This window comes from Anoplopoma fimbria, chromosome 3 (genome assembly GCF_027596085.1).
Source record: "Anoplopoma fimbria isolate UVic2021 breed Golden Eagle Sablefish chromosome 3, Afim_UVic_2022, whole genome shotgun sequence".
Taxonomy (NCBI): Eukaryota; Metazoa; Chordata; class Actinopteri; order Perciformes; family Anoplopomatidae; genus Anoplopoma; species Anoplopoma fimbria.
In genome coordinates this window covers 14,353,282-14,492,784 of record NC_072451.1, presented here as the reverse complement: position 1 = coordinate 14,492,784, position 139,503 = coordinate 14,353,282, and the positions used below count along the sequence as shown (strand labels likewise).

General features: G+C 40.4%; 7 protein-coding genes across 8 annotated transcripts; 4 read left to right on the top strand and 3 right to left on the bottom strand.

Moving 5' to 3' along the window:
- The first annotated feature begins 2,222 nt into the window (after positions 1 to 2,222).
- On the top strand, positions 2,223 to 29,655 carry rem2 (RAS (RAD and GEM)-like GTP binding 2). The gene is made up of 5 exons (XM_054596477.1): positions 2,223 to 2,391; positions 5,233 to 5,569; positions 7,648 to 7,721; positions 17,653 to 17,830; positions 27,974 to 29,655. The coding sequence occupies exons 1-5, from the start codon at positions 2,380 to 2,382 to the stop codon at positions 28,300 to 28,302; spliced, it is 930 nt and encodes a 309-aa protein (XP_054452452.1). The 5' UTR covers positions 2,223 to 2,379; the 3' UTR covers positions 28,303 to 29,655.
- A 6,361-nt stretch (positions 29,656 to 36,016) lies between these two features.
- LOC129088835 (nucleolar protein 9) lies at positions 36,017 to 46,293 on the bottom strand. The gene is made up of 12 exons (XM_054596071.1): positions 46,185 to 46,293; positions 44,086 to 44,390; positions 42,980 to 43,216; positions 42,658 to 42,858; positions 41,265 to 41,372; positions 39,298 to 39,439; positions 39,007 to 39,199; positions 38,770 to 38,910; positions 38,464 to 38,583; positions 38,132 to 38,344; positions 36,324 to 36,429; positions 36,017 to 36,228 (listed from the first exon to the last, which is right to left on the bottom strand). The coding sequence occupies exons 2-12, from the start codon at positions 44,309 to 44,311 to the stop codon at positions 36,074 to 36,076; spliced, it is 1,842 nt and encodes a 613-aa protein (XP_054452046.1). The 5' UTR covers positions 44,312 to 44,390; positions 46,185 to 46,293; the 3' UTR covers positions 36,017 to 36,073.
- Positions 44,803 to 70,654, top strand: tgm1l1 (transglutaminase 1 like 1). 2 transcript variants are annotated; one of them, XM_054596070.1, is made up of 14 exons: positions 44,803 to 44,870; positions 57,155 to 57,447; positions 57,621 to 57,812; positions 60,233 to 60,484; positions 63,126 to 63,244; positions 63,935 to 64,042; positions 64,410 to 64,587; positions 65,175 to 65,313; positions 66,669 to 66,861; positions 67,276 to 67,429; positions 67,750 to 68,034; positions 68,941 to 69,101; positions 69,201 to 69,337; positions 69,453 to 70,654. In XM_054596070.1, exons 2-14 carry the CDS (start codon positions 57,156 to 57,158, stop codon positions 69,595 to 69,597), a joined length of 2,355 nt encoding a protein of 784 aa, XP_054452045.1. In that variant the 5' UTR covers positions 44,803 to 44,870; position 57,155; the 3' UTR covers positions 69,598 to 70,654. The 2 variants fall into 2 exon arrangements, with proteins under 2 accessions (XP_054452045.1, XP_054452044.1); XM_054596069.1 differs by lacking the exon at positions 44,803 to 44,870 and adding an exon at positions 52,179 to 52,379.
- Positions 70,655 to 74,780: 4,126 nt separating this feature from the next.
- On the bottom strand, positions 74,781 to 79,727 carry abhd4 (abhydrolase domain containing 4, N-acyl phospholipase B). Its single transcript, XM_054596245.1, has 8 exons — positions 79,556 to 79,727; positions 78,483 to 78,568; positions 78,160 to 78,264; positions 77,771 to 78,059; positions 76,372 to 76,559; positions 76,178 to 76,289; positions 75,883 to 76,069; positions 74,781 to 75,448 (listed from the first exon to the last, which is right to left on the bottom strand). Exons 1-8 carry the CDS (start codon positions 79,609 to 79,611, stop codon positions 75,359 to 75,361), a joined length of 1,113 nt encoding a protein of 370 aa, XP_054452220.1. The 5' UTR covers positions 79,612 to 79,727; the 3' UTR covers positions 74,781 to 75,358.
- Positions 79,728 to 80,254: 527 nt separating this feature from the next.
- Positions 80,255 to 82,765, top strand: dad1 (defender against cell death 1). Its single transcript, XM_054625284.1, has 3 exons — positions 80,255 to 80,611; positions 81,623 to 81,793; positions 82,515 to 82,765. The coding sequence occupies exons 1-2, from the start codon at positions 80,401 to 80,403 to the stop codon at positions 81,751 to 81,753; spliced, it is 342 nt and encodes a 113-aa protein (XP_054481259.1). The 5' UTR covers positions 80,255 to 80,400; the 3' UTR covers positions 81,754 to 81,793; positions 82,515 to 82,765.
- A 2,970-nt stretch (positions 82,766 to 85,735) lies between these two features.
- On the top strand, positions 85,736 to 91,774 carry pigr (polymeric immunoglobulin receptor). The gene is made up of 8 exons (XM_054625272.1): positions 85,736 to 85,826; positions 86,421 to 86,756; positions 87,385 to 87,466; positions 87,694 to 87,920; positions 89,851 to 89,935; positions 90,111 to 90,199; positions 90,360 to 90,409; positions 90,534 to 91,774. Exons 1-8 carry the CDS (start codon positions 85,778 to 85,780, stop codon positions 90,615 to 90,617), a joined length of 1,002 nt encoding a protein of 333 aa, XP_054481247.1. The 5' UTR covers positions 85,736 to 85,777; the 3' UTR covers positions 90,618 to 91,774.
- Positions 91,775 to 107,494: 15,720 nt separating this feature from the next.
- lrrc24 (leucine rich repeat containing 24) lies at positions 107,495 to 111,705 on the bottom strand. Its single transcript, XM_054596554.1, has 4 exons — positions 111,544 to 111,705; positions 110,336 to 110,614; positions 109,475 to 109,643; positions 107,495 to 108,759 (listed from the first exon to the last, which is right to left on the bottom strand). The coding sequence occupies exons 1-4, from the start codon at positions 111,703 to 111,705 to the stop codon at positions 107,513 to 107,515; spliced, it is 1,857 nt and encodes a 618-aa protein (XP_054452529.1). The 3' UTR covers positions 107,495 to 107,512.
- Between the last annotated feature and the right edge of the window lie 27,798 nt (positions 111,706 to 139,503).

The window sequence follows — 139,503 nt, the reverse complement described above, 5'->3', positions numbered from 1 at the left end:
TTAAAAACATAGAGCGACAGAAATTGGACCAAGGTTCAAACTCTGGGAAGAAATGTGACTTGATGTGTTATGTGAAGCTGCTTTTATTTTGCACATATTTGACAGACATGATCTGTGGCTCAGATGTTATCAGTTCTCAAGGGATTTTGTAAATAAATTGAACCAATGGATTTTCCACTGAGAGTCCCAGTATGCTAATACACACAGTCATAGAGGAGTGTCATCTTGGCAGCACTCGGTGATGACTTGATAGCTGATGGGGTACAAAACATCAGTTCACTCAGAAACATACTTCCTTGCAAAGTGGGCATTCTGACAGCTTACAGTGTACATAAAGGCAGGAAAAATGGGAAGAGACAGATGGATAACTGAATCCCACGACGACACTGTGCTCATAAAACAAAGCAAGTAAGTCAACGGCAAAACAGCTTGCATTACACTGACCCTCTGTCACCAACATGAACAATCTTGTAGAGAATGAAATAATCGCTTAAAATGATATCATCCATAAATGTATTTCATGCAGCACAAGTCTACAGAAGAAGGACTTTTTCGTGATATTCATCAGCTTATATTGGTCTCTATGTCTTTAATTTGAGGGTTGGTGTTTTGAAAGGGGTAAGAGCTATGCCCTTTCATTCATAGAACGACAGAGGAGGGATCCCTCCTCTGTCGTGGATCCCTCCTCTGTCGTTCTCCCATAGGTTTCTTCCTTTTTTCTCCCTGTTAAAGGGGTTTTTTAGGGGAGTTTTTCCTGTGCCGATGTGAGGGAAGGACAGAGGATGTCGCATGTGCACAGATTGTAAAGCCCTCTGAGGCTAATTTGTAATTTGTGATTCTGGGCTATACAAAATAAACTGAATTGAATAGTATTCTTGTTTTGGCCATTTAGCCTTTATTGGATAGGCAGACATGAGGACAGAGAGCAATAGATAGTAGAATTTGGGAATGACCTACCAGAGTCAGATCAGGGACGTTGTGATTTTTGTGCTATGTGCTTAAACCACTCTGCTATCAGGACGCCCCAACTCATGATAATTTGTAACTCGTTTAACAATTTTTTATCTTCTGACAGATGATCATTTGAGTATTTCTATAAACATATGGCACTGAAGAAGTGTACAGCCATGCTCGCATTTGAAAATGAATAAAATACTTTTTTTTATTATTAAAGGGGCAGTGCACAACGAGCATAGCGATTTTCTTCATTTGAGGGACTCAGGAGAGCTCGAGCAAAAAAAAAAAAAAAAATGCAACTCAATATTTTGTTAACACATTTTACTGCTCTCTTAAAACCAATCCGATTTAAACTGACCTGATGTCATCATCAGGTTTATTTTGTTTTCCAGACACCAGCTCCAACAGGAGACATTACACAACTGTTTTCACAAATGGATTAGTAGTCCTCGTGACAAGACAACTGCTCTTTATGAGTAAACTCGGTGGCCTGCACCTTTAAATCCTTAATGCAAGCTTATTCTGGTCATTTGAGGTAGAGGGGAGCACAACAAAAAAATAAACATTCCTCTGTCCAAACACGGCACATTCTCAAAGACACGTCCCTCTGGCTCCCTCTGGCGGCCGCTTCACCCAACAGCGACAACAAAAAACTGAACCTCTACCGTCCAACCTGGAAGAAACACACCGGGAAAATACCTGACCGGTGAAACCGAGGCGCATATTTTAAAGGAACCAGTGCACCTGAGCCGGATTAAATAAAACGAGGGGGCACTGGTTTACTCTAACCATCCCTCCATTCACCTCCGACCCAACCCATAGGAAGATCACATCACCGAAGGACGCGCCCCCCAAATACACACTTTGCACGAGAGAGAGAGAGAGAGAGAGAAATAAAGAGAGAGAGAGAGAGAAATAAAGAGAGAGAGAGAGAGAGAGAGAGAGAGAGAGAGAGAGAGAGAGAGAGAGAGAGAGAGAGATGCAGGTACTAACTGAAGGTGGGGAGGGGAGCGCAGTCGCTGCTGGCCGTCGGGACGCCAAAGGGACAAGAGGGGATGTGCTGGTGTTGCTGATGGCTTTCTTTCTTCTTCCCACAAGAACCAGCTTCCTATTCCGAACGGAGACGCAGGTGTAGCCTCTCCACCCGCTCCTCCAGCCCGCCCAACTACCTGCCCCAGATTTCCATGCGCCGAAACACCTCTGCCTTCAAGTCACCAGAGGAGGATCTTTACGCGCCGGAGTGGGAAGAATAACATCATGTCAGACAAGACGTGGCGCGTCTCTTGTGTGCGCCGCCTGTTACCGCCGCTGTGAACGCGATGCCGGGTCTGCACCCAGCGCAGACGACCTGAACCGGGCGGCCGAGGCGGTTGTGACTACATCACTTGTTCCATTAAAGAGAAGACTCATTGATTGATTACCATGGCTGACCAGGTAAGGCGAAGCCCGTTCCCCCCCCCCAAACACACCTTCCCCACCTCGCGCGCTCTGCACAATAGCCTAGGTAGACACACACCAGGTAGGCTAGACGGATACACACACCCTCTAATGTGTGTTTTAGAGAATAACCCGAGATCTAATCAGTTTTTTATGCAGCACACTTTGTCAACAAACAATTTGGAATTTGGAGCATTTTTATTTATTTTTTTATCTTCATCTTTACCTTTAGGATATGATAGTGGACATTATTATCGAGACTTCCAGCGTGTCTGTGCTACTAGACACGCTGGAAGTCTCTGTAGTAATATATACTATATTCAATTGGGACTTGATAGAAACATTGATAGTATGTTTACGCTCTATATGCACTATATCTGTATGCATCTGTCTTTATCTTATGGTGGATCGTTTCATTCCATAGAGTCCCCGGATACTCACAAATTGAATTATAATGAGCCGTATAGAGTAAACATGGTTTGGAAGAATCGAAGTACACCAGACATAACTAGGCTTCAGCTGGAAGAGAAGCAGCAGGCAGTGTAATTGGGCCGTAACGACGGAAGGATGAAAACATTGCCTGTAGTATTAATTTTGTATTGTGCACTGTTGTTTGCCCTAGTTTTCTCGACAGCCTGGCGAGAGAAGGAGATTAACCCTTGACACGCCGGCTCAGCCCGCGGACAGAGTTGTCCTGTCTGTGCACGTACGGCTCCCCTGAGCACCGCTGACAATAAAGGCCATGCTTAATTGATTGGCTCGGTCAATTAACCTAATTGAGCTACCAGAGCGAGCCCGTGTGAGTGATGTATAGGCGTGTGTTTGAGGGGGAGTGTGTAAGCACGTTACTGTCACAGGTAGCCCCACCTCAACTGCATGCACGACAAATGCACATACTGTGCTATACTTAAACTATACTGTACTATACTATACCATACAACAATACACTACACCATAATATGCAGCAGTGCATCACATACATACCACTATTGTCTGCTATACAATTTCTATGTAATACTGTACTATACTATACTATACTATTCTATAATATTTTAGATTATATGTACTATACTTTACCAAAGTATTATATGTTGTACAGCAAAATACTATAATATACTATACTATGCCATACTATATTATACTGTACTACATACTAAACAATACTATACTATTCTATATTTTTTTAATGCTGCACTATACTACAGCCTATTATTCTATTCTATAATGTACCATACTATCTAAAAAAAAAAACCATTACACAACACCATACTATATTGCAGGACATCTCATACACAACACTATCGTCTGCTAAACCATTCCGACACGACACTATACTATACAGCAGTATACCATACTAAACTATACTATATTGTACTACTCTATACAGTACAATACTATACTGCATAACACTATATTGTACCATAGTCCCACATTCTTTACAACATATGCTGTACTAAAATAGTATACAACTTCAAATACTTCATTAAATACATAATACTATACTTCATGACATAATACTTTACGATACTGTATTATAGCACACTATACTACGCTACATCACACTATACTATACTAAACTATACTATACAAACTAAATTTCACTATACTTAATCAACTATATTATACTGCTATGTACTGTACCGTACTACACAGATGTAGGTATACAGGTGTACAATTATCCTGTCACTATTTTAAGTATTTTGAAAGCTATACTACGCTAAAAATACAGTATTAAAAGGATGTTAGATAAACAAAAGCATGAAATGTCTATGCTACCGGAGAAAAAGTTATCAGTTTATTAGGTACAACTGCAACAACAATCAAAAATTCTAATGCAAATTCAATACAGTCAACAGCCCTGAGATAAATCCTAACTTTGTGAAGTTCATAATCTCTAGTTAATGTCGACACTGTGTCAGAGAGACATGTTCATTCAGCTTATTGTTATTTGTGGGACTCTCCTCTGTGGTGGTGCTGAATTGGTTTGCATTATACTCTAATGTGCTCCTGTTATTGTGTAAATACCCTTTAATTAAGTGCCAATGCTGTAGTTATCCTTGCAACAGGCAGACACTGTGGCCGTGGAAGCCCAGGGGCGCTGGAGCTAGATTAATTGCTGTATTAATATTGATGAGGGTTGTCTATGGTTGACCTGCTGTGGCTGCAAACACACACTATTATGTTCATGCACGCGCACACTTTTCTCAGCCAAACTATTGTTCCAGAGGAAAGGGCTGACAGCTTTCCCTTTTATTTATTTTTTATTTTAAAGACTTTATGCGTCTGACCCATATCTGTGGGAATTCATGCGGAGGTCACTATATATACACACTGTACATTATACAGTCACCTGACAGCACTCTACACACAGCTGCAGCCTCTGTTCCTCCATCCCTCCCTTGTGTCTCTTTCTATGTGTACCTCTGTCCCTTTCTCGTCTTCCTCTCTCTCTCTCTCTCTGTGTCCTTTTCAACCTGCTGTCTTATAGCATCTTCTTATCATCTGTCAGTCCCCCCCCCCCCCCCACATACACACACCCCACATACCTCCTCCTCTTGCAGGTTCCCCTTTGACAGGCTCTGTATCTTCATCTGCATCTTCCTCTCACACTGCCACTTATCTCACTCACCTCCACTGTTATCACCTGCCTCCTCTTTACACACATATAGGCACAAACAGTGGAAACGGCCTTCCCCCCATTCTTTAGTGATAACATTAACCAGAATAGACGCTCTTACTGTACATGTAAATCTGCAGCCTGTGTGCAATATTTGTGTATGAACTCACCTAGACTTACACATTTGTCTTTTTGTCTTTTCTGTCTCAATGTATTTACAGTACAGTATGTTTCTCAGCACGGCACCTCCCCTCCGGCGTGGAAGCACACCCCTGCCTCTCAAACACCAGCTGCGGAGGGAAGAGGCCATATCTGAGGACTGTGATTGGATCCCGGGCATCGAGGAGCCTGCCATGTTGCCAATCAGTGACACAGGGTTGCCCCAGGATGAGTCCTTCAACCAATCAGCAGCCGCCCAGTCGGCTTACCACAGCCACGGCGGGGCATTGAAGATAGTCTTACTGGGACAGAATGGCGTGGGCAAGTCGTCGCTAGCCTTATCTCTGGCCGGGCAGTCGGACAGATCCCTCTCTATAGACTCTGAAACGCAAGCATGCGGTAAAGACTTGGATAGGGATTGGAAGAGAGTGTTTTTGTGTGTGTGTGTGCACCCGACAAACCTTTTTTAAATCTGTCTTAAGGGTTAACTTAAGAAAAGCTTCATTCAGACACTAAGTGTGACACAATTCCTTGCCAAAAGTTAGATGAAAAGATTGATACCACTCTTATGTCTGTCGTAAACGCTAAACATGAAGCTGGAGGTAGCAATTAGTTAGCCTAGCTTAGCATAAAGGCTAGAAACATGGGGAAACAGTTATACTGGCTCTGTCCAAATATAATACAGTCAGTGTACCAACACCTCTAATCTTTACTAATTAACAACGAACATGTTATTGAACAGAAAACAGATGTTTTGTTTTTTTTGTTCTGGTAACTCGTCGCAGAGCTGGGCCAGCTTTTTCCGCATTTTTACAGCCTTTATGGTGAGCTAAGCTAACCAGCTGCTAGCTGTTTTGATATTCAACAGATAGATAAGAGAGGGGTATCAAAAAAGAAAATAAATCAAAAAGAAAGTGAATAAGGCATTTCCCTTTTGAAGCTTCTAAAATTAGCCTTTCTTTGACCTCCGTTGGTCACCAGGTCTGTCTGTTATACAGTTCACTGCAACACAGAGGATATTCAGCCCTTGTCCTCAACCAGCCCGTCGATGAGTCAGTGTCACTGAGAGACGACTGCTAGCCCTCATGCATAAGGCTGACTTTCCCCTGACTCACGCCATACAGTATTCATTACTGCCCATGTTGTACACTTGGAGTCATGCATCATAAATGGATAGAAAAAGCACTTCCATCCAAGGAGCTTGTACACTATGTTTCCATTATGGCACTCCCATCCTCATTCCAGTTTTTAACAAAGTGCTAAATTATTCTATGAGCTACACGTCAAAATTGCAAGGTGTAAAAAAAAAAGGAGTAAAAAAAACACTAATCAACACCTATTTAATTAACACTTTTCCGCTAGTTTTGACCAGATGCTTCTAGCAGCCATGTGAGTGCGTTAACAGCTCACCAATCAATACGTGTCCTCACAGAGTAATTACCGGTAAAATACAGCAAGACCTTATTAACTCCAGGGGATTTGCTGTGCTCCTACCTTAAGATAGACATGTCACTCATCATAGTGCGTTATCTATTTCAAGCTATTTTGGGTTCATTTGTATGAGTGTATTTTCTCTGGGTGTATCGATACTGTCAAACACTACTATATTGTTGCTATTATTGTCAACAAATCCCATGAAAAGCCACAACCAACGACAAATTGATCCTATTAACAAGCATTGTTTGTGTAGTTAAAGCCTGATATATTGTAAAACATGTCACAGAGCCACACCATTGCTAGATATTCCCTTAAAAACGAGTGCGGATAGTGTAGATGATTTTGAGTCAATCTCACATACACCCTAACAATTTGATATTGCACTTAATGTATGTTAAAATAGTTGAATATCTGAAAATAGTCCCCAACATCTAACTTTCAGTGCTGTTTGAGTGACTTACTAAAACCTAGTGTCAAACTTTTTTTTTAAACAAATTACTGAGTCTTTTTGAATGATAAAAAAAAGGATTTAAACTATTTTTATGTTAAGAACTGACTGACCATTAAAGGTTAGGGACATCTGAAATGGTTGAAAAATAGACTAAAACGTTGTTGGTTTTGGTTAGTTTTCCATGCGATATGTTGACAATAAGAAAATTATGCAAATATCAATAGGCGTCTCCTTTAAATTGGAATACAAAAATGTCTAGAAATGAATATCCTCATAAAGATAAGGAGCAGCTGTCTGAAACAGGTTGTAGTAACACTTTCCAAAAATAGCCACATAACCCAATTTAAACATCTTTAAACTGCTTCAAGATGTGTCTGGAGTAGGTCAAGGGCATTTTTTTATGACCCAGATTCATTTATCAACATTTTCAGGCAGCTGTTGAGCCATTTCACTTTAGTTAATATTGCAATTACATTTAAACTCCATAATGAATACTGTCATATTTTATTATTTCTACTATTTAATGCCAGTGTCTGTTTGTCAGTACACTCTGTGTGCTGATATGTATGACCTGAGTATTTGCTTGCAGGTGAGGGCTACGAGTGCTCAGTGACAGTCGACGACGAGGACAGCAAGCTCATCATATTTGACAACTGGAAACAGGTGAGTTACTGACTGTCAGCTTCACACCTCAGTCACTTTGTCTTCTTAATCTTGTACAATTTAGTCCTTCATTGTGCTCGGATGACCTTCTCTCTAAGCCACCATTAACTTCTCCTGGTTCGACATTGATTGCTTGTTCATAAGAAATGGGAAAAGCCATTTGTTAGATTTCTTTGATGGGCAAATTATTTGTGTGTATTTGAGTGTAAAGAGAGTGTGTGCATACTGTAGCTTTTATGTGTGTGTCTGTGTGCAACACTTTGCAGGGAATCCTGCAGGAGCAGCTGTGCTCACTGTACTCAAGCTTTTTGAAGTTCTCTCGTTCGGAAAAGTGGAAATCACTCTCTTGTTGACCTTTCTTGTTTTAATTCAAATCTACAAATGACAGTAACATTTTGGCGAGGGCTTAAATTGCTCCATCCACTGAGCGGAACAGTGTGAGGGAGTTAATACGACCCTGTGGTGATGGCTTTTGAGCAGGGAAAACTTGATGTGCAGCAGGCAACAGCTAAGAGCAGCAACATCGTGTCAAAAAGCTCCTTGTCACGCTGACGACGTTGTGCAAATCAAGAAGCATGCTGTCATTAATACCATTAATAATGCGATGGAACGGTCAAGCACTCTAATTAGAGTGTAGGGTGGATCATGTCTAATGCATCTTTTTCCAGATGTCCACTCGGCCTTCAGGGGCTCAACCCGTGAGGTTAAATTATTCACACGCAGCTACATCTAGCTCTGGGGAACTCCGCCAAAAGCTAGATAATATCTGTTCGCTTCCTCACTTTTTCAGTAAGCTCTCTCCACCCTGTCTCACCCCAATTGTGTTGCCCTTCCTTCCTGCAGCTGTCATCATCTCCAAATCTCACAGCGCATAAACTCTCTTTGTTGCTTTTTAAATTTTTTGTGGCGCTTGCTCGCCTCTCTCCACTGGCTCTTTTCTGTCGTGGATAAATCTCGAGTTAATTACATGTGTTATTCTGTGCGTGTTAATACGAGGCAGAGCATTAAGGCTGAAGCAACAGACCCAGGCCAGCGGGAAGCTTGGAATAACTCCAAGGCCGTCGGCAGTGGGGGGAGGCAGAGAGGACTGGACTGAGTCCCAAATCATTCGGCAATTCATGTTCATGTTTCTGTGCCTTTTCTGTGGCGATGCCCATTGATAAAAAACACAAATATACACATACAGACATATAAACTTGCACACACAGAGTGAGGTGTGCTGACAGATGTTGTCCAGCTGCCTAACATACGTCGTGGCCTCGAACTGGCACAGCATGGACCGCCATTCCCATTGGACAAGTGTTCTCCATGGGGCACCCCAACCTACACCCAAGTTACCATAGCAACATGCACAGACACACACACATGCACTACGCACATAGAGGACTGACTCAATCACTCATTTGCTTTGATCATGATAGAACAGTCAGCATCCAACGCTGTTGGCTGTGGGCCTTCTTATGTTCACTGGCCAGTCCGATCAGCGCCTCATCGTTGCCATGCAATACAAACTGCAAAAAAGAGATGAAAAACTGTTACAGTAAGTGATTGTTCCTTCAAGTGCTCTCTTGGCTTGATTCACAGTTGACTGGCACATGAAGGTCTAGCTTGTGCTGTAATCTGCCCAACTGCAGTGCACAACGAGGGCGGCGCACAACAAACCGGTGCAGAAACATACACTACATGGCCTCTGCTGACAGACGCGCGTATGTGTACGTGCACACGCCTCATCGGCATGGTCAAATGTGTGAAAACACACCAGCATTCACACGCACAGAAGGCTGAGAGTCTGCTCAGCCAGACGCTGGGATGTTGTGAATGCTGTCGACATCACGTGGGGTCGGATGGTTTAAATAAGTCATCCATGTGCCCAAAATAGAAACATTAGCATACTTGGCCTTGACCTACCGGGCCACGCTGCCGTTCGCCTTTAGACTGACATTGGTTGTGTAATGTATCTCTTAAACAGCCAACCGGGTTCTGTATGTAGGAGAACCAAGTGGGAGATTGAGGTCACTGAGCACCAGAGGGGCCCTCTCACCCTTTTTTCTGAAATGTGTATTTATCTGCTTCAGTGTCTGCGCGTCTGTCAGCAGTTATTTCTAAGCTCGAGCCAGTCCAGGAGTTCCCATTATTATTTGATAGCTTGAAATAAAAAATATTCATCAAAGACAACCAAACGGTGCAACCTGAGGCCTAGAAATGCATGCCAGTGATGTATTTGTGTGTATATATCGGCGTGCAGTGAAGAGAATTTGCTGCTGCTCCCTGAGGACAGAATTGTTTATGTTAAAGCAGGATGTAATTTGGAAAAAAGATAATTGCTGCTTGACCACATTCTTTTGCTCCATTAGGAGGGAAGAAATCATGTTTCCACCATCAAGCTCTTGGCGTTGTCTCCAGGGGCTTCCTTCCCTGGACACTTTTCTCCTTCCTGTTTTGCTGTTCTGCAGCCTTATGAGAGTCGTTCTGGACGATTTACAGTTTCTCCTTTCTTGCCCTAATCCACATAAGCTATTATAACAGTTTTGTTTGTTTTAGCCTCCGCTGGGAGTCACAGCTCAATTTATTTGTGTGGAATACTGTGAACAAAAATACCGAATTGAGAAAAGCTTCATACTGTATTGTATTTAAGGGATAAATATCAAAATCCTATTACATTTTTAAATGGCACTTTCTAAATTAAGTGGATGACACAAGCTGAAAAAACTCAAGGAAAGCTTTGATTGACTTTACAAAAAAAGACAAAAGAGACAGATTTGAACTGACAATACCACTAGTTCATATTCAAATCAATAGCTGTGTCCCAATCCAGCGGCTGCATTCTTCGGAGGGTGTATTTGTAGACAGATTGCGTCACAGCGACGAGGCTGTCCCATTTCATCTTCTAATGCGGCCGACAAATGCAGCCTACTTTTCCCAGATTTGGAGGATACAACTGATGGATCCTTCACGGCCCAACATATCACAAGATTCATTGCGTGCCATTTTTGTTTAATGACATTGCGACTAGTGGACCAGCAACGGGAGAATTCACGTTTAAATGTAATTATTATCATTGGGTTTTAACTCAAATGAATATCTACAGATACAAGTGTTAAAACTAAAAACAAAGGACCTGATCAGATCACACTTGTGTTAAAATGATCGGTTAATTTACGTGATGCTATTAACTAACCAGCTGACGCTACCGAGAGCCGCTGCGCTATTTACAGCAGCTCATCCATTATAATATTTTAACTTAGCTTTACCTCTTTTCTGACGGGAGCGGCAAAAGTGTGGGGACGCGAAAAGCTGGTGACGCAAACAGGAAATAATTTGTGGACCAGATCGTCTCATTTCGGGGACCGCTCGGTCCAGCCTTCACGGTATTCAAAGGACCCGGCCGACGTAGACCGCGAAGTTAAAAAACTTAAAAAAAATAAACAATTAGAAGGGCTTGAGCTCTGAATGCCTCATTTTATGTCCACTGTAGTAGGCCAGTATAAACAGACTCAAATTGATTAGTACTGTTAGCATCCCATCACTGCAGTATAATGTGATATGCTATAGTGACCCTGTCAGCTAACTAGCTAGTTTACTTGCTAGGAAGTTGAAGTTGTTTAACATCGCTACACATACTTAATTGCTAATACAATTGCCCTTACTGTATCTCTGAAGTAGCCACTTTAACTTTGAGTTTCTCATAATGACATGAATTATGCTAACAAACATCAACCTGAGTTGAAAGTGAAATTAGTAAGCTAGCCGTCTAGCATGGTAGCTAATGCTTAAGCTTTTCTTTCACAGTCTTGCCCTTCTGTGGGGGGCTGTGGCGTAGTGGAGCAAGGTAGTTCTCCATTCAGAGGATCGGTGGTTCAATACCCGGCTTCGGCAGTCGATGTGTCCTTGGGCAAGACACTTAACCCCAAGTTGCTCCCGAAGGCTTGCCATCGGTGTGGACTGGATGTTGTATGAATGTTAGTTAGAGTCTGATGGTGGCACCTTGCATGGTAGCCTGTCATCAGTGTGTGAATGGGTGAATGATATGTAATATACTACTGATTGTAAGTCGCTTTGGATAAAAGCGTCTGCTAAATGACTGTAATGTAATGTAATGTTCTGTCCCTCCTCTCATCAGCCCTGCAGTTACCTGCAGTTCCCCCGCCCACCTGCTCACCTGTTCCTAAGTCTCAGATCAGTTTTCCACATATTTACCCAGCCCATTTTCTATCACCCCTTGGCAGTTCATCCCATAGTTGCTATCTTGTTTCGTGCTATTGCGTTCGATCGTTTCTGTTATCGTAATGTCTACCTGGACCTGTGTACCTTCCTCCCTGCCCACCGGCCTGCCTGTCTGCCTAACTACATGGCTATTTTCATCAACAAACCACTGAATTCATGCTGCCTGTTGCTGTTGCGATAAGAATATGAATGCATAGTGCAGTAAACCTACACAAAACGTTAATAGCATTAATGCGATACTTGTGTGATGGAAGGAAATCTTTATTCATCCCCCCCAGGGGTCAGAGGTCAACTTCAGAACAGCATCCCTGAAACCGGTAGGGATTCAGGGATTTGCTAATGACCACTTTAGCAGGCTGCAGGCTCCACATGCCGTCATATTAAAACCTGAATCTGGGTCATGCAGGGACACTCCCTACACCACCATCCTGTGTGTGTTTGTGTGTGTGTCTGTGTGTGTGTGGTCATGGCATGCGACTGTCTTCACATGTTTCACCATGTCTGTGCTGTGATGTAAGCTGCATTCTGTGATGATGTGGTCATCCGTGGTCAATGGTGCTCGGTTTACGCAGTATTTGTCTGTGCATGTCTGTGTGCATGTATATGTTTGTGTGTGTGTATGTGTGTGTTTGGCCTAGCCAGTGCAGGCCAGATGGCCTCTGTAATAAATTCCCTTAGGGAAGCGTTGTCTCTGTGTAGCAGAAAGTTAGCAAGAGAAAAAATAACAAAATAACAAACCTTCTAACTCAGCATTCCATCCGCAGTAAGCTTCATCATCCTATTATCAGATTTTGACTTAGTGATCTGAGCAAGGTGCTCTTCCATCTCCTCTTCTTGCTTCTGCCACTGCCACTTCTTCCTTCCTTCTCCCTGTCTATCTTTCACTCCATTCATGCATCACCCCTGCATATTTATTGATCCTGCCAGCTCTCTTAATTTGCCCTGTCAGGCAGTCAGACACATGGAACACAAGCCAAAGAAGCAGATGTGCACAAAGCACATGTTTGCTTTTGATAAAGCAAAATGGAAGCATTAGCGTCTCTGTATTTGTCTGGCGTGTGTGCTCACCCTGTGGATGTTTGTGCAAGCAGGTGGGGATGTGTTTGACCTTTTTGCTTCCATGTTAAGCACCTTAAGCTGCTTTGCTCATGTGTCTTGTTCTGCAAAGCAAATTGCTCGGGAGCCAATAGATTGCACAGGTTCAAGTTCTGTGTTACAGACGGTGGGGAGCATGTCGTATAATGGGGGATGAACACACACATGTGCACACGCACGCTCTAAAATGTGGCCAAATGCTGTGTTTTCTGCCTTGTTTCACAACTGGAAGAAATAATAGTTAGAGTGCTTGCAGAGCCACAGCGTGTTATGCAAATGATGCCCGATAAGTGATTCATTGTCCTCACTGTTAATGGTTACTGATGTAGTGTCTGGCTGTAGAACGATGGTGTGAGTGTGTTTTTGAGTGCATGTTAATGTATGTGTGTATAATGTGTGTTGTCTCTGTGAAAAGCCTGTGAAACATATGAAAATTCAAGTTTAGTGCTACGCTAAAGGCTGTTTTTTAACCAAAACTCCACTGATAGCTTTGAGAAGCTCAGCTGTAGCTTCTCACTGAACACAAACCATGATAAATCTCCTTTTCAAAAAGAAAAATCATGTCTGTATGTTGCGCTGATAAGAGTGGGGCTGGAAACCATGCTTTCTGTTTTATTGGATGTGCTTTTCTTATCTACATCTGCGCCAGAAACAGGAAGTTGTGGATAACTGACTTCTTAGAAAGCTTGGTTTGTGACCTTTTTTTTATTGGTGGAACAGATAGGCCTGTCTGCCTGTTCATCATGGTGTTTAGAGCCCTGAATGATTGCCCTAGTGGACTCTGTTTAACAGATTGAGAAGCTACAGCAGAGTGGAAAGAACAGCATCACCAATATATTTGAATGGTATATTATCAGCCTATAATAGCTTATTACAAATATATCTGTATGGGTGACGATCTTTCATAAAATATGTAACAGAAATTGCAGTACAGAAATGGCAAATATATGTTTTTGGTTATTTATAAAGAGTAATGTAATGATCCTGCTCAGTACATATTGTTAAAGTTATTTTATTTAAGGGGTTCTTATTAAAAAGTCTAGTTTACTTTATCAAATAAACTAACTTATGCTATCAGTTAGATAAATGATAATATACAGTCATAAATGATGTGAAACGACATGAGGCATTTGGCAGAGACATTCCAGGATGCAGCCCAAAGCAACAATCGCCCACACTTATCAATTCATAATTTCAATATAGAGCCAGCATTGTACGTGTAGCGCTGAATGACATCTCAGAAGAGCACAGGCAAAGCATCACAGACAGAAATCTCTTGCGTAAAATAACCAAAAAACGTTTGAACCTTGGCTGAAAATCTCATGTTTATGTACGATCTCATTGCTCATAGTAAGAAGGTTATTGAGAATATAGGTTAACAGGGCCTTTAAGATTAACTTCCTCTTGATTAGAACTAAAGGGGCCTAGACCAAACCATGAAAAACAGCCACATACTAAAAATACACAGACATATGTTGACCAAATAGGTGTCCACATACCTTTATGAAGTGTACTAAGGTGGTGATTGTAAAGATGATGCCAATCAAATGAAACTTCACAAAGCGGACGTATTTCAGGGGAAATGGCTTAGTCAGCCTGTTGAGTTCTTTGTTATTAAGTTAATTAAAATCATATTTTCCTGAATGCTCCCTGATCTGTATTTGCATATGATTTTAATATTATTCTATGGGCTTGGCTTTTGATTTTGTGTGTTAGGCCATGTGAATGTGTGTGTGTGTGTGTTCGGGTGTAGGGGGAGTAGGTATTGACAGATGGCCTGCTCTCTGTGAACAGAGAGGAGTTGCCTAATCGAGAGAAAGAAAGAGAGGGAGATGGAGGGGGAGAGTTGGCACTCTCCTGAGTTGCTCTTCCTCCGTTTGATAGTGAGGTGTATTTACTTGGTCATAGTTTTTTCTCCTGAAGCGCTCCATCACACTCCTAGTCGATGCCCACTCTCTGTTCATACTCCTATGCTTACTAAGATTAGTGTCTCTCTCTGTTTCTCTCTCTCTCCTGCTCTCTCTCTCTCTCTCTCTCTCTCTCTGTCTTGTTGTTTCTATTCTTCATCCTCATCCCTAAATCAGACAGTGACAGGTGGCGGAGCAGCCTTCCACGCCAATGGCTCAGTGCCCTCCTCCTCTCTCCGCTCCCTGTCTTTTCCTGTGCTACCTCAAACAGACAGAGTGCCAAGGCACTCCCTATGAATTTCCTGCTCCGGGGTTTGATCCGATACTACTTGGCCGCTTGAGACCATGTGAATTTTTCAGGCGTCTGAAACTCTCTGGAGGGCAGGGATTTTCCTTCGGGGCTTTGGATGTAGGGCAAGGGCATCCACGTACTCACACATACACACTGGCAATATGCAGTCCAAAGCTAGCCGGCAGACTGTGTTATCTAGTGGGAATAACATGTTTTCATATTGATTTAGTCACCAGCGTCAGAGGCCTATTTCCAGTTGAAATAAAACTTGTGTTTGCAGTTCCTTAGGTCAGAGATTTGCAGTGTTAAAAAATAACATTATTGGAAAGTAATGGATTAAAACCTCAAATAGAATTTTAACAACCTTCTGGGCATGTTTAGAGTTAAGTTGAGTATACTGTTATATAAACTTTATTTTCTGTTATTGTTCTATAAACAGTGAACAGAAATACTTTGTTGAAACAGTTGCATTCTACAGTCACAGTCTGTGCTTCACTACAAGAAACCTATAAAGATAGAAAACTAATCGTATCTATAATTTTATAATGGGTCTCTATTTCATCAACAGAGAACAGGTCTTTGACTGGCATAATGCTGTGGAGTCTGGTCTCAGGTTTCTGTCTTTGGCAGAAAAATAGTTTGTATTGATTGTGCTTGTCCAACTTAAGATAAGATGTCTTTTTCTTTTAACCTGTTCAACCCCACAGGCCTGGAGTAGCAGTGTTAATTCAGAAAGAACAGAACCGTTAACTTAAAATATAGTATAAAGATGCCAAGGCTTCCAAAAATCAAAACTGTCATGATTGAGATTAGGTAAAGAAAAACGTTTGTACCAGACTTATAATATTTTTCATTTGATGCAGCGGTCCAGACAAAATAGACTCACTGAGACTCTGGATAAAGCAGATAGAAATTTGATGTTGTAAACCAGAGCAGAAAAATATTTTTGTATCTAACCTTGGAGTGACTTAAAGAGGATTGTAAAGCAGTAGTAATAGATTTTGAATGTTTTGAATATGCTTTAATCAAAACATGTAGCCTATTGTGGCCTATTTAAACATCCAGCAGACAACTTTAGCATTTATTTGCAGTCATGTTTCTTGCGACCTGTCAAATGTTGGTTTAATATTCAATAAAATGTATTTATTTTTACCTCATTTTTAGTGTACTCCAACTCCAGAAAGACATACCTGGCCCTTCAGGAGGTAAATGCTTGGCCAGCTAGTCACTAAAATTGTCTGTCTGCTCTCTTGTTTAATGCTGGGCAGGTAGTTTTTTTTAAAAGACAATGGCCGCCTAGTACAGGGTTGATAAGGACAATAAGACTGAATCAAAGGGCCATCAAAGCAAAACAATTAGCTGATGCTAAAACGCTCCATGGAGCTGAAGGAATTTGTGTCGTTGTGTGATAATTGTTGGTGGGTCTATCACCATGAACGAAGCCTTTCATATTAGACTACACAGTCATTTGACCTGTTGTTTTTTTAAGGGGAAGACGAGGAACCACAAAGTAAAAGGTTGATGTTCTTTGGCAATATTCTGAGCAAAGAATGTGAATCATATAAAAGCTAAAATGACATAAATGGTGCATACCCATTCCTCATGACCACAGGCTTCAGACTTAAATTCAAAATGGGATTACATTTTACTCTAAATTTCACAACCACAGGGAATTAATTTTACTAATCCCTGAACCATATGGCAAAGTCTCTGTGTCTCTTATCACTTACCAAATTAGCAGACCTTTGCTTGATAAATAATTAGGTCAACAAATAATTGAGTAGGAGGAATTTGGCCAATCGATGCTCCCTGGATATAATGACTTAGTTGAGATTTTGTTCAAGGTACGGCCAGGAGAACCTTGCCATGACCTATTTTACACCCGTAAACCACCATCAGTCCAAAGTGGCTGATAGAATCAGGGATAGTAGGCGAGAGGCCAAAGAGAATCCTAGACGAGGCAGTTCAAAGCTGCTGTTTCGGCAAGAGCCACTCGGGCTAATTAAGCCTCTGTGAGAAGAAGCCCCGTTGGGATGTTTTTATGGTCACTGTTAAACTAACAGGAGATTCAAAGTGAAGCGTGTCTTGTGTACAGTCAAGTTGAGCAAAGCCTCCTCTGCATCCTCTCATGGGACAGTGATAAAACATTGAGTGCAGCCTTCCTGGTATTGGCACTGATGTCCTTTCAGTGGCTAAGCTCCAGCAGAACAACAAAATAAGGACATAAGGATAAATCTGAGTTTAAACATGTTGTTCGAAGACAAATTAATATTTGTCGATGGCATGGAAAGGATCTTGCATAACCTGACAACCCACACCTGTTCAGCTGTCACCGGACCTCTCCTTTATGTATGCAGTACTAATCTACTCCACTAAGGTGTTGTTTTATTAATGTGTGTGTTTGTATCCACAGGACTTTTCCACTCTACAGTGTGATGTGTGTATCCTGGTCTTCTCAGTGACTGACAGGCGGAGTTTCCACCGCACTGCCCAGCTCCGCCTTCTCCTCAGGGAGTCCCAGCCACACACACCAATCATCCTGGTGGGCAACAAAAGCGACCTTGTCCGCTCCCGTGAAATCAGCTCAGAAGGTAATTAGAGTCTGCATGTACGTCATACATGCATGCAACCGGCCATTTGCCGACACAAACAGCGGTTTTCCGATCACAGCTTAGCAACCCTGTCTAGGCAAGGCAAGTCTGTCAAGCTATGGACTCCTCCAAATGGTGAGAGAGACCATAGGTTTGACGCATATGTAAATGGCAGATTAATTACAGCGCTTTCACAAAGCTTAACTGCCGATGTTTGTAAACTAATATTCAGTAAAAAATATGCAATAGTAAAAGAGTATGACATAAAAGATAGTATAGTGTTGCATAAGAAGTCAAAAAAAGTCATAGTATAGAATGTCCAATAAAGTCATAGTATAGTAAGTCGAAAAAAAGTCATAGTATAGAATTTTCGAAAAATGTAATAGTATAGTATGTCGAAAAAAGTCATAGTATAGTATGTTAAAAATTCATAGTATAGTATGTCAAGAAGTCATAGTATAGCATGTCGAAAAGAGTCATAGTATAGTATGTCAAAAAAAGTAATATATTATAGTATGTCTTAAAAAGTCATAAAAAGTCGAATCTTTTGCACACCAGTAGGACAACAGGTGCGTAGGAGGAATACCTAGGGTAGACAATATAGAACAAAAAAAACCTGCACACTGTCTTCTTCAATATCTTCTGCACTATCATATTGATATATTTAGTTACGTTTCGGTAATAGTATGTCGAAAATAGTATTTCGAAAATAGTCATTGTATGGTATGTCTAAAAAAGTCATGAAAAAGTAATAGTATAGTACGTTGAAAAAAGTCATAGTATAGTATGTCAAAAAAAGTAAATAAAGTCATGGTATAGTATTCCGAAAAAGTCATGAAAAAGTCATAGTGTAGTATGTCGAAAGAAAAGTCATAGTATAGTATGTCAAAGAAAATTCATATAGTATAGTATGTCTTAAAAAGTCATGAAAAAGTCATACTATAGTATGTTGAAAAAAGTAATATAGTATAGTATGTCAAAGAAAATTCATATAGTATAGTATGTCTTAAAAAGTCATGAAAAAGTCATTGTATAAAATGTCAAAAAAAGTCATAATATTGTATGTCGAAAAAGGCATAGTATAGTTTTTTGAAAGAAACCCTAAAAAAGTATTATTATAGTACATTGAAAAATCATAAAATAGTCATAGTATAGTATGTCAAAAAAGTAATAGTTTAGTATGTCTAAAAAAGTCATAGTATCTCGAAAATAAGTCATGCAAAAGTCATGGTATTGTCTAGTTAAGTATGTTGAAAAAAGTCATCAAAAAGTCATACTATAGTATGTCGAACAAAGAAATGCAAAACCCACAGTATAGTATGTGGAACAAAGTTATAGTAAAGTATGTCCAAAAAGATCATGAAAAAGTCATAATATAATATGTCGAAAGAAGTCATAGTATAGTATGTCAAAAATAGTCATACTATAGTATGTCAAAAAAGTCATCAAAAAGTCATAGTGTTGTATGTCAAAAAAGTAATTGTATAGTATGTCGTAAAATTCCTAAAAAAGACATAGTATAGTCTGTCAAAAAAGTCATACTATAGTATGTTGAAAAATATCATGGAAAAGTCATAGTATAGTATGTTGTAAATAGTCAGACTATAGTATGTTTTGAAATCATGAAAAAGTCCTAACATATTATGTCGAAATAGTCATGAAAAATACATAGTATAGTATGTCGAAAAAAGTCCAACTGTCAAGTATAGTATGTCAAAAAACGTCATGAAAAAGTCTTGGTATATTATATCAAAATAGTCATTAAAAAGTCATAGAACAGTATTTCAAAAACAGTCATAGTATAGTTAGTCAAAAAACATCATAAAAATTCATAATATAGTTTTCAGTAAAAAATGGCAAAGTTCATCGTGGTACAAGCTAGCTAAATTACAGTGAAGAAACATCAAATCTCTTTTTTTAATTGCAAGGAGCTTAGGTGATTCATACAACAGTGAAAATGTCTGGCAGACTACAAAGAAAGGCTCATAGGTGCTTTTCAAATCAACACATTAAGAATAACCAAAGGACGATTCTTAAAAAAGAGCTACAAGTGTTTTCTTTGAAGATCCCAAAATAGGAAATACAACATCACTACCTGTCATTACTTTTGAGAATCCCCCCTAAAACAAAAAAACAGTTCAAAAACCACCCCTGTTACTAGTGTTTCTTAACAACAGATTTTCAATTTGTTTGTAATCAGTGGTTAAACATGAGCTTAGCCTAGTGCCCAGTTACATAATGAGTAACTCAAAAGTTCATATTACAGAATAGACAATACAATTAACGACAAGCTTTGAAACAACGACAACGAAGAGACACATTTGTGGACTGAAAACATCAGCCGGCACTCCTGTTGAGCTGGAAAGGTACTTTTGGGAGAGCCGAAGTAGATAGTGCTGCATTCAGGATACCTGGCTCCCTGAAAAGAAAGAAGATGAGTAACGCCCCAGCAGGTGTAACCAATCACAACCAGGGGACCAAACATCCTACAGACAAATCAAAAGACTAAAAGGATGGTTAAACACATGGCTGTAAGTCTTAGTATGTCAAAAAAAGTAATGAAAAAGTCATAGTATATCATGTGTTAAAAAGTCTTTAGAAAGTAACAGCAAAGTATGTCGAAAAAATCTTCTAAAACTTGAATTAAATAATGTTGACAGACTGTTTAAAGAAAAAAGTTATAGTATGTAGAAAACAAATCAGTGTATAGCATGTTTTTATAGTCATAGTATAGTATGTCAAGAAAAGTCAAAATATAGTGTCCAAAAAAGTGTTAAAAAAATACGTCATAGTATGGTATTTAGATAAGGCATAAAAAAGTCATAGTATAGTATGTTGAAAAAAGTCATACTATAGTATGTCGGAAAAGTCATAGCCTAGTAAGTCGGAAAAGTAAAAAAAGTAATAGTATAGTGTGAAAAACTCATAGAATAGTTGATCCGAAAAGGTCATAGCCTAGTAAATTGAAAAAAGTCATGAAAAATTCATTGAATAGTTTGTAGGAAAAGGTCATAGTATGCATGTTTAAAAAAAATTATGATAAACTTATAGTATAGTATGTCGAAAAAATAAATTAACAGTCATACTATAGTATGTTGAAAAAAAGTCACAGTATAGTATGTCAAAGAAAGTCAGGTCATAGAATAGACCTGATAGAAAAAAATGTTGTTGAAAAAATCTTTAAAAAAGTAGTCGTAAAGTATTTTGAAACAAGTCATGAAAAGTCCTTGTATAGTATGTGGAAAGAAGTCATAGTATAGTATGTGGGCTTGGAGTTTAGCAAACGCTCAGTTTGCATCTGCCCAGACGAACAACCGCCAGGCTGCTGGGTGAATGATGCAAGAGAGGAAAAGCACATGAAAGATTTGAAATTAATCTTCTCGTTCGCTTCTTTATACTGCCTTTTCAAGCAGCTCCCTGAATGAGAAATCAGTGGTTATATGTAGATATGAGTAGTTAGGCACATGCACACATACAAACACATTTTCCTCTAGAGATCAATGGTAGTGTGTTTTTGTGCAATTGCTAATATCTCTTCTTCTTACCCTCGTTTCTGTTTTTTCTCTGCCTTGGCTCATCTGTCTCACTGCCCTGTTATTTTACCATAAATCTTCCTCCAAGCCAACATCAGTCTCCATTAAAAAGACTCATGGGGTATCTATCTTTCATCAGCAAAATCAATTTCTTTGCTGTTAAAAATATCCAGGGATAAATGCACAGTTGATAAACTCCTGACAATTCTATCATCTATTATTGTTGTGAGGTGGTGGAAATAGAGACTGTTTATAAAATCTATTTACCCGCATGGCTTTTTTATTTTCAGTTGTTTTACTGTAGGCTTTTTGACAATGATGCTGCAAATGTCTGCAAGTAGGGTTATTATGACAGACCTAAATCATCCAGTTGTCATAATAAATTAAATGACTTGTGTAATCCAAGTGAGATAATTTCAGGTTAAATATACCTGCTTTTTTAATGATATACTGTAGATTTTCAGGAAAAATTACAGCATGGAGACAAATATGCATTCAATAAAAATCGGATTATTAAATATCTTGCAAACATTAATGGGTATAAACTAAATAGTGAAAATATTGTCTGGATGTGCCAATTGGATACAAAATGATCGAAGTTTAGTAGATCAAAGGCTCCAACTGCTGCCAAAGTTGGCAGCCTTATAAAGGGAATGAATAATGAATGAAGTTGATACGTTTTTGTTTTATGTTTGTATTCTATTTAGGTAGATTATTATTATTATCATTAGGATTTTTCGGTCCATCATTGTCGAGAAATCCTGAAACCATCCAGTGTGATTTAATGTTATAAAAGAAAAAAAAACATGGAAAAGTCCATGGGGATGAAAATTGTATAGGCATGTGTAAGTGTTGTTTTGACGCAGCAATTAACAATGCAAACTGAATAAATCCAATAATTGTAGGAGCTCACTTTACTCTGGTGAATATCATTGTGTTGAGCAGCAAGCTCTACAGACCTTTATATCTTTTGGCATGCAGCTCTGAAGCATGGTCTTGGCAAAGCAAATTCACTGAAGAATAAAACATGCGCTTTTATACTGATTCCATTTAGTGGTGCTTTAAAAAACCTATCAAAAGAGATCAGACTACAGACAGGTAATACTTTTGCTGAAATTTGAGTGATTTTCTTTTTCTGTAGCACCAGCAGCCCCTCCTATTGCATGAATTTCATTAATGTTTCAAATGCAAAGTGGGTGCGGAGTGACTGCAGTTTAGAGGGAAGAAAGTCTGACAGCACATTTGAACTTGCAGTAACAGCTTCTGGTATAAAAACTCAAAACTTAAGTCATCTCCGCAATTTGCGTGTACATTTTCATTTGTAATAAATATCCACTGTCACATAATGAAATATAAAGACAAATATTCTGCTGCTGTCATTATCTGATCCTCTGGAGGGGCTCCATCTGTGTCCCTTTGGTCCTTGGCACACTGCACATCTCTGTTTGGATTATCTCCCTCTTACAGGACGCCGCTGCTCTTCCTATCTTTATGCATGTTTGTACTCGCCATACGTGCACAACCAACTGCATGTACAGAGACGCCCAGAAAGTGCAATCGAGCCGTCTCGCGGCTTCGTGTCTCTCCATCTTCTCGCTGCCTGATGACAGTGAGGCTGTTTCATAGCGAGGACTGTGATAAGAGAGACGAGAAGAGGAGTGACAGAGGGAAGAGCGAATGTATGAGAATTGTGTGTGTGTGAATGGGAGTCTGGGCTCAAAGAAATGTTTTGAGCGCATTGTGTAAGTGTGTGGTTGTGTCTGTATGTGTGAGTGGTTGTGTCTGTGTGTGTGTGTGTATGTGTGTGTGTGTGTGTGTGTGTGTGTGTGTGTGTGTGTGTGTGTGTGTAGAGTGGGGCTAGTTTTTCTGTCCTTGAAAGAACCACTTTGAGTTTTAAGACCTTCAGAATGAGGATATTTTTTACAAAGGGAGGGAGGATGTACATCAATGCATTGTTTATTTTCCATACATTAGCATCTTCTTAGAAATCTCTTTCCTTGCTTATTCAGAGTTTTCTAAATTCCTCCCTAAACCACTGCTGCTGGACCTGAGAGGCTTTAGAGGTATATCGTCTCATCTGTAATCTGCAGAAATTGCCAGTGACAAAAGGTGAACTTAACTTTCAGATACATTCGAAGTTTAAATTATGTTTCCTCACAAGAAGAATCCATCAAGATAGCAAGGTAATGAAATCCCTCACTTGACTCAGCTTTTAGTCTTAAAGTGTTTTGAATGAAACCACTGAGTCAAATGACTCCCTGTAATACAAAGAGATTGCTAGTCAACCCACTAAGAACCCTAAATCTCTGCAGCTCTACCATGCTTTACTTTTAGCTCTTTCTTTCGGTAGAATAGATCGACACCAGGCTGTATGGGTGAGACCCACTGATCTCATTAAACCTCCATATAAAACCAAAGAAAAATATATGTGACAATATATTTCTGGAGGCTGAAGCAGAGCTAAATAGAAGGGCCAAATACATGATTCAAATGGTATGTATGGGGCGTGTAGTTGTTGGCTAACACTTTAGCCAAAAGAACAATACCACATGTTGGCGGCACAAGTACAACAGTTTAGGTTGTTAATATTACTAATAATGCTGTTTTGGGCTGTTAGTTGACAATCAAACTACATTTAATAAATCAATGTTATCAGTGGAAAATATATTTAGCAAAAATAATCAACAGTTGTACAAAAAAAAAACATAAATGCTATCAGATTTTGTACTGTCTTTATTGTTTTAACCTTTTGGTATTTTGTTCTAATCCTACACAGAGAGCTTTGGGATTGTTTGGGATTAACTTCTTGCATATAATGGTGAGGGTTGAGTCGAGGAGAAAGAAAAAGTCTGTGGGATGTTCTCACATAAGAATAGAAGAGTGTGTGTGAGTGTCCGTGTGTATTGTCTGGAAGTGTAGAAACCACAGTCTGGGGTCAAATCTTGTTTGCTTTGCTTTGTTGTGCAAGTTAAACAGAGGCAGCAAGTGTAAAAATGTGTGCGCATCGGTGCCTGCACATCGCTGTCAACTCACGTTCGGTCCAAGCTTTGGGGTATTCTTAATAACACGAGTGGAAGGAGGAGGAAGGAGGGAGGAAGGGAGGTGAAGAATGAGTAATGAGAGATGCCTATGCTCAGCATATTCTCTTTATAAACCCCACCCCCTCAGAGGCAGCGATGTGGTCAGCGATATGGAAATGTTCCATCCCTGCTCCCAGGGCGCCTGACAAGGATGTTCTTATGTTCGCTCTGGACAGGCCGCATGTACTCATTCTGATATGTGAGCATGATGCCTGCCCGGCTAACTAACATCCTCCTTAAAGAGCCTGGGGCCTGGCTCAGAGTGCCAAAGTCATAAAGTATATTTATGGCATATAGTGACACTTTTATTCTGCTATCTCTCACCTCCCCCTTCCCCCTCCCCGCTATATATCTCTATTCAGCCTTAACACACACACAGTGACACAAAAAAACACACAGTGTCACACTGGCGATTTATTTATCATTTGTTCAATATGGCTGTGGTGTGGCCCTGCTCCTCTGGGCTTTGATTAATATGCACTCTGGCTCTGTTTGCTTAGTCAGCATGCTTTCTGTCCGTCTCCCTCCTCCGTCGGTCTGTCTCTCTCCGTCACCTTCCTCTCCTCCTGCTGCTTGTTCATCTGCCATCTTGCCTGTCCTACCCTTTCAGTGTCTCCTTTGACTGTCTCTGTGACTCACATGTTTCATCCTATCAGTCCTTGACTCCTTTTCTCTCCTTGTTTCCTCCTCTCTCCTCCTTGTTTCCTTTCTTCAGTGCAGTTCAACTTTATTGGCCAACTAGTGGGAAATTTCCTTATTTCCTCTCCTTGACTCCTCTCTTCTCCACTCGCCTTTTGTTCTTACACGATTCCTCTCCTCATTTCCTCTCTTCTCATCTCGTTTCCTAAACTCTCCTTTCCTTTTGCTCCCTTCTCCTCATTTCTTCCCTGCTCCTCTTGTCCTCTCGTTTCATCTTGTTTCTTCTCCCCTCCTCGTTTCCTTTGCTTTTGTCCTCACTTCTCCTCTCCTTATTTAATCTCCCCTCCTCGTTTCCTTTCCTAGTGTCCTCACTTCTCCTCTCCTTATTTAATCTCCCCTCTGCTCTCCTTTGTTGTTCTCGTGTTCCCTCTTCTTTCTTCTCCTCTCCTGGCCTCCTTTGTTCATCTTTCCTCTCTTCCCTTAGTTTTCTCTCTCTTTTCCAATTCAATTTCCCAAACATTCTTTTAAAAAGTTATAAAGATGTAGTTCAATTCAATCCCCTGTTGTAGGTATTAGGATAAGCCCTGTTGACCTGGTTTGGGATTTGTCTTTTTTTCTTACCTAACCCACTATTAGGGGACATTGCTATGGGTCAACAGCTGCTGTGCGGCTGGATTATTACACCCAGATCAAATCCAGTTCTGTTTTTTTGTAATACCTGTGCAACACTGCCACATTAAGTAAATGTTCATGCCTTGTAAATGCAGCCACACAAAAAACAGATTAGCATGTCACATTGCTTTGACTATAGTTAAAAAATACTAACAAGGGTTTAATTATGGGGCGTGAGTATTTAGTAAATCGTCTCCAGGTACAGCTTGAACTTGCTACTTTTTTTGTTGTTGCTGGAGTGTGCTCTGTCCCATTTGAACAGATCTATCTCCATGACAACTGAGCATGAAGAACATGCAACTGAAAGCTCTTGAAAAAGTTAGAAAGAGGCACTTGTGTTAAGATTATCTACAAGAAGATATTGTTGTTATACAACCTGGGTGTTTCTAGCTGATTTTTCAGTGAAAATCTTCTGACAACACAATATAAATCTGTCAATGGCAGCGACATCTTCCTGCTGCAAACCATTTGCAGTCATTTGGAGTTCATGTACTATACGTTTTTTTACAGTTATTTTTGATAGAAATAATAAGCCTTAAAAGCTTTTTTCCACACACAGCTGCTCAAGAGCACTCGTATACTGGCTCTGAGTGACCAGAGCGGAGGCAATAAAAAAAAACGTAAATATAGTTTGGAAAAAAAAATGTTATTGGAGCTGACAGTGAAGCCCATTTGCTGCAGAATGATCTGTATCTGTCAGCTTTCCTTATCATCCAGGCGTGTTTGACCAGGCACGGACAGGAGTTTTTAGATGAGATCCTGAGCCTTTACGTTTAGTCACCTGTCCATAACCAGAGGAGTCACATTGAGATGGAAACTGTCTGTTTTCATTTTAGCAGCAGAAAAGAGATTTGAGTTTATACAACCTAGTTGTCCTATCCTATCCTGCCACCACTGTCTCTCTTTCTGACTGTTAGTATTCATGACTATTGATTAAACAGATTTTCAAAATGAATAGACAGAATGTCAGAATTATTTTTGATAAAATCCGGATAAAACAGAAATCAAGGTCCACGTATTAGTTTGATACAAAGCTTTTAGCCATATCACCCTTTCCGCATCAGCAAATGGAGTTTGCTTTGTTTTTCATAAAGATGGATATTGTGACATGCAAGCTCAGTAACTGTTATGATTTCATCCTTAGGACTTTTTTCAACCTTTGAAATTGAACATTGAAAACAATCCCAACTTCACATGTAAACAGATCAATCTCCATGACAACTGAGCAAACTCAATCCAATAATGAAAAATGTGACATGGTTGACATCTCCCGGGAAAAAAAACTACCAAGTGGACCTTGAGTTTGGGATTATTTTATCAAACTATGAGGGCTGGGGATGGTTTAGAAAATGACGATGCCAGTAACGATACCAGTACTCTTAAAGTGATACTGATACTTTGCTTGTCCTACTGGCTAGCTAATTGCTGCGGCACCCATGGTTAACTGTTAGCACTATTAGCTGCTATAGCCGCAACCCCGGAGTTCACAACCCTGTGCAGACAGGCAAAATTGGTATTAGCTGATGCGGCACGTTAAATCGAAGAACGTTTGAAGTAATTGGTTGCGAACGAAACCATAAAAGTATTTTTTTTTTTTTCTAGATCAGGGGTTCATTAAAAGGATTGATTGCATGTATCGTTTGACTGGAGAAGTTTTGATACATGCCTACTTGTTACTGGGTTATTTCAGTGGATACCTTAAAAGGGTATCTAAAACTGTTCCCCAGCCCAACAAACTACTATCAACAGGGTCAAGAATGGACTTTCATGCTTATCTTAAATGTGATATCAATCATGCAGTGTGCAAAAGATAAAAAAGCATGTAGTTTGAAGAAAAAGCCTATTTTGTATCCGTTGTAATGAATGAAAATCCCCAAAACATTTTTCCTTTATGACTATTTCTCTAAACAGAGAGGAGAGTCACTTCCCCACAGAGTGAGATGCTGTAGATGTGCTCCATTTGTCTCAATTTGATGCATAAGAAGCTACAAATTAACACTTGAGACTGTAATACAGTCTCCAATGAGTTAGCTACTGATGCAGAGGTACTATCTTGTGGTGAGCCACATCACACGGCAGCTGCTGTGGTTTGCTGGATTCATGATCCAATATCGTTAAATGTCTGCCTCTAATTGCCATTTGCAGCTGTCAGTGTGTCAAGCATCAATTATATAAAATGTGCACCTTACCAACGTCTTCCTCTCCACCTCTCTCACCAGAGGCCCAATCCAGCAGCATGATGTTCGACTGCGTCTACATGGAGCTCTCAGCCTCCCTGGACCATGGTACCAACGAGCTGTTGGAGGCCGCAGTTCGGACCGCAAGGGGCGACTGCGTGGGACCCGGCTGGACTGACGGCGACCCCGGGGCAGGCCGCAGAGAGAGCCTGACCAGCCGGGCCAAGCGCTTCCTGTCTGGGCTGGTACCGCGCTCATACGGTCGAGACCGAGACCGGGATCGGGGCCGCTACCGGGAGATGAGCCGCCACCGGGGCAGCAAGATCCTCCGCCAGAAGTCCCGCTCCTGCCACGACCTCAGTGCACTGTGAAACACACACACATGCATACACACAGGAAAAGAGATACACTGCCACATATGAACACACACATACACGCCAGATTGAAGGATATGGATGAGGGGGAGGTTTAGAAGAGGGTAAAATGGAAGATAGTAGGGGTTTGCAGATGACTAGATGTAGCGACAAAGAAGGAAATGGAGGAGACTGACATGAGTGGGAAAATTAGAGGGTTGGAAGGACAGAAATTTAGCATTGGCAGGTAAAGGTCGAGGAAGTTGAAGAGGGAGATAAAGTGGTAGAGAAAGTTGGTCAGATAGAGCCGAAATCAGCAAGGATTGCAGCTCGGAACCTTTGTGTTCTCCCTATCAGTGAAAGCAATTTTCAGAGAGAAAATGGCCAGGTTGGAGAGAAGAACAGAGAAACAGATAAGGAGGTGAGCTTGATTTTCTGCTTTCAGCTCGGGGGAATCAGTGAGCGCTCATCACCTGATGAGAACAGGAAAAAAAATTAGCGACAGTGTAGAGAGTCACTTCTAGATGCTGATTGAATGCTTACTGTGGCGAAACAGGAGGGTGGGGGGGTCACAAATAAATACACATTCAAGTAGCACTAACTGATTATGTAGAGACTGATAGCAATCTAATGTGTACCCTGTTTTATAGCATGCCGAGTAGACGATCCAAGACGTGACCCTGTAGGTTTACAGTTACCGGGTTGACTGTACCTCAGTGGCCAATAGCTAGCTAATGCACAATTCAGCTAGTGTCCTTAGCAATGCCATCTCAAAGGCAAGACCCTTTATTTATAAAAAAATTAAATAAAAAAATGCACCTCTGGGCAATCTTCACACTGCATCCACCTTTTGTGTCCCGTACTGACTTTGAAGTGTTTTGATGATACCACCAATGGCACATGTTCATCTGTGATTTTTTTTATACAAGGCTAAAAAATATCAGCGCCCAAGCCATATTTCCGCTGAATGCATCCTGAGCGTTCAGCACAAAGAACCCTTTACCGAAGTATGTGGAGCGAAAGAAAAAAGGTCAAAGTGGCTATGAGGAATAAGACGTAAGCAGCGGATTGACCGGACTGAACTTTTCTTCAATAGAAGCTGAGTCACAGAACACTGGGGCGTTCTCGAGGCACATGAGGACAAACAAGAGAAAACCTAATCTACCTGTGGCTGTTTGATGTTTTTTCATTTTTTCTCTTTTTACCCACTGGCATTGTTACGTGTTCAGAAGGAAGTCTGTGGGGGCTGGCAACACAAGTGACCCCAAAGAGAACGTTCTGGAAACGTTGCTTGGATATCTTGTCAAGCTCGAGGCAGCGTCACTGATACATGCTCACTCGTTTGTCACAGTCTACTAAGCACTCTCTTCTTTCCACTGAGAATAAATTAATTTTTGTTTGACATCCTGAATGAGGGTCTCGACTTTTTTTTAAATATATATATATAAAAATGTTATGAACTCAATGTCTCATTACAGCCGTTACCAGGTTGAGGAATGGCATGACGGGTCATCAGATGACTCACAGGTCCTCTAGGCAGACTGTGACTTGGTCTCTCAGGACAGTTGTTCCATTTAGGACTGAGCGACAAAAAGATGCAATGTCAGCACTTGGTGGCTGTAACATTATCTCAGGTTGAAAATAGATTGTATCATTGGAGAATATGAACCAAGACAAGGCCATACGAACTGTCCTTACTTCAAGATATATAAAGAAGACATGCGGTTTGGGGGATCTGTCAAGTTACCTGCTCAAAGATGAGAATGTAAAAAACAAAAGATTCTTTCCTATGGTTCTCTATGGCACTGATTCCCAACTCATTCTGTCTAGCAAACTCCTACAGCCCTTAAAGATGAACTGACAAAAAGTAAATGTTATATGTGGCTGTCACAGGACTGTAATAAGCCAGTTCAATTATTTAATTCGGCCCCATTATAATTATTAGAGGGGCTACCTCCCTGTCTGCCTATCTACCTGCGTCTATTCTGCCTGTGCACTCATAGCTCATCACCGGAGTCTTCCACAAGCTGCTAACTTAAAAGCTGTAAGAACTAACAATAACCATGTTTACTATTTCTGTTAATTGTGATGATTTTACATTCATAATTAACATTTTGGGGGAGGCTAGAAGGGATGGGCTGTAAGTGTTCCAGACTTCTCGACTATCATGCTAGATATAGCAACTTTTTGATCGAGTGCTGCTAGCCACTTCCATTGAAGAAGAGTTGGCAACACTGGGTTGTTTCTTTTTGGGCTGGATACTTTTTCAAATCTAGCATACTCTTGGTAGTTTATGGCTAACTGATGAAAGCCCTTGTATTTGCAGTATTACGAACTGGGTGTCTCGCTAGAATCTTGTGAATCTCGCCAGATTCTCTTTGGACAGATATTTTCCTCAGGAGTTGGTAGAGTACAAAATTTAAAGAGGGTCAATATTGGGCTCACTTGCTAACCATAGGAGACTTTTTAAAGCTAACAATGTGGCAGTTTACTGACATAGTAAGTCAGTGAGCTCAGATGGATGATTTCTGGATCGACAGTTTGTGAAAAAACAACACTTAGATTAAGTAGACTTAAAAAGGGGATACAGTTGTCGACTTTAAGTCAAGGTGGTGTATTATATGTTAGCAATGAATATCACAGATAATGATCTACTAAGAATTGGGGTTTGGTTCACGGGCACGAGTTTACAAAAAATATGTCACAAATGAAAATGTCTCTGTAGGCATGCCCTCTTTCTGCTCCACCTTAGTTTTTTAGCAGGTGTGGAGAAGAGCCTAAGGCTAAAAAGCAAGAACACGGTTCCCTACAGTCAATCACATGTGATCACATCAGATAACTGTGGCTTTCAGCTTCTGATGCTGGTACACTAACTATGTGGAGTGGACAAATGGGAGGACTCTTGAGAGGAAGGCAAACTGGCAAAGAGGCAGAGGGGTTGAGGAGAGAGGGAGAGAGACGGAGAAAGAGACCGAGTTGGAGAAATGCTTTGAGGAGTAATGGTTGCTTGGAGACTGTTGTCAAGGAGATGATGAGTCCTAGAGTCCTTTGGCATCTCAAATGTCCTACATTTATGTTGATTTTCAGAAAGAGAAGCTTCTTGTTTGTTTTTACTCTTTTATCCCCCCCAGTGAGAGACAAGCGGCGATAAGGACGATGACAATATGAACACTGTAGACTGGCTTGGTTTTATACAATATGTCTTGCAGGACAGAAAATGACACATAAAGGATTTTATCACCCTTAAACAGGTGAGATAACTGTAAGATAAGAGCATACATTTGACAGCTGCAGAGAAGCCTGCAGGAAATGGAGATGGAAACGAAGACAACACGATACAATTTATTTTTGTGACACCCTATCAGTCTCTCAAATCGTGACAAGAAATCCTCCCTCTCTCTGTCTCTGACTCATTGTGTCAGCATTCACTGTGATTTTTCGGGCAAAAGAATACTTCTCGAGAGCAGGGAAGACAGAGGGAGCTCAAAAGCCGCAGAAAACCACCTACTGTGTGCCAGTGAAAGCCTGTCCAACTTACTGCTCACTTTGCATCGACGAAAGACTATTTTCAGTGAGCACTGTGCATAACTAATGAGATGCAAATTTCCCTGAGGTGTGGGTGTAGGCACGTTAGTTAGGAGGTAATAATGGAGATGACCTGAGTAGTGTATCTGGGGATAGAGTGGGGCATGAGGAGGCTGCAGTGAAAGCCAAACTCTTGTGTGGCCAGACATTCGGAGGCATTAAGGATGCATTGCTGAATCCCCAGGAGAATCTGTGTGATTTGTTTTCAAGGGGCCACGGTCTCATTGTACCCCAGAGGTCATTGTTCCTCTGCTTTGTCTCCCGAGCACGCAGATTATACATGCACAGAGCTATAATAACCCAACAACAAAAGGGAGCGGGAGTGAGGGAGAGATAAGGCCAAGTGGTTGTAATAGCAGGTTGAAGAGGAGGGCACAAATCAAACTCATTATGGGCTGCTGAATGCTTCACCCAATGCTCCCCACGTCTCTGTTAATGTGGATTAATAGCAGGTCGAAAGGCGAGAGCAAACCAGGTTTTCTGCAAAATATGGCAAACTATAACTAAATGCCTCCATGGGATTAGCATTGATCTGGACATCAGTTCACATGGAACGCATTGAATACAGTGCAATACATCAAGTAGAAATGGGGTCTTAGCGTCTGAACAAATGCAAAAACATGAGTGCACCTCGCAAACACTATTAAATGAATAGTTGGATAGTTTGGGAAATAATGGCTTTCTTGCAGAGAGTTAGAGGAAACATTTTACAGCAATCTCACGTTTTGTGAGGTTGGTATCTATTTTAAATATGAATCTGGAGCCTGAATATGTTAGACTAGTTTAACATGGACATTCAAATAAGGGGGAAACAGCAAGCCCGGCTCTGTACAAAGAAATAAAAAAATCAACATAAGAGCACCTCTTAAGCTTAATAATTTACATGTTGTATCTCGTTTCTTTTATCTGTTAAAAAAACTGAAGGGTAAAAAGGAGTTCACTTGCTATCTACTATATAGTGCTCTACATTTACTTTCTGCTATCATGTTTTGGTGCCCGTATTAATATATGAAAGTTGTGCACTAAATATTGTCCGTAGAAAATCCTTAACAAAAATGTGTCCATGGCGTGTACACTACTATCTGCTTACATTCCCACAATGATATGTATCAAATTTTATAGATGTAAAATAACAATGATGCATATGTGTCTGAAAGATTGGCTAACTCCCCTCTATAAACTAATGAGTGTCTATTACCCTCCATTAAAAGTGATTGAGTGAACAATGGATAGACCGTGACCCAGGTTACAGCTCATTGTGACCGGATGAAATTTAATCTGGCATATAACCCACACCCATACATACTTAAGTACTGCATAAATAGTAGTGCATCACTCAAGATGATTAAATGAATGCATTATGTATGTATCATGCATTCCTGTTGCTCACTAATAACAAGTCACGATGAGTTTATGTTATTAAGGCTTAAAGGATACTCAAAATAATAACATCTAGCAGATGCCAGCTGACAGATCAGGGGAACACAGGCAGACATATTTATGGATACATTGTGATGAAGTGGGAGAAAAAAACTGATGATTAACGTTGTGTCAGGAATCTGATTGTGACTTTCAAAAGCTTCACTTGTATGATAAAGAGTCACTGTTCACTGCTGATTAATTAAAGCTCTAATTACATTAACTCATATTGACTTGATCATTTGTTAATGTTGAGCGACAGGAGGCATTACGAATGCATTAATAAGTATGCGATTTGAATCCTTCTTATAAAGTGTTACGACTTTTGTACAGCGTTGACACTTTGGCTTTATATTCTTCAAAAAGAAACAGCAAACATTAAGATTCATCCAGTGGAGACCATAGATACAACACCCATAACCTGGACAGTGTTTCAGGAAAGACACTTTGATGTTGAGTTTTCAAAGTTAATCAATGTTACTTGCTTTGATCACTGCAAACCAACATTCATTCAGCTTAATTGTACTGAGGTGTTGGCATCTCTCGAAAGTTCACTACATAAAAAAAAAGGATTTGAGAAAACTTATCAATATTAAGACAAATGCAGTTTCAAATTTCTCTCCAGGTTCTGTCATGATGTGTTGTAAGCAGGCATAGCACTGTGCATACTGACGAGAAAAATAGAAGCAATTTTATTACATTACATTACATTACAGTCATTTAGCAGACGCTTTTATCCAAAGCGACTTACAGGAAGTGTATTCAACATAGGTATTCAAGAGAACTACTAGTCACCAGAAGTCATAAGTGCATCTCCTTTCTTAAACAAGCATCTCAAAGCATAAGCCAGAGCAAAAGTATAGTGCAGAGGCAAGTTACTACGAAAACAATAATTGCAACAGACTAATCCGAATATAGTAAGTGCTACAAACTACTACGAATAGGATAAGTATGCATTTTATGATGCAATCCAATGCAGAACCTGTGTTATATATTCCTCTTTAGCTGTTTATATGCCTACTTAATTCCATCCTATGTTCTGAGACTGCGCCTTGGTGATATCTATTACACTAGAATATATTGAAACATGTTTTTTAATATTTTTTACCCTTAAACCACATATTTTGACAGGAAAAAAAACTATTAGAAACATGCTAGAATAAAATACACAACGACGGAACAACTGAAACAACCCGGATCCTTAAAAGGACCATACAGTTGAATCAGCACATTGTCGACAGTTTTGAATATTAAAGTCTATTTATTTTAAATGGGTTTAAATAATGTAAAAAAATAAAAAAAATAACACTACAATTGGACCACAGGTGGTTTTCTATAATGTGGTCTACACCTGACATATAGGGATTCTGTACAGTATGTCCAGTATGGAACACTGCATGCCATCTGTGTGATCAAACTGTGAATAAATTAGTGTATTTATTACCTAGGGGTTTGTTGGCCTTTGTTGTTGTACGCACGCACGCTGATAACACGTGCAGTCTTGCAGCGCGGCTTCTCGAGCCCCGTGCTTCTTCTCCACTGAGAAGCATCTGCCAAGATGAAGGCCTTCCATCTTCAAGTCAATATATAATCGATGTTACCCTTTGTGACTAAGCTAATGCGTCTCCCACAGGCCTGTGACAAAAGGAGCTTGCCGCTGTGGCACACAGAGATTCCTAACAGCCTGAAATTGTTTGTGTTAAGAAATGACGAGGAAGCGTTCAGGGGAACAGAAGAATAAAGCTTCAAAGATTGTCGGATCGTTTTCAGATCTACTTCAGACTGATATATTTCCCACTAATGTTTAGTATGTTCATGTACTGAAACCGCTTTTAAAAATGTTACTTGTGCATGCTTACAGGCATACTGTCTCAGCTCTGTTATTGCCATTAATATTCAGCAATATCAACGGCAATTAAAATATGAAGTTTCAGCTTTCACACCTTTGGGTCAGTGTTTCCTTTAGTGACTTTAGGTTCACACATTTGAGCTAGTGTTGCTTTACTCCTTTAAAGTTTGGCAAACTAGATAGACTCAGAGAATAAATATTACACTAGCAGCCCCTAGTGGCCATGCTGTTCCTTACGTCAAATAGTACAGTGGATACAACTACATTGCCATTCTTAAGGATCCGTTTGTGCCACAGAACATATTTTCATACATTTTTATTTTATATAAATAAATCTGAAACTTGCATTGAAATAATATCACATCAAAAGATTTGATCGGTATAACTGAAAATATTTAAACCCAGGGGTGGAAGTAAAAAAATGACATTTACTCTTGAACAAAGTTGTTCTTTTGTGTAATTTAACTTTTATGTATATTTAAATAGTAACATAACTTTTACTTAACTACTTTCTGTCTGCCCATATGAATATACTTTAGGGGACAGTAAGGGGACCCAAATCCACCCATTTTGCACTGTATTTTCAATTTTCAAGAGAAAGTAATGAAATAATATGAACTCTGCTTGCACCATTCACATGTTATTAGTTGCTCACCGTTATGCCTGTGTCCCTACAAAATTTCAAGGCAAGGTATGTGAAAATGAAAAAAATACATGGGGCAAAAAACTGGGCAATTCTCAAAATCAAGCAAATATTTCTACAGAATCTATTTTTGGTGTCTATGAGCATTTACACAAAGTTTGAACAAATCTAAAAGGATCCATGCTCTTTTTGAGTAGTTTAAAAAATAGCACACAAATAAGATGTATTTTTCTTCTTTATTTTTTTTATCCAATTACATAGCAAAAACCCTAAAACATTATATACAAAAAATGTTATGCAAGAATGTCACTAAAGAGCTTCCGCTTCTTGGACTCGCCGGTCTGTATTTCCAGCCAGTGGGCTCTTCTGAGGGAGAAGTGGGGGAGGGCAAATTTGGCCCACACGTGGCGAGCAAACTGATCTGACCTCAGCTGGTTTTCACTCTGCACTGGAAGGGGAGATGGGAATGGAAGTCATTGACAGGGATGTGAACATTGTACAAAACTGAATATAAAATAATTCAACCCTCTAAGTCAGTATTACCTAGTTCCTGTGCAATGCTTTGCCTTTGACTGACTGAAGAAGTGTTCCATATGGCTTCCAGCACCCGACTACCCAACCTGGAGCAGGCCATAGAAACATACTGGCCCTGGGAAGATAAATGGGAAAGAATGAAGAAAGAGTGAGGATCTGTGTTGATGTCAAGGTTTCACTTCAAACAGAAAAGTGTACTGAATTATTAATTTCTTGCACTTTGACACCAGAAGGCCAGATACAACAAAATTAAATAAAAACTTAAATTTTAAAAATATCTATGAATTTTTAGAGTTGTGGTATAGGGTCTTGTTACAGATGTCCATAGTTTTGGCAATAACAGAAAGCCAAACTGGTGTAGATTAATGGCAGCATTAGTACTAGGGTAGGTTGTGGCATTTAAAGAATGCTCAATTGGTACTAAGGAGTACAAAGTGTGCCAAGAAAATATCGCCCAAATCATTACACCACCACCACCATCCTAAACTGTTGGTACAAGGCAGGATGGATCCATGCTTTCATTAACTCCAAATTCTGTCCCTACCAGCTGAAGGTTTTTCCAATCTTCTATTGTCCAATTTTGGAGCACCCCTGCCAATTGTAACCTCCGTTTCCCCATTGTTAGCTGACAGCAGTGGTGTGTGGTCTTCTGCTACTGTAGGCGATATGCTTCAAGGTTCAACGTGTTATACATTGTTGTACGTTCAGAGGGGCTATTCTGCATACCCCGGTCGTAACGCATGGTTATTTAAGCTACAGGTGCCTTTCTATCAGAAACTTTTACAGAGGAACAATAAAAGCATCCTGATTGGAAACACTACAAACTGGTATGGGATGTGCACGGCCCAGGACAGGAGGGCTCTACAGCGAGTGATTAAAACCGCCAAAAACATCATGGCCATCAGTCTGGCCATTCTCTTCTGAACCTCTGCAAAAAATGAGGCATTATCGGCCTATGAACTGCCGCACACTGGATAGTTTATTTTTCTTGGACCATTCTCCACAAACCCTAGAGTTGGTTGTGCGTGAAAATTCCAGTAGATTATCAGTTTCCAAAATACTCAAACCAGTCTTGCACCAACAACCATGCCACGTTCAAAGTCCCTTATATGCCTGCATTGAATGCAATGAGTTGCTGCCACGTGATTGGCTGACTAGATATTTGCGTAAACGAGTAGAACAGCAGGTGTACCTAATAAAGTGACCAGTTTATATAGTTGACGCATTTTTATCTTTGACTTCCACTGGGATTTATGATCCGAGTGTTGGTAGTGTACTTCTTGATGTACACTCTTTGAGATGTTAATATCCGGGGCGGCATGGATTGATAACCACATATGTTGTACATTGAAATAAACTTGAGATTTGGAATCAGTGACCTGATTCCCATTAATTATCACCTACATGATATCACATCTAGTCAAGCCTCTGTTCCGCCAGCTTCTGTAACTCAATAAAGTTACTCAGAAGTTCTGACTTCACTTTAGCTCTGTATTACCTTAAGTCTAATTTTAAGAATTTCCTCAAGGGGGTGGAGTTTATATAGAGACTGGAGGCATTATATAAACAAGAAGCCGCAGCATTTGATATAGAGCTGAAATCTGTCTTTTTACGGTGAACAACAGAAGTTACTGTAAAATAATTCAATTTCAATTCTATTGAAAGACCAAAAACAAAAACAATAGTAGTATAACAGTAGTTTTTAAACCTGTAAAAAGAAAAATGTTAATAGCTTAAAGTAAGCTATAGAATCCTCTTGCTACATCACTAACCAGCTTCCTATTCTATAATATTCTATAATGTCCCTGTAGTCGTACCTCCAGTCTCTTGAGGATCTTGCCTCTCCCCTTGTCGCTGGATGTGGTGATGAGGGCCTGGAGGACGTGGCTGCCCGAGGGGTCAGAAGCTAGCTTGAGGAGGTCAGAAGGGGTCATAGTGCGCAGGCTGCTGAGGAGGAGTGAGCGCTCCTTGAACTTGGCCAGCGCCTGGACCAGCCGGGATCCGTGGTAACAGATGGAGGATAGCGGTACCTAGAAATGATCAAGAACAACAGAAGTGCAACTTTGCACTAAATATAAAACTGAAATATCAAGACTTAAATTCAAATCCAGCCCAAAATGATTTGATTTGACTCCTCTCTGTGGTTTACCTCTGTCTGTGTGTCGCCCTCTTCTGCGTCAGAGTGGTAATACACCTCATAGGTGAGCAGGGACATGAAGAGAGGGAGGCAGCTGACGTGTCGAGTGCCGGGCTCAGCACAGTGGAATGCCTGGGAGGCAAAACATCAACAAGGTTTTCATTACTCACAAATCAAACAACAAGTAGCTTGACTGTGTCGTTACGCACTTTTGATTTCAGTCACGAAGAGGGAGAGATAAATAAAACTAGGGTGTTGTCGTATTGATTTAAAACCCATGTGGATCGTAACGTCTCAATTACACCCTTTGTCGCTTACACGGAGGAGGCACTGTATCATCTCTTCCTGTTTCTCTCCGCTTTCTGCACAGCTCTCGGCCAGTTGGACAATCACACCCATGTGACCTGAGGCCAAGATGGCCTCCACACCTTGGATCAGCTCATCAAACAACCTCAGGAACTACGGAGAAAGAGGGAGAGAGAGAAAATCATCCTTGCATCTGCAAAATTCTGACTTTGATCCTTTGCCGTGTGACATGCAGACATAACGACCAACCATTTTGCATTTGGCCGAGGCTGCCATTAGCCTCTGAATGGGGAAGTTGGCGATGGAATGGAGGGATAATTCCACCAGCTGACCCTCGAGGTGGTTCTTGTAGAGATCCCGAAGAAGCGACTTGTGGGATAGCTGTATGATGGTCTCAATGAGGTGACTGGAGGCCGGGTCCTTGAGAAAGACCAGAAGGGGACTGAAAGGAGTGCAAAAAACAAAAACCAGCAGTTATATAACATGTCATGGCGTGTTCTTCCAGGACAGAAGGGAAACGGTGCAAGTGTCGTCTCTTACCTCACTCCTGGAGCAGCGTTGCGACTGGTCAGGTACTCCATGGTGCTTTTGAGGAGCTGTTTGCAGAGTTTAGGTCGCTTTCTGTGGCACACGGTCAACATGGTCTGGAACACTGCACTGGCAACAGCATCCGTCACACTCACTAGGGAGGAAAGAGACACAATGGGAGAGAAAAAGTGCCTTTTAGACCTTTCTGCCAATTTAAAGATGCCCTCTGGCAAACAAAATAATACATCTACATCCAGCGTTTCCCACCAAGACACATTGTGTGTATTCTTGAGGTCTGATGCATTGACCTCTAGTGCTAAACTGATAAATCTGCCAGGCTGATAATCGCTTATTAAGGATGGTTTCATAACCATTACAGTCTGTCCATGGGAGAGCAATGACAAGTTGATTTTTACACTGTAAAATGTCCATACCTGTAAAAAGTATGTACCTTGATGACAACTCTTGAAAACATACAAATCTCAGGGATTCGTATCAAGATTGGTTATTTTATGTACTGTTGATATATTGTTACCATATTTTTTAACTCAAATATCATCATCCATTATGGTTATGGCTATATTTCCATCCAAATAAAACATTTGCAAAGTCGATTTTTTATATTTTAAATTCATGGCTTCGTTCGTAATCGCATACTAACATAGTATTCATACTAAGGACATAAAATTGAGTGCGTTTCAACAGCGTGCAAATCGTGTGTACATGATAAATACCCGGATGTATTTTAAATGAGCAAGAATTTCTAATTATATGAGGCAAGCTTACTGGACGGACTCAACTGCCCCAAAATGCATTGTAGCTCTTCAGACTATCCAGTGGCGGCACTTAATCATTAGGCAGTATGCAGTTCATACTGGCTGAGTATGTAGTATGCAGATTGTTAGCATGCAATTCAAACAAGTTTGCAGTCTTCTTCAGAAATTCCTTTTGTGGCAAAACGCTACACTTCTTTGTTTGTTAGTAACCAACACCCAATGTAGTGGAATAGTGTGATATCTGAGAAGGTGATACATTCTAAGCAGATCTGCAGGACTCATAGTTTTTATTACGAAGCAAAAGCAGGTTACCATCTTTCATTAGAACAGAATTGTACCAGTCTCCATCACTTCAAAGGCCTATTAGAAGAGCTACATCTCAGACGCATATGTGGTTGTACTCTCCTGTTATGCAGAAACTTTTGTCCTTGTGCAGGGGAGCTCCGTTAAAAGCCACTTTGGTTTCTCTGCAGCCAGTGCATTTGCCCCGAGGTTATTTATTGACTATTTTGTTTTGATATTAAAGCGACGAGATTGGATTTATCATATGAATTCCAAACAAAATCCAGACGGTGTACAAGAATCTGCCCTTGAGCACTTCCCCTTTGACTCTCCTCAGAGTCTTCGCTCGCATTTAACAGGCTTAAATGTTTTTCTGATTCCAAGAAAACTGCCACAGCTGCAAGCAGAGTAGAAGAAAACGGAGGCAGCACTGATAACAGTGTTGAATTGGGGATATCAGATTTTTTTGAAATACTCCCTTTCAAAAGATCATGGGGCATGCACACTTCACCTACTATTCAAAAATGTTTAATGCACAAAAATAGTCGAAGTAAAATAACCTTCAAAGTCCGTCAGTAAATGTTTTTTTTAAGACAAACAGTTGCACCTCCCCCTCAATCTCACCTTTCTACCACATCCACCAAAATACTTCTTTATGTATGTTACTTTAAAATATCCAAAGTCAGAAATTAACTATTCAAAAACTCATAAAAAGTTAATTAACAGCCTGTTTACACCTTGCACAATTCCAAATAACAGAATATGTATTATATAACAGAAATAGATACTGATAGTACCCTTTGTTCTGCAATACTGCGATTTCCCCTATGTGAAAAAGCTGACCATAATGAATGCCCTTTTCATTCTGGCAACAACAAGGATAAGGATTCAGGTGCTTGGGTTTGATGAAAGATGACTCACGATTAACGTTGTCCATCAGGGTCTCTGTAAGGCTTTTCAGCTCGTACCAAAATGATGTGGGAATCTCAAAGTCTGTCAGCTGAGGAGCAATGTTGCGGTTCTTTGCACCTGGAAAATAAAGAATAACAAAATACCACATTAATGCAAGCTCGGAGCAACAAGCTTCTGTGTGTAGAGGTCCTGACACCCGGCAAGCCTCTCAAAGAACTAGCACTGACTAAGACAACAGATCAAAAGCCTGATTTTCTTCCTATTGCTCTTGTTGGAAAAAAAAGCAAATACTGAGGCGATGACCACACCAAGAGGACAAAATCACTTATTTTGTAGGGTGAACAGTCAGTCAGAAGGTTGGCTAGAGTCAGTGTCGGCAGAAAATGGAAAATGCAGGGTCACTAACATTCGACAACAGCAGCTTTATTAGGCCAGGGGTTTTCAATCTCTGCCACTTAGAATTCAGGCATGGGAGAGACGAGGTGGGAGAGCCGTGAGGCGAAGACACTGCGTGAGGTGAAGGGGACGGGTGATGCTGGTGTTCTAAACTCAACTAGAAGGTAAATAGAGCTTGTTATAGCTTGGTTACTGATTTGACCCGTTTACCAACAGTCAGTGTAATCTTCTATAAATTCGCATTAAAAAAAAAAAATCATGAAAAAGGCGCTCCTTTTAACAGAATTTGCCTGACAATTACCATGTTTTTAAGTTTTCTTCAGTACCAAAGATATCCACTGATCGATCTGTACATCCATGTGTACATAGCAAACAGGGAGAGCTAATACTTATTCTGTAAACTCTTAATAGTGCCAATTTGCCAAATTGTAAACAAATACAGGCTTATTTAAACAGGGCTCAAGTTGTTGCCCACAGCTAACCAACTGACTTGCCGTTAACATCCACCAAAGCATCCTAATTATGGGAAATGTAGTTCTAAAACCAAGGAATCATTCCTTTTTTTTAATTTATTATTTAGTCGGTTAGTTATAAGGACTACCTTTAACAAATGATACAAGACTAACCAATAAAATTAATAGTGAAAATATAATAAATAATAAACTATATATTTCATGTTCGAAAAGGAGGAGACAGAAGTTAACACTTACAAAAGGTCCTACATATTTTTTGACTTAAATAATGTTTATCACATAAACAAATAATCAACACACACGCACGCGCGCGCACGAGCGAGACAACCTCATCCCTGCACCAACCTTCTTGAATTGATTCTTAGTTCTCTTGCTTCATCTTAACCATTCCATACATTTCCCCTGTGATTATCCATCGAATAGAGTTTAGATAAACATTAATTATAGTAGGAGTGACAAATGTCCGAGGTGAGGCCCATAGTCTCTAAAAACTCCTGTGTTAGGTCAAGCAAAGACTTTGTGTGTGTGCGTACCTGGACGAGTCTCAGTGCGCGGTGGTCCGACGCAGCCTGCCAGCACATGTAAAAGTGTGCGGACTACATGTGAGCCATGGACGTGTTTGATGAACTCTGCAACGTTGTCTCTCACCACCTGACTTAAAGACAACACCTGGGCCTCCAACAAGTCACAACTCTCGTTTTCATCTTCTTCTTCTGACTCCTTTTGTGATGATTCTAAAAATGAATGAATAATACAAAGACACAGAAAGCTGAGTTGTTATTCATACATGTATTCCAAAGCTTTTCGTACAATTATGAGCAGTCTACCACTCAGAAATGTAGCATGTAAACCTACCAGTCCACCTGGATATCTGTCTGACTGCACTCTCCATCACGTGGCCTCCGCACGGGTTGCAAGAAACAACCTTAAACTCTGACCCCGATGCACCACCCAGCTCAGCCAGCACCTCCGCCACCTGGTCAAGACTGCACAGAGGGAGCAGCCGCTCCAGGGTGATGCTTCCTGTCCGGTCCATCCCCACAACCGTCGCTTTACCTTTAACTTCTGTCAGGACGTTCTCCACAAACATCTCTACAGAAGAAATATGAAGAGTCGACTGAGATTTATACACAGGCAGCAATGGAGCATTTACAATATTGAGTAATTACATTTTTTTTTATAGATGAGTAATTTTGACAGTAGTTGGAGGAACTGGAAAAATGATGGAGGAACTGGAAAAATGATGGCAGCTGAACTTGCTTGATATATTACTTGATATATATAATGCGTGGGCAATGCGACCACAAGATGTCATGAATATGCAACTGGAAGTTTATATGTACTTAAGTAACCAGATTACATAGGAAAACTAGGTTACGGGGGTAATTAATTGGAGTACGTGTTTACATGCACTGTAATAATCTGATTACTGTTAAGCCATATCAAATTTCTTCCCCTTACTTACTGTACTAGTAATAGAAGATTATTTCTTCTGAAATGCTAAGGAAAACTAAAATAGGAAGTAGAGCTGCACCTAATTATCGTTTTCATTAATCTGCCAGTTATACTAATTGTAATCCATTTATTTTATTATGTTAGAAAACATTGAAAACTGTTTGTCACAATTTCCTTAAGGTGACATTTTCAAATTGCTTGTTTGGTCTAACTAATTACTGAAAGATATTTAACACCCAACAAATATTTGGCAGCTCAATATTATAGATCTGACAGTTTGTACAGTGTTATAAACTTCAACAAGACACATTGGCAGAGGATTTTCGATATAATCCAACCTCACTTAAATATTTTGTTTTTACTAAATATTGCAGTTCAAAGTCACCAATTTTTGTTCTAATAAGATGGTGTACTAGTGTCACGTTCCTTTCTGATGCACATTTACAACTTTAGTCCACTTCCAGGTGTCTACTTGCTCAGATGTCCAGAAGAATAATCCCTCTCACCTCTCTCCTCATTTTCTTCAAAGCCTTCGCCGAGTCTTTCCCCAACTCGGCGGAAATAGCCCACGCTCAGGGCGTCCAGGCGCTTCTTGCCACTGTCTGCCTGACACCCTTCTCCTTCTTCTCCTCCCCTCCTCTTCCACTCTCCTCCATCGCCATCTTCACCAGGGTGTCTCCTTTTCTTTCCTTCGTCTTTCTGCCGCTTCCTTTCCTCTGTTTTCGCCAACATAGCATGGACTTCACAGCATGCAGGCTATGAGTAGAATTACTTGATCTGGTTAGAGAGGATGCACAGTTTGATCTTCTGGCTAGAAAAGGAAACAACAAAAAGTCATCGTTAGGATTTGATGGTCAAGTCGACATTCTCCTTATGCGCCAAACAGCACGTCTTCATCATGAGTGGTTTACGCTGCACACTAATGTTACTAAAATGTTGGGCTTTGATGCAAATACAAGTATTTAGTGCAACTAGTGCAATGCCCGTTGAAAAAAAGCCTATTCTCAAGAAGCAATCATACAAACATCTTCACACTCAACACTGTGCTTCCATGGTTTCGACCCATACGCCTGCCATGACATAGCTGATCACCAACACAAATTGCAGCTACAAACTGTCAGAAATGGCCCACAGTCTGGTTCACTGAAAAGACACCAAACTTCAACGTTAGGCCCCAATCACAACAAGCCTCATCACAACAGGTGCACATCACTTGGAAAAGCTTGCCGGGCAAAACAGCTGTGGGGGCCTGTGGAGCGGGCTGCTTGCACAACCAGGCGCTACATTAAATGTAAGTTAATGTAAATCAATTAAATCTGCTAATATAAACTTGTTTGCCTGCATTTGCCATTGTCCATTCCTACAACAATCTACCAGCATCAAAACAAGATGGCAGTGTAAAAGTAGTACAGCCCGCCTTTTGCTTGATTTGACCGGCTGCCTGGGCCAAGTTGGTCCCGAGCAGTGCGACTGTAGGTCTGGTGCTTAAAAGTTGAGTTAAAATATGACGCATTAATATTAATCTAACCATCAAGCAACATATAACTGAAAGCTCTACATGGAAATGTTAACATTATCCTTCAGGCGACAAAATATCCAGGCAGATATTAGAAAAACAACCTTTGCAGATCGCGGTGGTACCTGGAATGTGGTCTCACCTCCTGCCGTGACTTGGCTGACACCCACTGCTACTACCATCATTATTATTAGTCGAATTACTATTACTTTTCCCTATATCATTATTATAATTCTACTATAGTCATTGCCGCTGTTATTATAAGTAGTCTTAATTCTTTCCTTCGTTACTCTGCGTACTACTCTTATTATATCATATACATTGAATGTGTTGTAACTCTGTTTTGTTCTTCATTCTGTACACATGACATCTATTGCATTCTGTCCATCCTGGGAGAAGGATCCCTCCTCTGTCGCTCTCCCATAGGTTTCTTCCTTTTTTCCCCCTCCCCCTTAAAGGGGTTTTTTAGGGGAGTTTTTCCTGTGACAATGTGAAGGTTTTCGGGACAGAGGATGTCACATGTGTACGGATAGTAAAGCCCTCTGACGCAAATTTGTGATTTTGGACTATATATCTTTTTATTGAATTGTTACAAATACACGTCCCACCAACTTCTGCAGAAAGTTACAAAAGCAACGTCCAGCGAACGTTGGTGGAAAGTTAGGAAAGCCCCGTTGTTCGTTTTCCTAATGTTTGTTATAACTGTTGTGTTGTCGACTTCTGCCAACCCTGACATAGGACAACGTAAGATCAAATTGGAAATGATATGCAAGCAAGATATTTGGGCAACTGCAAGGTGTACCGCATTTACCAATGGTTAATGATTCCGACAGTGTCATTAGTCGTATAAGTTGTGACATATTCTTTATCATTGACATATTCTGTACAGAAGTACTCTACATATACAAGACGATAGCTGAGGAGACGTCCACGCTAACTCCCTGCAAGAGAAACGTGACACAAACTAGCTCGATATTTTCTTGAAACAAGTGGACGTCTTTAGCAAATTGTAAAATGCGATTTGAATGAGACATTTGGGTCGATAAAAACTGAATTTGTGGAAGGCAAGAAAAATGTAGTTTAACTCACGTGTAAGATATGAAGACCTGCCAGAGACTGCGTGTTTTGGCGCGTATTGATGACGTAGTATTCGTTCACCTTTTCTTCTTCAAATTGTTTAATAGTGGGTGGGGACTACCGGTAAAGGTGCACTACCGCCACCTAGTGTACTGGAGTGTGAGCCAGCGTTCCCTATTCCCTTAGAAGTAGGAGAAACACAAACAAACAGATAATTATCTGCATTAATCCAGTTCCCTGCCTCAATGGTAAATACAATTTTAAAAATCAATATTCCCACCCCATAATTTCTTCTTTTGCTTTTCTCTATGTGTTTCATAGTTCGGTCAGTGACGGATAACATGTTCACCGTTTCCTCTTCTACGCCACATTCACAAACCTGATTGATGTGTTCCCATTATTTGCATTGTTTTATTTAGCCCCGTGTGTCCTAACTTGAGTTTTGATACTATTGTAAACTCTCTTTTGTTGTTTTCCTATTGTTGTCATTCTTCCCATTTTTTGCCTTATTTCATAAAGCTTACGCTTTTTGCCAGGCAATCGTGATATTGCTCTGCATTACTGCTTCAGCTTTGGCTTCACTGAAGGGTACACCCATGATTGTATCCTGTTTCAACTGCTTCTTGTATCTTTTCTTGAATCATTGTTAAATTCTTAAAAATTATTATTTGTTAAATATATGCAACTACGCATAACATGAAAACAGACTATGCAGGTGTAGTGTTGCTTCCCTTGTGACCCAACCTACAGTGTCCTTCTTGAAAAAATAAAAGACTATTACTTAACAGTTACAAATACCTTTTACATTATAGGCCGTAATTAAAATAAACATGGCCTGACTATTTTGTTAAGTAAATTAACACCGATGTATATGGCCTCCAGCCAATTAATAAAACAAAAACTGACGTATTAATTCCCAGAGTGTTAATACTACAGATATGAAGTCTTGTTTTGACGATCTCTAGTTCAGAGATTTCCCCTAATGACTATTTGTTATTAACCATTACAAACTCTCTTGTGTTGAAACAAGCATGATGTGATTAAATATCTAACGGAGAATATTACAAATAATCGTTTGCTGTCCACATGTCAAACATAAATCATTGGTTGTTTGCAGTAAGTTAATTGTCAGTCATAAAATGAACTGAGCTTCAACCACCAGAGGGCAGCATGGTGAGTTTTCTGGTATAAGGATCCAATGACAACGGTCACCCAAAAACTACGTGAGGTAAAATGTGTGGCCTGGAACCCAAGGCTGCATGAGACTCAATCAAAGAAAGACCTGTAACCCCACTATAACACCAGTGACTCCTGACTTTATGAGGGCTTTTGATGTGAAAGACCTTGTACCTTCCCAAAGCAGGGGGACCTTGGTGGTTTATAGCTCTATATGCAGTAGAAAATAGAAAAGCCAATTTTCAATTTGTAGGCCAATTTGAAGGTCACCAGCACTTGTTTCGAGCCTTCTTATGAATAACTGTAAAATTATGAAGGATTTGATTTGAGTGCCAGAGATGTGAATGGTAAATGGACTGTACTTGAATAGCACTTTTCTAGTCTTCCGACCACTTAAAGCGCTTTTACACTACATATCATCATTCACCCATTCACACACTGATGGCAGGTTGCTACTAAGTTGCCACCTGCCAATCAGGACACTAATTAACATTCATACACATTCATACACCGCAGGAAAAGCCTGCGGGATCAATTTGGGGTTAAGTGGCTTGCCCAAGGACACATCGACATGGACTGCCAGAGCCGGGGATCAAACCGCCAACCCTTAGATAGGAGAAATACATAGATAAATAAATCAAAATAATCAACTCAATTGGAACAATGGCACTCCTGCCCTCTCTGTGCCAGTAAAGGCAGCGTAATACTTCTTCTAAAGAGTAACATATTCTTGCCAACCGTCTGTGTTGTCAAATGAATCAGATTCCAAGCAAGTTGAATTAGAAAAATGGGGGAAGAAAATAATATCTTAAAGGCTGAATGTACTTTCATTATTACGAGGTCCACTATCCAGTTAAAAGAGATAAATCAGATCTCCACTGATTAAAAATAATTAGATAAAGTGAAGGAGATGATTTAGAGATTTCAAAATGTCTGGGGATGGCGATGCCAGTCAGTTGGTTGTTGGTCCATCGCTTCGGTCCAGACTGAAATATCTCAGAAACTATGAGACTGCCATTTCCTATGATTGCCATTGAATTTGGTACAGCAATTCGTGTTCCCCTCTGGATGAATGTTATAATTTGTAAGGATAAATTTAATAACACCAGATCCCAATTTGGTTTTTTTCCCAGAAACCTACTTATTGTTATGACCAAATTGGGTCTAGTGATAAATTACTAATGTTAACATGCCAATATCACAGGCTAATATGGTTAACCTAGTGAACATTGTTATACCTGGTTATCATTCAGTCATCACGTCAGCATTGTCATTATGAGCATGTTAGCATTATGAAGTTAGCAATTAGCTTAAAGGCAACGCTGGGCCAAAATACAGAGCTGCTGTCGACACTTAGTGTTGTTAGACAGTTTAATTGAGGATTACCTAAATGTAGCTATACAACTCAATATAAGTAAGAAAATCATGAGGCTTCGCACAGACAATGTAAATGGAGAGAGCTTGTGGGATTAGAAAACTATGGAAAGCAATCATAAATGATTAAATTATGGTCTGCTCTTTGTAAATGATTCAACACTTTTCAGAAAGAAACACATTTCCTGTCTAAAACGTGCACTAAAAACCCCATAGCTTTGCCTTTAATAGACTACACAGAGGAGAAAGTGAACATTACATGCTCTGGATTTGTTGTAATAGCGAGAGCAGCACGCTTTAATGCAGAGAGGCAACAGCAACAGATAAATAATTTGTTCAACAGCGGAGCTCATGTTGGCTTTGTCTGTTTGTGTTCATCTCAGGAGCAACTGCAGCACATGAATGGGCGGATTCATGCCCGCACAGCAAACTGTGAATGTACATGGAAATTGATTAAGAGTCACACAGACACATTTCATCACACCATTGTTAAACACGCACAGCTCTTGATGAATCACACAAATCGACTGCAGCAGCAATTTCCAATGGAAAATACTCAACTTGTGCTTAATATAGGAGTGAACAATTAAAAAAAAATTACGGCACACATTAAAGTTGTCTTCTCTCTTTATCGCTCTCTGGTGTGGTTGCATGATAATATGATCATCAGGGTGAGAGGTTTCATTAGTCATAAGCGGAATGGAAACAATACTTCAGATGCTTGGTCTTCTGTTATTTCTATAGTAAGAGATGTTAGGAACCATATTTGTTGTCGTTGTTTTGTTTTTTTGCTGAGGGATGAGAAGATTCGATCTTCTAAATCAAAATCTTGTCTAAAAAGGCATTTGCATTTAGCAAAATGTCAAACTATTTCTTAAACACCATATGGACATTCAATTTACACGGTCTTAATCCACTGTATTATTTTTGATCTGGCTATTTTCTTATGTTTGGCAGTTTTCATTTAGTGTGTGTTTTGGCCTTTTTGATCCTCATAAGTTCAGAAAAGGTCAGAGGAATTTGGTTATTACTTAACAGTGACGTGTCAAAAGAGCGCATACCAAAAATATTCACAATGAAGCTCCTTGACACAAGGCCAATCCTGCTGTACTGTATGTTTGCAGAACAGAGGCGCTCATACGTTGTCCACACAATGAACAACGGCAATTGATTTTCAGTAAAAATGTATATATAACATAAAAACCACATTTCTCCACAATCCCAATACGTATTTTCTCCCACAAGTTTCCTTTGGTCCGCTGCTTTCCCACGTACAGTGTGAGAGCCAGGACCCAATCCCATCTGTTATGCTCAGATACTCAGCGAACCCAGGTCACCTTTATGTTTCCTCTCACGCCCACTGCTCTGTAGATTCCACAAATGTTGTCCCTGTCATTTATCACGCCGCTGTCAAGCCAACAAGTTGAACAATAAGACTGGTAAATGGTCTGCATTTTTCAAAATACAAATAGTCATGACAAAATGTAATGTATGCTCTATGCTCCAATTCTTCTTCTTCTTTTTTTTCAAATAATTTTTAGTAAATGTATTCATTCTTTGAAGTTATCTTATTACTTTTTTTTTCTTCTAAAAGGCTTTTTAAAATGTTAATGCAGACATTATAGCTGGAAAAAGCGCAGGTGTAACTTAAAACAATAGCAATGATTCACAATACACAAAGCCTGGAAGTGGCCCACCTGAAAAAAAAAAGCCACAGGGTAATTAAAATAAGATAAGATAAAATAAGATAATCCTTTATTTGTCCCGTAGCGGGGAAATTTACAATACCTTGCACAAACCTGACAACTACTCTTCAATCAATCATCTAGGAAATGATTGATTGTATTATTTTCATATGAGAAAATATAAACCTGTGTCTGACAAAAAAATTCAACTTCAACAGTCTAAAAATCCTTTATAATATATTGCATATTGGCTATTCAATACAAGTACGCCTGTGCCACAACCCCACAAATTATTTTAAGTGGTGTCCTTGTCATTGCTGTAATATTTACAATGTGTTACCAACTGTATTTTGTTTCATGCTGCCCCTACTTATCCTGCCTAAAGGATTCTCCCCCAACCCTGACCCAGACCAGATTGTTTGACCCCCCCTGCTGTGTAGCAGGAGGTAATGTAATATTTAATCCAACACTACTGGAATGAACAACAGTTTCCTCGTTCTAGGTTGACAGACAATCATGGTCCCCAGAGGATGAAGACTAGTGATTTGGGTAAGTGCTACCATGAGGTCAAGTTTTCACTTATTAAACGTAATTGACAACTCCGGGATGGATTGCAATGAAATTTGGAGATGCTCATGATCCCCACATGATGTATCCTTGTTGACCCCCTGACTTTTGAATGGAAGGCTGTGAAATCTTCTACAAGTATTCAAAGTCCTTTGAGGTGACCTTTGAACTTCGACATTTCAGCTAGCGCTACCATCACATTACAAATTCAGTTTCAATACTTGTTTTTACTTGCATTCAGATACCTGATAGCTAAGAGGAAAATGACTGGCATCTTCAGTTTCCCTTGGTAATCATGACTTCATTATGGTCTCCTTCCAAACCACAAAGATCGGTGGGAATTTCATCACATTTGGCTTTTGCTGTTTGGTAAGAATTACCTAATATTCATTACCAGCTATATGCCCTGGGCATCTTCTAAATGTTTGATTCTGTTACCTAAATCGGCCTTTTCGAGCTTGTTATCAGATGGTTTGAATTTTGGATGGGGGGTTTTTCTCTGTATACTGAACTAAGAAGGAGAACTGAAAGTGGAGTAGAGGTTGAATGTCCCTGATGACATTGACTCAATGTGTTTTCCTAAAGAGGAGGTTCAATCTTGCACGTTATTGAAACTGTGGTTCAGCTTTATCTTTGGGGGTTACCACTATGCGTTAGGGTTGTTACCTAAATATACAACATTTGTGGTAATGATAGTACAATTTACCCATCTTTATGGGCTGGAATTAACAGATACACTACTGTATGATTTCATGTCAACCCATACTGAAAATTGATATTATGATTGGCGTTACTGGGTGGGGCAATGCTGCGTTATTGTATAAATAGATGGCGTAATACCGTTTAATTGGATGAATCACCATACACATCCAAACAGCCAATACTTATCTTCCTGCCCTCTTCCTACTGTCTGCTTCCTGTCAATGTGTGTCGAAGTTACTCTTATTACTGCGTTACAAACATTCTTCCCTCAGACCCCCCTTCCCTCGTATGACATGGTGTGTGTGTGTGTGTGTGTGTGTGTGTGTGTGTGTGTGACGGGTGCGCCACTCGTCATGTAGCTAAAACACTACGTGCGCCCTAAAACTCAACGGGACCTCCCGGGTGAGGGAAACTTCAGTCTACGCAGGGTGGGGCTGGGAGGGCTGAGCTGCCAGGAAGAGGGGTGTGTGTGTGTGTGTGTGTGTGTGTGTGTGTGTGTGTGTGTGTGTGTGTGTGTGTGTTAGTGTCAGCTTTAAAAGTACCGTGCAGTACATTTCGGGACAGACATTAAGTATTCTGATACAAGAACGGAGCGAGTGAAGAAAAATCTAAACTTTTCCCAAAAGTTTGAAGAGATAATACGCGTACTCGGAACGAAGCGGAGGATTCATCGCGGAACAACAGCAGAATACTAACAGATAAAGTAAGATTTGCAGTTACTTCTACTTATGAGCGAAGAGCAAACTTGAAGCGGTACGTGCCGACCCAACGGTTTCTACTGTTAGACCAGATAGAGGCTCTCTTACAATTGAGCCTTAGAGGATGATCCTCCACAGAGAGAGAGGCTTACATCCCATAAAGACAGACAGAGACTTTTAGGCAAATCTACAATAAGGACAGACCATATCAAAAAAGTATATACAAATCCTACTCTGTTCATAAGGCTTTTTTTGTGTCTCTGTTTAACTTCATCAAACGTGGTTTTTCTCATGGTCTTGCCGCTCCAACAGCTCCACTGATTTGTTTCCAGTTGATAATAAGAAGGCCTTCAATCCTTTTAGTCTCCAAGAAGTTTGTTTGCTATCGTCATCACTGCATTTTTCCATATTCAGTAAAGAACAGTCAATTAGTTGAGGTATTTTAATGCACTCAGCCTTGTTGGTTGGTGGCCAACCAGCTGCAGCTTTCCTTTTTCATCTCACAGAGAGACCTTGACGGATGTGCAGTGCAGGGGATTGAAAACATTTTTTGTTTTGTATTTCTGCATGTGATTGCTTTTACTATGCTTTAACTGTTAACTTTTTTTTTCATAAATCAATACATCAATTTTATATGTCACCCGAAAAGAATAAGCCCGGCCATTTAAAGTTGCAGAGTTGTTGTTTGGAAACAGTGACTTGAATTCGAAGCGCTTATCTCAGGGGGCCAGTGGGCATACCAGAGGCGCCGGCATGCCAACACAAACCGACTAAGGAGAAGTGCAAAGCTGCAGAAGGAGAGGGCACAGCATAATGGAAGAAGAAGTGATAGGCGGGGGACAAAAGATGAAGAAGAAACTCTTGTTTTCAAGCTTGGCTGGTGGCTGTATTATTAATCCATTTAAATTTGTGCATTAAAGTGTGAGGGAAGAGCAGCCAGAAATTAGACTTGTGGAATGGCTTTTTATGGTTTTAGGGGGTTGAGTGGATGACTCTAATTGGGCAATTTTAAACCACCTAAGGTGCAGTAGTGAGATAACTTGGCTTTATTAAAGCCTGTGAAGACACAAATTACGAACAAAACAGCCTGAAGAAGCTTTTGTTCAGTTCTTACATTTGAAAATAACCCATTTTTGCAATACAATTTGGCCAATTATAGTTGTAGCATGCCTTTTATCAACCCAAATATTTGGTCACCAATTGTCTGAGTGGGTAGGAAAAAGGCAGTGCTAACCAAAATGTGTTGAATCCTGTGATGCATTCACCTCATTTCATTGCACGTGATGGTTTCTTTTCACTTAATCTAATAATGGAGCAAAGGCAGAATAGTTCAGTGAGCGTGACGTCAGTTTTGGGTGGGGGCCATGTCGCAATACACACAGCTGACTCGATCCATTGTGTCTATCACAATGATTACGAATGTTTTTGCCAAATATTTGGAGGATCTGGAAACAGTTGAAGCGAGGGGAATGTCATTTGGCCAGATGAACTCAAGAAATGAAAGAGTTGAATAATCAGAAGTGGCCCTAATATCACGCACAGATAGTGCACATTCTAAACTTTCACATGGATTTTGGGAGGCGCCCCTTCCTACCACCTCTTCCTCAGCTGTTTGCCCTTTGAACTGCATCACATAACTTAATAGCACCGCCTTTTTCCCCCTAAACCAGTGTGCTCAGCCTGTTTGATACGCCTGTCCGATGCAAATATTTAACCATTTAATGAACAGAAATGTGAGCTTTTACCAAAGACTCTCTTTGCGTCTTAACTTTATAAAATAGCCATGTGCTATAATTGCCTCAAATTAATCTTTGTCAACTATCCAGTCCCAACTTTTTGCTTTGAATTGCAAGTAGAATGCTCAAGTTTAGCAAAGACAAAATAATGGGACACGTGGAGTACACACAGAGCTAGTTAGATGTGAAATTGACCATTTGGTAATACCCTCTCCAACAGTGATTATCCAGTTATAGCGCCACTGCCAACTAGAAATGGCAGTGTGTTTATCTGCTCCAACATCCAACAACAACTTACTACAAACAATAGCAGCCTAGCCTCATCCTCCAAAGCCAAGCTGCATACTACTACTACATTACTTTTTAGGGTTGCAGTTTACTTACTAGAAAAAGCCTTGAACAGGACTGGAACCGAACAGAGCGTCACGTGCAGGAGCCTAAGTGCTCCTGCTTCAAGAGTTAAGCTAACAATTGTGGCTCTGTCTTGAGCCTAATGGTTTTGGGGAAGTTCACACTCAAGTTCACCCCAGGCAACAATATTAGCTTTAGTCTCAGTCTTTTAGCATATGTCATACAAGTAGCCATTAAGCACATCTTTAAGTCCCTTTTTGAGAGGTATTGTTTTGAAATTTACTGCATTAAAAGAACTCCCCTAACAAAAACCTTTAACAGGGAGAAAAAACGAAGAAACCTATGGGAGAGCGACAGAGGAGGGATCCTTCTCCCAGGATGGACAGCATGCAATAGATGTCATGTGTACATAATGAACAACATAACAGAGTTACAACACATTCAATGTATATGACATGAATAGTTTTTCTGCATCGCTTTGAGACAGGATTTGCCTGATTTTCGAAATGGTACGTGAATGAAAAAAGGCTGTTCTTGAGATCTGTTTTATATAAGAATTAAAAGACAGATCCTGATTAAATTTAACTCTGAGGTTCTTAACGGTAGTGCTGGATGCCAGAGCAATGCCATCTAGAGAAACTATATCGTTAGATAATTGATTTCGAAGGTGATCTGGGCCTAGTAGAATAACTTCAGTTTTGTCGGAGTTTAACATCAAGAAGCTGCAGGTCATCCAGGTTTTTATGTCCTTAAGACATGCTTGAAGTTTAGAGAGGTCTAACAATACAAGTACAGAGACAAGTCCTTTGTCTGAAGCTATTAGAAGGTCATTGGTAATTTTCACCAGTGCTGTCTCTGTGCTATGATTCACTCTAAATCCTGACTGAATATCAACAAATAAACTATTGTTATGCAGAAAGTCACACAGCTGATTTGTTACTGCTTTCTCAAGGATCTTAGAGAGGAACGGAAGGTTAGATATAGGTCTATAGTTAGCCAACACCTCTGGATCTAGAGTAGGTTTCTTAAGAAGAGGTTTAATTACAGCTAGTTTGAAGGCCTGTGGTACATGGCCCGTTCGTAAAGCCAGATTGATAATTTCTTATAAAGAATTGCTAATTAAAGGTAAAACTTCCTTGAGCAGCCTAGTCGGAATCGGGTCTAAGAGACAGGTGGAAGGTTTAGACTTAGAAATAGTTAAAGTCAATTGTTGAAGGTCGATGGGTGAAAAGCCATCTAAATATATTTCAGGTTCTACAGCTGTTCTAAGGTTACTGTATTTGAGGATTGATCGGTACTGGTTGAGGGCAGTAGATTATTAATTTTGTCTCTAATAGTTGAATAGAATGAAATGAGGGTACGAGAGGGAAAGTCCACCCTACCTCTCATTTCCGTAAACACTTTTTGTTTTCACTTTCCTTATGTTGACGTTTTGTGTATGTGAACCCGATTCCAAAATCTGAGGATGGGCAGGAAGGACCGGCTTATCTTCAATGTGACAAACGATCTAATTCCGTTGCGATTATTGGCGTGCTGTATGAGGGTGGGGATGTGACAGTGTGATAAATGTTCATATAATCTACAGTGCTGGACATCCGCAGTGTATGCGCACGCAAAGAGATATACACACAAACTACATTACTTCAGACCAGCTGGGGTGAGGCAGATGGAATCCAGCTGCTTACAGGAGGTATGTTAGATTGCTCAGGGAGTGTAGCCGACAAGGACAAAAGGCTGAACAGAACCAAGATGCTTTGAGAAAGCTTGACGGACGAGGATAGTGCACAGGGTGTGGTTATTGTGGGGGAAAGTAAAAGAAAGACTGCATTGCTGTTTTTATGATGGGGAGATAAAAGAAAAACAAAATCTTGGTGGAATGAAATGTGCTGCAGCACACTGCCAATGACCTCTACGGTGTGGACACTATGTCTTTCAGTCTAATGTACAATGTTGTTGAGCTCTTAGGCTTCTCACTTTTGTGTAGCTGTTGCAGATGGTTTTGGTTTTATTCATCCCTCTCTGAAATATTTGCTCTCACCACAATACATTCAAATTAATGGATTTTCTTTTGTGCCACTCACATTAACAGAAAAAAATTTGAATCTAGAAAATCCAACAGCAAGTTTCTGTTTGTAGGAAGGACAAGCAAACAAACCATAGCACAGTCAGCAGTTTTATGAGGAGCGTTTCTTTTGGAGAGAGTGGTGCCAAAAAAACAGTTTACAGCGAGGTCTGGGGATTATTCCGAGGAAAATATTCCAAAACGTGGTCAAATAACCCAAGGTATCTGCATTGATAGAAACAACTAATGCAGTGGTTCACAACCTGGGGGTTGAGACCACCAAATGGGTCCCAAAACAGATCTGAGTGATCACAAGGTTATTTAAATCCAATTGCATGCTTGTATTGTTTTTCTTTGAAACAAATTTAGGCTTCTCAGGATTCTAAGAAGCCTGTGATGAGGGGTCCCAATTGTTTCATTTTAATGGGTCAACCGCCAATAAATGTTGGGAACCAGGGAATTAGGGCTAAATGCATTGTATTATTACAATGTTTCAATTTAGATCCACTAATTGATCATTTACCCACATCTTGATCTGTCTACCATAACAAAGTGATGATGTTTTATGATGATTTGTATCTGGAATTGTATTCCTGAAATTGAAAACGCATTTTTCTACAATGTTACCTAGAATGCCAGGTGAGCGGTTGTCTGTAAGAGGCAGGTCTGATGTGGGGCGTTTCCCCGGAGCAGTCCCACCCACCAGGGTGGAGCTGACCATTCAGAAAGATGGGGAGAAGAAACAGGAGGAGGGAGGCTGTCGCAGCTTGTTCAGGAAGATGTGTCCGTGTTGCTGTAAGCGCCAGAACAGCACCTCCACTGATGTTACAGATAAGGTGGAATTTATCAAGGCCCCGGCCCCAGCCCCGGCCCCAGAGCCCGCAAAGCCAAAGCCTGAGAATGGAGAGTTGAAAGAAATGGAAGGTAATATCACAGACTTTTGGTGTAAATTGGGGTAATCAATTGAAAGGAACGTGTTTAGTTAAACTCTACTTTTTGCATGTTGCACATATTATGTTGACCCTTACATTGTCACAGCAGCTGCAATATATATATATATATACACTTAAATTTCATGTTAAACCCTCCTCTCTCAGAAATAAAGTTGTCGGTGAGTTCTGTGGACCTGCTGAGCTCCAAGACGGGCCGGAACAGAGAGGAGCACCACACCGACTTGTATCAGGGGGACGAGCTGATCATCCGCAGAGGACAGACCTTCCAGATGGAGCTGGTGCTCAGCAGGCCCTTCAATGCTGGCAATGACAAGCTGCATCTGGAGCTTAAAACAGGTATGGAACGGACAGAAAGTGTCTGTGCATGCGTAATCATACCTTCCAAAAGAATCTATATCATATGATGAAGAATTATAATCAATATGATTATTAGCAGCGGCAGAAAAGTTTGAGAGTTGGGTACACTATTTAGGCAGAAGGGGGGCAGTTTATTTTTTAGGGGTTAAAAAGCATAGCATGTTGTAATGGGTTGCATCAAGATGCCACTTTCAGGAAAATGCACTCAGATTGCCCAAAGTGGGAAATAAGGGATTCAAAAACTGAAACAAGAAGAAAAGGAAACAATTAAGCAAAATATATTGATAACTTAAAAGGCCACCGCAGCAATTTAGCATTGTACTTTCATAACTTTGGGGGTATCAGAAGAGACAGATTACAAAAGGATGAACAAAATTGAAGCAGCTGCGGCCAAGATATAATGACTTTTAGGTTCTAGTACAGGACAAGCTAAAAAAAACTTGATCCTATAAGTCCCATAATGCAACTCACAAGCATTGCGTTAGACCCTCCCCGCCTGGTAAATACCCACTTCTTTCAAACTCAAACCCCAAGTTTCTATTTAAAATTTGAAGGCCGAAACTCACTCCCATATAGTATTACTTCTAGGAATTCAGGAAGCTCCTTTAAGCCAGTGATTCCCATCCGGGGCTACTTGTACCCCAGGGGGGGTACTTCAGATTGTACCTCAACTAATAAAAAAAAAACTAATCAGCAGAACTATGCACATAGTGAGTCCATAAATTAGCATAGAGGTCTAAACTAAGCTAAATAGTTGAAATACTAGTTATAGATACAGGGCTTAAATAGCTACATTTATCGGATAAATGGTTGAAATAGAACAATAAACATGATTGGTGGTGCCGATGAAGGGGTACTTGAGTTAATCTGACAGGCTTGTGGTTGTAGATTATACCGCACCACAGAGGATGTTATACAACTGCTTTCACAGGCTGAGTAGTACTTTCTATGATGTGAGAACTGATCTTATTGAGTAGAATTGGTTGAATGCCCCTTAAACCAGTAGTTGCTACAAGCCTGTGTGAAACGAGGAGGACTGAGCGACCGGCTCAAAACAAAGCATGGGAAATGTGGTCAAAAGGCCACGCATAGCAAGCACATTTAAATCGAGCAGCAGTTGAACCGTAGCTACACCACAAGTTTTGGATTCCAGCCACCACCTCGCAGTGTTTACAGCTTCCAGACTGCAGGATACCGGACACCTCGCTCTGGTATTTACAGGCCTCATACTACAACGATCCACTACGCACTTGGGAATAAATGGCCCTTACATCACCACAGAGGTGTGATTTACCATCACCTGCTGCTAAGATAGTTACTTGGGAGGAGTGGAGGAGAAACAGAATCGGCACACATAACTATCTGATCCTCCACATTTGACAGGCCCCCCATTACCTTTGCTTTCACCGTCGCATTTGCTGTGAAAAAATCCTAAGTGCAGCACTAAAAGCTGTTTTTTTTGTTCAACTAGGAAGGTGAATAAGGATTCTGAGTCAATTTTCAAAAAAAGGTTAGGTCGATCTGGCTGAAAAGAGTGTTTTTCATTGATTTCCTTTTGAACGTGTCCTTAGAGGTGAGAGAGGAAGTCCTGGCTGCGGTTGAATGGAGAACAATGGTTTCTTGATAAACTCTATATTTGTTTAGGCAAATGGCAGCTAAAGCCCAGCAGGGTGCAACAAAGCAAATTGTTCAGAGGAAAGCATCCAATAATATTTTTTATAACATCTCCGACATATAAACCAACACATGTGCATTCACTTTCTTTGGAACATGTTGTAGCATACCAACTGAAGAGGTATTTATCATCTGGCTCACACTTGGACCATCAGTGGTGTTGGTCTTCCCAATAGGACCATTCAAACATACAGAAATGTGTTTCTGAATTGCAGATTTTTCATATCAAATTATTTTCTTGATACTTCCTTAGCTAGATATTTTTTAAAATATCTAGTGGTTCACAGCAAATCAGTTACATGCAGTTACATGCAGTATTTTGGGAAATACCCGTATTTGGGTTCTTGCCAAGAGTTAGATGAGAAGATTGATACTACTTACACATTTGTCTGTGAAGCTCAGGCAAACCGGTTAGGTTAGCATAAAGACTACAAGCAGCTAGCCTGGCTTTTCCTAGATAAGTCATTCTCACTCTTGCATTTTTATACCACCTAAAGAAGCGACATATAACTTATCAATTGAGGTGCTTGAAGGCTAACATTTAACTTTTTAAATTCTTCATTCTAATACAGTGTTAAGGCTGGGATTTCATATTTAACAGACAGATGTGAGTGTGGTATCAATCTACAATTTCAACAACCATATTGTACAGCACCACAGGCAGTTGTTCTTGAAAGTTCTATTACAGTATTTCCTTTTTACTTAAATATAACTGTCTGTTGCAGGTCCCATGCCCTTGGTGTCCAAAGGTACCCATGTCATCATCCCACTTGTGGATCACCTGGAGGACGAACGCTGGGAGGCCAAGATCGTAGAGCAGAACGGCAACAAGATCAAGCTGTCCGTCAACTCGCCAGCCAGTGCTGTGATTGGCCTGTATGGGCTCATGGTGAAAACCAGCTCGTCAAAGTGCGAGGCGGCAATGACTCACGACTCCACCAAGAACATCGTCATACTCTTCAACCCTTGGTGTGAAGGTAAGATTGGCAGCGGGTGTGAACGGAGGGCAGAGGGTTTACACAGATCGAGGGCAGGAATGTTGAAGAGGGGAAGGAAAGAAGATGAGTTATAGGTGATAAGAGGAGAAAACTGTAGGAGGAAAACACAGACAGCGTTGCATAACAAAATGTCTAGAATTAATTATTATCCGGCTTACTATTGTAAGCCGGATAATAATTAATTCTAGACATTTTGAGGTGGAGTTGCTTCAAAAAGTCAATGTTTTACCTCTCGGAGAACTGTCTGATACAGGGAAAGTGTTCCCAGAACATAGCTGCTATATTACGAATAGCCTCAGCATTCCAATGGCCAGTACTGGCACAAAGTCTGTCTGTTTTAATCTGTGAGAGGAGTCCTGATATAATGTAACACATGGGTGAGGAGGGCCAACTCAATCCATGAGCGTGTTGCTGTCCATCAAAAAGCTACAGCGTGACCTTGTAGGAGTGTTACATAACCCCACTGGCTATGATTCACGGCTGCTGGCTCACTTGGTTATTTTATTTATTATTTATTTAATTTATTAATAAATGTACATAGATAAAAGGTTTTACATTTCAGTTTTTCTCTTAGTTAGTTAAGCCTGCATTAACAGATTTTTGGGCTACATGGGGGAAGATGAAACAAGCTGTATATGGCGTTATGGGGGGGCATGCCCATTGGTTGTGAGTAGGTTTTTGGACATGCTGCAGGGAAGTGAGGAAGAGTTTGGTTGTGATATTAGTATATCCGGTTGCATGTTATGATTGTATTTTTATTGAATGTGTAAGCACATCCAAATTGCACCAAATGTGACAAAGCAGTCCATGGGGTCCCCAACAATATAGCTACCAAATGTGGAGTTTATCAGATAAGCGGTTCTTGAGACAGAGATTCCTGAGTTAGATATGGCTAACGTGTTAGCTGAATTTTGTCTATTTACACACCCAGCTGAACAACATTAGCATTTAGAGGGCTGTGTCTGGCAGTCAAATGGTATAGTAAATCTTCTTTTACATCTTGGTCCTGTTTCACAAAAAAAGACTTAAATAAAACTGATAGTCAGACTTTAGATATATGTCTAAATTCATCCATCGGACAAATTGTCTAGTTCTACTCTATGTAGGTCTAATTTACCATGTGGCCTTCGCCATAATGTCAGAGGTCAGTCTCATTGTTTTAAATTACTCATATTTAAAACAATTATATAATAAAGCCTTTGGAAATGAGGTCCATTGTTTATTCTGCTGACCTCAGCTTGCTGTGCACTGTAAATTCACTGCACAGGATATTTGACAAAAAATAAATATATTTGCAACACAGCAAAATAAAAAATAAAAAACAGTGGACCTGGATTTGATAAAAGAACATTCTGTCTTTTATTATGGCATGGTTGCTTTTGGCAGCAAGCCCAATCTCCTCTTCCCTCTTTCAATCTCTTCTTTCCGAGACCAATCTCTCCCTCACGCTCATAAAATTCAAAATCCTACAATTACTGTATAAAAACGCCACGGGGCGAGCTCACAGTAATCCTGCAGCTGGTGACAACCTGTCCTCTCCCTCGCTTTAACTGCCTCCATGTGTATTTCCTGCCTTTATGTGCCTTTCCCACCCAGTCCCACACCCTGCATGCTATCTGTTGACCCAATCCTGACTCCATTGCACCATTGCTCTGTTTTCTGGCCTGCTCCTCCTCCTTCACTACCTCCTGTGTGTGTGTGTGTGTGTGTGTGTGTGTGTGTGTGTGTGTGTGTGTGTGTGTGTGTGTGTGTGTGTGTGTGTGTGTGTGTGTGTGTGTGTGTGTGTGTGTGTGTGTGTGTGTGCCTGTTTCTCCCCTATATTGCAGAAATAATCAGTAAGAAGAAATGAAAAGCAAAATTATCACAGCTGCCAGATGCTGTCAGCCTCAACCTCTCCTTTCTCCTGTAAAATCTCAAGACACTCTGTTATGCTCCACTCCCCCTCACCCATCTCCCTCCCAAGCATAACTTCCCCCCTCATTTGTCCCTCATGACTTTGTTAAACCTCTTCCTTCCACTTGATTTTTTTCTCATGTCCATCTTGAATACTCTGATGCTTTTACTGCTCTCCCTTTCTTTCTTCTCTTCAAGTACCTTCCCTCCACCCACTGGTAACCACGGTGGCAACAGTAGGAGATTAAAAGCTATGGAAAAACAAAGACACTGTTTTGTGGAGTTAATTCCAGGGGTGCACGCCCAAGTCTGTAGAGATGATGTCACTCAAAACCGACCGTTTCCCATCAATGAACGTGGGCCCCACTGCAAGGTCCATGGAGTCATTGTGTTTCCTAACCACTTCCTGGCCTAGGGGATTCTCTCACAGAATTTGTAAAAAATAAATCACCTTCTTAAGTGATTTAGTCACTGAATTGGTGATAAAAGCCTTGATTCTTGGTAACTTTTAAAGACAGAGAGGAAGCCAAAATCTTGACTAGAGCATATCCTTGAACAAGAATCCTTCAGTTCAATAAAAAAAAGTGTTCCCTTGTATTTCCTGTCAAGGCTGGGTTAAGGATAAAATTGTAGTGTTGTATGTAAAAGTAAGAAAACTCAAGTGTATACAATGTAGGATGAAAAACTGTCAGTATTATAACGCCAAATTATTTTCATGTATTTACAGAGGACGCAGTGTTTTTGGATGATGAGGAGGAGGCAAAGGAGTATGTGCTGAATGACACCGGGAGGATTTACTATGGCACAGAGAAACAAATAGGCACCCGCACATGGAACTTTGGCCAGGTACGCCTTGAGATGCATTCAAGTTGTGACTTGAAAATGCTGAATTTATGTTCTTTTTATGAACATGACATCGTTGTCTGTGGCACTCCCGCTGAAGATTGAAATCATTATACAAATATATAGTTTTATGATTAAAAATGCTAAGTAAATTTGTATAACAGCTTGGCACAGTACTTTTTGTTAAAGGTTACTAAAACTAGAGTAAACTGTGTTTTAATTGGGGACTATTTTAAACTGCGGATTGATACAAAATTGGTGCACGAGTGAGCATCTCAATGCGATTATCCTGACTAAAGGTTAAATCAAATAAATAAAAATACTAATTTCCCGCAGCAGTTTTATTCATTTATCAGTTTCACATGCTTTTAGTTATGTTTAGTAGCCTTATCAATCTTCCACCATCTGCCGTTGTCAACTTTACCTCCATTTGTGCTGAAAGAACCGCACCATGTTCCTCTTTTGTGCCATGAAGCAGTCCATAATTGTGAAATACTGTGAAGCATGGAGGCTGGTAGAAGCTGAAAATCCTATTTGTAATTTGTGCAATTTCTCAATTATTGTAGTTTTTGTTTATTAAAGTTTTAATATGACATATATTTAGATTTTACCCAACATTATGATCAAAATCCCAATTTGAATGAACTAATTTCCTTTGCTGACGATTTATGGGTCTTTCACTTGGGGCTTTAGTTTCACGAGGGAATCCTGGAAGCATGTCTGTTTATCCTGGAGAAGAGTGACATGCCACCATCTGGCCAAGGGGATCCTGTCAATGTGGTTAGAGTCATATCTGCGATGGTGAGTTTATATTTATAATAATATTACACTATCTCAGGATATTAGAAATACTGAAGACAAGTCCCAAAAGGCTCAAATTTCATTTATTCAGTTAACTTGTCAATTGTATATCTGTGAATTTCATTTTCCCAACATGAAATGCTGTTTCAAAGCAGTCTCCATACTGCCAGAAATAATACCTTCCATGTGTTTTAATCATAAATTGCAGCTAACCTGAGCTAACACATTTCCGTGAACAACGCAGAGGACACGTGTCTTTATCAATAGCTAAGATCCTAATCATGTTCTGCTTGGGAAATTATTATTTTAATTGAATGTAAATGAGAGCAGTCATTTGTAAATGACTGGGTCACCATCCTCTTTTCAGATAAACGCTCAGGATGACTTTGGGGTTCTGGTGGGGAACTGGTCTGGGGATTACTCTGATGGAGTCTCTCCTTCGGCATGGAGCAGCAGCGTGGAGATCCTGAGGCAGTACCACTCCTCCAACGGTACGCCTGTGTCATATGGACAGTGCTGGGTCTTCTCTGGGATCACTACAACGGGTGAGTTTGACGGAAAAATAAATAAATAAAATAAAATAGTGAGAGCATGTGATACTGTCGTGGTTGTGTGTGTGTGTGTGTGTGTGTGTGTGTGTGTGTGTGTGTGTGTGTGTGTGTGTGTGTGTGTGTGTGTGTGTGTGTGTGTGTGTGTGTGTGTGTGTTTTCAACGGAGCAAAGTTCCCACTGGACACGTGGATTTGATCAACAAAAAGATCTTGATCAGGCCCTGTTCATTAGGTCTCAGTACTCTTCAACAGAGGACCTCATACATTGTGCGTGCACGCAGGGTCCCTCAAATGGTAGTTATAGCTGACCTTAGCACCTGATAGCAAGCCGTAGCTCATATACACCCTAAATACCTTGCATTGGCATTCCTGTCATACCTCCTACTTTTGTCACTGATAGAGCCACATGTGTTGCTTTCAGTCAGCCAGGATAATAAAGTTCCATGCAACCATGCAAATGCCATCATAGTGGAAATGTCTGAAGTCATTATGTGCAAGCCCTAGCATCTGGGAACATAATTCAATTGTGAAATGACCTCGTAAATTGATTTTTAATTCATCTCCGTCTGTCTTTGTTAACAGTGCTGCGTTGTCTGGGCATACCCGCCCGCAGTGTGACCAACTTCCAGTCTGCTCATGATACTGACGTGTCCCTCACCACAGATGTGTATCTTGATGAGAATATGGAGCCGATCAACCACCTCAATAGTGACTCTGTGTGGTAAGATAACTTTACATGGCCAGGACACCATGCTGGGAAAATTGCATGCTGCTAAATCCATACCTTAGGAATGCGCCATATATTTAGATCTGCTCAGAAAGCAGTCGTCTCTAACCTGAAACCTCAGAGACGTCATGCTCGTCCAATTATTTGCAACTGCCTTAAGGGTGCGGATGCTATCTGGTACTACTGTGTGCTTAAAGGTGCAATATACGAGATTCAGATAATTAATATAGCCGCAAACAACTATTTACTATCTAAAATATAGTGGAGTAAGGTCTTCCTGGACAGAGAATAAAGTCGCTCTCCCTGTATCTGTCTTGTAATCCGAGTTTCTACTTGGTTTGTTTACATAGTCGGGCCGGCCCACATGCTTTTAATGCATTTTAGTGAATGTAAATGTGCCCCACCGGCTAGATCACGGCCGCAACTCTGCACACATTTTGGCAGTTATAGCTGATAACGCCATCCCAACCAACACATTTTTGCAGAAGCGTAGCACCCACCCTCTGGTTCACCCTCAGCTAAACACTGTCTGTAACTGTAGCTATGTCAGCAGTTTTGCAGTAGTTTGCAATGTTAGAGCGCTGTTAGCTGAGAGCCTGAGAGACTCCTGGAGGCAGTTGAAAAGCTAACAGTCTTGTATATAGCACCTTTGGAATGTCCCAAAAATGATGGGTTCCATTTCCTGTTCCTTTCTAGCAAAGTACACCAGGCACTTGTTGCGATTTAGCTAAATGTAGCAATGCCAGCTTCATTTTTTTTCCATTATTCCTGTAACATTTAGGATCCATACTTCGTTACTCCTCGTTATCGTTTTTACAACATTGTATCCTTACTTGATTCACAAACATGAAATGTTATGCCATTTTTGCCTAACCAGCACACACTTTCATCAAAACCATGGTAAAACAAATCTGGAATTAAGATGCCTCTAATAAATTTAAATGAAGAATATGTGATATTTAAGAATTATTTTAGCATTTTTGTGAAATATTCTTATTCGTTGTCTTTCCGAGAGTTCGATGAGAAGATTGATACCAATCATATATGTATTCATCATAATATTTGTTAGATATGAAGCTAAGCCAGGAGACAGTTAGCTTAGTTTAGCTAACCTGGTCACCTGACCACCAGCACCTTTAACGCTCACTAACTTATCTCGTACAAAAACTCGTACAAAAACTAAAGAGTAAAAAAGTGGACAGAACAAAGCTAGCTGTTGGTCCCTATTTTCACTTATCTTTATGCTAAACTAAGCTATCTACCTCTTGTCACAAAGAAGAGTATTTTTCAAAATGTCAAACTAGTCCTTTAAATGAGACCTGAAACGAACATAATTTAATCCCATCTAGGAACTTCCACGTATGGAATGACTGTTGGATGGCGAGACCAGACCTGCCCCCTGGTTATGGAGGATGGCAGGCCGTTGACTCTACTCCCCAGGAAACCAGCCAGGGCACCTTCCGCTGCGGCCCCGCCTCCGTCAATGCCATCCGCTCTGGACAGGTCTACCTGAAACACGACACGCCGTTCGTCTTCGCTGAGGTGAGTGTTTGAAATTGGCAAGTGGGCGTTCTCTCTAGGCTCATTATGATTACTAAAGTGAAGGGAATGTGGTCAAACTAAATTGCAGGCACAGATCGACTAAAAATGAGGACTTTAGAATGTATCAGACACAAATTGTGAAACTTTAATAGATATAATTTAGTGCATATCTGCAGACACCTTCTTTAGCAGCATGCATTCTTTTCAAATAGAAACTACTTTCCTGGGTTCCTGTCTCTATCGCTCAAGAACCGAGCTCACAGCGGAATAACAAAGAATTAATTTCTTCCCTATCCGCTTGTATGAAACAAAGATTAATAATGAATAAGGGTGATGTGCACTTTGGTTCAACTTCATCATTGATATGAAAGGCAAACTTTTCATGTAACCTACATGTTGATACTTTTCTATCAGGTCAACAGTGATAAGATCTTCTGGCAGAGGAACCTGGACGCCACTTTCAGACAGATCCACAGTGAGAAGAGAGCTGTCGGTCACTGCATCAGCACGAAAGCAGTGGGCTCTGACAAGCGGGAAGACATCACACACCTGTACAAACAGCAAGAAGGTACTGGCAACCATTTCGTACTTTGCTAAATGCATTTTAACCCAAGATTGATATTCCCGAACCAGACAGAATTATTTCTACACTACCTGGAACACCCTTAAAATGTAATGATTTAATACTTTTTTGCTGCAGAGATCATTTCGCTGTACATTCCCCTTAAGTGACCCCACAACTGTTCACCTGCTCTTCACAATATTAAAATATCTGCCTCTTGTTTGCTTTGTTTGAAGGACTGTTTGCCATATCTCTTGTGTCCGTCAATAAATCCCAAAACATCTGACAGAATGAGGTGCACTCACATTCTCCTTCGTCTGTACCAGGTTCGGTTGAGGAACGCATCGCCGTGGAGACTGCCAGTCGCTTTGGCAGCAAGCCATATGCCTACTCCACGGCCATGGCAGAGGATGTGTGCATTGAGGTGAAGATGGAGGGCGAGGGGCCCAGGATGGGTGTTGACGCCAAGCTGAGCATCCTGGTGAAGAACCTAAGCTCACAGCCGCGTCAAACCACTCTGCACAGCCAGGTGGCCGTCATGTACTACACTGGTGTGCTGAAGGGAACCATCAAGAAGGAGCAGATGCCTGTGGAGCTCTTGCCCAATGAAGGTGGGTTTTCCCCTGAGCTTAAAAGCTGCTGTAATTCATTTTTTCATACTAACAATTGATCAAATGGTCACATGTATGAAAAAAGAGGTTGCCCACTGTGACAAACTTACAATTACCATCCAACTTTCCCTTCAAGCCAAGTTCACACTACACGACTTTCAAAGAAGTGACACGCTACAAGATATTTCACAGGTGGAGGAATTCCCTGATGAGGTCTCTAGAGAATGTTTTGTCATGAAAACACAATCGAGAAGTGACTCGGGCCTTATGTAGATCCTTATTTAGATCACTACATAAGGTAAATGAGCTAAAGTTATTTAGCTTCTGATCTGGGACTTTTGTCAGGGAGCTCCAAAAACTGTCGGCGAGTTGAAAATCAGGGCTGTAGTGTGAACTAGGCACACATCTAAAAAAGGGATTTAGCTTCTTTTAACTGATTGTTTTGGTCTGCAACTTTACTGTCTTGATTCACTCTTGTGCTCTTGGTAAAAAAAAGCAATGTACAATACCTATCCATGATCAAACAGCAGGCAGACAAAGATAACAATTAGCTGGTGATTATTCTCTCAGGATCTGGTGGAGACCAAAACATAGCTACAAGGAGAGAACTGAATGCTGTAGTCTCGCTTTAATGCAATTTAATCTACTGGAACAGCCAGGGGAGCTTTGGTACTAGGCGACTGTGGATTTGGATTTGGATTTAACAAAAGAGTTATAACATTAATGTGTAAGATTTGAAGGTGCCAGCTGGGGTGTTTCTTAAAAAACATTTGACAGAGCCAGGCTAGCAGTTCCCTCTGTTTCTATTTTTTGTGCTCAGTTAATAATGCAAAACAAAAAAAAATTGCATAGTAAAAATGCTTAATACTAAGCCCAGACCCCGTTTCTGTTTCTCTCTCCACACAGAGAAGACCATTGAGTGGATGCTGCCCTACCAACAGTACCAAAACCAGCTGGTGGATCAGGCAGCTCTGATGCTGACCCTGTCTGGAAGAGTCAGTGAGACCCAGCAAGTATTAGCCAACCAGACCACCTTCAGGCTCCGTACACCTGACATCAACGTCACGGTAGGTTTTTTTTTATTTACCGTGCATCTTTAGGATTACCTCTAGAGTAAAATGATGATTTTCCCCACTCCTGACTCATTTTGAATTGCTCTCCGACAGCCCTTGGGTGAAGCTGTTGTTGGCAAGGAGATGGCAGCCAAGATTACCTTCACCAACCCTCTGCCACGGACGCTGAAGGGGGTGGTGTTCAGAGTGGAGGGCCTGGGTCTGCAGGAGGGCCACAAAGTGGTTGTTGGGTAAGAACATGCAACATTTACTTTTTCTTTATCTCCTTTTCTCTTTCACACACACGTTGCCCTCAACATTTCCCTCTCAGGACTAACATCCCACTCCTCTTTTTTTCCCTCTCAGCGATGTTGGCGCCCACTCTACAGTGACACTGACAGAGCACTTCATTCCCACCCAGCCTGGACCCAGGAAGCTGGTGGCGTCCCTTGACTGCAAACAGCTCACGCAAGTGCACGGGGTGGCTGATATTGTCGTTCTTGAGCAATGAGAAGCAACATCACTTCCTGTCTTCTCACTTGTTCCTCATAAAATATGAGCAGATAGCCCCTAATTATATGAAAAGTGTATATGAAAATATTCCTGTATCTTAAACAATCTTGTGGGTTTTGTACCACTGGATATTTTTAAAACTATGAGAAGACAATTAACAACTCTAGTATTATCAGTATTATTTACTTTTATACTTAAATATACATTCACACTTATGCCTTGCTTTGAAATGTCAAAACTGTGGTGACGTCTGCAGCATGGTTTAAAACCCTGTGCAGCAAATTAAGTGCTTTGATTAACAAGCATTCTTATATTGAAGCTATGAAACCTGATTACACAGACCGTCCAAAGACCAAAGAATGTGAAGCTGCAGACAGTCGGGTCATGATCCCGACTTGATAATGTAAATACTGTATGTTATAAGAAAAGAATGTGTAAAGTGCTGTCAGACAAAATGAACCTCTTATGGCTTACATGAAGGAAGGGTACCGAGGGATGTTTTTTAAAGGGCGTGGTTTGAAATTCGATTGACATTCTGCAAAGGGCACGTTTTTACAATTTCCCAAGTTTTTTTCCTCGTCAAATTTAACTGATTATTTAATTATTGTTGCCATTGTTCCGTACCAATTAAGGATGTAGATATCCTAAAAAATGGGATCTTCAATGGACATGGCTAAAAGGTTGTTTTAATCACCAGATGAAATGCGAAGTTAAGATCTCCTTTTGCAGAATGCAAAAACTGAAAGTTCCCTTGGGAAGAATTCTACCAGATATTGTCCTGTGTGTTTCTCCATCATAAGGTGTGTATATTAACACTGGAGTCAGCTTTACAGTATATCCCTGCCGGATTGGGCTCGTCGCTGCTGTGAATTCCAGCAAACCATATCAGACCACAGTGGCCTTAATTCGCCTGTGCTTTACCCGGATTCCCGGCTGTCTAACTTGAGCACTCGAAATACAATGTGAAAAAAAAAGTATTTTAATAACAATACACTATTTATCTACCATATCTATTTTTCTGGATTGTATGTGTTGTGATAGTAATAAACCCTGAAACAGTGGCCTGACTCACGAGTGATTTTCTACTTTCATTCATCATTGGACAAGTCTTTACTGGAAAGAGGTGAAAGGAGTTTAAACCATAGTGTAATGTTGAGATCAAAGAAGGAAGCAAGTGGCTACCTGTACGTTTGCATTTACGCAATCACCCATTTTTCCGCTGGAGGAAAATATTGTGTTGCATGAGGCATGATTTGCTGTACAGTGATTCATTTCAACTGTGTAACTTGAGGTAGGAGTGCTGACACACCTTTGCTGCGTTTCATCATTCAAATATTGGTGCCTGACGTAATCACAGGCACTTGAATATTTGATTTTTATATTTTATCTTTGACCTACATAGAGAGGTTTTTTTTATTTTCCCTCACTGACTATGTTGTGGCAAACAATGCTGGATAGTTAAGGCCAAGCTATATCGGTTAGAGAAGGCTTGGCTCATCACTTTTGTTTTGCTTCCCCTTTTTTTTTTATCTGTTGCATAATGTGGTGCAGTACTCTCTCTTTTGACCGACTGTACATTAGCCGCAGTCTTTTAAAGGAACTGTGTAAGATTTAGTGGCTTATAGTTGTGAGGCTGCAGATTGCAAGTAATAACAAACAACAACACATCCCTTCCCAAGCGTGTTGGAGAACTACAGTGGATTTCAGGTAGGGATAGTGTCTTTAGGATTTTGTGACTAAAAGGAGCTACTCTTTATAATCGGTTCTTTTTCATGACTTAAATTGCTTTTAAAAACATATATATAGTATATTAAAAACACGAAATAAATTCACAACAGGGGTTATCATTTATTTATATTTTAAATATATCTAAATATTGTTTCTAGAGCAGCAACAGTAATGTTCACAACAGCAATGTCACTATATTAAGTCAAAAAAGATCTCACTGGAAACAGATCTAAAATGTCAATAAAATAAATTACAATATCTGAGTGAAGTTTATAAAGAGTGAAGAACACCAAATCCTCAGTAGGTACCGCTGGCAGAGGGAGGAGGGCTGCTGTGTCTCAGCCTGCAGTGACGTTAACAAGAACAAACTGAGGATAACAGTGACACTACAGACAGACAGCTTTTGTTTTAGCTCTTTTGTAAAAAGGTGCCGAGGTGCTGTGCTTGTGTAAACATAGCAGTGGTGGATGAGAGACTGCGGACAGAGCCGATTGAAGTAGGTTTCGCTTTTGTTTACATGTACAGGTACACTGCTTGTTGAACAGATGTTTTAATGAAATATTTGCATACTACTCGCAAATGTTTTACTGCACAAACAGTAAAGAGCATAGCTGTCATCAAGTTGAATAATCTTCACTTCGTCTGGTTCACTTTCACGATCTCCATCACGGCCTCTCTGATAGAGCTTTGTGCGTGTGCTTGTGTAACTGTGTGCCTGTAGTTGGAAGAGCTAAGCCCCAACAGAGAGAGCAAAGGAGATGTGAGTTGCAGCGAGGTAATAAATCACAGCAAAACATTAGGAAGTGCTAATAAAAAATGCTAGCAATATCGGGGCTTATAAATACTCTGGTCTTAATTTAGCGCTAGGGCTCGTTAAATACAGATCCAATCTTTAACTTAAGAAAAAAAGGCTTTCGTTAGAGCCAGTGTTTGGTTTGTCCGTTCTGGGCTACTGTAGAAACATGGCAGTGCAACATGGCGGACTGCGTGGAAGAGGACTTTTATAAAACTTAGATTTAAAAGGATTTTTTCTGAGTTAAATAAAACCTAACGATTCTCAGTATCAGGTCATTATACATTTGTGAAAACATAGTTATGCATATTATATTCCATTTCTGCCAATTAGTCCCCCTAAATGTTACACTCTGTTCCTTTAAGGCATGCATCGTAAGAAGGGTAGTAGTGGAGTGTAACTATTCACTCCTATATTATAGTACTGTTTTGAGGGTGCATGCACTTAATGCTACTTTATAGCTCTAACTTTTTACCGCACTGCATTTATTTAACAGCTATATTTACCAGCTACTTTTCACATAAAAAAACATACATACAGAAACCATTAATATGTATAACACTGACATGGGCCGTTCTGCTGTCAAAGGAGTACTTCTACTTTTAATTTCAATGTTCATTTTGTAGAAAACACAGCTGTGCTGTTGCTTTTTGATATTGAAATTTTTATACTTGTTATGGAGTGGTGAATATTTGAATATTGTAGCATTGCTACTTATACTAAAGTACAAGATCTGACTATTTCCTCAGCCACTCGGGGAGATAGGGTAGAGCAAAATAAACATAGGAACATACTATATGACATCCTGTAGTTTGAGCTCAGGCAGCAGAGGAGGAATGTCATCAAATGTGCTTCTTTTAAGTATTTATTATTATGAGTCTACTTTTCACTTGTATCTTTTACTCCACTACATTTATCTGATGTAGTTTACATACTAGGTGATGTGAGCTTCTCAAAGAAATTATTTGTGATGATGACCTGCAGTGGGCCAGCTCTCTCATAAAGGTCTGGGGGTGGCCCAAGGCAAAGACAGAAAGTTAAGAACGAACTACCAAAAGAACAAAATACAAAGAGACAAAAGAAAGAAAGTAAGCGAGTGTACTCTGTTAGCCCTCTCCAGCCACTCTCTTCCAGGGCTACACCGATTACTGAATTAATTAATTTATTCATTAACTTTTCTATTTTACCATTTTTATTAATGTAATTATTATCATTATTCTTTTTTTCCATTATTATTTATATTAATATTTATGTAGATACTGAACTTACTCACCAACATTATTTTTGCCATTTATTTACATATGTATGTATATATTTATTTCTCTTTGCTCCTCCTCCTCTGACATACCTGCACAATGCACATTCCACTGGTTACAGCTATCCATATATGAATATGACACATTCACACAACAGCCTTTCATACATGCACACAAACACTTACAATACCACATATTCAAATCATTAACATCTCTCATTCATAGTCTTGTGTTAATGGGCGGCTGTGGCGTAGTGGAGAGCAAGGTAGTTCTCCATTCAGAGGATCGGTGGTTCAATACCCGACTTCGGCAGTTGATGTGTCCTGGGGCCCCCAAGTTGCTCCCGAAGGCTTGCCATCGGTGTGGACTGGATGTTGCATGAATGTTAGAGTCTGATGGTGGCACCTTGCATGGTAGCCTGTCATCAGTGTGTGAATGGGTGAATGATATGTAATATACTACTGATTGTAAGTCGCTTTGGATAAAAGCGTCTGCTAAATGACTGTAATGTAATGTCAATGCCCTCATATCTGCATGTCAAACAAGGCTTATAGAATAAAGGCTGGGGCTCGGTCTTGAGCTATGGTGTATGTATGACACATTCGCAGTGTACCTGATTCCAGCAGGCGGCGCTCGAAATGAAGAACCACTGGTCTCCACTGTTCCTTGGATGTGCTCGGCCTGACCCCGACAGAGCTTTTAGGTATGCTCAAAAGGATAGCAGCAGATACACAGTAGAACGTTTTCAGAGAGAAAGCCTTTGTTTATGGTCTTGTATTAAAGATATTTTTTTTGTTTGTTTTTTAAATTGCAGAATTGTAATACTCACCCAAAAAGTAGGCTACTATGACACTCTCCTTGTGGACGCATCGGTGAAACGAATCATGTGATATGATCGCGTGCCAAGTGCATGCCAGATTTGTTTGCGCATATGTGGTACTCCAACTATATAAATACATAAAGTTACAATTTAAGTTTATATTTCAAAATAATATTTTGAATTTGTCTGTAGTATCACACTAGCTAAAAAAAGAAATAATAAAATAAATGCAATATACTGCGTTAGATTCAACTTACAATATGTGAAAATAAAAGATTTACCTCGACCAGCTGCAACATTAAAATGCTGTTTGAGTAATTATAACGTTTGATTATATAATAAATATAACCGTAATAGGGGCAACTCTTCCTTCATAACTAGCACTTTAATTAAATATGTTTTTCTGATAATATTTGTGTGCTTTTACTAACACAACATGTTGAATGAAGGACCGCCACTAGCCATTTCCATTTTCAAACCGCAACAGCGCACTAATGAAACTAATGGGAATGACACTTGTTACTGACCCCTACTGGTTGGGACACATAGTGCTTCGCATGTAGTTTTCCACAGTAGAAGTTTGTCAAATAAGCTTTTATTGTTTTCAAGGTATAAAATACAAACAGGTGTTTGATAGGGTGGGAAATATATAAGAGGAAAGCAGGGATTAAAGACAAAATATCTGATACAGTACTTAAAGTCAGGCACATAAAAAAAGTGTGAGTCAGTAGCCATGTGGCTGCTCCGTCACATATAAACCCAGTGCATCCATAGTAGTGTGCGCGTTTTTAACTTACTGTTAAAATATAACAACGGGCAACATAACTTGGCTCTGAATTAAGAAGAACAAGTATTACTCTGTATGACCACATGAACAAACTAATTAAATCATGTTCTAAACTATATCCTTACAATATGTCAGTTTATAAATTACAAGAAAACTTGGCAATGATAAGATCAACATCCTGTTACTATGAGAACAGGACTCGGAAACAAAGAACAGTCAAACTCATGTTGAGCTACGGGATGTTTTGATATGCCCCAATGCCAAAACATCCAGCATGCTCCACATGCACAGGTTGTAGTGCTAAAACCATTGTGAATTGTCTCTATGCTTTCAGTCCTTTTACACACGCACGTACGCGCGCGCGCACACTGGCCGTCAGTTAACAGAGTTGCATATTTTTTCCACCACTCTGTTGAACTCCTCTGGTTGATCAGCATACACATGGTGAGAGGCGTCGTCTATCAGCTGCACAGTGGAATAGATAAGGACATAAAAAAATAACAATTCAGCAATGATGCACAACCACGTGAAGGAGACTACCGTCACCGCCTTGCAGTTGAATGCCACCGCCAACTGACACCATGTTGCAATATACATCCATGACTGTCAAATGGCTCCACTTCTTAATTTTTTCCTATTAGACATTTGAGCGCAATTGTCATAATTAGAATTAGAATTAGAATTATTGAGTTGCAGAACAAAGACGTTTTTTTGTGAGGTCACAGTGACCTTTGACCACCAAAAATCTAATCAGTTCATCCTTGAGTGCTTTTTTTTTTTCTGAGAAATCAACTCATAAACAACAAACATGATTTGAATTGAAATGACACCAATCCAAAGCTGAACTGCACATTTTGGACTCCTAACCCTCATGACTCTACTCTGCGTTTTCTACTCACGATGACTCTGGTGTGGGCCTGGTTCCTAATCTGGACCACGCTGTCCCCAGACGAGCTGTCCACCCAGGACCGAGCTCCATACAGCATGGTGAGGGGCATGGAGGGGGGCAGCTGGTGAACCCGCTGCAGCATGGGCCTCTTGGCCCAGCCCAGAGACTCCGCCATGGCCCTGAAACCCACCTCCCCGCTGGGAGGATGAGAGGAAACGGAAAGGCGGTAGGAGATTAGTCAGCTTTTTGTAGGCATTATGTTCTGCTATCAGAAATTTGATGAAGGTATGTGTGTGTTTGCTTACCTCGGGGTTTGTGCATTACAATGGTAGATGTACTGCGTCATAGTGTCATCCTCAAACAGGTCTTCAAATTTCCTTTTGAAATCGGGACGGAATCTGTTCACCAAGCCTGGACCTGAATCAATGACACACCGTAAGATGAGTGGAGAGTGTATAACGTCTCACAGTGCAATATTAGTTGAACACCATTATCTCACCCCATGGCCCCGCTGCTCTGATGACGGCCAGAGGGTTGAAGAGGGAAACCACTGCTGCAATAACTTTCACCCAGCGTGGCAGGGGCGGCCGCTTCACCACCTCCGTCCGCTGATCTTGACCCTCCTGGGTCTCTGCCTGGGGTCGCTCAGGGAAACCCCAGGGGTCCACCAGGATGAGATGAGACACTCTACAAGAGGAGAGCAGGGTACATTGTAATTTTCTATCAACCGGAATTTATTTGTCATTAGCTTATGCGCAACACACGGTGGTGTGCACTGCTGTCTTTTTGGATTCAACCACTAGGAGGCTCCAACCTCAATAATTTTTCTAATTCTAAAAACACAAACTTTCTCATTTTGAATGTTATGCTTGCCAGATAACTTGGCAATATGAGGGTATTAGAAAAGGGTAGACCTGAAAATACTACTAATAAATTAGCTTTCTTATGGAGAATGAAGGCCTTTAAAAAAATCTGCCCTTCATTAGAAATTTAAGTAACGTTTTTAGAACATGTTCAATTTTCTGCACCGTTTCCTAGTCCCTCAATGCCTTAAGAGTTGTTTGACCACTCATTGAACATGCAAACGTCTGATTCACATTGTCCCCCAGTAGAATGTACTTAACGACAAACAACTACAGAACAGACTGGAATCAGGGATGATAGGGACTGACCAAAACAAAGGATGAAAAAAGATATATACAGTCGTGATTGTGCTCTAGGAAGCTTAACATTAGCTTCTTGATAATGTCATTCACTCATTTGTCCCGTTCGGGACTAGCCCTTTCCATCGCAACAACGGAATTAATTTTTGTGTTGCAAATTTTCACACCAAATAGAATAAAAAATTTAAATAATAATCAGACTCAGTGTGCAAGTGCTTTCTGTGCTTAAACTATTTTATCGGATGACAGATTTTTAAAAGGAATGCGAAAAATATGGACTTGGTGTGCAGCCATTTTATCTTAGTTTAGTAAAAAGAAGGGCAAACGAGTGGAAAAGCTAGCCTGGCTCAGTCCAAAGGTTTAATCTGTACAAAAGCTAAACTGCCAAGTTGTGGTTTTATAGAGGGTTTTGTTGCAAACTATTTCTTGGCCAGGCGCAGTCACTTCCTGGATTCTGTTGAAACTGTGAGGTTGCCAGGCAACCAGAGGAGACCCCGAGACGTGACTGAACCTGGCCTAGAAATAAAAATAAAAATGGACAAAAATCTTTCTAACTTAAATTCAGTTTTCTTCATTTTTCTTCACGAATGTCTTTTCATTTAACATGATTTACTGAAGTCCTTAATTCTCAACCAGCAACAAAAAACGTAATCACTGCCAGCTGCGAGTACGCTGTTCTGCAGCTGCTCCTCGTTATCGGATGTTTTTTGCACTGCATCACATTAGTATCATTACCTAGAAGGGTACTGGATGGCGTAGGAGGTAGCCAGGTACCCCCCGAGACTGTGTCCCAGCAGAATCATGTTCTCCAGGCCTAGGGACTGTCTCCACTGCTCAATGGAATCGATAAACTGCTCCTCAGCCTTGGCAGCATCTGAGGGGAAGGGAGGCCTGGAGCTCCTGCCGAAGCCCAGGAGGTCAAAGGCGTAAAGAGGCCGCGACCGACTCAGCACGTCCATGTTCCTGATCCACAGGCCTACCCCTCCTCCAAAGCCGTGGACCATCACAAGCGGAGTCTTTGGGGCTAAGGGACATAAAGGATGGGTCATATAATGCATACATTAGCACCGTGGAATTACAGCGGTTGCCCGCTAAACAAACAGAGACTGAGAGGAGGCTGGTACCCTGTTCTGCAGGCTTGGGCGCCGCCTTCTTGGTGAGAGTCAGAGTCCATATTCGATCCTGGTTTGGCAGTGTCACAAACCGAGCCCATAGGTCATTCTGTATACCTGTTGCGACAAGACAGAGGAGTGAAGATCAGTTCACTCTCAATTAAGTTTGTTGTATAGCTGGTGACATAATGGTGTCATATTACACTTACAAAAGGCTCAAGGGTGTTTAATAAAGAGTTAGCAACTTTTATATATCATCACAAGTGATTAGCTACATTTATAGATCATTTCCTATTGGTTAAATAATCTGCAGAGATACGTCATAAAAATCTTACAAGCAAGAATCTTGGACTCTGTAGTCTTTAAAAGTGACATGGAGGTTGGACGCCAAGAAGGCCACCAGTTCCAGATTGGACTTGACCTAACAAGGGGGGAAAAAAAACAAAGAGTCAGGAGGCGGGTGATAGCACGGGAACGATTCAAGGCATTCTGAATATGCAAAAACAAACGCTTCCAAAGTCAGTGCTATCAATGTTTGCATGGAGCAAACACGCCCAGGTGTGTCAGGTTACACAACCGTCTCGCTGTCAATCAATGTCAGTGCCAGGACCCCACAGCGGTGATGTAGTGGTCATCATGATTACCAAGGGGTCAGATGCACACGCACACGCACACGCACACACACACACACACACACACACACACACACACACACACACACACACACACACACGCACACACACACACGCACACGCACGTTGGAGATAGGAAAAGGCCAGTCTCCCATTTTTACCTCCACTAGCAGCAGGTACACTACCTGTCCTGCAATTGAAATTTGTTGAGTCATCCCAACTGACTCACCATGCTCTTCTCTATAGTTAATATAAAAAAAACTTTTAAAAGACCAGTTAAACAGGAGTGGCAGATCAAGACGATCCAATTGAATCTCTGCTGTGGGGTTTCGGTTACTAATAATAACCCTAATAGCCCACCAATACTGATTCCTTAAATTACAGTGAGAAAGTGATTAGCAACTTTGAGATCGATTTGCACTGATTTCACAAATAGTTTCCCCATTCCTGTCAAATAAAGCTTACAAATATTATACTTAAGTGGCTGCATTTATAAAATGTTCTAAGTGAAATGGCACATGGATATATAACGCAGCAAATTACATAAAAACGTGTGTATTTATCGTCAAATGTATTTTTGATAACGTTACAATGACACAGCATTTCAGTGACGTATTATACTACACAGTCCCTTATGAATGTCTTAAAGGGACAAGCGACACAATAAACGCATTGAGGTTTTTAAAGTTTAGCGAGCTCGTGATGTAATCAGACTAGCGGTGAGTTGAAGGATGTTGTCTCCGTCTGTTTATGTATCGAAGTTAAACGTGACTTACTCCGTCTCACACTCGTTCTGCATCGGAGCCGTGGGGATTGTTGTAGCGGGGTCCATTGTTTGACATATTCTGGTGCATACATTCAAATAAATAAAATGAAGAGGTTGACAACACGCACCTTTATATTTCCTTTGAAATTACACAAACTCGTTCATGCTGGGGTCAGCTGACCGAACACAAAGATGGTCTGTTGCGAAGATGGGTCACTGGTACAAAAAAAGAGGAACGCAAAGTCTGACGGGGCTTTACAAAAACGTGAATTTAAAATAAGTTGTTTGTTACCTACAAACAGACATTACATTACATACATTACATTACAGTCATTTAGCAGACGCTTTTATCCAAAGCGACTTACAATCAGTAGCTCAAAGCTTATATTACATACCATTACATACCATTCACCCATTCACACACTGATGACAGGGCTACCATACCAGCTGCCCATCAGCGATGGCAAAGCCTTCGGGAGCAACTTGGGGTTAAGTGTCTTGCCCAAGGACACACATCGACTGCGCCACAGCAGACAAAGGGACGGAGAGTGCAGGTATTATTTATGTATAAATTGCTGTTGCTGTAAACAACGTGTGTATTATTAATTGGTGAAATACTGGAAGAGTGAGATGTCTTCCCACTTTTAGAACCTCTATCCTGTACGGTGGGCGGCGCCAAGTATCTTTTCTTCAGCCAGGGGCTACTGCTCTCCTGCCGGATCGACTCGGAATACATTCGTTGTAACACCAAGGCCGCTTCCGGTTGAAGAGGACACGTCACTTTTTCGACTGAGGAAGAGGAGCTGTGCAGAACTCGCTCATTGACCCCGTTGGTACAAATTAAACGGCAAAATCATGTCGAACTCGGTCATATCGGTTATTTCTCGGTTTCTAGAGGAGTACACCACCACGACGACCAACAAGCTGAAAGTGGTGGACGCATATTTGTTGTACATCTTGTTGACAGGAGCTCTGCAGTTCCTCTACTGTCTGCTCGTCGGCACCTTCCCCTTCAATAGCTTTCTGTCGGGATTCATCTCGTGTGTGGGCGCTTTCATTCTCGCAGGTAAATACTTATTCGGGTAAATGTTGTTATGCTTTGCCGATAATTACACAATGCGTCCCTCACGACGGGTTCAGTCACTGGACTTCTGGCCCATAAGTGAGCGTGTGTGCAGACACAAGCTAGCTAGCTAACAATGCTAAAATACCACGGCTGCAGCTGCAATGCTATACGAGTAAAGTAAAGATAAACACGGACGAGTATGGCAGTATTCTACTACTCTATTAGGATTAAGAAGTACACTGAATTGCCAATTAAACTCCTATCTTAAAGTTACGTTTCTACGTGTTTAGACAGGTGTTCAATATGACAGTTTTAGTTAATGATTTTATTGAATTATTTTGCGTCATAAAGACATGTTTTTCTCCCGCACGTTGTTTTTGTGGCCAGACTACATTATTAGAACTACCGTCAGTATCATACAATTTATAATGCAGTACAATTCAACAGCGTCACAGACTAAAGCTTCCAAGACTAACATTAAGCTAATCCAACACAGCAGTATCAAGAAGTCCACATTATAACTCTTGTTGCAGGACTGTTGCATTTGAGTGCATCCGGTTTAGCCAGGCGCACGCGCTAATAACCTGGTATCTGGTGTACCTTCGTACCTTAATGTTGAATTAATTGTATCCTCATAGTTTAATAGTGGAGAAAAAGGAAACCCCTGTTACTCAAAGCTCATATTGACATAACCAGATGACTTCTATATGAACAATAAACAAGGTGAGATTTTGTAATTGGGTTTGTATGATGATCATATTAACTATGTTTAACTGCATGATTACTCTCTTTGATTGATTGGCTATTAAAATGTCAAAACTTGATGGAAATCAAATCCCAACGATACTCAGTGTACAGTGATAGAAACAAGGGAAATGCAGCAGCTCACTCAGCCACATTTTCAGTGCAATCAGTGCCATTGATGGTCTAAGGTATAATAATAATAATAATAATAATAATAATAATAATAATAATACTATACCCTCCATGTCTTGCTTCTTTTTTTCTTAGTGTGTCTTCGTATCCAGATCAACCCACAGAACAAAGGAGACTTCCTGTCCATCTCCCCAGAGAGAGCCTTCGCTGACTTCCTATTCGCTCACACCGTCCTCCATCTGGTCGTGATGAACTTCATTGGTTGAAAAAGACATGCAACTGACTCACAGTGTCCTCCCCTCTCAGGTGGATATTTCACACTGGTATTACATTATAAGAGATTTTAAAGTTGCCATTTTTGCATAAAATCAAAATGACAACCTCTAGTTCGATCCCCAATGGAGATAATCACGTTTATTTTTTATTTATGTATTGATATTTTAACACATCCAGTCATCAGATCATGTTCTGCAGTGAGCAGATTCAGCTGTATGCTTTAAGCTGCTCAAAGTATGACATTTCTGCAGCTGTTGGTCTTATTTGAGTGATTTCTCTTATATAAAGCTGCAGCTAGCACTTTTTGTAGCCTTGATACAACCCACTAACCAATTAGGCCTGAACATTCTTCAGTTCTGCCATGGTATATTCCGTTCTTTGAACCAGACTGGTCAAGGTCACAAATGCCACCAAATAGTTAGAAGACCTTGTTTTTTTTTTTAAAATGTGTTTTGTACTGCTGGTATTCTTTTGAATAAGAGAAAATCTTTCTGGAACGTGATGTGTGTGGGAAATGCATTAGTGTTTAAAGTGTAGTCTCTCTAAATGGGCAATACATTTAGTTTATGCTTATAAAACCAGTCTAACTTCTGTGTGGATCCACATATTGCTTTTGCTTTGCTAGAAAACAGGGGTATTGAATTTTTAGACTTTGAGAGGGCATACTGCATTCTCTTGTTTCTCATTTGCTTTTAAATAACTGCTCACATAACCTCAAGGTCACTCACCCAACCACCTCTTCTTTTTTCAGAGATCTCGACGAGATGTTATCAAAACTCCTCCTCAGGACATGAAGCTGCACCTGCTTTGTGCCACAGAGTCCTATTCCTACATCAACACTTAATTAGTTACATATTGTCACACATGATGCAGTACAATTTTCTTACAAATACTGATTGATTTCTTGCATTCTTTTTATTTTTTTTTACATTTAAATTTGTAAAGCATTCCCTTTTGCACTGAGAAGAAATAAAACAACTCAAATGGTGACACTGAGAATAATGAAGCAGTTCTTGAAAGAAACTAATTTTGTTTTCAACCATAGACTTGTTTTAAATGATCTAAATCTTTTGATTTTATGATATTCTCTAAATGAGTGTGGACAGCTATCATTTTTTAACAAAAAAAAAACAAGTTAATGAGTGATAAGGCCATACTTACATATTTGAACACAGAAAATGTAATTTATTTTAATTCATTACATAAAACATCGACAGTGTACCCCCTCAACCCTATTCATGAGGGTGACTGAGATATAGTGTTATCACAGCCTTAAAAATATAATTTACACCAGGATTTTGGGGCTACATGCTACATTTCAAGGTTAAACTGTGGAAGGGGGGAAAAAAATAATAACTTAGCGAAAATTGCCACGAAAGGATTCCATCCCTTGCAGCCATTTTTTTTTTGGACCCCACACAGATTGCAACTTTTTTTTTTTAGTTGAACTGAGCCTGAGCATATTCCTGAACCAATGAGAGCGAGTGTGTGCAGCAGAGGCCTTCTGCCCATCATGCTAAGAGAGGGGAAGAGCAAGAACATTGCACCCCAGAGCAAGGAGAGGGTTTGCTTCTATTACCTGCTCTAGAACACCTGATGGAAACACATTCCAGCTCAGTTGATTGTGAGAGTGCAGAGCCACTTAACATTTGTCAAAGACCGCAACGACCTGAGGGCTTCGTTGTAGCTAGTTTGGTGTTTGGGTGTGGGTTGTTCGGGCCAGTTTGAACTGGATATAGAACTGCCTTGCATACAAAGATGAAATACAGACCAAATCCAGTTTGCATCTCATGTTTCTTATGCAATGGTCATCTACTTCTCTTCCTTCGCTAATTTAATAGCAGACAAGAGAGGTACCTAAATCTACATATTAAAAAGGATAAAATTAGCACCGGCCCTTTTGTAAAGGGGTTTGCACCTGAAAGAATATAGACCAGGAGTTGAGGATACCAAATTTCTAAGTCTTTAAAGGAGAGGAATGAGCCTTCTGAGAAAAAGGTCCTGATTTACCATCTTTTAACCTATAAGCCACTCATTAAATGTCTTGTATTAAATGTATTGTTCTGCATGTACTGTCAGTGATGGAAGATGTATTCTGATCATTTAATCAAGTTAAAGTAAAAGTCAAAATAATACTTAAATATACGTTCGTAAGTAATATCACCAACATTTAAAGTCCAACTCCTTGTGGTAATATTACATACATATTACAGTTATATTGTTGTATATTATACTATTGTACAATATTGCTGGTGCATATACATGTAAGCCACATTTTAGTGTCCTGGTGATTGAGATTCTATCTATCTTACATATTGTTGGGTATGTAAAATGCATCTAAAGTGATAAGGTCATTATAGGTTTGTTGAAAACCCGCAAAGTAACTGAAGCTGTGAAGTAAACGTAAAAAGTACAACATTTCCCTCAGCAACATCAAAATAAAAGTAGTATTTGAGTAAATGTACTTTCCACCACTGCTTACTGTACTTTGTGTACAACAGAATTAGATCACAATTCAAATGTCTGACTGAAAGTAGACTATGTTTTAAGGGTTTCATTTACACCGTAGACATGGACAGTGATATTTAGTATTTATTCTTTTTGACTAAACTGCCCCCTCTTCAACTGCAATGAATACATCTCATTAACTAATTTCAATTTAGAGCAATGTCCCATTTGGGACCAAGTACTGGTATTGCATTCAGTAATAAAAAACAAATTTGGAGGCATCATAGCACCATTTTTCTTAAGCCATACATATGTAACATTTCTTTAACTTGCATAGCATAAAGGGAGGATGGAAAAAGGACTGATGGACCTTTTTCCCCCTTACATTATAACCAGGTTGACATTCTCTATGAAACAGGAGGAAAGTTGTGGCCTTCTAAGTTTGATGCAACAATTCACCAACATAACATACATTTCCAAGTCTCTTGTCACAGAGAAAAACAGATCTGTACACCAGCCTTTCACAAAGCTGAAACAGGGGTATGGCAGTGAGCTTGAAAGGCTGAGAATAATTAGTTGTGGGAAAGTTTCAATTCTCAAATCTGCCAGGACTGTCACAGAAACATGTTCAGTTTCGATTCTGGGTCCTGCCTACATTTTAACAGGAAATGGATGAAAGTCCTTGCTGCCAGAGCAAAAAGGGACTTTTGGGACATCCTTGACACCCTTCACAGAGCAAATTGAGAGCCTTGGAATAATTGTTTGTTAATTCAGTGGCTGACGGGAGGGGGGAGCTGTGTGTAGGAGCTTAATCCATCAAATGAAGACTGGACCAAATCCAAAGTGTTCAGGCATCAAAATCTAATTATTTCATTGTAGCCTGCCAAATGAATCCTCTGCATGCATGGTGGGAAGGCACTCTGCGTTTTGTTGCCTGGGAGGAAAGGTTATTAAAAAAAGATGGCTAACACTGTGACTGAAATGATAAAAGCAGGAGATTTAAGAGGAAATAAGAACATGTTTAAAGTTAAAGGCTAAAACTAGTTAAAAAGTATAGTTTTACCTTCAAAAAATAAGATTTCTTTTTGCTCTTGTTGCTTGGATTTAGATGAGAACATTGATTCCACACTTCTCCTCTGACTCTCAGCGCTAAAGCTAATCAGCACATTTCCCAAAATACAACTATTCCCCTGTGTTCTTGATTTCTTGTATATTGTGGGATTTGGGAGACCAGTGGCTGAGAATGTAAATAAATAAATCCTATGGGGATGTCAAAGAATACAAAATATTTTAGCCAATGGGTCACTTAATAGAAATACAAAAAATGTTTTAGGTCACAAAAAGAGATCAGACTTATTAACAGAAAGCCATAGACAAATCGTGGTATTTTACAAGTGCCACAGTGTTTGCTATAAGTATTCTTAGTATTAAAGTCTAACTGGCACCTACATGGTTAATATCTGGGACATCTGGATCCTACTTGTGGTCACATGACCAAGGGTTATTGGCATTGCGGAACCTGGAGTTTGTTTGGACAAGGAGAGTTCCTCAAACTGACGGCGAAACATGCGGCAGCCCTTTATACTCGCCCTCTGCCTGTTACCATGGATCCCAGGTAATAACTGAGAGCATACACTTATACAATACGACAATGTAGCCTTTTTTGTGCAGATAATTGCCCAAAAAAAAAAATAGAGTTCTTAGGATGATTAATGTCTATAATCCAGCCCCTTCACTTTAAAAATGTGCTTTTTCAGATCTCTTTACTGTTTTATCACTTCTCTGTATTAATCATTCGTTGAGAACAGACTAGAAAGGGTGTTAATGTTATTTTATTGCAGGAGCCGGAGAAAGCTTTTGTGTTGTTTTTTTAATCTTCCAAGCTTCTGTGCCATTTGCCCATGGCAACATTATGTTTGATGTTTATTTTGCCAAGTCTCCAAAAGCCTGTTATATTTGTCCCCCAAAAATCTATTTTTTAGAGAGATAATCCAGTTTTGAAATAAAGGGAAGTGAAAGCGGAATGGTGGTTTGTTACAAAGGAAACGGAAACCATAAATGTGGTACAAGTATTGCTCAAGGCCACCTTCTCTGCTCCTATAAATCATGGATAAGAAAAGTCCACTGTGGGTGTGTTTTGACCGCAGCATGGCTGAGTGTATAAGCTCAAATTGGTGCTAAACACTCAATCATCTCCACTTTCCATCAGCGTTCCTCTGCAGGGTAAGGACCGAGGGAGAGCTCTCAGTCATGGAGGGTCAATCCCTCACAGTCCCGTGTCATTATGACCCTCAGTATGCCATCTACGTGAAGTACTGGTGTCGGGGGAAGATGAGGGAGTTCTGCACCAGTTTAGCTCGGACAGATCAGGCCAATCCAGCCGAGGGGGAAGTGAGCATCTTCGACGACCCCGTCCAGCAGGTGTTCTCTGTGACCATGAGCGGCCTGAAGGAGGGGGACTCCGGCTGGTACATGTGTGGCGTGGAGGTAGGCGGCGCGTGGACCGCCGATGTTGTCGCCTACACGTACATCAAGGTCATTCATGGTGAGTAACGGAGTGATTTTAAACTGATCAGCATTTATTGATCGTCGTGGAAAATAATATTTTGATGCGGTTCAAATGCTTGGATTGCAAATTTTAAAAAGTGACAGTGTGTTTGATTTGGTGGCGTCTAGTGGAGGGTTGTAGACTGCAACCAACCGAATAACCCTCCGCTCACTCCCACGGTTTCCAAGACTGTGGTTAAGTCAGCTGCCGAGTGCAAAAAATCGTGGTAATACAGTTTGCCTCGCTCCTGGGCCATCCATACTATAATAACACGACTTCATGAGCAATGCCAGTCAGCCAGCGGTACAACAGTTTTGCTCTCACTTTACCACACTTTTACAATCATGTCGGTGAACTACGATGGCCTTTAGGAAACCTATAAATGTTAAAAGTTTCCGCTAGAGTCAGTGTTTCGTTTCTCCATTCTGGGCTACTGTAGAAACATGGCGGGCTCCGTGAAAAGGATCTGCTCCCTGTGTAAATATGAAGGACTTACATAGATTCTTGGTTTCAAGTGATGATATGCTAATGAAGATATAGTTATGAATATCATTTTCCATTTCTGCTCATCGATCCCCCGAAATGCTACACACTGGCCCTTTAAGGTTGTATTCCTTTCCTGCAGGTATGACAGTGGTGAACAACAGACTGAGTGGGGAAGAAGGGAGTAGTGTCACAGTTGAATGTCAATACAGTGAGAGATACAGGTATTTTATTGCCCCATTCAACATATTACATTTGTCAGATGTCAGTTGTTGTTTCTCTTCTTTTTTTTTACCATCAGATAATGCAGAATCAACACTTTTAAAACTACATTTCGAAAGCATCAGCAAACCTGAGAAACATGGGTGTTTTGTTGAAATTGTTCAACTCAAGCCGAAACCGTGATGGACAGCGAGCCTTCACTGACTCCCCTGTGACTGCTTGCCAACAGAGACAGCGAGAAGAAGTGGTGTCGGAGTGGAGACTGGAGCTCCTGTCTGCTGACTGGTTCTGAGGGGAGCTACGAAGACACTTCAGTGGCCATCAGGGATGACAGAACTAGGACTTTCACTATAACCTTTAAGAAGCTGCAGATGAGAGATACTGGCTGGTACTGGTGCTCTGCAGGACAGCAGCAGATGCTCGTGCATGTGCTGGTCACACCAAGACCCACGACTAGTAGGTTGACAAAGAACTCTTACAATGAAAAATATATATAACAAATTATCTTTTTATATCTTGAACTGGATAGGAATTTGGACAAGTTAGTGAGCCATACCTTATTGATTAAGTGTTGAAACTTCAATAGGCAAGATTTTTAGTTAAGACAGTATTAATTGATTTTTTTTTTTGGCACTTGGGGCAGCAGAAAAAGCTAACTCAACATTTACGTTACATATTATCGCCTTACAAAGTAAAATGCCCCCCCAAAAATTGCTAAGGGCCTATTTAACATTAACATTGCATTAAATTGTGTTTCTGGCCGCTGAGTAAAAACAAGTCTCATAGTCGCTCTCCTTTTAGCTTTGTTTTAGATTCCACAAACTCCTAAGAAAAATATCCAGCTCATTAGCCACTGCACTTTGTTCACCAGCTAGATAACTTTGTCTGTCTGCTGTTTGGTGCAGTTAGATCATTTACAGTGGAATTATTCAGAACTTTATCACTGAAAACAGTTACGGCTGGAAATGAGGCTCATGAGGGCCATGAGAGTGAATCATAACCGTAAAGTTTTGGGCTGCTAAACCAAAACAATGAGCTTTAAGACACTAAAATGCTCACATAATGATGCCAAAATGAGTCCTCAAAACCAGAAACGATTAAGCAAGGTTCCCTCGTCCCAAAGTTGTTTGTTCTACAATATGATATACCCGTCTCATTATTTTTAAGTTTTTAAGCGTCTTAAAAAGGCAGTTGCTAACTAGTGGCTAAATGAGACTACTAAACGACAACATGCCGACCACTGGTGCGACTTCAGCGTAGTGAGGTCATGCGATCATGGTGTGGTTTGTTTATAGCATTATGTTAGCTTTTTCCTTCTGGCAATTGTTTTTACCCTCCAAAAATCAACGACTGGGGCTCAGCGGTAGAGAAGATGACCCTTCAATCAGAAGATTGGCGGTGTGATATGTCCTTGGGCACTTAACCCCAAATTGCTCCAGAGGGCTGTGCCATCAGTTTGAGAATAGGTATGAAGGCTTAGATAGTCGGGATGGGCAGGTGGCACGGGGTAAGCATAAATGACATGTAGTGTTAAAGTGCTTTGAGTAGTCGGAAGACTAGAAAGGCGCAATATAAGTACAAGTCCATCTAACATAAAAGTGGTGTCCCTTTGTCAAGATTATCTAGCTTAAATGTTTGTTTGCCACAGAGTTTATTTTCTGCAATAATCCAAAATTCAAAAATTCCATTGGCTTCTTGTTGAGGGAAAGAGTGTGAGGATATAACTTCTGGGTTGGCCTTTCCAAAAACGTCATCCCTGCAGCAATTTCAATTAAGGTGAGGGACACTGCATAGTTGAGTGATAATTCTGTGTGAGTTTGTCACTATTAGTAACCACTTTCACATTAAGCATATTCATTTGACTCATTATTTGCTTTAAAAATACTTGTTCTGTCTTTTTAATTATCCTGAAAAACTGAGCCTTGCATAGTCAGCCCAATTCTCACAAGCTGAGCTTTCAGTCTGGGAAACTTCTATTAGAAATCTGTTGAGCTTTGCGGGTGAAAACCAGACCAATCAGTGTACAATGGGGAGTTGTTTAGATGGTGATCTGACTCACAAATTGAAGCTCTCGAACGTTATTAAAAGCAATTTACACCAGGCATTGTATGTATGAAAAAAAGGCACAATTCTGCTGCTTAGTGGCTTTTTCCCCACGTTGTAGCGGCTGAATAAGAAGTAGCCAAGAGCAGCTCTGAAGATCAATATGTGTTTGTGACAGACGGCGGGGGCTCTTAGGTCTCCGGCTGTACAAGGTATTGATTATCACGAGTCACTTATCAAGTAATATTGATGTCATGAACTCTGCGGGTGCTGCTACAAACACTCTTTTGCTTATAATGGTGCATCGTTTTTTCAGCTGTACTGTGTTTATCTTCAACTGCAGTGCCTGCGACATCTCCACCTACACAGTCTGTTGCATACCTGCCTCCACCCAAACCCATCACTAAAGAGTCCTGGAGCGGTCAAAGGCAAGAGGAATGAAGCTCTACTTTATATTTGTGCTTTAAATCAACCGTTCATGAGAAATCTGTCATAATTTTTGCCGTCATATTACCATGTTAAAACAGAAGCAGCATCAGCCTGAGCTGTTCTCTAAGATGGACTATGTGTTCAGACCACTGAGTGCTTGTGTCTGTGTTTTAGTCACATCATGGAGTCTTTGCTGGTGTGTTTCTCTATCATGGTCCTCGTGGGCTTCGCCATATTCGTGAGAAAATTGTGGAAACAACACAGTAAGGCAACTACTCTTTTCTCTGAATATTAAAACTGGGCAGAATCATACCACTAACCTCAACTATAGGTTTATGAAGTTTTACCCACACATTAAGTATATCTGAGTAACATATTTGCATAATCAATTGTGGCTTAAATACCCTCAATATCAATTTCTAGGGAAGGATCCTATGCTGAGACAAGTAAAAATGATAAATGCAAGGCACAATGTAAGTCACAGTTTAAAAAAGCCATCACTATTCTATTACACCCTTTTTAAAAGATAAACACCATTATCAAAGGATATGCTTTATAGATATTTATCGTTCTCATTTGTCTTTCTGTCTCCCACAGGATTACTCAGGGGATGTAGATGACCAACAAAGCACTTCTGTTGTTTTCCTTAACAGGGATTCCCAGGATGTAAATATGTACTGAGCTTTGCCAGTGCAGTGTTTATTGTTACTCTGTTTTGCTGAATGTAATTTTTGTGTCAGTTCACTGCAAACAGCACATGCTTTATTTCCACTGTCTTCTGTATATTACATACCGGCACATTCAATGATATTTTTTATGCCTGCTGTTCTTCATGTGCAACTGGCATAGGCTGGAGAACAAGTATACTTGTTTTGTAAGTATCAAAATATAATCATGTGGTGTTTTATTTAATTGTTCTGTCAGAAGCAGCACTGTTACTACCACTATTTTCATAATTTTGGTTGGAATTTGGGGACTTTAGCATATTGGTGAAGTGTACATTGTAACTGATAACTGATTATTTTTAACAATAAGTTTTGATTGGTTATTTCTCCACTGGATTTTAATTCATGTGAAAAAACCACTATTTTTACAGGTTCATTCTCCATGAAGTTTCGTGGAAAGAAATTAGCAATTAGGTCCCATTTATAAGGGAAATAGAGACAATAGCCCCTTTTGCACATGTACTGCAACCCGGAATTTATCTAGACTTTAGCCTGAGGAGCTGTATATGAGAACGCAAATGAGATTACGGATCGCATGGTGGAAAGGGCTGACCCCAAAACTGTCAAATTGACAAATTCAAGGACTGACTATGTGACCGAGTTGTAATGCGAGCCAAGACGCAGGTGAAACAATATTATGAGAGCGATGACAAAGAGAATAGAAGCAAAACTCTGTGGTTCTTTTTGACAATCACTGCTAGATAGTGCCATGGTATTAATAAAAAGTAATTAGACTCGAAGGAATGCATGGTTTGTGCATTTTCATGGTTTTGTATGGAGAGACACACTGAAGGCAGGAAAGAGGGAGAGTGGATGACACACAACGTTTTCCAACTAAGTCAATGAAAAATGATAAGAACAGAAGGCATTTGGACATAATATTGATACTATTCGACCGCAGCCATGGTTCGCAATCTCAACCGGGTGAGCTACCAGGGCGCCCCCTGCTTGTATGATTATATGTGATTCTGTATGACGTGGGACATACGGTATAAAGCTGAACTAATGTGATGTTCCTCTAAGTTTATGGTTTGTCTGTGTCTATGCATACACGCTGTGCAAATATCTTCTCTCATATCAGTTTTGTAATGTAATAAACCTCATTTCAAGGTTTCCACATCGTGTATGTGATGAACCATGCTGCTCGAAAAAAAACAAAAAACCTTCAAGACTAATGATTACACTGGGCATGTACACCGACTACCCTTGTTTTAAAGATAACATTGGGCTCTGTCATTGGAATCGTCAGCTTCAAAATGCTTAGCGATTTTGTGTCTACATGTTGCACAGAAAAAAGTCCAATGTGAATAAATAATAAGTGCAAGTTGGTATTTCTTTTCTGCACACAAACAGTACTATTTTCAGCTTTGGTTGCTATTAAAGCAGAACTGGACAGCTATGGTTACTGCATAACAAGATAACGAAATGGCTAATTAACACATTTAGGCATGGATACATGGTCGGTTTGAAAGAAAACTTACTTATTTAAAGAAAGAAGTGAGCAAATGAAGGCAGAAACTATACGAAAGACTTCCCAAATTAACTCTGAAATAGAACAGCTCTGCATTTCATGCTTGAACCGTCAGTTCTCATACTGAACCTCAAACAACGTGTTCGAATTGTAAATTGAACAAGCTAATGAGCCGGCCGAAACTGCTGTGAAAACAACTAGAGCTTGGACCCCTTAGTAATAACTGTTTCTTCCCTTCAAATGAGCACAGGCCATTTTGTTGTTTGTGATACAGATAAATTGAAAAATTAATTTACATTCGGTGTTCCTTTGTGGGGTCTTGCAAGCCTGGATTGCTTGCATCCAATTTAACTAATTCTTGCTTTTCAAGACCTTTCATCACTTATAGCCTGGCTGCTATTAGGTTCTATTTTACTCTAGTATGTTCCATTTCATTCTATTCAGTTATAATTGATTCTATTCTATTAAAACCTGTTACATTTCATTATTTTCTGCTCTTTTCTATTGTATTCTATTATGCTCCATTTCTTTCTTATGTGTCGTTTTATTTTGTCCTTTCTATTCTGTTATTCCATTCTGTGCGTTCTATTCTATCTTGTTTTATTATTCTCTGTTCTATTCTGTTGCAAATTTATTTTTACTATACTCTTCAATTATGTTCTATTCCATTCTATTATGTTCTTTCTTATGCTATTCTATTAACATATTTTGCTCTGTTCAATTATGTTCCACTCTATTCTGGTTTATTTCATTTATTGTGTTTTATCCAGTTTATACTCTGTAGCCCACTCTAGTCTAGTTGAGGGCCACCAATGTGTTGACGTTACAGGGACTTAGTCATTAATCTGAATGCGCTTAAAGTGGAATCAGTTCTGCCACTAGATGGAGGTCAACCCTGTATGAAATATGTTCTTTCTGTTATATATTGCTGTGCATGTGTGTGTGTGTGTGTGTCTGTGTGTGTCTGTTCATGCACAAAAAATGTTCCCCTTACCTGACCAAACACCTCAGACAATCTGAAGAAAAAGAAATTACAAAAGCCAGAGGCTGTTGCTTGTCACCACAGAGTTCTACACAAAAAAATCCCACAGGATTTAACCAACATTCATGCATTTTTGAGTCGATATGAAAACATCCCAATTCTTGCTCATGCATTATGAATTACATTTCCGTAACGGTTCCCTTGAGTCTTGCCATTTGATGGCATCAACAATCAATACAGTCGTACTCTCCTTGTGTACGGCTGCTGCAGATAATAAGGCATCAGTTGGAAACATGAAGGGCCAGCATGAAGCATAAGTGACTCTTCAAGGCTGTGTGACAATCTGTATGTAGACAAAGCGTTGCACAAACATGATCCTCATTAACTGCTGCATTATACTTGTTCACCCAAACATAATATTCATGAATATAATCTACCTGTAGAGATACTGAAAGTATTCTGCTATTTTTTAAGGAAAATGGTGGGTGTCCATAAACCAACATGAAACCTTAGTAGCGATAGTGTTTACAGGTGTTGTATTGATTTATTCAACAAAAATACATGTTCATATGCATTCATTTTTTTGCATGTTGTAAGGAAAGATTTCATAATTTTATACTGCATCTTGGTTCAGCTACTCGATCTCAGGTCCAACATAAGCTGCTTGGAGACGCATAATTTCCCCCCAGTGTTTCTATAGTAACAGTAGCTTAAAAACAAAGCAAAGACTAAATGAAATGGTACCTGGTTGCCAGATCTTGTTGAAACTTAAGATCCACTGTGACTTTCCAGAGTGCCTCTCACCAGCTGAGAGAGCACGACAAGGCTGGAAATGAAGGGCACAGGCTGGTCCCTAGCATACTGCCCTGTGTACGTTACTGTTATAGCAGCTGTATTAAACATTCTGAACATTAATATAGCAGCAAAAAAGTATTTTCTATGTTAGATGAAGTGGAGAATTGTCTACCTGAGCAGAGAATAAAAGTACCTCTACCTCTGTGTGTGTTGTTATCCAAGCTTCTCCTTGCCTTGTCGACATAGCCAGGCCGGCTATGCACACTTTTAGTTCATGTTAGTGCATGTGAGCGTGCACCACTGGTTAGCCCACGCACCGCCGCTCTGCAATCTTATACCGCAGCTATATCTGCTAATGCCGTCCTGGCGGACAGCCTTGTTGCAGGAGTGTAGCACCCACCCTTTGGTTCTCCCTAAGGTTATCACTCTGTCATCCCGTCACAGTAGTTTGTAGTATTAGCGTTGTTAGCACCAGTAGCTATGAGCCACCAGCAGGCCATCAACAGAGCTGTTGAGAGGCAATCGGAATGCCCCCGATCTCGGATATCACACCTTTAAAAGGTGCATCAAAGTAGACTATGCATCCAATCTACTTTCTACTATCCTTCCTTCCTTTCTTTAAACATCAGCGCAGTGACAACAGTAAAAAAACAGCTAAAGAAAATGAATTGATTTTGAAAATGTCCATTTCAAACCAGTTGTTTATGTGGATGCTTCTAGTGAGGACACAAATGCATTATAGTTGTGTTTACTTAATTTATTGCAACATTGAGACTGAGATGAGCTGCCTCATAAAGGACAATACATGTACACTGCCAACATAGAGTTGTACTCGGTTTGAGCTAAACATTTCCAGTCAGAAAAAGACAATGTTCATCCTCAATATGCTAAAGAAAAATGATGGAATAAAACTAATGGTGGAGTGCCACCTCATGTGTGGATGGTTGGAGTTGCTGAATGTTTTCCCTGTAGTATTAGATAATATCTAGTTTTATTTCAACATGATTGCTTTGATTGATTACTTTTCTAAAGTAAGTGTTTTCCTGATTTGCACCAGCTGCCTCTCTTCCTACAAGGTTGTTGTTAAGCGGGAAAGCTGTGGATATTAGGGTGATTGTAGTTATTTTTATTGATGGTTTGTTGAGAGATTAATAGTCAAAGAGGAACTACGATTGATCCCTGAGGATCATCACCATGTGCCTTGCACATGCTAACAGAATATAAAATGTACATACAGAGGTAATGAATAAGGGGGTAATCTTCTACTACCAATGAGATTTTCTTCACAGCACAGAGGATGCCAAGATATTAGAATGCCATTTTATTATAAATGCTGAATCCACAAACACAGACATTTAAATGTCAGCTTGATTTGAGATATGTCAGTGCTGTGCTGCAGACTGAAGCCATCAAGAAAAAAAAAAAAGGAAACGTATATATTGTTTGGGTAAAAGGGTAACACTTTCTCCAAACCCTGTTCTAAGTGACTGAGTGACAACTGAGTAAACTCATTGATGAAGACGGGGGTTGAAAGCTCTGGAGTAAGATAGCAAGAGGTTCTTGGGTTAGTTTTATAAAAACATGTCTAATGGGTTTTTTACAGTTCAAGGTAAAACTAAAGCAAGTATTCTAGTTCACTCTGATAGAGGAGTTTTGGTACAGAAACGACACAAGAGGCATTTGTTTCTCTAACTATGAATCTGCCTGTCTGTCTTTCATTTGCATATCTCTAGAACCGCTCATCCGATCTGCTTCATACTTGGTGGGTGTATTGCGGGGGACCTGAGGACGTGCAGTGTTGAATTTGGTGCAATTTGGACACGTTTGATATAAATAAACTTTGAATAAACAAGCGATCGCTCTTTTTAGCAGCAGGGAACGGGCTCCAAGGCTCTGCGGACTTAGACTAGCAGGTCGTCTGAAGTGGGCAGACTGAGGCTCTGCTGTATGCTGGATATACTAACCTTACAACTGAACTGTCCTTGACTTCCCTGGAGTCAAAAAGCAATGAGCGGCTGTCTATGACACTGCAAGCAGCAATAGCAACCGGCCAGCTCGAAACGGCATAGCAATCTAAACGGGCACACTCCCCTGACAACGCAGAAAGAAGCAATACCGGGAGCAAACCGGCCACTATATTAAAGCTACGTAATGTATTTTAGAAACATTTTGTTATGTTTGTTGGAATTCTCATAACACCCATTGACAGCAATCAATAAATCAAATGCTCACAAGTGACAAGAAAAAAGAAGAAAATAGCCATGGCAATTGTTTATGTTGATGGGGCTATGTTTATAATGATCATTTTGGGGGAGCAGCTAAGAGGAGTATTGGGACAGCAGTCAATATTGGCATACAATAGTCAATGAAATATATTTTTTAATTGTGAATCATTGCAACAACAGAAGGACCTTGAGCATGCAGTAATAAATGAGCACAGAAATATTAGGCTAGATAATATCAGGCAGATGCGGAGATAAAAGAAGAAATTACATATTATAACAAGATTAATGTCTGGCATCACTGAGGTAATTTAAGCACCAAGTGATTGAAAGAACACTTGAAATCACTGAATAACATTAGCAGCTTTAAGGATGCTACACACAAGACTTGATCAGTCTTCTTCATTTTAAAAACATTTACAAGTGTCACAGTGTCTGAATCCTAACTAAAGGTTAAGCACATTCTGTAGCACATTTTCAGTTTGCTTTGTAATGTGTTATAAATATGATTATAATGTGTTGTAAACAATCATTTTAAGTTTTTTCTGACATTTGATTGCGGTTAAGCCGGATTCCTTTGATAGTAGCAGAATAGCTGCTTCCTATTGAAAGAGTCATGGAAAATGCCAGAGGAAATGAGACTGTTTTGACCATTTACTGATGGGTCTACGTCAGGGTTCAGCTCCTTCAACAATGAGGATTGTGATTTTAAATGTCATTGCCAGCATGAAGCAGCACTGCTGCAAAGTGGGTCAAGAAGCATTGTGTTCTCTCGTTTCCAGGAAAACTGAGATAAAGACTGAACTATTCACCATTTATGTTGCATAACTTGGCATTTGATTCCTTACACATCAGCATATCTGAACATCAGAAAAATTATTCTGAAATTGTTGACGCTACTCATTTTAAGCAGACATATATTGCATACAATTCAAGTTTTCAAATGAGCTGGCGCCTCTTGAAATGTGACGACAACTGCTTAACTTCTTTCACAAGTGAAAATTCCAACACTGGTACACAACAGTCTTCCATATTCAGACACAGAAAAACCCCAAAAGAACAATTCAAGCGCATGTTAAGATCTATTTGCTTGACTGAGAGGTGCCCTTGAATAACAGACTTATTAGGTGTGAAACGTTTATTGAACTTTGAAAATATCGAGAGATTACTATTATTTCCGTCAGCCTTCGACAAGTTTGCTGTAAGTCCTCACAGTGCGCTGATAACAGATATGTTGGATTTCAGAATCCTATCAAATATATATGAATCCCTGATATTGTCATTTGCATATAAAAACCTTTCTGCTCCAGAAAGAAAATTCACTCCTGAGGGATGCTGCATCTACAAAGTGCTGTCAAACTCTTAAAACATTCTGATTAAATTATTAAATTATAATTAAGAGTTTATCTTTCTGAAAAAAAAACATACAACATGAAGTTTTTATAATTTTGCTAAATAACCTTATACAACTTAAACAATAGTTTATTCATCATTTAGCCTAACATGTGAACATTTTTACTTTTACCATAAAGTGCAATTGTCGTCAAATAAAAGAAAAGATGAGTGGAGTCTTGTGGGGTTAATTACCCATGGTAGTATATGCCCAACATCCACGACCCTTGCTAGAGATAAGACGCTGAAGAAAATGGAGGCACACAATGGGATCAATATCTATTTCATGCTTCTGCGGTACCATTTGCACTGAACAATTTATTGGGGCAACAACTCACTTTTGACCTGCTCTGTGGGTATGTTGATATTTAGGTGAATTTGGACATTAAGAGGCTGATGATGCCCTTGAGTTTTATGTGAGAGATAAGGACATAATAGTTGTTTGATCATGAGTACAGCTCCAGCTCAGCATGGGCTTAATGTTTTCTGGGACATTGCACTTCATGAAGAGCCCTTGTTTCCATATATCATTGCAGAGCTACAGTGTAGCACACTTAGAAGCATTTTGTATGATTATATAACAATGAATTATAAAACACTGCTTTGCATATGATGTTTAAATATGCATTAAGTATGAATTTACAACACTGAAATAATCGCTGATTCATCACCTCATTCCCTCCACCTAAGGGATGCTAGCACTACGTGGCTATAACTGTCAGACAGCGTAAAAGTTACATGAACATGTAATTTAGCGGCGGTGCGTGGGCTAACCAGTGGTGCACGCTCACATGCACTAACATGAACTAAAAGTGTGCATAGCCGGCCTGGCTATGTCGACAAGACAAGGAGAAGCTTGGATAACAACACACACAGAGGTAGAGGTACTTTTATTCTCTGCTCAGGTAGACAATTCTCCACTTCATCTAACATAGAAAATACTTTTTTGCTGCTATATTAATGTTCAGAATGTTTAATACAGCTGCTATAACAGTAACGTACACAGGGCAGTATGCTAGGGACCAGCCTGTGCCCTTCATTTCCAGCCTTGTCGTGCTCTCTCAGCTGGTGAGAGGCACTCTGGAAAGTCACAGTGGATCTTAAGTTTCAACAAGATCTGGCAACCAGGTACCATTTCATTTAGTCTTTGCTTTGTTTTTAAGCTACTGTTACTATAGAAACACTGGGGGGAAATTATGCGTCTCCAAGCAGCTTATGTTGGACCTGAGATCGAGTAGCTGAACCAAGATGCAGTATAAAATTATGAAATCTTGCCTTACAACATGCAAAAAAATGAATGCATATGATAATTTTTTTTTTTTTTTTATTGTTTTTTAATTGATACAGGTGCAACACACAATGGAGATAAAAGTGAACCCTAAAGCTGCTTTATTGGATTTGGCCACTCTGGGGCAAGCTTAAAACACAATATCAATTTATAAAGCTGAAATGGTGAATGTCCTAGCACCTATCTAAACATCCAGCAGACATGGACCAAGAGTATAATTCTTCTGGGATTTTTTGGGATTTAAAAATGTCAGATCAAAATGCAATCATCTCCTTTTAGCTTTGTTTTGGTCTCCACCAACTCCCGAGGGAAACATCAGGCTCTTTAGCTGCTAAGTGCTCTGTGTACTACCATCAGGTGCTGGGCAGGTATTGTACAGTAGGGCTTCAGAGCTTATTTGCACAAAACAGCTGCGTTCAGCTGCTGGAAACAAGGGACTGAACTAAAACAGTAAAGACTTTAAAATGAAAACAATTAGGGGAAATCAGAGGTGGAAAGAGTACTACATTTTTACTCCAGTAAAGGTAAAAAACTGAACATAAAGGGGCAATCCTTAAGCTTTCAATTATGGTTAATTTGGAATTTATAATTGAGTTAAAACTATGGAATTATGCCTAACATTTGGCGGTATGGAAAAACTGTAATACAGCATTTTTTTCCATAATTGTTGCCACAGTGAGCCAGTTCGTAATACTGCAACTATATGAATATTGCAATAATTTCATCCTTGGGCTAAACGCTCAATCACCATTGAGTCACCGCCTTTGGCGATAGATAGTGACTTAACAGATATCTAAATAAAATTAAAAGATTTCCTCTTTGAAATGCTGTATGATATTGTTAAATTAAAGAGTATAGGCTACAAAATAGTTTGCATTAAATGACAACTTACACACATACTTGTATAGTAAGTGTGACAAAAGCTACAAAACCATGTCCAAACCAACAGATGGGCACTCTGCTGTCTGTCCTACAACTTAGCAATTATGAATATACAACCGATTGTCAATTATAAATATACAACTGCATTCCTCAGTGTAGCCTCACAAGAATAAACCAGAAAAGAGACAAAACTCAGCAAAACATATCGACAATTATTAAAACGAGCTATGGTGCTTGAAACTTATTTAAGATTCAACAGTGGAATAAAACATAACAAAAGCTGAATACGTGCACATGTAAACAATATAAACTCCCCCTAGGGTGCAGCCACAAACACACATAATACAGCAAAGGATTGCACAGTTTTTACACACCGAATTGCGCGCACACGCAACGAAAAGGTTGTTGACGTTTCATCCACAGCAGCTCAACAGTGTGTACTCACCGCAAAGTCTTCCACGAAAACTTCTTCAGCTCAGACCAGCGTCGACCTATCCGGCTTCACTGCCGGCCCTTTAACCGCAAGCTGGAGCTCCAGCAGGAGGCGGAGAGCCCTGCACCCGGTCCCCGCCAGGAGCCACCACCGCCACCACCTTTCCGTAGGCCCAGGCCGTATTACTGAACCCGCTTGATGGTTAGGAGGTGTGGGAAAACCAGAACCAGGACATGAGCGGGGCGGACTGTCAGAGCCTGCTGCATTAAAATGAGAGGTTTTCTAAAAGGACTCTGGTGCTCGGAAACACTACTGCTTTTGTCCACAGGGACCGCCATAATCGGCATAGATGAGAGTTCCTCACAGTGGCTTTAAATAAAATCAAAGTACACAAAAAACATTGTTTCAGTAAAAACAGTGACTGTAATTAGTTACTTCCACCACTGGCTGAAAGACACTTCAAACTTCGAATCCTTTTCACGTTAGTAATTTCATCCACTGTAAAGATAAAAATATTGATATAGTGCAGCTTTAAAAATATGGTGTCTCGCTGCATTCAAAGCAGTCTGGTAGTCCAACAATATAATAAATCCATGAGTACTTTATCTTCAAGTTCACTGCAAGGGTCTAACAATCAAAACATAGTCCCATTTGTTTTAATTTAGCAGGAAAACCGCCAACAAGTGGAGTGGGTGTTTAAGGTTTAAAGACATGGACAGTATGACATTTTCCATTTATATTGAAGGGATTTGTTGCTTCTTTTTGTCGACTCTACTGTTTGTTATTTTAATGCTAATGCTTCAATTTAACATGGTGCTCTGCAGAATGAGACAATTCTCTTCTTGGTTTTATGAAACATTTTCCAATCTCATTAGAATTACCTCAAACTCAAAACTGTGTGTGATCCATTAAAAAGGCTGTTATCCTTCCAAAACATATTCAGGATTGTCTACATAACAATATCAGTGGCCTATACTTGGTACATGACTAAATATACCCATCTTCCAATGACAAGGCAACCGACTTTCTTCTTAACCTCTTAATATATCGATTGTGTTTATGCCCCATTTGTGTCTGTGGTCAGCATTAGACTGAGAACTGTTCAGTGGCACGATATTTAGCAGCCATCAGAAGGGCTTTCAGGGTTTTGCAATCCGGCACGGCCGTTCACATTCCACTGTGTGACATTGGCCTGCTGAGGGATGATGGGAAGGATGCAGCCACCGTGACGGTGAGGGATGAAGGACACTCCTCGGTGCTAGAATATCAGTGACCGTACATCAGTGTCACAAAGACAACCACAGGTTTCCCTACATTTCTTTTACTGTCTGAAGTTTGATTGCAGCCGGTTTTTATTCTTTACCACCAAATGCAATACACTACATTGACTGTATTACAGTGATTCCCAGTCAGACGTACATATGTATGTGAGGCTTGACCCTGTGCGTTTCAGCAACAACCAAGTGCTCAGACTCCATTATTTTGACCTTTAACTTCCTGTCTACACCGCACCACCGCAGGGATGAAATGTGTTGTGTATGTTGGCAACGGCTACAGGTGAACAGCTTGTGACTAGGTTTTAGCAAAAACATTTTACTTATAAATATATAAAGTAAAGGGTAAAGAACTACCAGAGCTGAGAGATTGTCTTGTACATCAATCTGACAAACATCTGCTTCTCTTCAGTGCTAATTAGATCAGTTGTTACTATTAGCAGGGGTTAAAAGATAACTAGAATATTTTAGGCTACTCAAGTAAAAGTCAAGTGCATGTGTGAAAAAAGTAGGTAATTTAAAATGCACTATAAGTTACCTTTACAGCGTTATATGTTTAAAAGGGAAAAGAGGGTTATGATGATTTATGATATGCTTCTTCTAAAATAAAGAACCTCTCTTTAGGCTACAAAATAAATTGTGTAAACACTAGTGGAACAACATCAGCAACATGAGCCCTTATGTCCAAACCAACAGCAGGTAAATTAATTCTCTATAGATGGCACTTAGTACCCTGCTCAAACGACTAATTATCAGTTATAAATATAGAGCCGTCTTCTTTATTGTCGCCTCACAAGAACCAACCAGATAAGATATGATTATTTCTTTTCACTCTCAAAATTACATATTTTCAAAGATACTCAAAAAAGTATGATATAACAGAATATTTTGTCGGATTATTGCCATTCAGAAGGTGGGTTAATACAATAGTTATTCATCTAAAACATACATTCACTGTCTCCTCATGGTTAGTTACACTATTACACACAGTCCAGTGTTTCTATGACATGGGATTATTATGTAAAAACCTAATAATTATCAATGATGTATATAATATCATAAAGCTGCGTGAAAAGGTGTGTTTTGATCGATTTTGATAAATCAGATTCCAGGCCAACCAAGTGAAAATCAACTGGTTGAGTGATGGTGAAGAAATCCAAATAATGTAAGTTACTGGTACTACTGAAGTACACCTTTGGTAGTACTAATCACTGCTGAATTATTCCAAAGTAGTAAAAGTCTCTGTCACATCTACTTACTTACTACTTACTATTAAACACTAACACTAAAATCCTAATGTGTATTATATTCAAAGCATGATGCGTTGAGTCTGTTGGGATTATAAATAAACTATTATGATAGCATGCGCATTGCATTGCAATGGCTCATTAACAGGTGTTTTCACGCTTACTGCCAAACGCTCTCTTCCACAGGCTGACCAATTACTGTGATATTGGTGTTGCGCAGATCCATTCGGAATAGAACTCACAGCTGAAGAGGAAATTGCTTTGCAGATATCGAGAAAAAACACTCAAGTGCAGCGTGAGTCATTGACGTTTTTTTTTTCTTTTCTTCTTTCTACAGGACCCTGCCAGCCCTGTAGGCTTTTTTTGTGAGGGGAAAAAAAGAATGGTGTTTCTTAGATTTTCATATCTGTAGTCTGTTTGACAGGCCAATTGTTGATTTAAAAAAAAGATTTATTTCAATCATGTAATCCTTAGAGGGAAATCACAAGCTGTTCAGTCAGGCCCTGAATACAAATTAGCAAGCAAAACTATACTTTCCGCTGGGATTTGTAATCAAACAGTGGCTCTTATTATCGTAGGGCCGGATTCAACACACAAGAGGGCTGATTGCTGTTTCTACTCTGAGTCTAATTTTGCTACACTTTCTCTGCGGGTGCACACAGGTATTAAATCCTTTAGATGCCCCCTGTGATATATATTTTATATTAATGAAACTGTTCAATATGAATAGACTGACCTCACAGTGCCTCAAATTCAACACCACATGAAAGCCGCATTAATCCAAATGAAAAAACGACATCTTACATTAGACAGAAATTTGCACAAAATAAAAAGCCATTGTATAGGCCGGGTAGAATTGCATCAATCATTCAGTCCCACATATCTCATATTTGACCTCATATGAAAAAATGTATTCCCTTTTGTTGAACCGAGTTGGAGGAGAGATGAGAACAGAAACATGAAAGGAGTTGGCTGGGTAAACAAAAAGTACAGCATCAGTATGAGAACCATGAGGTATCTCCCTTCCCTGGATGTATCCTCACTCCACGCGTTGATTGATAGGATCACAGTCAACCTTCGCAATGAAAAAGGGAAAGTGAAAAAATCAGATTGGTGCAGAATCCCAGCAGCAACGCATCCATTCTCTCTGTTGTGTGACTGTGTATTACGTTTGTACAGGTTTAACTGAATTTGTGTTGCTCCCCTTTTATTTATTTTTTCTTAAAAAAAAGGGATTTAAGCTGTTGACAGCTGTCCTTGCCTGTCTCTGAATGATTTTAATACCCCAAACCCAAACTGTAAAAAGAAAAACATAAGCATATAAAACATATTCAGATTTTGAAAGCATCTCTAAAATGTGCTCTCCAAAATCTTGAATATACAATCTTTAGCCCACACCTCTTTCTGCACCACAAATGGTTGGATAATCCACTAACATATGCCACATACAATGACCTGTGTGGCATTACAAAGTGCTGGTGCATTTAGGAAAAAAGTAGGTCTTCTTAGTGGGTTGCTTTTGGCAGCAGCAGTGCATTAAAACCTTGATTTTACACACTACTGCTATCATTAGTATTATTTCTGCATAATTTACAGGCTGTTAAATCAATTATGAAGGGCTCTAATCAACAGCATGCGCCTGCAGGTACACTGGTGGGGATCTTTGAAAATAATGTGGAGTGATTAGGAGGAGGAGCGTGCCGAATAAAATAACGAAACAACAGTTTAGCACACTCAGCGTGTATCCATTTGAAGAGGGGTCGTAAAAAATAACAGACGCCCTTTCGAAACTCCCGTCACATTGGACATTTTGAGCTTTTTGCCATTGTGTCCATGACAACCATTTTAAGTGTGGCTTTGTAGGACATGTAATGACACAGCCTGAGAATTGTATCACAGCAGGAACAAAAGAAAATCCATTTGCTATACAGGGCAACTGCAATAAGAGCATTTCACAAGCTGCAGAATACATCTTCAGCTTTGTTGCGATGGGCTCCGGTCAGGTGTCATTTTTTATTTTTTCAATGTTTGGGGAATATTCTACTTTTGTCCCTGACATATGCTCAGCTGCCAGCTGTGAGGCCGCTGTTGTTGAAGCTGTACACAAACTGCCATTTGAAAATTTGATAGAAATGTCAGTGAAAGACACCTTTTTTTGTGATTAGTCCATCAAACCAAACTCTGGCTCTCCAGGGCGCGCCTGGCTACGGAGAACATAAGTGGGAAGTAATTTATTACCGAGGAAATACTATGGAGTATTTGTACTGCCAGTGTTGTTTTGGGTTTTTCGTGTGTATGTATGTTTTATGGTTTGAATGAAATGCCAAACAGACCAAGGAGAATTTTCCAAGAAAGATGGTAAGATACAAGAATATCTATGCTACTTTCATGTCTTTCAAACAAACACAGGACTTTTATTCACGGGACCGCTGTTCATTTCCCATGTGAAACTGAAAGTTAGGGGATTTTTATTATCATATGACGTTACACCAGTAGCTTGCATTATGGTTCAAGGGTACTTATTTTAAGCTAAACCATGATGTTTTTTTCCTTATCCTAAGTAAGTGGTTTTGTCACATAAACCAACTGTTTCGTTTCACCTGAGTTTCCTGTTTCTCTGTCATGTGGATTTCACCACTGCGGCGGACAGGAAGTGTATTCTATTTCAAACCAGGAGCTTGTTAAAGAGTGCCTTGCCTTTGTTTCACAACATTACCAATGGCAAGCCACTCTATACCTTGACCTTCAGAGTCGAGGTACTACGTAAAAGGCTCCTTCTGAGTAGGGATGAGATCACGTTAAAACAGAATTGTGAAACTGTTGATGATCAACAGTTCATCTATTCACCCAGCACTGCACCGCCTCCAGGTAAAGGCTGGTTGCCTGGCAACTCTACTGTGATGTCAAAAGTCCGTAAAAACACTGCACAAGGAAGTTGTTCACCTACTGTATGTAGTTACTTTACATAATTCCCCTTACGCTCATTATTTCTAGTATTTACATTACTGTGTGTGTACAGATGAAACAAAAGAGTAAACCATATGTTAACAAGTCGGTCAGGTGTTTGTAGACATATCTTTGAAGTCTGAAGGTTTGCTGTTTCCCCAGGTTTGAGTCTTTATCCTGAGCTAGGCCAATCAATCTTCTCATTTAACTCTCTGAAATAAAGATTAAATAAAGAAATAAGATTTGTCTATTTAAAACCTGCGTCCAAACAGGAGTTGGATAAACCAGAGAGCCTGCTTAATGTGCAGGTTGAACTATTCCTTTCAATTAGATTCCTCTATGCTCACCTGGATTCTACAGCAAATTATTGCAATACATCTTCGCTGTATTAATATTTATTAAATAGGTCTGTCACATTGACGGCAATTGCATATGGAAAGTTTGTCCACTTAACATGGTAAATGGTTATACAGTGGTTTCCCCACTTGTAAAGGGCCTTTCTAGTCTTCTGACCAATCAAAGTGCTTTTACACTACATAACATTCACCCATTCGCACCCATTCATACACTGGCAGTATTATTAATGAAATACAATTTATTTTTATGTGGAACGTGCCCTTTAGTTGTGGTTCTTATTTAGCTCTTATTAAATGACCATGGCATTTATTGCAGTTGTTAAGTTACAATGATACAAAAAGACCTAGTTATTTTAAAAGAATATTGACATGTTTTTTTGAATGAGAATCAATATAGCTCTAGGTCTTGGCATAAAGCAAAATTCTGGCATTTCAAAACACATTTCCAAAAGCATCCTCCTATTCTAGGTCACGAGTAGCTCTGAAGACACACCTGGTGCCACAGTGTTTGGCAGCAGAGGAAAATAATTACAGAAAGAGTTTTTGGACCATGGACTCTACACAGTGACTGAAAGCCAACATCTCTATAAAAACACATCTTTCACACTCATCTGTTTCATGCCATGGGTTAAGGGGACGGCGAAAAGCAGCAAGCTTTCATAGCACAGTTTGGCCATAGAATTAGCAGAACAGCTGTGTTAGAGCGACCACCAACAAAGCACTGATTCTTTCAAAATACATTTTATTATGTAAAACTGAAGACAAAATGTACAGTTTTCACAATGGAAGGTTTTTTACAGACTGATGTTAATGGAATTAATTCCAACAAAGATTCCATTTCAAACAATAGAAATGTTAATTCCTTTGTTCTAGTGTTGCAACAAATAGGTAGAAAAAAACACGATATATTAACATCAAGGAAAACAATGCTGTGGTAGAAATGTACTTTTCGCTGCATTCAAAATTAACCTCTTTAAACAAATCCACCCACCCACGCCCACTCACACATATGGGTAATGACTATGTAGTCCCAGTAAGAGGATTGGTTTCGGTCTAATTCTAATGGGATTCTGCAACGGGGTCCACAAAACATCTGTACTTCACAGTGAAAATTAGCTTCATTATATTTACACAAAACACTGACAAACACACACAAAAACAAGAAAAGTACAAAATGTGACTCACTGTTTTAATCCGTCCTGTTAGTTGCCACTACGTGCTGCACAGTCTCACAGCTGTCGTTAGGATTTGGATGAACTGTCAAACAAACAATTTCTGATAAAGTTAGCCCCTCGTAATTATCTTTAAAGGGTAGATGTGGAGACAGACAGGTATGGTTCAGCTGTTAATTCCCTAATTATCACTGTTTATCCCTCTGAGCCATCTTAATGTCATACAATCAATCAGATGAGGATCTCTGAGAGGCTGATTGTGATCCCCCAGCAACTGACGCTCTCCTCTATTGAAAACAACATAATAATTTGATGCTTCAAATCGTTGCACCAAGGTGATTTCCTCTACTGTCTTTAATTAAGTCCATCATATTGCTTCAATGAAAACCCTTTAGCAGTGGATCTCGTAGGCAACCTGCGATCCGAAGAGGAGACTTTGACTGAGGAAGAGCTCCTCTGGGTCTGTTGTTAGGGGTCCCTCGCCTCCGTCTGCCGGATTTCTGCGGAGCCCCATTCCCCCTGATCTGGTCAGTGTCTGCACCATTTCGTGGTCCAGGAGGGCCTCCTTCATACCCTTCTGCTGGACAAACCCGCTCATCATGGGACACCTGGACGAAGCGGAGCCCTGGACGGGCTTGGTTCTGTTGAGCACGTACATCTCGTGGCCGTGGTCGTCACGGAACTCTTCCAGCTGGGCAAAAGTGGTGGGTCCGTCAGAGTAGTCGTTCACATAGAGGATGCTCTCTTCCTTGCTGGTGCAGTAGGAGCCGCCTTCTTCCTTGCGGAACTGCTGGTGACGAGTGTAGATCATGATCACCAGGAGGAGAGCAGTGAGCGCCAGCAGGGAGATGCCCACAGCGATGGCGGTCTGCGTGGCGGGGCCGAGAGCGTAGAAGTCCATGCTGTCCTGTTCGTAGAGCAGCTCCTGGCTGACATCCAGAACCTCTGGCTGATAGAAGGAGTTGGACGAAGAGGGAGCAAAGGAGTGCATGTTCAAACGAGGCCAGAACTGGGATGAGTATGAGGAAGAAGACATGTTGACGGCCAGGTGGAAGGTAACTCTGGCCACGCCGCCGGGGTTCCAGGCTTCGCACTCGTAGCGGCCAGCATGCGCTACAGTCACGTTGCTGAGGAACAGCATGCCGCTGCCCATGTCCGGGTCAAAGCTGTCCCTCTCGCCTCCCTCCTCGGTCCCGCGCACAAGACCCTTGATTCCTCCAACGCCCCCAACTTTGATCCCTCCACTGCTGGGCAGGGCGGTCACCACTCCTCCGGCTCCGGGCCTGAAGAGCTCACCATTGGGTCCAAGCTCTTGGACCAGGCCTCGAGGCGACAGCTGGGCCTTGCCATGGGAGGCTTTCTTCCAGGTCACCTGAGGCTGAGGGTATCCCGACGCCTGGCAGGAGACCCGGAGGCTCTCCCCTAGACGCACGGTCAGGTGGCTGGGCTCGAGCTGCACAACGGGGGGGATGCAGACCAGGCTGTTGGGAGCTACCTCCACCAGGCTGAGGTGGGAGAGGCGAGGCGGTTCGGAGCACATCAGCCGACGCTGTTCGGCGGAGCTCAACAGACGCTGTCCGTCCTCGCTGATCCAAGTTCTCAGCCAGCCCAGGGCGCAATCACAGCGCCATGGGTTCTCTGGAGGTGAGGAATGGAAGAAGGATATGGTTTTGTCAACTGCTGCTTCCAATGATAAGAATGAACCTTGACTTTTAAGCCAATGTGGCTGAGAATCCCTTAAAGTGCTCAGAAAAAATATCTTCAATTCCATGAAAACTGAAAAGTGTTTGTTTTCCAAGGTCAGGTATTACCTGTAAAGCCAGACTTTGAGCCAACACGGATGAGAAGTTTCTTTAGTGCTCAAAATAAATTAAAATTTGAAGATCTACAATTCCATGACAGCTGAGCAAACTCTTACTGCTATTGAAGACAATGTTTGGATTGAAAGCTCCAGAACTGCTGCTAAATTGGCCTTGAGGTGATATTGTTTGGTTAACAAAATGTATTTTGCTTACAATTAATTAAACTTGGTGCCCATTGCAGGACTAATTGCCCTGGATAGGAGATCTCTATTGCAGGCAGTGTTCCTTCAATTTATACACTTTAAATTGTGCCTTTGAGGGATTTCTTTTTCTCATTAGTTGGATGAAACACTTTGATATGTAAAACATGTTTAAAGGCACTTCATTTTCACTGACACGAGCCTGCAGGTTGTGGCTGTGGCAGTGCATTCATGAGCAGTGTCAGTTCTTCAAAAATGTGGTTTGGACAAATTGTTCAAGGCACATTAAATTACAGTAAATTCAATTCTGGAGGATTATGTCATATCAATGTGAGACTTCGCTCTGCCTACCTGTGACACGGAGCACCTGCAGGCTCACTAGCGGTTTGAGGGACGAATCTCCCAGGGTGCGGAGATGATTTCTGCTGAGGTCCAGCAGGGCCAGAGATGACAAGCCCGACAGAGCTTGCTCCGCCAGCAGCTCTATGCTGTTCTCCTGCAGGTGGAGTTCCTGCAGACGCTGCAGATGGCAAATAGACATAAAGCAGAGGAAGGGAAATGTTAAAGGCGGAGGAAAAGAAATGTCAAAGACAGGATGACTCAATTTCCTCCTGACTCAGTCTGTACTGTATTCCTGTATTATGGGATTAGCCCAACATGTTGATGTGAATTGGATTTAAAGTTGCACACGTCATTCTATATAATCCATAAAAATGCATCCCATATTGGAAAAAGCTTTAGCTTTGCTGGCAAAAAAAAGAAGCTTTTTTTTACTTCACCAAAAAAACATTAAAGTTAAGGTTTTGGGAGAGATTAAAACAAAATGAGCATTAAATATTGCTGCCATCTATTTATCCATCCATTCACTGCTTGACAGATGCGGGTAGAATTTGGCAGTAGTGTGTAATACAATCACTCTTAATAGCCACAAATATATATATATTAAAAACCTATATATGTAATCGTTATTTGGGTGTTTGACAGTAGTCTTTTGCATTTAAAAGGGTTGTTTTTCTAATTCTTCAAGTAAATTGTAGAACACCATAGTCAACTTTAATCAACTAAAATGTGATTTCCCTACAACAAAATTGTGGCTAGTAAAAAAGCTAAGTGGCTAGTAACCTTGGAAAACCACTAGCCACCATGGTTCGCGAGCAACAAAGCTAACGTAAATTCCTGCATCCATTCATTCATGCAACTCAGCTCTCCAACCTGCAGTCCCCTGAAGGTGTGGTCCTGCACTCGAGTGATCTGGTTCCCGGCAAGGTACAGGATCCGGAGGTGCTCCAGACCTCGAAACATGTCCGGGGTGACCAGGTGGATGAGGTTGCCATTGAGGGCCAGCTCCAGCAGCTGCCCCTGGCTGAGAAACGCCCCGGGCTCCAGGGCTGAGATGCTGTTGTTCTGCAGGTAGAGGTAGTGGAGGCTGCCAAGGCGGGTCAGGTCCAGTAGACGGATCTGCACTACAGCGTTGTCCTGGAGGAAGATGGTCTGTAGCGGAGAGACAGGGTAAATCAAATTAGCAGAGTGATTGCAAATTTATTACATTAGAGACACAGAGGAGGGGATGTGATGTGTGAATTGGCGTTTTTGTTTTGTACAAGAAAGTGAGCGTGGCTTGTCGCCGTGCTGTGCTCACCGAGCAGAAAAATGTATTAACCATGAGGAGCGATTGCGTTAACAACGGGGCAGCCGTTAGAGCTATCTGCACTCACCGGGCTGTGCAGAGCTTCGGAGATATGTTAATGAAGGCAATACAAACAATGTGGAATGAGCCGGTTCTGAATGGTTATAATAATGACTCTGACGTTGTGGGTCCTGCTGCACTTTTCCTCTTGTTTTTGCAGTTCAGTTTCTTTTGCCAAATGCTGCAGAAAGCACAGACCATGTCAGCAAACAAAAAACGTTTGAGTGATTGGCACGGCGCACCCCCCCATTCGTGGCTTGACTGCTAAGTGGGCTCGCATCGGTGGTGTTATCAAAGAAGCAAACACAGGGCCATGATGTGAAGTATGATCGACGAGACGGACCCGCTGATTGAGGTTAATGAAACAATTTATGCGGGACATGCCTCCATTAATATTCATGAGCTGCAGTAATGTTGGGGGGGGGCCTGAACCCAAGAGGAAAAGACGTTGTAATGTTAAACATCTTCTCAACAGATGATCAGAGGGTGTGCAGAGTCACTTTCTGAGCAAGAATGAATAATTACACAGCCAACAGCGCAGCCCCTCCCTCGGGCTTACATCAAAGAGGGTCACAGCAAATTGATTAACCACAATCATTTCAGGGTAATGAGAATGGATGACAGAGGAAGTCAACCGGTACAAAAAACGCTGATGAGGGAGGGGGCGTGAGTCGGAAGTGATGCACCGGCCACTAGTGCCCCCCAGGACTTGTTGCTGATTGTGCCGACTGACCTCGGTGACGGAGGGGACGCCCTGCGGGATTTCTTTGATCCCAAGAGATCCGCACTCCACTGTGAGGCTGTAGCAGCGGCAGTCAGAGGGGCATCCCGCTGACGGTTGAGGGATGAGGGCCGCGACGACTAGGACGAGCCTGGAGAGCCAAAAGAGGTCCATTGTGGGGTTTTTTTTCAAAGTAGACCTTCAGAATCAAAAACCTGGAAAGACAAGGAGAGAGAGGGATGAGATGAACGTAAGCATCAATTGCTCAACTCATATTACTACAACAGAACCTTTTTTTTTTCTTTCAGGATAATCTATTTCATCCTCAAAGAAAAGATTGATAGCTGCTTCAGATTCAGGTTGTATGTGCAGATGGCTGTGGAATGGCAAGGGAGGCCTTGGAACACAAGAGTATCTCCTTATCCCGGCCTGTTTTCCATTCAACTTGTCTATTCAGTGGAATTGCACCAGCTTCTATTATGGGCTTCAATTAATTAAAGATGTGATAAAAAAGATGTGCAGGTTGCCTCAAGGACCTCTCTGTTGTCTTGTTAATGCATGCGCAAACACACACACACACACACACACACACACACACACACACACACACACACACACACACACACACACACACACACACACACACACACTCCCCCCTTCTATTTCTGTCACTCTCTTTGTCACACAAAGAAACGTGTGCGAATGTGTAGAAAAGAGACGGATGTTCCGTTTTGACCCCCCCCACCCCAAAGTAATTGCAGAAAAACACATTTACTTTCTCAAAATGTGGCAACCAAGTCTAATCATCTGATCAAAAAACATCAGCGTTGGCTGCTTGCTGCACCTCACAGCAATCTCTTCCTTTGATATGAAACCCATCACTGAGCAACTCATCCGCACACTTTTATTTTATTTCTTTTACTATTTCTATACAGCCCGGAAGGGATTTTATTGTTACGCTCCACAGTTCACGGCGGACAGCCAATATCATGAAGCCCGGCAGTGTTCACAATAGTTCATCGGCAGCGGATCGCATCAAGATACTGCAGGGCCGGATGGAGATAAAAATACATGTTGAAATGTCACACTGAGCCCCGTCATTCTGCTCCGGTGACAGAAAGGTAGATTTATTGTGCTTTGCCGAGCTGCCCATCTCATTCTGGAGAATCTTCATCCAGTAGAGAAGCAGACGTCTCATTGATCCAATCTAAAATCTCACATTGTTATAAAACATTCATGTGCAGCCCGGCCGTGTTTCAATATCCCATTAAGCCTGTCTGACTAAAAAAATTCTAGTTTGCTTAAGACTGCAGTCACCCAGACAGATAATTGATAGCATTTACATCTCGCTTGGAATGATTTTGGAGATGGTCTAGTTTATTAATTATTAGAATGCACACAGATCTCATTACAGATGAGTGATGAAAGGGCCCTGTGCCTGAAATATACACTGTGACTGATAAATATTCAGCTTGCAGTGTGTTTGAACTGCTCCGACAGATTGATATCAAATGTCTCATTTGTAGCGTTCTAATCCCGAACCAGTAATTTACTGCCTTAGCGCGAAAGCACCAGGATCACTACTTCAGTGGCTGACAAGTCATTCTTGGTGCCGCCACGCTGCATTATTAAGCAAATGAGCAATGGACTGGATTTTAATATTGCATGTTTGAGCGCATTTACGAGGATAGCCAGTCAGATTAATACAATGTGACCTACATAAGCTGTTCAATCGTCTTCTCCCTGCAAAAAAAAAAACTAAACAGAGAGACACTTATTAACAAAAGCATACCATTTCCTCTCCGGAGCTCTCGAAACAAGCGTGGAGAGAAATTATATACTTCTATTGTAGGAAAGGAGAAAGCACAAAAATTGAATTTTGAATAAGGCCTTGGTCTGTCATTGAGCTTTTGTTACTTCTCACAGTGAGATGACTTTTAAATAGCTTTGACTTGCTTGAAAAGTGTCTGAAGGGAAGCAAAGAGGAAGACATTGTCTGCCCTCGGCTAAGAATACACACATACAGGATGCGCAGTCTGATATGTGTTGTTAGAATATAAACCCGACAACAATGCAAATGACGCCCTGCCAGGTGGAGAAAGCAGCTTGTGCACGTCTCTGCTTATTTCAGTGTTGCTCCGTCTTTCCTGAGCGGCAATTTTACAACAAGGCTGATGAGACGTAGAGACAAGGATCAATGGAGTTATCAGGGCGACGACGAAAATAAAACATACTGGGAGAGGGTTTCTTTATATAACGCCGCTGACTGCAACTTGTCTTACAGTATATGCTCGACTATTTCATATTCAGTTTCGCCCTCACTGTGCTCGAACTCTCATCTTTTGTCATGCTGATGTGGGATTTCCGTGGTAAGAGGTCAATTTGTTCATTTCGGTCTCCGTAATCCTCTGTGGAACACGCGTAATCTGCACAATCAGATGCTCGTTAGCTAAGCCGCTCTCGGCACTGTCGACGTTTTCATAGAGGGGGCTGCTTTGTTCGCCGTTAAAAAACGAGGTCAGCAAAATATCTCTATTGGCTGTGTAAAGACGTGCAAATAGGATGATTAGAGCGTAATGTTGTGTGCATATATCTGAGTGGATTGCAGGATCTGCCAGGGCAGATGCCAGTCAAAAAAGAATTCTACCATAATGCACGTCACACAAAGCCTGCTCAGCATTCGTTAGCAGTGTTTTCCTCCCAACATGCACACACTGCGACTGTGCAAACATTATTTTGGACTGGACTCCGGAGCAACTTGTTTGTTTGTCTCTGGAATTTCTGAAATTACAATTGTCTCTTCCATCTTGACACAGCGCTTTGCTTTCACGCCTCAAAACAAATCATTTCTCAGCTGAACAATCACATTGGCTGGCCAAACATTAGCAGCACAAGAAGATTCCCCGCATAGCACTGCTGTGATTTTCTCTTTTTTTTTAAAAATGTTTTCCAAAGGAGGCTGGGTGTTGCTGTGTCTGAGGTGCAGCAGACTGTCAGAGTGCTGGAGGCAGAAGCAAAGTTCACATCCCGGCGCTGCCACCAATGCAGGTCGGCCTCATTCCGTTGTTATGGTAACCCTTGTGATGAGGGAAGGTCTGCTCCTGGGGCCCAGTTCCTGTGAGCTGGTGTTAGGCAAACAACTCCACAGATATAGAAGCTGTCATTTCCCGGGGTAAATTGCTCACAGGAACTTGAGCTATGCGATGACCCCGAGCTAAATTGTGATTTCTCTTTCTGCCGGGTGAACCTTTTCCCTCTCCCCCTCTCCCCTCTTTTGCTCTCTGCTCTCCCTCATGGCGTCTATAATAAAGCCTCCTGCAATTTTTCCCCCACTCCGCCGTCTCTGACCTCTTTCTTTTCCTCATCTCTTGTCCTTCTGCGCTGACTGACAGGTGCTAAATCATTCGTCTCGGAGCATCCTTTTGTCCACAAATAGACCGAGGCCATGGCACGTCGAGAACACTGTGGCACTAAACCAAGATGAACACGCTGACTTTGAGCGATAGTCTTAACCGCGCACGCGAAATACACACACACGCGCTCATAAACATGCAGAGCACGCCTACGAAATAGCACTTGTACACTTGCCACCAACATTTGGACACAGACACACACACACTATGACTGCTTGACACACACACACACACACGCATATTCACTCACAGATCCGGCCCACGACCGGCAGCAGCCATCATCCTTCACGGACACAGATCTAGTCTGATACAAACTGGCAGCCATATACACACATTCTCACACACACTTGCATATATTTTTTGTGTCAGCGGTAAAGGAAGCTCTGCTCAGTTAATAAGCCTGCATTGATTTCTTTATTTTGCAACTACTGCTCTGTCCGGCTGGGCTCTGCAGCCATTGATTTTTACCATGAAAGCAGATGTTGGCGGGGTGTGGGGGGGATTGCATTTGTGAATGTCTGTGTTCAAGACAAACACGAACTGAATGAGTGCATGTGTATTGCTTGGATCCGTCTGTGTGTGCATGTGTGTGTGTGTGTCTCACTGTCAGGCTACCTCAAGCAGAATCTCTGAGCAGCAGTAGCAGCAGCAGCCACTTCTCCCAGCGGAGCCTAAAAACCCTCACCATGTGTCTCCATGCGCGGACAAACTCTATAAATCTTTGCTTTTTAAGAGTTCACATGATAGACTGCTGTGAGAGGTCAGGCTGCGATGCAGAGACTGTTGTTGGTGATGTAAGTTGGCCAGCAGTAAATAAAGCTCAAAGGTTATCGACGTAAACTGCACAAAGGCTCAAAGCTACCCAGAAATTTTTTTATTTTGTTGGGGTCAATATGAAGCTCTACAGGCAATAAATAGTGTAACAGTCACACTTGTTACTCCATGCCCAGCGAACAGCAGCGCCGTTACTCCAACCACAGGAGGAATTATTTAGAACAATTAACTTTCTGTTGGAACTCTTGCAGTCCTATGTAACTTGCGACTGATAATTGTGAAGTAAAAGCACAATGGCAACTTTATGACCGCATAATCAATATCCGTTTTCCACACAAGATTCAATTTTATGCACTCAGCGGCCAGGACACGTCACGTCATCATTGCTCAGAGCTTAAAGAGAGATCGTTAACCTCTTTTAGCCTTGTGATATTCTTTTTTCTGTTATTCTGGACTTTCTTTCCTCCAAAATACAGTTCTTTGTCTGCGTTACTAAACAGAGGCAACGTTGCAATAGATGTGTACAAAATGTTTGACTTCAAAACAACAAAAAAGACATCTTATGAATAGAAATTATATTGATTTTGAGAGTAATTGATTGGCAAACGACCTATTCTGTCGTAGGTATGAGAATATGTTGATTTTGTATTATAGTAGTTTTAACTGTATGAATAGATTCCTCTCCAAAATCAATATATAGCACCTTTCTTGTCTCTCAACCACTATAAACGCTTTTACACTACTTGTAATTCACCCATTCACACACCGATGGCAAAGCCTTCAGGAGCAATTTGGGGTTAAGTGTCTTGCCCAAGGCCACATCGACATGGACTAGAGACTCTCCCTCCTGAGCCACAGTCAACCCTGATAAACCATCATGCATTTCGCTGCAGATTTCGCTAAGAGGTGACTGAACAAAATGGCTTGCAATTAGTATTTATCAAAACATTGCATGTCTGTATTTTTTATGGAATTTCCACCAGCCATGAGTTTTAGTTCAGTGACTCAAAGTAGCTAGGTGTCACCTCGGCTAATTTGAGTCACCATTAGCCGAGTCACCATTAGCCGAGGTGACACCTAGCTACTTTATGCTACCTAATCTGACTTCCTCCTTTGCTCCTATCATAACTAATATGGCCACTAGAGGTCACCATGTGTCGTGATAAACTGAGAGATTTGTCAATATTGATGAAATAATACTGATTTAAAAAAAGTATTAGTAAAAAATCTATTAACATTCATAAAGCCATTAGTGGCAGCTTATAAACCAGTCCAAGATGGACAGGAGGAATCATCTGTTCCTCTTGAACTATCATAACCACAACTATCAAAGGAGTAGTTTGACATTTTGACGGTTATTCACTTTCTTGATGAGAGTTAGGGAAAAAGGTCAGAATCACTCTTATGTCAGCAACAACCAGGAGCCTGTTAGATTAGTATATGAGGCGCAAAATGGGGAAAAAGCTGGCCCGACTCCTTATTAAGACATTTATTTGTAAAAAACATAAACAAAACGTTATATTCCGGACTCGCCACAGTGACTTCCTGGAGCCTTGTTGTCTCCGTGAATTTGCAAGGCAACCAGTGGCGACTCCAGAGTCAAATTCTAATTTATTTAAATTGAATTACCTTTCGACAGAGCCAGCCTAGCTGTTTGCCCCGTTTTCCAGTCTTTATGCTAAGCTAGGCTAACCCACTGCTTCACATTTACTGGATGAAGCAGGATATGAAGCAGATATGAAGCAGGATTGTAAGCAAGAAACCAAATAAGCACATTTAACAAAATGTCAAACTATCCCTTTACATTTTTTATTGTTTTAAACCAATAAAAGTAAAAAAGACATCAACCATGGTCTATGTTTGTGTGTCATTGTCACTCGTTGTATTCGGGCATTTAGTAAGCAGTTACCTTACACCTTTTGAAATATACTCTGGCTGTCAGTGTTTCCTGCTCTTTACAATTCAAATGAATCTCGGCATCAACATCACCTGTCTCACACTGACTCCTGTGTTTTCTTGAGTTTCCCCTTTTCAAATGCCAATTTTCTGCCATCTCCCTCTCTCTGTCTCTCTGGAACCTGCACGCTGTCCAATGTAATTGTCCTGGTCGGCTGATGCAATCGATCAGAGCAATTTCACTCTCAGCAGCTTCATCTGTCACACTTTAATTTATGAGTCAGTGGATTATGCCAGAGCAGAATAAATGGTTTGATTTTTACATTTCTTAAGCTCCATTCTCATCAACCTGTTTGAGCCTCACTTCATTTGGCCCACTCTTCTATGTGAGCGTGCAGTAACGAGGGGAAGGGAAAGTGGACACAAACACGCACCAATCACATTGGACTGTTGCTCAGTAGTTTCATATTGTGATGGATGGATGAGATCAGACAGGTTGGAAGATGGATGAAGGGGAGTCACATCGTCCTCTACTGAGAAGCAGAACAACCCCATCCATTTCAATAGCATACCCAATTTCGATAGAAGTACTCGCATAAATAATTTTTTGTTTTCTTTTATTATTGCATTCTTGTTTTTCCCTCCTTGATGTTCCAGATGGTTGAATCTGAATTATAAATATTACTCATTTTTATGGCAGTTGAGTTGCAGGTATTACTCTAGCAGCAATAAAACCAGTCGCACAGTATGTTTGTCCAAAAATGAAATGAAATGCTTTGCTACGCTTCGATAACAATTGCTTATCATCCCGCTATATTGCATTTCAGTAATATTGCTTGTGCAGTAGTGTTTGCAGAGGGAGCCATTGAATCCTCATAAATTGTGTTTCTTTGTTGCCATGAAAGTGACAGCATCTGCTGACTGCGAGTGATGGACATCAGACATATGTCAAATAACAGTCTGGCATGTAGCCTATATTGTGGTTATATCTGTGAGGTCTCGCACATAGACTGGAAATAATGAAAACGTAAAAGTAATCAGGTTTTTTTTGCTCATGCATTTCGTATTTCAGCTGATCTTTGCCATCTGCCTGTATCGTTCTCAACTCAAGCCAGAATTGGGGGTGCAATACAATTGCCAAGAGAGATTTCAGTTATCATTGTCTGGCAGACAGTAGCCAATGAAAAATTAAAGCTCTCTGCAGGCGTTAGAAGTCAACTTGTCTGTATGGATCTGTCCACATGAGACAGACACCCCCCCTTGGAGTTACACAAACGAGTTCCTATCTAGGGGCCCTGCTGTTTGGCTCCACATTGCTCCATGTGCAGAATAGCAATTAACCAGAGGGACGTGCATTAGCACTCTGACATAAGGGAAGAAACCGTGACAATTAGAAGTCAGAATTAGAAAACATGACGGTCTTCCTGCATAGACAGTCTCTACCATGAAGCTAGTAGTGACCCAGCACAATATTCTTCCTGGCATCTCCCATAGTGCCGCTGTAATATTCCTGCCAGATTCCTAGAGGGTGTGTGCTGTGCTCAGCACTGATCGTATTATGCTTCATTTTGTCCCATCACAACAGTATCACTTTAATATTCCCATGTGATGTGAATACACAGTGGCTCTGCAGTGAAATTGCTCATAGTTTGTCTCTAAATTGTATTCTAAGATCGAGACCGCCGTTTTATTGCTGTAGTACTGCGGCATGATGGGAGAAACTTTAACAAATCATAACTAACAGATCACTGCTGTTGTAAAACATTTGTTATGAACTATATTTTTTCCTTTTAAATGAAACCGCAAGACCATTTAACAAAATCACATTAGCATGGGTGGTTAGTTTGCATTATAGGATATAAATTAGTACCAGTTCATTAGGTAGGTTTCTGTTGACACCGTCATGAAAGGTTGAAAAGAAGCACTACCCTGAGCCTTCCTCGTAGCACTTATTGCATTCATATTAGTTGTTGCACTTACTGTATTCGTATCAGTTCGCTGCACTTATTGAATTTGTATTTGTTTACTGCACTTATCCTATTCGTAGTAGTTTGTAGCACTTATTATATTTGTATTAGTCTGTTGCAATTATTGTTTTCGTAGTAATTTGCCTCTGCACTATACTTTTGCTCTGGTTTATGCTTTAAGATGCTTGTTTAAGAAAGGAGATGCACTTATGACTTCTGGTGACTAGTAGTTCTCTTGAATACCTATGTTGAATACACTTCCTGTAAGTCGCTTTGGATAAAAGCGTCTGCTAAATGACTGTAATGTAATGTAATGTAATGTAAAGATGTAATGTTAATCCAATTACATCTTTAACCTTTGAAGTTGTTGGTGTTTTACTGGACTGCTCTGAATATATTCAAATGTGTATAAAATATCCCCCCCCCCCACATACATGTAAAATATTTAAAAACACCTCTCTATATAATAAAGTCCAGTACACCATCTTATTACTACAACCTCAAAAATAAACATACAATAGCTGGATTTACACATTTCCCATGATGTCTCAGAAAACTGAGCTTCATAATGATAGATGTCAGGGCCGTTGTATTGGACTGCTTGAGATTGTACTAGACTATTATGCATAGGAATAATAACGTTGGGGGGGGGGGGGGGGGGTTGCTACTGGGTATAGTCTGCAGCAGTCTTAATTTTGGGTCTGTAGTTAGAGCTGTTGTTCTGTTGTTATGCATTATATTTAGAGGTGTTTCTAATATTTTGTCCACCCCATTCATGACATGGGTAGACTACGTTTTGGACTTATCCTGGCCAATACTGACCCATATTGAATATGTACGCAGTCTATTTAGATACACTACTTTACTTTTAACAAATATTAACAGGAAATAATAAGGGAATGTGCTACTGGCAATGATGTATCAATTTGATGTCAATGGTGTAAAATAATGACGTTTCATTACACTTCCATCAACATGATATAATCTTATGAAAAACACATACGAATTTAGATCTTTAGCTCCACTCTCAGACTACAATCTCCGAAAGTACACAGTAGAGTTCTATAATTCAAGACACATAAACACACAAAAAAAAAAAAAAAAAAAAAGTGTATCAAACGTGAGTCCGTGATCCTAAAAAATGTCTCCATAACTGACAAACAACATTTGAAAAAAACCCAAACTGTGTTACTCTCCTAAAGCGCACACCGTCCACATTTCCCAAACAGACAACTGCGACCTACCGTTTCACTCCGTGCGTGGACTTGATCTAGGGAGCAGTCTCCCCACTTTGCTCGAGCGGCTTGAAAGACAAAAAAAAAACAAAGGGAAAGAAAAAAGAACAACAACAACAACAACCAAAAAGAAGGGATGAATCCCACTTTAAATCAATGCAGATAAAGCAGCCAGCGCATTGTTTGCCTCCCTCCGCTCGCTCCTGACTGGGCAGCGGTTTAGAGTCCACACAGGCTGAGCTCTCCCATTGTAAATTGGATGCTGAGAGCCGGAGGAAACTGATCCCATATCCGCCAACGCCGGACGTCGGCGCTGATGGTGGTCGATTTAGACTCTTTATCTCCCTCCTCTGATAGTGTTGTGCGGCTTTGATTCGTTTCACCCCCTTTTTTTCCTGCCTTCTCCCTCAACGAGTATGTTTTCAACAGTGACCCACTCCTCTAATTATCCCTGCTTGACTTGATTCCCTCCCCCTCTCTCTCGGCGGTGCATATGAGAGAGAGAGAGAGAGAGAGAGAGAGAGAGAGGGGGGGGATTCTCGGTCATTCACTTTCAAAACAGAAACTGGGTGGCTGCCTGCCGCCGATTGTTGCGTTCAACTTTAAGTGTAATTTCCGCTGCTGTTTAAACCATTATAAAACAGCGACACTTCTAATGTGAAACAACTGCTATGCAGAGAGGAAGAGGGATTCAGCACCGCGGACAGCGGCCCTGTCTCTTATTATGAAAGGTTACCGCCGCTGACAGAGTGACGCCTGTCGTTATTTCCCCCCGCAGTGGCGGACAGAACACACAAGCGTGCAGAAGCGCGGTGGGACCGAGTTGGAAAAAGTGCCATTTCTGTCTAACCAAGGGCAAGTGAATTCATGCCGAACCGCGCGGTCCTTCCATATCCTGCAAAACCATATTGCTCAGTCATAGCAAGAAGCGACAGCTCATTACAGGCCGCGGGGGAGAGGATGAATATATGAGCAGAAGTTATTCTATTTTCCAGCGATTTTAGGGCCCCTGTTGCTGATTGTTCAGCTGCAGATTTTGTAAAATTGAAATGCTCCGTTTAACAGACTTTTAGGTTGGAGCTCCATCTCTATATGTTGTCCAGAAATTAAGCTATATTAACTATGTACGTTAACCCAAGCTAGATAATTCGCTTTTAAGAGGAGGCAAAAATCTAACGGATAAACAGTTGAAAGAGTTAGCTAAAACAGTTTTCAACTGTGTAGTCCTTCCTGTATTTTAGCCACCTGCTTCTTAATCGAAGCACAAGCTAACCCTACTGTTTGCCCATTAATGGTATCGATTCTAACTATTTAGCCATTAGGCTTTTTAGCTATCTACCACAACCATTTATCCACAATTTTAACCATTTAGCATTACTTTAGCTAGCTATTTCAACTATGTTCCTCTAATTTTAGCTAGATTATTAGCAGTAAAAGGTAGGGTAAAACTGCGGGATAAACAGTTAAAAGAGTTTTTAACTATATAGGCCTACCTGTATTTTAGCTACCTGCTGACTCTAAGCAGTAGGCTAACCTTACTGTTGACCCTTTAATGGTATCTATTTCAACTATCTAGCCATTAGGCCTTATAGCTATCTACCACAACCATTTATCCACTACTTTCGCTAGCCAATTCAACAATTTATCCATTAGGCTACTTTTAAATAAATGATCTACTTGAAGTGTTTATCCCTTGGCTTAGCTAACCGTTGGAACTGTTTATTCATTGCCTTTTAACTTTGTATGCATTGGTTTTAGCCAACTGTTAGAACTCTACACTAATTTAGTATCAGCTATCAAACTTTTTTCTAATTAAAAAGTTGTTTCTATTTATTTATCTACTCTATTGCAATCTCACATAGCCTTCCCCTGGCGATAGCTAAAGTACCCCCGCAGGTAGCCTTCAACTTTTAGCCAAATCCTGGCCGGGAATCAAAGAAGTTACGCGCACACGCCTATGCGCGTGCTTGCCCCCTCTGATGATGACTTGATCACACTCTGTGGTTAAAACCATGCTGACCCACATTTAGCATCACTTGATTAACGCCTGTGTGTGCGTGCTGATACGTAGCTGTGTGTGTAAAGATTCCCATGCCTGAGCAGGTACATTAGTTTGTGTCTAATTGCGTGTCTTTGTGATGCTGAGCGTGCCGCAGTGTGCGTGCGTTTGAGCTTGGATTTTAATGATCTCCTCCTACCCCCTCTGGGCCAGCATGAGCCTATTTCGACCCACATCAGGATAATTAACATCACACTCAAATGTCTGTAAGAGCACAGGGCTCCTTTCACCATCTTTCGTCTCAATCCTGCTGTTCTTAATTCTCCCTTTTTGGCTCACAGGAATAGAACCCAATGTTGAAATACAACCTGCAGGCTATTTGTATGCATGTGAAATCCCATCCAGTTTATTTGCACATAAATTGGTCCATAAACTTTGCTAACAAGTTATGTTTTCCAGCCATGAAAAACAACCCCCCCTATTAAACAGCCTTAGAGTTAGACACTTGGGCTTAGAATATCATGGTTGCCAGTTTGAATCCCCAGATCTGCAGGGAAATCAGCCCCACACCCACGCACCACACTATCCAACTGTCTACGTGCACTTGAACAAGTCACAGTTCCATTAGCGCTGCTCTGTGGCCAACCTTATAAGACCGAGGCTCTCTGGGCTGTATCCAGGTGTGTGTGTGTGTGTGTGTGTGTGTGTGTGTGTGTGTGTGTGTGTGTGTGTGTGTGTGTGTGTATTTGAGTAAAAAATTGCAACTACTCCCATAGGGATTGGCTGTAATTAAGAATGTTCTCTTTCTCGACTTGCCTTGTAAATGAAAACACCTCTATATTAAAGTGTGAACACATTGGATGCAGCCCTTCAATGGAGGATTTGTCTTCCTCTAACATTGAAATGAAGAAATATTCAAATCAGTCATAAGTCATTTATAAGCCTTTAATGGATAATTAACTAATCATCAACAAAAGGTTAAAAAATGTATGTATACGATTAATAAATGCTACGTTACCATATCATAAATGTGTTGTTAGTCATCTATACACCTTAAGTTAATCCATAAATAATAAAGTAGTATAAATGATTAATAAGTATTAAGTTGATATATTATGAATCACTGTGACATGTGGAATTTGATTTACCCCTGAGCTTGTTATGACCTGCCAGTAAAGTTTCTTGCATGCAGGCGACTGGTGTTACAAAGTTCACACTCAAGAACACACCACAAATGGGCCAGATGTAATGACTAGGTAAGACCTTTTAAAATAGGTTTAACTAAATATCAAAAGTAAGTATTTCATGGCTGATATGTGGATAGATTGTTGAAGTGATTAAGTCATTTTGTGCTGTAATGTGTTGTCTTTCATCAATTACTGTCAAGAAAGCCAGGTTTCATAACTGATGTTCACAGTTTGCCTTCTACCAAAAGGTGTGCACACGCCTGATAAATGATACATTGTAAAGTAGCAGGTGACTTGCAGTAAAATTGTGTGTGTACACGGTGCATAGTAGATAAGGGGGGATGCTGAAAGCTCTGTAAATTACTTTTATACATATACTGACCATTTGCAAGATCTACAAATTTACATTTATATGTGTGCCCTTTAGATAAGGGGGGTGCAGAAATGTTTGTAAATTACTTGTACATGATTCAGTAATGCATTTTTAAACATTTATATAAGATGAGTAACACTGATTATGTTAGTCATAAAATAATTCAAACTTGAAGAGACTTCGTTGGCGCTGAATACTTAACACTTTGGATTAGCGGCGGCAGATGTTACTTGGTCATTTCATGTATCCCATTTGTACAAACATTTATAAATGTTTTGTTGATGATTTGATCATTATTAACTACAAGCTTAAAATTGACCAATGACTGTGTTATCTGATAGATCTTGGATTCCATTTGGTTCCTTTATTGTCCAGGTACTTCAAGTAGAAAAACAAGAATCTATTTTTATGAATAACAGCATGTGGAAGAAACTTGAATTAAGGGACAAAGTGACCCAGGAGTAAGAGTGGAACACAGGCTTCTTGTCATCGTGAGGAATATAATTGTGACCATCTCTCCGTGACAAAAAAATTGACTAGTTAGAGTTTTGTTTTTTTTCAACCTGACAGGCAAAGATAAACTTTGACGACTTGATTCACAGACAGACGGTGATGGAGCGATTTAGACCAAATCAAAGTACCTACAGAGCAGTATAATTTCCATTTACATACTTTATGGAGCAATATGATATATGAATATTGAATATTGTCTTTTTGTTTGCGCTGTGGCCTACATGGGTAGGAATCAATAACATGCACATGCAGAGACAGATGCTGGGGAGATAACATTGATTTAAAGCGGACAAACACACACATACGTACTGTACTTACCGTGCACGTACCGTGAAATAAGATGATCTCCCAATCAAAAGCATGCAGGACATGAAAGCTTAACAAATGGCCGCCAAAACAACAGCTGTAATGCGACAGGCACACATTTGTTCCACTAATCACTGAGGGGATTGTCAAATACATGCGAATGGAGGCTAAGAGAGTCTTATGTTATTAGGCCCTGCTACTGTGACACACACACACACACACACACACACACACACACACACACACACACACACACACACACACACACACACACACACACACACACACACACACACACACACACACACACACACACACACGATGAGTCTGTTGTCCATCATCCCTTGCCTTGGCCCTCACACTTTGACAGCTGCCAGTGATTTTGACATGCCAGATCACAGAATAAAGGGATTACTCTGATCTGTGGAGAAAGTGTTCACATCAAGTAAACAATGGTTTATTCAGATGACAAATGTACACTTTCTGATAAAACATAGTGGTATGTAACTATGCAGATAGTTTAGGTTTAATAGCAGCAAGCTTGTTCTGCATGAAAGTTGTTGCTACATGTTGCTACCAAGCGGCAACCTCCGGGTCTGAAAAGTGAAGCCAAGGCGTCTTAAACGTTCATTATTTCTAATGGCCAGCAGGGGGCGACTCCTCTGGTTGCAAACAGAAGTTTGATGGTAGAAGTCTTTGAGAAAATGACCCTGCTTCTCACCTGATTTATTTACTCAGTGAACATTGTAAACATGAGTCTCAATAGCTAGTTTAAAGTTTTCTTCAATACAGCATGATATTCACTTAGTAAATGATTGTTGATTTAGAGTCAAATAAGACAATAAAGCAGGAGATGCTTTAGGGCGTGGCTACCTTGTGATTGCTACCACAGAGTTGTCCAGTCTTGGAGTCTGTGTTTACGTCTACATCTTTAACCGTTTCACAGTGTGTTTTCAGTAAATTGTAACACTGTCTTATTCAGTGTTTTTTACTTAGCAACACCCTATGTAACTTCCGTCTAAAAAACAACAAGATGGCGACGAACAAAATCCCAAACTCGAGGCTTTAAAACTGTAGTCCACCAACCAATTGGTGACGTCACAGGGACTACATCCACTTCTTATACACAGTCTACAGTTGCTACATGCAACTCCACCACCCCGATCTCGACATTCTCTCATACCATGGCTTCAAGCAGGGCACACTACTTCCTACATTGGCTAAACGTAGGCATTGGACATAAATCATGAGGTGCAGAATTGTCCATTATGGACTAAATTTTAAGGATACTGGGCTTCTGAGTTGTCAAGTCATCTTTGCATCTCTACAGCTTTAAAGAGCATTTTTTTTTTTGTTCTTCAACTCTGCTCCTAGCGCTCATCAACCAGGAAAAGTAAGAGGCTAGTTGGTGAACAAAGTATAGCATTAAGCAGCACCTGAAGCCAAATGAATGTTGCTCTGTAGATGTGTCAATTGGGAATTCTTTGACACACAAGTTAGCAAAATATGAATTTTATAAGGTAATAATATTTCCAGTGTTTTGTTTTGAAACATAGTCCCATTCATTTGAGTTGTATTCGGCTGCAAAGTTGTGTAGTGGTTAGCACTGTCGGTTCAATTGCCGGGGTTAGACGGCCTTCTGTGTGGAGTTTGCATGGGTTCTCTCCGGGTTCTCCGGCTTCCTCCCACAGTCCAAAGACATGCAGCTTAGGTTAATTGACGACTCTAAATTGCCCCTAGGTGTGGATGTGAGCGTGAATGATTGTTTGTCTCTATATGTCAGCCCTGCGATAGTCTGATGACCTGTCCAGGGTGAACCCTTCCTTCGCCCAATGACAGCTGGGACTGGCTGCGATAGGCCCCGCGACGGTTACGGAAAATGAATGAATGAGTTGCATTGGATCGCATCTCTAAAAAAATTAATTTTGATGTGGTGAAGTGATTCATAAAGCTTGTGCTTTTATTTCTCTATCTTAACACATAAATAGGAGCAGGTACAGGCACGTCCAAACAGATAACAAAGTGCCAACAATCAGGGCTGAGGTGTCTCCCTCCTCCTGGATATCCCCAGATGCCTTTCCATCCGTGATTCCTCAGGAACTCCATTACTATTGCAGATGAGTATCGTGCTTCTGCACCACAATCAATACTCTTCCATTAAGGTGATGAACGGTCCGTTTCCCCAACCCACTGCAGTCAAGACAAATTCTCAGGATCCACTGATCCAAATCAGTCAGTGTGAGCATGACAGCACTACACCCAGGCAATGTGAAGGGTAAAAGAGAGTTGCTGAGTGGGGAAGTCTGGGCCAACTCCTCCATCCTCACTGGAGGACAATCCCCTGTCTAATGCATGCTGTCATTTACCTTAACAGCATTCAACTCCAACAGAGACATTCATTTCTCAAATGTAGAGTGAGGGATACATTTTATGTCAACTCGATGAGCTTGTCATCAGGGGAATTTCAACCTAAATTTGAATTGATAAATCTGGAAAATGAACATCATTTTGGTTTTAAAAAGAGAAATGTAGGGGTGGGTAATTTTTGCCCTGTTCTTGCATCCACAAGGTGTCATGGTAACTGGTTCGGCGCCTTTGGAAATCAAAAGTAAGTTAAGTGCCAAGAGAACATACCCACACAGTATTCTCAACTAACATTAGCATTGTTTACCGGCCAAAAAAAACCCACAGGCTGCTTTAATTTATAAAACAAATGCAAAGTCAGCCTTCAGGAAACAGGAATTACAATACTCATTTTTACAGAGATAGACATATTGCAAAAACCTTGGCAGAGGCAGCGCCATGTTAATTTAATAAAGGCAGTGTTGTTAGCTCGCTCCAGAAACTATTTTCCTTCAATTTAACAGCTGACATCTTCTACTATCCTTTGGTAATCTGAAGCGAAATGCAGCGGGCCAAAGCAATTACTGGGTGACTGACAGGCTCGCAGCCGAACATTTAGCTAAGCCAACAAAGCAAATTCTGCATAATGCTGAAACAAAGTTCACCTTTTCTTGTGGAATAGAGAGAACGGTTTGGATGAGTCATGGTATTGACTGCTAAAAAGAGCCACACTGCATCAATGAATGTCCACGGCTTCAGCTGCTTTCACCAGTTACAAATGCATGTGGGCCTGGCTGCAACATGACAAAGCTTAAACAAACAAACAAACAAAAAAGTACCATAATAAAAAGTTAATGACTAGCTCATGTCTCATTAAAGTTTTGTGAATTTTCAACCTAGAAGTCCATAGATTAGTTGGTGTTTGAGAAAATGTCTCATTGCTTTGGTAACATCAGTTTGGATTTTGTGACTACTGGAATTTTGAAAGAAAGTCTGCATCACAAACTGGGGACATGGAGAAGGACACTGGGTTTTCAATGCTTGGAGGGACAATCTGGCCAAAGACACTGTCTAATGTAATTACGGGAAATGGGAAATCCAGGGTTTGATCCCTTTTAGGGACTGAAATGTGGTTAGCTGTTGTTTTAATAAAAGATTAATCATTAAGCCTATCAAATGTTTAAAAAACACGCCCAGACTAAGAGTTACAGTCACGCTAGCTGGCTCTGTGAGGATGTACTTTGTTTGAGCTACATGCTAACATGCCCACAATGAAAGAGATATTTAGCAGGTAGCATAGGACAAGAGAAGATAACATAAGATAAGATATACTTTCCTGGTTTGTGATTGTGTTTGATTGGGTGTTTGATTGGGTGCAGACTGTGAAAGCAAAGTAAGGAATGTATTTGAATCTAAAAAAACAAACTTGAAGTTCCACCTGCAATAACTGCTGCATTCAAAAACCTTGAAAGAAGATGGAACAAATTGGTCTTCATAACTCAATTTAAATTTAGAAACTCTGTGTGATGGCTCATGAATTATTTTCTGTTCCTTCTCATTATATTAACTGAACTGAACAGTTTTAACGTTCACCATGTTCACCATCATAGTTTAGTGTGTTAGCATGATTGTTCGTTAGCAAACGCAAACCATAGTTGAAGCTAATGGTAATCTCAACCATGTACAGTGTCAAAAGTGGTTGAGTCATAAGAATTCATCCTCAAGACAAAGTGAACGTTTGTTCAAAATTTCACGGAAATCCATCCAAGTGTTTTTATACTTCCAGCTGGAGGAATGATGGTATTAAACAGAGAAACGTAGCAAATCCTCACATTGAAGAAGGTGGAATCGGAGAGTGTTGGGCACTTTTTTTTCGAGAAATTACTTAAACCATTCATCAAACGTGTTGCCAATTAATTATCTGTCAATCAACTTATTGTTTCAGCACTAGACTACACTCCCTTTTTTTTTTACAGTCAGTCTGACTCTCACTCTGACTTCCATTAAGTTCAAGGAGAACTTAATGGAAGAGCAATACTACATTACTGGAGTACTTCTCCTTACAATACCTTCCCGTGACCTAACAAAACCTCCAAGCTCTGCCCTAAAATACTGTGTCTGAATCACTTATTACTACTTTGCATTTTGGAAGACCACATGGAACCAATCGTATTCTCAATTCATCAATCTCTGGCTAATGTCCGATGATCTGAATAACAATAACAGCGTCTCTCTCCAGCCTTGTTAATGAAAGCATAATCTTGTGGTGTCACACCGCGGATATGTCCTATATATCATAGCTGACAGAGGCAGCAGCTTGCTCGCTGTGAGCCCTGAGTTGTGGCTGTGTTTCGGTTCTGGTAAGGAGAAATGGGTTCACAACTGGAGTCACCTTTCTAACAAAATGCAACAATGGTCCCCCAAGAAGGAAAATTGCTTTCCGTCAGAAAAAAAGATAACTCCAGTCTAGGAAATGTCCTTCAACCACCCCTGACAAACATGCTGTACCACTCCACCGCAGTGTTGCTCTGAGGACATCATGGACCGCTTACAAGGATTATAATGAACAGTTAGGACTTCAACGACTGCCCTGACTGTTCACTGTTCACTACTCATAATTCAACTCTGCTCTTCTATTCTAAATTGGTCGTTTTATAAGTCTTGTTTTTTCCCCATCTTCCCAAAAGAGCTTATGGGATTGTGTAACAGAGCAGACTTATGTAACTGGAACAACAGCAAGCCAGCAATGACAATAACAAATGTTTTGTTTTTGACACTTAACAAGCCATAGACAAATAGCTGTGTTCATTATGTAGCTTAATCGTGTAACCTGGCGGTGGATGTTACGGCCTGGTGATAAAATGGCTAATACATACACATACATATATATATATATATATGTGCTTATCCGCGACCCGGCCCCGGATAAGCGGAAGGAGATGGATGGATGGATGGATATATATATATATATATATATATATATATATATACATAGACACAACCAATTCAATTCAATATCCTTTAGTGCTATAAAAGGCAATATTTCCAAACTGTCAAGTAAAATGAAATTAAAAAGAAAAAACAAGGGGATGACTTAGTAGCTCACCTGGTAGAGCGGAGCCCATGTACCAAGGCTGAGTCCTTACAGGAGCTGCCAGGGTTCAGAGTCCGACCTACGGCCCTTTGCAGCATGTCGTCCCCTCTCTTAAACTTAAAAAAAAGGTACAAGTCATAAAATCAAGATAATACCAGAAAACAATGAACAGTTGCTGTGTGTGTGTTTGTGAAAGACTGTGGGGTTGTGCGTGGAAGTTGTTAGTGTGTGTGTGTGTGTGTGTGTGTGTGTGTGTGTGTGTGTGTATGTGTCATACTTTCCATCACACAGAGAGTATCAATATCATTCGTTCCTAGAGCAAGGAATATTTCAAAATGATCAATTAATTACATTATTATTATAAAAAAACTATATATAGCAGCATATAAAGTATCTAAACAGGTTATAATAGCAACATGTAATCAATACATTATTAACTAAATAATGTATATATAATATATATTACAGGCCTACCAATTAATCACTCCGTAAGATTTGGTTGAATGTTTTCTGGTGTATATTTTTAAGTCTCTTACTCTCACAGGCAATTAGAAAACAATTGCATTACTGTCCACTGAGAACGCAGAGTGTGATAGTAAATATCAAAAACAAGAAGTGATAAAACACTTCAATCCAACGAAGCATTTGGTTGCTTAGCCATGTTTGAAGCTTGAGATACTCTTCCTGCCAGCTTTGCCTTGATGCCATGCTGCAGCTGTGCCCTGCGTGTAGACTGTTTTTTAGATTTGCAGCCATGCTGCCCTCTTCTGACTTCACATGGTAATGTGGTCATTCCATTGGTGCTTACACTGATTTCATCAGTTGCCAGGACAATACAGAAGGAGTCTGTGCTGTGATTTAGTATGATCATAGTTTTGCATTATTTTGTATTGAATCTTTGACCTTATTTCCACAATGTCAAATTCTAAAATGATTGGTGAGAATTTACAACATTCTGAAAACAATACCTTATCTTTATTTTGTGGTAGATATATGTATTTATATTATCTTTACAGCTGGCATTGTGGGCAATAAAGATGACATTTGTTTAGCTGCTTTCTAAATAGTCAAATAAGGTTGTTGTACATCAAAAATACATTACATTAAATCATAAAAATGGCCAATGTGATAAGACTGTGGCCTGCCATATACCTTGTTAAATTTGAATCTGGAGTATTGGATCTTTGATCAGTTATGCTGTCCAGTGCTGACGCCATGGATGATTTCTTTCTTCAAATACTCAACATTGATGTGGCAGGAAAACCATGCAGAGATCGATTATTGGCACAAATGATAATTATCAGTGGCAGCAGTTTAGGGATGTTGATAGCTATTCGTATTAAATCTAATCCTGGTAAACAGGCCTGCCATAATCCTGCACAAATAAACAGCTCACGGAGTTTTCATTCAAGTTAACTGCCTCCCCAGCCCCACCTAGTGGGGAAGCCATAACATGACACTGAGGATGCCTTCTGTAGTTCATTACCTTGCACGTGTAGTTCAGCGATGACTCACAGGGCAGACAGGTGCTGATGTGCTTTGTTAAATTGGGTTTGAGAGCAATGTTTTGGGGGGTTTTCCATGGAAGATATGCTTTATTGTGCGTGCAAATGCCCTTGATACTTTTTACAAAACATACAATACGAGATGTATAAAAAAATTCATAACAGTATTTTGGCATTTACAGTTTTGTTTTCTGTCATATTTAGAGCAGTAGTTAAAAGCTGTCAGGACGCCCCCAGTGGGTCGCATGCTGTAAAGAAGACAATACAAGCATTATATTGTTTTATTACTTTCTCTAACCTTCGCTTTCAGCGGGGCACGCATACAATTACGTTGCTAGGCAACGCAGTGGCTGAGGACGTTCTCGTTCGGAGAGCTCAATCAGTGTTATTGTGCTCACCTGTATGAAAGGCCTTCTGTGAGTCTCGAGCCCCGCGAGCTCCTCCACAATTGTGCTCAAGGTTCAATACTCAGCTCTTTCACTCTCCCTAGTAAGCCACTCAGCCTCTGGCTGGTCCCAGTACAACTGGTCGCAGTTTCTTTGTCCCACTATAACCAGTCCCAGTTTCTCTGTCCCACTATAACCAGTCCCAGTTTCTCTGTCCCACTATAACCAGTCCCAGTTTCTCTGTCCCACTGCACTCCTCAACGTTTTCCAACATGTCGCGCTGTAGTCTCACACAGCCTCCTCACACACTTCCCTGGCGGTAAAAGTTACCGCTGAGGGGTGTTAGCATTTAGCCTAGCATGTTAGCTAGACGCAGTGTGCACCTTGGTGGCGCAATCTCGTGGGTGCGTTTGATATGGGTCACTGGGCGGGCTTGCCGGTACGTGGTGCAACAAATCAGTAACTAATTAAGTTTACATTAAATTATCTTAGCCTGGGTACCCATTACTATTTATCACAGTGAAGCTATTCTTAATTGTATGTTCCGCGGCCCATTACACTCTGCCGGTGGTAAACTTTCACGAGCTTAATTTCCTGAGTGCAGAGCGTCGCCTCTCTCTAGTGCTCTGCCCTCCTGTGGTCACAGATAAACCGGCAGCTTATTTTATGCTGCAGCTAATGATTATCTCCTTTCTTTTTTTATTTTTTATCTCACACAGTTTATCGGGAGTTTATCACGTGACCTTTTGTTTATATTCTGGAAGGGATGCTTTAAATTTAGCAAAGTGCATTAGACTGCTTGTGACAAAAAAACTATTCAAGTAAAAGGGAAATTATAGATTTAATTTCTTTTTAAGTAAAGTAGCTCTGTATGTATTTCTCTTCAACATCCCCATAGGCCTTCAGCTGAAGCGTGTGGGTGTCAGTCATGTAATAGAAAAGGCTTTTCATGGTTCTCAGTTAGGATTTAGACTCTAAATCCTAACTGAGAACTATTTTCATTTTCAGACAGTGATTCACCTTAAAGCCAGACTATAGAACTGTTGCTGAGTCGTCTGTATTACTGGTTAACGCCACAATTTCACTTCATTTCCCAAGATTATCTTCGGTCTGGGGAAGTGCAGCAGTTACTTGTTTTACTTGTTTGATAAAAAAAGCAATTATCTGATATTCTTTACTCTTGGTGTAACAATAGCATAAGTAGTAAAGGGTTATCAGCAAATGGACTCAGTGACATCTGTTACACAGCAGTATTTTCAAAGCAATGTTTGCTAACTTAAGCTAAGATTAGCCACAATAAGCAACTGGTCACACCAGACCAAGTATGGGCTTTAGCACCAAAACCCGAGTGGATTAACGTGAGCAACGGTGCATCTCTTTGTGAATTTAACTTTTACTTTGGTGTGTAAAGATTGTATTTTTTCTACTTGAAAGATTATATGGGCTTTGTTTAAAGTGGCACGAACCCAAAAGGTTAAAAAAGTCACTGGTAGATAGTGACCTCAAAATGGGTCAATTTCTGCTCCTGTAGATTCCTTCCTAATATTTGTAAATGTTGTATGAGATATTTATTATTTTCATGGTCTTTTACCATACTAACATACATCATGTATATACGAACACCAACATTTCTATAATATGCGGTATGAATAATTCAAACACGGCTTTAATGCTCGCTCTCTATCTCACTGAATGTTTTTCAAATAGCAACACCCACGACACGAAGGGTTATTGAATCAGGAAGGAAAGCATGCATTTGAGGTAATGTGAAATGCCCAATATTTATCAAATGTATTATATATAAAGGTTCATGGTTCTTAAGTGGAATGAAGGCATATTAAAATAAAAACCACTGCAGCACACTGATCTTTAAAATAGATTTTATTTACCATTTTGTAATTCAACAGTTTACGATATACAGCTGACAGGACTAAGACATTTCAATGGATTTTGGCCCTAGAGGTTGAAGAACAAGAAGAACAGACATGGTTAGATAGATAGACAGATAGATATGATAGAGGATACCAGAAGAACTGTGTTCTCTTTTCTCACTTTTGCTTTTTCTCTCCACTCCTCCCATGAAAACAATTTACATTGGCATAGCAACAACACAGCATTTGTCCACTGACTCATTGACGGTTTCTTTTCAGTCAGTCCACTGAAAACGAGACATTATTTAACCGTACTTGTTTGAAGCGTGAATTATTATTCTAATAATACGTTGTTTTCTTTCCTCCCCTGTTGCTTCAACAAAAAACAAAAAATTGATTTCCCTAAAGTGCTAAAACATAAGAGTATTCTTATATGAGCAGTTGTAAGAAATTCAAGAGGTAATGTTCTGTAATTTACAGAGAACTACAGACACAAGGTAAAATCACAGTTTTGTCTTTCAGTTCAGTAGAACAGTTTGTGCTATGAATTTGTGCAGAAAAATGGTCCAAAGCTTCACGTAGTTCAGTGACTTTCTGCACAGCCACTTTAGTGTAAGATAAGGGTAGGCAATAGCATATTAGCATCTGAAGACATGGCTCAATTATTAACTTTTCTCAATTGTTTTTTTTAGGTTTCCTGGAGGGCTAAAATGGTCTTAGTCTTTTTGTTTCGAAATAGCTGAAGGTTAACTTTACCAACAACAGATATGAATCAAAATATAAAAGCAACTGGACCCTTATCTGATACATATATGTCATATTTGCCTAAAATGTCCACATGAAACAATATGATGTTGTGATTATGCATTAGAGCTGCACAAGAATGAAAATGTGAGTTAATGGGTCCTGATGCTTATTCAGCCTTGGTGGCAGAGTAATTTTGGCGTTTTGATTTAGCAATTTTTTTAACATTTTGTTACAACTAGACTACTACTAAAAAAAACAAAAACAGTTTGGGTTAAGGGCCACAGAATATTAAAGGTAAACAGTGATGTACTGCACTGTTGGCACTGCACTGTTTAAGAAGTAGCTTTAAAGGGCCGGTGTGTATGATCTGGCAGCACCTAGAGGTCAGGTTGCCGATCGCAACCAACTGAAACTTCTCCCGTGTGTATAACATTAATACACTTAGGTGTATTAATGTTATAATCCAATTCTGCCGGTAGATCCGCCTAAATGTTACACACTGGTCCTTTAAGTCCATGTGATTAAGTTTAAGAAAAGCAAGCTATGTAGCTGCAGCCGCCATCTACACCGGAGCTCGCCGTAAAAACGAACCATTCTTTTTGTAATTCAAGTTTCAATCCAAAGCTTTTTGTCTGGAAATGCTTTTTTTAAATATTAGCTCGCTTTATCTTAATCTTTCAATGAATACAACTTCAAAGGCAAACAAAAAAAAGTAGTGTCATTTAACATTGGATAAACAATGATTAAAATCTGAAGATAAAATATGTAGTTTTCTTTCTCTTCTTTTAGTACAAAATGTTTTTTTTTTTCCTTAAAAGATAGACTATATCATTAGCAGAATAAGACTTGGCTAGTTCTGACAGGTTAGAGGTACACTGACACCAATACTGACACTACACCTGCTCTACATGCAGGCTCAGCAGTAAGAGCTAATCCACTACACACAGAGTACACAATACACCTGACGTCATCTACGTTACACTACGAGAAAAAAATGACAAAATCAAAAAATGAAATGAAACCATAACCACCCTTTCCCTCCCAACCCGCAAAAACACACTTAACCCCCCCTTGAGATAAAAGCAAAGATAAACACGCACATACGCACAGTCCGATTATATATTTTTTTACATTACTGTACAAAGGGAGGAAGAGATGTGGGGCCAGCAGAGATGGCAAGGGTCGGGATGTATAGAGAGATAGCATGGTAATGCGGTGGCTAAGCTTCACTAACTACAGCATGAATACACGAGACAGGCAACCGCACGCAGGAAATGGTCTGAGCTACAAGCTGTCCCAATATGCACTGAGGATAATTACTTCATATTCACCTTTTTTTCGGCAAATAAAACCTCATTTATAAAGTGTAACGCTCCTTAGATTGGATTTTTTTACTCAGAGGAAGCAAGGTGATAATGTATTGTTTCAAAGAGCACCTGGTTTTGGAGTAATTTGTTTAAAAAAATAAACACTATTACAAAAATACAATGTGTGGTGAGAATAGTTCATGAGAAACCAAAACCGGAAGGTCAAAACAGATCAAGACCAAAGCTTCAATTCTCCACTTCTTGTTTCTACAACCTTCCTGTTAAAAAAAAAAAAAAAAAAAAAAAAAAAAAAAAAAAAAAAAAAAAAACTGGGTAGAAATGTGTGCTTGTTTCAGAGTGCTCACTGTGCTCATCATGATTATTCTCACTATATTTCAGCTCCTGTGCTTAGCATTGACCTCTGTTATTGTTGCTTCCTTGATATTTTAAAGGGGACGCCTGGCCTCTGTTGGGCTCTTTGTATTTAGATCACAGTTACACCTCTGTTGTGCCTTTTACTACCCTGAGTGTCAGCATCACCCCATCTTGTGGATGTGTGGAGCAACTGCACCGTCATATTGAAACCACTCTCCTCTTCTGAGGAATTGTGGGGGATTTAGATATAGATAGATAGATTTAGATAGATTTAGCTTGAAGTTGTGCTTCAACATTTGCTAAAATTGTTGAAAAACCTGACAAGCATAAACACGTATAAAATCTTTAAAAGGACAGATCACCATTTTGGGATTAACACTTATTTGCTTTCTTCCTGAGATCATTAGATTGATTAACTCTCATATCTGTATGCTAAATATGAAGTTGGAGCCAGCAGCTGGTTAGCTTAGCATAAAGAGTGGAAACAGGAAAAACAGCTAGCCTGGCTCTGTCCAAAGGTAACCCCCCCCCCAAAAAAAACTCCTAGAATCTCTGAAGCTCACTAATCAACACAATGCAACTTGTTTGTTTGATCAATCCAAAAGCGTCGAGGCGACAATTTGCCACATAACACTTCAGTGGGACCAGTTGCCAGGCGACCAGCAGATGTTTTTGTGCGAGTGAGCATCAAAGGTGCTGGCCGCAGATTTTGTTACTTTCAGACAGAGTTGGCCTAGCAGTTTCACCCCTCTTCCAGTCATAATGCTAAGCTAAGCTAACAAGGTTTTGTCTACAGCTTCATTTTAACCATACATACATGCATGCATACACGCTCTCAATCATATCAGCTAACTGTCAGCAAGAACGCAAATAAGAGTATTTCACAAAAAAGTACGCCTTTTAAGTCTCTGTACATGCAAATACACTGTGTTCAATATACCATCTTTTATATATATTTTATCGAATATGTTCCATGCTCTCACTGGTTTCATTGCCCTCTAGTTCTCCAAACCCCTTCGATAGCATTGGAAATTTCCCAGCTCACAAACAAAGAAAAACTATGACACAAAGAAACGTAACAGCCAGACATGATGCAATCCCATAAACTTCCCCCCCACGCCTGTGGATCTACAAGCATCTCACTACCACCTGAGCAGGCGTCCAGCAAAGCATCTCAGGATAAAAAAGCGACAGACCACGTGATCTTCACACAGCTGTCTAGATGACCAAACTATTTTCGTGTATTTGTTCTGTATTCAGACCGTCAAAAGCCTCTGCGACCACACAGGTTGTCCTGGATGCTTTCCAGTCGGAAAACTGAACCCTGCATGCTAAAACAGGCCCCTCTCTGTCCTGTCACACCCTCCAACAAAACAACAACAACAAATCAAGTCACAGATGAGGAATGGTAAACATGGTTAATTGTAATTCTGTAGTTGTTTTTTTTATTTTTGTACAAAATAAACATATGCTATCTTTATAATTATTTACTAAGTTACTTTACAATAATGAGAGGTAAAAAGGAGAATTCTACTGAGAGAACAATACTATACAGCTACATTTAAATCTACATAATTCATTTAAGATTCTGTATTATCCTGGATACAAGCTGCACTTCTCTGCTCTCCGTCTCTCCACCAGTCACAGCACAGCTTGGCTCAGAGCTTTGAAATAAATGTCTGTAAAATACATTAAAGGTTCCACTGACCAGTACCAGTCTTGATATACAGTGTATATATATATATATATATATATATATATATATATATATATAAAAACATATGTTACCAAAAACATGTGTAGGACTCAGGTAAATCAGGTAATGGTTTTGGTAACATGCCTTAATGGGGCAGATTGCTACGACCCACAGGAGACACTGACTACGACAGGCCCACGATTCCTGTCCCTGGCTGCGTCCTCTAGCCCGGATCCTCCTTCATAGGCCACATCCCAAGATGCATTTCACTCAAACAGAATGCCTGGAAGACTTAAGGAGAGATGGCACTTCTACATACAGAGTTGCATCCACCTGTTTTGTGTGTACGTGTGGGTGTTTTTTTTTTTTAGTCAGCCGGGTAAAGTTAGGTGGTTTCAGGTCCTTATATAATCCTGAAAGGCCACCTTAGTCGAGACAAGGTTTCCACAGGCGAGGAACAACAAATAACCACAGAGTTTAACTTTGCTTGGACCCTGAGAAGTGGGCACTGGGATCTAGTCTGTCCAAAAACTGAAAAAACAAATGCTTGTATGTGTGTTTGTGGGTGTGTGTGTGATGGCGGAGGCAGAGACTACAGCACCGTTTCAAGTTAACCGCTGTTTCTCTGCTGAGTTTTCTTTAAGCAGCTTTAGTGGAAAAAAGTTACGATTGGAGGACATTTCCACAGAAAATCAGCCCTAAGTGGCGGTTGTTAAATGTGTGTGCTCTGTCGAATTTTTTTTTTTTTTTAAAAGAAGAAGCAGCATAAAAATACAGGCTTAGTATTAAGCTGAGATCAACTACGGTTGAGGTCACTGTGTGCTGTAAAATGTACAATAGTGTGAGTGTATGGGTGTGATTTCCATCTCCGAGCGTCATCAAACTGTATATTGCCGGTTCAGGCACAGTTCCCCCTGCTCCTCTCTATCACAGCACCACTGTATACATCGCGACGCAAGTCTCCATCTGTCAAATCACTGCTGCT

Excerpts from the sequence above, each read along its gene's own strand:
- rem2 (XM_054596477.1), top strand. Across the intron at positions 5,570-7,647 it reads CTCTGAAACGCAAGCATGCG|GTGAGGGCTACGAGTGCTCA; the intron begins GTAAAGACTTGG and ends ATTTGCTTGCAG. Across the intron at positions 7,722-17,652 it reads TATTTGACAACTGGAAACAG|GACTTTTCCACTCTACAGTG; the intron begins GTGAGTTACTGA and ends TTGTATCCACAG.
- LOC129088835 (XM_054596071.1), bottom strand. The coding sequence starts at position 44,311 with ATGTTGGCGAAAACAGAGGAAAGGAAGCGGCAGAAAGACGAAGGAAAG. Across the intron at positions 42,859-42,979 it reads ACAGATATCCAGGTGGACTG|AATCATCACAAAAGGAGTCA; the intron begins GTAGGTTTACAT and ends ATTCATTTTTAG. Across the intron at positions 38,911-39,006 it reads CCTCGGCCAAATGCAAAATG|TTCCTGAGGTTGTTTGATGA; the intron begins GTTGGTCGTTAT and ends CTTTCTCCGTAG.
- tgm1l1 (XM_054596070.1), top strand. The coding sequence starts at position 57,156 with ATGCCAGGTGAGCGGTTGTCTGTAAGAGGCAGGTCTGATGTGGGGCGT. Across the intron at positions 64,588-65,174 it reads CTCTGGGATCACTACAACGG|TGCTGCGTTGTCTGGGCATA; the intron begins GTGAGTTTGACG and ends CTTTGTTAACAG. Across the intron at positions 65,314-66,668 it reads CTCAATAGTGACTCTGTGTG|GAACTTCCACGTATGGAATG; the intron begins GTAAGATAACTT and ends AATCCCATCTAG.
- abhd4 (XM_054596245.1), bottom strand. The coding sequence starts at position 79,611 with ATGGACCCCGCTACAACAATCCCCACGGCTCCGATGCAGAACGAGTGT. Across the intron at positions 76,290-76,371 it reads CAGAGCAGCGGGGCCATGGG|GTCCAGGCTTGGTGAACAGA; the intron begins GTGAGATAATGG and ends TCATTGATTCAG. Across the intron at positions 76,070-76,177 it reads TGTAATGCACAAACCCCGAG|CGGGGAGGTGGGTTTCAGGG; the intron begins GTAAGCAAACAC and ends TCATCCTCCCAG.
- dad1 (XM_054625284.1), top strand. The coding sequence starts at position 80,401 with ATGTCGAACTCGGTCATATCGGTTATTTCTCGGTTTCTAGAGGAGTAC. Across the intron at positions 80,612-81,622 it reads GGGCGCTTTCATTCTCGCAG|TGTGTCTTCGTATCCAGATC; the intron begins GTAAATACTTAT and ends TTTTTTTCTTAG.
- pigr (XM_054625272.1), top strand. The coding sequence starts at position 85,778 with ATGCGGCAGCCCTTTATACTCGCCCTCTGCCTGTTACCATGGATCCCA. Across the intron at positions 87,467-87,693 it reads CAATACAGTGAGAGATACAG|AGACAGCGAGAAGAAGTGGT; the intron begins GTATTTTATTGC and ends GCTTGCCAACAG. Across the intron at positions 90,410-90,533 it reads TGATAAATGCAAGGCACAAT|GATTACTCAGGGGATGTAGA; the intron begins GTAAGTCACAGT and ends TGTCTCCCACAG.
- lrrc24 (XM_054596554.1), bottom strand. The coding sequence starts at position 111,705 with ATGGACCTCTTTTGGCTCTCCAGGCTCGTCCTAGTCGTCGCGGCCCTC. Across the intron at positions 110,615-111,543 it reads GCGTCCCCTCCGTCACCGAG|ACCATCTTCCTCCAGGACAA; the intron begins GTCAGTCGGCAC and ends TCTCCGCTACAG. Across the intron at positions 109,644-110,335 it reads ACACCTTCAGGGGACTGCAG|CGTCTGCAGGAACTCCACCT; the intron begins GTTGGAGAGCTG and ends TGCCATCTGCAG.